The 138794-nt window shown below is 39.1% G+C and overlaps 2 protein-coding genes across 4 annotated transcripts; one reads left to right on the top strand and one right to left on the bottom strand.

Annotated features, from left to right (window-relative positions):
• The first annotated feature begins 46404 nt into the window (after positions 1 to 46404).
• On the top strand, positions 46405 to 81133 carry FBXO25 (F-box protein 25). Of its 2 annotated transcripts, none has more exons than XM_072855125.1 (10): positions 46405 to 46522; positions 50921 to 51064; positions 58226 to 58335; positions 59693 to 59742; positions 62809 to 62901; positions 67290 to 67383; positions 68138 to 68322; positions 70284 to 70466; positions 72574 to 72717; positions 79941 to 81133. In XM_072855125.1, exons 2-10 carry the CDS (start codon positions 50928 to 50930, stop codon positions 80028 to 80030), a joined length of 1086 nt encoding a protein of 361 aa, XP_072711226.1. In that variant the 5' UTR covers positions 46405 to 46522; positions 50921 to 50927; the 3' UTR covers positions 80031 to 81133. The 2 variants fall into 2 exon arrangements, with proteins under 2 accessions (XP_072711226.1, XP_072711227.1); XM_072855126.1 differs by lacking the exon at positions 46405 to 46522 and adding an exon at positions 50694 to 50811.
• A 10551-nt stretch (positions 81134 to 91684) lies between these two features.
• TDRP (testis development related protein) lies at positions 91685 to 120844 on the bottom strand. Of its 2 annotated transcripts, XM_072855127.1 has the most exons (4): positions 120283 to 120844; positions 107613 to 107672; positions 97151 to 97254; positions 91685 to 94844 (listed from the first exon to the last, which is right to left on the bottom strand). In XM_072855127.1, exons 1-4 carry the CDS (start codon positions 120406 to 120408, stop codon positions 94499 to 94501), a joined length of 636 nt encoding a protein of 211 aa, XP_072711228.1. In that variant the 5' UTR covers positions 120409 to 120844; the 3' UTR covers positions 91685 to 94498. The 2 variants fall into 2 exon arrangements, with proteins under 2 accessions (XP_072711228.1, XP_072711229.1); XM_072855128.1 differs by lacking the exon at positions 107613 to 107672.
• Positions 120845 to 138794: the final 17950 nt, after the last annotated feature.

Consider the following 138794-nt stretch of genomic DNA (forward strand, 5'->3'; position numbering starts at 1 on the left):
AAAACGATTTTCTTACCACTTTGACTAAACCACCACTCTCCTCTTTCTCTTTACTGACTGCCCTTTTATTGATGAGAAAGAAAACTTGTTTTTAGAGTGACAAGGGAAATATTTTTCTCCATTTACTATAGTATCAACCTGGAAAACTATTGACATCAATAATGCTGAACAACATGAGAGAGGAAAATCAGGCCCCAGTGGTTCACAGAGGATTTAAAGGGATCACTGGTTCAGAAAAGGTATAATGCAATTTTCTGTGTCACCGACAATTGTACCTTTCCACCAGCCAGGCAAGCTTCTCTTTCAGGAATGGTTTTTAAATGTCTTTAAAAGGTCACTATACTCTATGCTCAGCCATCTCCTGGTGGGTGCTAGTTAGCAGACACTTTAGATAAAGCAAATGAGATAGGAGGAATCGTTTTGTCTTCTCATCTCCAATGTTAAGAAAGGCTACTCAAGGAAAGTCCATCTTCCGAGGTGCTGAGCCACCTGTGGACCACCAAACACATGATTCTGAAGTCTGCTTATTTGTACAAAAACCTGCTGATGGATTTCATATGCTTAAGCAAAACCAGTTCACTGGAACATTGTTTAAACTACTGTTCATACACAAAAGTATCCTGTGAGAAAAAAGTGATTTTTCTGGTTCACAGAGTGTATTTGAACTCTGTCCTGAACTGCAGAGTCTGCAATACATACTGCCCAGAAACACTGAAAAAATCCAAAAGATTCCAGCATGAGTGACATGCTGAAATAAACCCAGAGCTTCAAGAGCTGACATTAGTTATGTGTATTGTGAACAGCTGTCATATAAATCATTCCAAATATTTGGTGCTTAGTCCCACATTTTGTTCCTTTCTAGTTATTATTTTTGCCCATGGTTCAAATTCCCCATAATAAAATCAAACAAACATGTCTTCTTTCTTATCAAAGCCAATAAATTTCTTGGCCTCTTGCTTTACATCTCAGCTACCATATCACCACTTCATTTAACTTCACTCAGCCAATCCTGTATCATGTAAGAAATCCATGACTGGTAATGTTGTCTTAAATTATTTATTGGAAGTGATATATTAATTATTATATTATTATATAATATACTATAATGGTCTATATTACATGTGCTATATAATATTATATATTGCATATGCTATATACAATTATATTATCTAGCATATGTAATACAGACCATTATGTTATATTATAATGTAAGGTTATATAATATAGTGCTATTTTATAAAATAATTAATATATCATATAATCATATAATTTTATTTTTGTTAATCTCGTTGATTTTTAACAATCTGTTCACAAGCTCATATCAATTTCAAAAACTGTTTCTTGTCCACAAGCATTTGCCTTAAAAAAAAAAAAAAAAAGAAAAAAAAAAAAGAACTTCTAATCTATTGGCCATTCACTAGCAAGGTACTTTGACTATTTATTAGACATTATTCATATTAAAAGATCATTTCCACAACTCATATTGTAATATTACTTGGCTCCCTGACTGACAAACTGGAATTCTTTTAAGAATATTGACCCTGTAGATCAGGGTACTGCTACTAAAGCTTTCAGCTGCACCACATCTCTACAGATAAACAGGCCAAATATATCTACAGGATGGGGAATATGCTCTGGATCTTCCCTGGAGTTTAGAATATCGTTTCCTGACATATCTTTTTGGGAATATTTTTAAGCATGGTCATAATCAATGATCTGTTTACAGCACAGAGCTTCAAACCAAAGTGCAAATCCGCAGACCTCTCTAGCAAGCCAATTAGTGAAAGTCATTATGTAAAAGGGGATATTCCAGCAGAATTTCTGCTTTATTTATGGTGCCAAGCTCTACTGAAAGAAATCAGATCCCTTGGTTTCTGCTTATTTAACAACAGAATTTAGCTACTCATGCACAGAGAAAAAAATAAAAATGTTAATGAGGCACCTTTTATCTTTCAGGACAGTATTTGTCCTGAAGTGTACAAAAAACACTTGGAGTACTAGATCATTACACCAAAACTATTACTGTGGGTTTAGCTCTACGAAAAACACTGATCTAATTACATTTTTTTTCATGCTGTGGGGGTTTTCATTAGTCAATGTGCCAGGACAAAATGTATCTCCATCTATCCACATATAAGCCTGCTTGAATCTGCCAAAGGGAGCATAAATATCCTATCACTTAGGAGTGAGAACAAGTGGTAAAAATAATAAAAAGAAAAGCCTGCTCTAACAACAGAGGGGAATGGACCCAACACATTGTTTTCTTCTACAGCTTTGAGCAAAAGTCATGAAATGCTTTGAACTTCATAATACCTCCCTGAAAAGGGAACCTCCCCTTCTGAACCTGATGTTTCACAATGCCTCGCCAAAGGGAAGCGTACAGCCGGTATTTCCTAGGCAAGCACCCACTGCAGCAGTTCTCACATCCTTCTGTCGCTCACCCACACCTCAGGATATGATACGTGTCTCCACCACCCCCTCTGAGAGCCTCTGGTTTAGCCACCCCTCTCCATAGATGCCTACACACATACTCCCTCCTGCTCAGGTTACATATAGACAGTGCTCGACAGTGGCACTAGATATTTATGCTTAGGCAACTAAATTCTCCTTGAACTGTCTTGAGACAAGCCATCCTTTGGCTCTGCATTAACTACATCTCCATTAACTATAGTGGAAACTTTAGATATTTAGTGAGTTTGTACATGCCTACAAGTAGACACCTATACACAAGTGTCTTAACTTCTGAATTGAATCACAGTGTGTATACTTAGGTGTAAAGCTTTGAGATAAAGTAGTCTCATCATTAACTCATACCACTGAGGCCACAGACAAAAGCAGAATTCAGCTTTAATTACTCTATTTTTGTAATGTGTTTTGAAATATTTTGAAGGCAGAATACTTCTTGCTGTTATTGTTAGGAAACAAGTTGCAAAACTAAGAAAAGAAATGAAGATCCAGGCCAAAAGTAAAGGGTTCGCCCTACCTTTGTAAGGCAGCCATGCTAAGAAAATAAACCACAATATGTTTTGTGGTAAAGAACAGCTAGCAGAAAATGGCCAGATTTCCCATCCTCCCTGGTACAAGTTGTAGGAGGTCAGCTGTGAACACCTGAGCTCCTCCCCTGGCAGGTGCTATTAGTCCTTGTCCTTGCTGCAGCTGATCAAGGAACCTTCAGGAGGCTAAAATGTGAATGATCTGTAACCTCCTCTGGCCCTCCCTTCCAAATGCCACCTGGGGTAGCGCCAGCAAGTCAGACTGCATCTTACATAGTCTCTGCCTTAGTTCTTTCCTGATGAAGCCGACTTAAAGACCAAGTCCCAGCTTGTCAGTGAAACCCAAAATAAAAGGTTTGACTCTATTTGGGCAGGAACTGCAGCTGCTGTGGGTTGGCCAAGAGGGCCAGCCTTTAGCCCTGGTGCCCTTCATGTTTATGTGTGGAGTCTAGAGGGTGATGCCAGTGGAGCCAGTCCTTGCCTACCACATATGCCTAAGGAAGCAGAGCCCAGACATATGTGTTTAGATCTGACCAGTCTGGCAGAAAGCTTCCCATGGCAGGGCAGTTCTCTTCTGGGAATTTGCATCTCCTTTCCTTATGTAAGTTGATCAAAGGAACCATGATTCACTTGAGATTTGTTCCACTGTAAATAAAACCAAAGCCTTAACCACAAGCACTTTGCACGTGCTACTTAGCAGTGTGTAAGCTATATCCCCAGTCCCTTTGGGTTTTTGCAACTAGTCCAAGATTCATTTATTACCATTCCATGTGTCTAACACTATCCTGCTGATCTATAGAAAAAAATACATAGTAAGCAACAACTGAATATTATAAAAGGCTCCCACTTTTGCTGCTTAATGCATTATCTGACTCATATATCTTTGCATTACCACAAGGTTTCTGGAAATTAAAGTGTTGGAACGTGACTTGCATGGTACACATGATTTTCTGGTAGGCTTATAAGGTATCAAAGGATCAGCTCAAACTTGTGTAAGATGTAGGTCTAATAAGTGGAAAAATGGGTGCGTGGTTGTATAACTGTTGACAGCTGGTGCAGGCATGCTCTCATTTCACGTACAAGCACTTTACGTACTGCGGTCTCACATAAGTAAACATTTCTCCTTTTCAATTGTGAGGGATAGTTTTAAAGCCCAGTATCCAAACAAACAAGATACAAAGAAAACTTTTATCACTTCAGCATTGCATAAATGGGACTGATTTGTAAGCAGACCTTTAATTTCAGTCTCAGAAGCCAAGGTGTGAAGCAGAAAACTCCCAGGGCAAGAGGCTTCAGCTCCACAGTCTGCAGCCACGGCACCTGCTGCTGCAATCTCTGCACATCACACAGGAGCAGCGGGGAAGCACATGTCAGATGTGCACAGGAGAGTTGCCTCAAGTCCTACAAAAACCCTGTGGCTGAACAGGTAAACTAGGTTCCAGTGAGGTACACTTGATTTTGGAAGCAACTGCCAACCTAAGGGTAACACTGAGGTCAAAGATAAAAGATTCATTGCACTGCAATTTAAAATGTTTGGGGAATAAGCTCAAAAGAGGCATTGAGTAATACAGTTTCCATCCTTTTTCTTTAGATTTTGTCATTACTAATTAATTAGAAATAAGCAACATCAGAATTAGTCAATATACTAATTTATTAAAAAGACACGATGAAGTAAAGCATTTAGCGTATCAACAAGAACACCAGGGAAGTATCACATTGTGTTTTAAGCAAATACAGGATAGAGTAAAATTTTCAAAAGTGTGCAAGTCTGACAGACATGTACAGGAGATCCTATAGGGACAGTTAGCAAATGTAACTGGAGTTCCTAAAATTATAAATGGCAATTTCCCATTTCCCAAGCAATTTCACACAACATCAAATAACTTCACTAAAGACCTCCTTGTGACAAATAAAAATAATATAGAGATTGGAATTTGGCACTTTGGGGGACCCCTCTGACAAGTATATAACTTACTGCTTCACTGCAGAAAATTATGACAAAAGTTGATCTGAAAGTAATGTTTTAAAAGAAAATCTTGACCTATTTCAATGACAGGCTTAATGGATGGATTTGGGATGAAGCAGGATGGTGTACACATGAGGAACTGAAGAACTTTCTCCCCTTTTATTTACTAGGGGTACCTATGAGGGACAAACATTAAAATCAGCAAACTTCATAACTCCTACCTAAAAATCTGGAAAACTTGTCTAAAGAAGTCTTAATCTTTCTGATGTTATTTTTCAGGAAATCTTATAAATCTGGAGAAATTCCAGACAGCTGGATGTCAACAGGAGTCAGGTATGAAAAAGGACTCATGAAGAAAGAGAATATGTAGACTACTGCTTCAGAGTAACATAGATAATTGGCATGGTCGTTTTTAATCAACACTTTAAAGTACAAAGCTGAAGCTTTTCAAGTGATTTTGAACACTTCTAGAATTTGTTGATCCCCTTTTCCCATTCCGTCTGGTATATCATCATCTTCAGATCTCAAATGATTTTTTTTTAAAGTTACTAAAACAAACCTTATAAACACAAATTTGTTCCTGACAATGATGATGAATACAGGCCAATTTAAGCAGTTACCTGTGGCAGTGGTTAATTAATTCTCTCTGACAAGGGGGAAAAAAATGATGTGTCTGAATCTCACCGCACTTATGTAAGGTTGCCATGGTGTCTCTCCTCCCTGAAAGCCAAATCTGGGGGAGGGCTCTCATCCCAAACATACCATCAGTCCAAACTTGCTTGGTTGTCATCAATTCCAGACTCTGTCAATAACTAGTAATAAGGTGCTTTCATAATTCTCCTTTCCATGTTTATAGAAAACATATTTCTGATGTATATGATATGAAGGGCTGTGCACTAAGTTTTATAACCACTCCTTAACAGTCTGCAAAGAACATGTCATTCTTAAGAGGTAAATGGTCTGTTTATTGTCATGTATTAAGCTACTCATTAGATGTTGCCTCTAACGAATGTTTTGTTTACTGTCTAGCCAAGTCCTAACTCTGTCTGATATGCCCTGGGGACATCAGCATTTCTAAATCCACAGCTCTTTGGAATATGGTTTAAAACTGTTGATTCGCTTTTTAGAAGACATCCAGGTGAATACATTTGATTTTGAATGGAGTCCCCAGAGAAAAGGGCCAAAAAGTAAGGGCACAATCTCAGATGACATTCTGATCCTTCAAATGCAATCGTGAAGGTAGATGTTTTAAAATGTCTGAGTCCTAGCTGGCAGAGCTGCATGACTGTCAATAGCTCTTTGGCCAATGGATTAGAGAACACCTTGAAGTTACTAAGCAAAGCATCAGTAGCTAGAAACACCTGGCGTTTTCTTCTGTATACTTGCTACAAATATACTATTTGTCAAGTCTTACATTTTAGTCTTACATTTAGTCTTACATTGGTTCATTTTGCTTTTACTTATGGTCTCCCCATTCTTCAAAGCAGTATCCAACCACCTGACAGGCCAGAGATTATATTCACCCAGGGGGGGCAGCCCCAAACAGGGTGACTGGTTCACCTCTGCAGCACGCGGGGTGCCAGGACAAGCTCAGGGTACTCTGGACAAGGCAGAGACCTTTCGGAGCTAGTAACAGGGACTGTCAGATGGGAATGACCTTTCCCATGGGACATTTGCTGAGCAGTGCACCCTTCACATTGGTAAGAATTTTAGGAAGAATGCTATAGATCTCCTTTAAATGTTAACAGGCACTAAATCCTGATTTAGGCTGTTTATCCGCAGCTACTCAGAGTCATAAGAAGTATGATAAAGTGCTTGGGTGAGCAGCTTAAAATCATGCTAATTTCAAAATAGTACCTTGTTTCTTGCCTTTTTTATATTTGCTATCTGAATTTTGAGACTTGGGACATGTAGTTGAAACTTTTTCCCTGCAAGAGCTTTCTTTAATATAATGTAATCATGTGGCTACAAGTTTTGAGTTGGTGCATTTAAGGATATGGCATTAAAATAGAAGTAGTGAGGAGGGTTTTTTTTCTTTGTTTTGAAAGCTTTTAGCAGATTCTGAATGATAAACCTTCTCCCTGTTCCAAATCCTATCCCTGAATGAATGCCTACCTAAAATTAGTGTTGTTCAATGGTGCCATGAAACATTGTGAGAGTCCTGTGGACTCCTAACCCTTTCTTTTGATGGGAGTTCTTACATACAGTTTAAACATAAGGAATACTAAACATATCTATGTTTCCACCTCCAAATTGCTGTTTTTTTCTTTATGCCAAGTTTTGCCTTCTGTAATATGTAATAAAAGAGACATTCTTCCTATATTCTCTCACAAAGTTTTTATTTTCTGTTCTTTCTTATCGCTTTCCTTAATTGAAATTAAAGAAGCTGTAGCCTGCAAGAGCATGATTTGTTCCTTGTGCATGAAAATATAATGCCCTTCTAGGTTATCTCAGTGGGGTGCACTGTGACTGCAATGCACCAAAACCTCTCTGAAATTAAAAGCAAATAAACAAACTTGGTTTGTGTTAAACAAAACAATGGAAAAGTCCTATTAATATAAGACAGCGAGCTTGCAGAAAAGATATGTTCCCTGTTCTTTGCCAAACTCCCCACTTTCTTTTCTGCTCAGCAAGAAAAGTAGCACTGTGCTGCGTTTTCCTGATCGGTGAGCATGTTATCATAATGATTCTTTCTTTCCTACCATCATAAAATGTTACAAACAAGTAACTTAGAAAATTGGTAATATTACAGCTGCCCCTTGCAGTTGCCCTCACATCAGGATGTATCGCTATTAGCCACATAACTCAGCCTCAATGTTATAGTGGAAATAGCACTAGCCTGAAATTATTACAAAAGTTTTCAGGGTAAAAGGGACATTTTCATCTCCCACAGCTGAAATCATTGTGATCACTGACTGTGACCAATAAAATAATCTTTTCAACTTCAGCGGTAAGCCTTTGGTAACAGTAACAGGCAAGTCTATTCTATTTGCCTTTAAAGTGCCAGCACAGACATCACAGTCATAAGTCAGGGCCCTTTTTGTACAAATACAGAAAAAAATGACAATCCTTGCCTCTGAGTTCCCTGTTCTAAGTATAGGTATTACTTAGTGATGACAAATGTCAGGTTGGCTTCCTATGTGCTTTGCATGACACTCTCTAAAATATATAACTATGCAACAGTGATAGCACACACACCTGTCTGCAAAAGGAAGTACCTAAGGTAGGAAATTAAACACCTCCAGATTTTCTTTGAATCCCTACCAGCCTACCTGTGATTATTTCTGCAAGTTGAAAAAGAATGAAGACAAAACATACCACTTCCATTTCATTAAATCAGGAAAATTACCCCAAAATAAGTTTAGATGAACAGAGGGGTTCAGAAGTTCTGTGCCATTCCCTTAGGGGCTTGCTCTCTTTTTTTTTTTTTTAATAAAACAATGAAAGTGTATTACCTGCAGTGGCCTTTATGGAAGTTCTCTACCTTTATAGAATGGTCCAATGGCTTGAAAAAGTCCCCAGAAGCCTCAGATTTGGAAGATATTTTGCAGACTACCTCAGTAGGTAGTCTTACCCTCAGTAAGTTTGCAGACGACACCAAGATGGGCAGGAGTGTTGATCTGCTTGAGGGTAGGAAGACTCTACAGAGGGACCTGGACAGGCTGGATCGATGGGCCGAGGTCAATTGTATGAGGTTCAACAAGGCCAAGTGCCAGGTCCTGCACTTGGGCCACAGCAACCCCATGCAACGCTACAGGCTTGGGGAAGAGTGGCTGGAAAGCTGCCCAGCAAAAAAGGACCTGGGGATATTGGTCGACAGCCAGCTGAATATGAGCCAGCAGTGTGCCCAGCTGGCCAAGAAGGCCAGCAGCATCCTGGCTTGTATCAGGAATAGTGTGGCCAGCAGGACTAGGGAAGTGATCGTGTCCCTGTACTCAGCACTAGTGAGGCCCCACCTCAAATACTGTGTTCCCTTTTGGGCACCTCACTACAAGAGAGACATTGAGGTGCTGGAGCGTGTCCAGAGAAGGGCAATGAAGCTGGTGAAGGGTCTAGAGCAGAAGTTTTATGAGGAGTGGCTGAGGGAACTGGGGTTGTTTAGCCTGGAGAAAAGGAGGCTGAGGGGAGACCTTATCGCTCTCTACAACTACCTGAAAGGAGGTTGTAGCGAGGTGGGTGTTGGTCTCTTCTCCCAAGTAACAACCCATAGGACAAGAGGAAATGGCCTCAAGTTGCACCAGGGGAGGTTTAGATTGGATATTAGGAAATTTTACTTCACTGAAAGGGTTCTCAAGCATTGGAACAGGCTGTCCAGGGAAGTGGTTGAGTCGCCATCCCTGGAGGTATTTATAAGACGTTTGGATGAGGTGCTTAGGGACATGGTATAGTGGTGGTCTTGGTAGTGTTAGGTTTACGGTTGGACTTGATGATCTTAAAGGTCTTTTCCAACATATACGATTCTGTGATTCTGTGATTCTGTGACTAGGCCAGGTCGAATCCTGTTGCATTTTTGAAGGAATTGCAATGGTAATGGTACAGGTAAGGGAATTTAGCATGAGGGCAGAAATACTTCATGCAACTGCTCACATCAGCATCTAGAGCATTCTTCTATAACTGTTCTTCTGCAGCTAATCCAGTTCCTCAGAAAGCTTTTTTTTTTTTAGTGCATGTGAATGTATAATGGGAAAGGTTTCTTATCTCTATAGTTTGCAATTGGCTCTCTCTTTCCTAAAGTCTCCTGCCTTAGTAAGTTTACACCCTCACAAAACTGAGTTAAAAATAGCAATAAGATACAGAAATGCTTGCTGAAATGCCAGGAGTTAATCTGTGCTCACAGTATTTCTCACAAGAGCGTATCTCTCTGATCCTCCCTCTGACACCTGGTTGCGGCTGTGGCTAATACTTGAGCTACAGTGCAACATGCAAAAGGAATGCAGGACCCAACACTCCCAAGATGCCATAACAACAAAAATGCAGTCCACAAACACTTACATTTTTGTGTAAGTTCCTTATCAACATGAATACTCATAAATATAGCGTGGAATGCACTTTGTCTACAGGTAAGGACCGCAGAGAACAAGTCCCCAAAGCTGAGCACCAGGGAAATGATAACCAAGTCCTTCTGCAAATCTCACTGTGACTGTATGAATTTCTTTTAGAACCTCTGGGTGATGTTTTAATGAAGCACTTGACTTACTAGAATAATTTCCATTTCTACATACAGAGAAGTCAATTTTAATTAATCCCAGACATACAGAGAAACCTGCTCAAAATGAAGTCTTTCCCCAGGTTTGGCAGTCTGCTTCCCTGAAGAGTGATTGACCTGTTCGGTGAGAGGCAGAAGCCTGCTGTATACTGGGGAAGTGCACTAAATATTGCATTACAATAATTAAACAGGTTTAATGAGCTCAGTATTCTAACTCAACCTAAAGTTCAATGCCAATTTCTGTTGCAAGGTAGCTAAGAGCTTATGTTAGATACTTAAACATGAATTAGCGTGCCTGGAACAAAAGAAGGCATCTGTGCTAGTAAACAAAATGAGTCCGGAGCCTCACATCCATATGGAGAACTTCTCTTCCAGTCTAAAATAGGGTCTTAGCTGCTGGGATGTGATGGGATGGCCTGTGATGTTCCCTGAACTACACCCAGTTGCTGTTTGGGAAAGTGTTAGATGTATCACTGTGGGACTGTGTCCAGTCCTTGTAGAGTTTACTAACATAGACGTAATTTATGTATCTAACTTCAGGAAGCCATATTTTTAATTGAATCCATCTGTTGATAGCATTTCTACAGAGCCACGGTACATGTTCAGGGCTTTGCTATTCTAAGGTGTTTCATGCTGAGAAGCATGTGTCCAAGACTATTCTACAGCCATCAGTACCTCCAGCCTATGCCCATAAGACCAAACTCTCTTACCCTGCAAAATGCAACACCCCCATACAAATTTCTCATTTGGAATGACCTGTGCTAACTCTGAAATTGTGCCCAGGAATTGCCAAGTGCTACTTGGCCTGGGTCAAATCTTCCCAAAAAGCATTCTAAGAATTTAACAATGGAGAGGATCTAGTTCCCATACCCAGGAATATACTCTGGTATGGTTTAATTTATGAATATAGATGTAGCCAGAGAGGCTGCTTTTATCCATGTGTATATGCCAGTATGAGCTACAGGCCGTCAAACACCACACAAGGCAAGCCTTCCTTCAGTGATCTTGGTCCCTGTGTTCAATTTCTACAGAACAACTCTGTTCAAGAATTAATTATATTTTAAAAAAAAACAGAGAACATCATCTTTTTCTATACATGGAACTTTCTCTACCCAGGACTTTGTATTAGCAACAACAAAATTACATAATTTGTATTTTTTAAAGCTAAATATTTGCTTGGACATTAAAAAAATAGATGGTGTACACGACATCTATCACAATAAAATATTTTGAATACACTAACATATAAAAACAACACCTTTAAGAATTGGAGGCTGCAAATCAAAGTCTAATGAAATCCGTGGGAAGATTGCTACATACTTCAGTAAATGCAGGCACTAGCTCACAGTTCCAGCAATGTTAAATTTCCAGTAACTCTATTAGCTAAGTGGGAATTCCTCCAGATTTGCAGAAATGTGTCTGAGATCCAAATTCAGTCCAAAGTATTTTTTAAAATATTTGTATAATCATGCCAAAATACCTGGCATGAAAAGAATCAAGATACAGGAATTTTCTACCATGATTATTGACATTTGTTTAAAATATACCCTGAGTACAAGAGCAATATATATTGTCTCTGGTTTTGGCATATCCAATTTTGTCTTGAGTTTCTTAATAATTTTAATACTAAAAATACACAGGTTTTAGGCCAAGCCTTTATATACACCATATCGTATCAGCCAAGAGGAAAAAAATAAAGACATGAATTACAGATTCTGATTGGCACATTTAGAAATTTTCTGTAATAAAGATTGTGGACTGAGAAAGGGTCCTGAAAGAGTAACTGGATCATCTGACTCAGTAGAGTAAAACAGGTGAGAATTCACAAAATTAACAGACAAAATTGTACTGCACAATTGCAGCATTGTAAAGGTCACTCCTATAATCTACCATAAACCAGATTATAATATACTACAGACTATTATTGCAAACACTGTGTAACCACTAAGGGGGTAGTAATCAGTAGGCCACTTTCAAAATAAGAGGATGTATTGAGTAACACTGTGAAGCAGTCTTTCCTGGCTCTAACTCTCTTCAAGGCATGGAATATGCTTCCTAGATGTGCAGACTTCATAAAGCTGAAGAATTTTATTGCAGGACAGAGCTATAATCCAAAACGAATTTGACAAATTGGAGAAGTGGTCTCAAAACATAGGTACAAGTGCAGAATATTACTTTTCAGGAGTAATAATCATTTGCAAAAATACAGGTATGGGGATAACAGTACATACTCTTTCAAAAAAAGGTTTAGCACTGAAGCCAATATTAAGATGAAAAATCGGAAGTGCCATGCTAGTGGAGGAAAGCCATAGTGGCATATATAAACAGAAATATGCCTCTAAAGACATAAGGAAGTAATATTTCTGTTCTACTCTGCTTTGGTAAGACTTCAGTTGGACAACTGTACCTAATTCAGCTGCCAGCATTACAGTAAAAGCATAACAAAAGCATACAGTATAAAAGCTACCACTACAGTTGCTCCACTGGGATGCCTTTTTGAATGTGATATTTAACTATTTTTATGACCTTAATTTCAGAGATGTTTGCCTGGAAGCTGAAGACGATGTGAAGCAGACGCACTACATCAGTAATATCTTCTTCTGGCCGCTGCTTTTTATGAGTGAGATGAATTGTATAAACATATAAAGACTGCTCCCTGTCTTAAGTACTTCTCCAGACTTGAACTGAGTAGCCCATGTACTGCCTTCAACAGGATAAGGCTAGAGCTAAAAATTAAGAAGACCCCAAAATTGCTTTCATTAGCCCCGAAACCCCGAATTCTCAAAAAACTTCTGTTAGAAAAGTTAGTATTAACTAGGTGGCAAGTTCTCCTCAGCTGAACTCACTGTTCACCTTATTTTTTTAAATTGGTATTTATATTACAAATAGTAATAAATAAAGAAATAATGCCGTTCCTTTGCATCCTATTTCTGACATGAGACAGATTTATCATTCTGCTTGCAAAATGAGCAGGTTTCTGATGTTTTTTCTTTGTTCAGGGCTCTGAAGCACTCTTGATCCCTGGGGCAGTGATAAGAGACTCCACATTCTTACTTTTTGTTGTGTAGACCTTTGACAGCTTGCAGAGAGCGGCAGTTACAATGAAAAGCACGTGTCAGTGCACTGAGCATCTCTCTCCATTTCGCCATCTTGAACGAGCCATTTATTTCAGTTCTCCATGCTGCAGCATACCGATTTGTAAATTTGTAAAAAGGACAGAACCATACTGTGTTGTTATACAGGCACAAATATTTCTGGCTTCAAACCTTCAGTAATGTCATAAATTTCACTCAACAACAGCCAAGTACTTCAATAAAGACCAACTTAAGTACTGAAAAGGAAACACATGGTCACTGTGTGTTTGAGATGTAAATACAGAGGAGCGTTAAGTTCTCTTCAGGTGAAGAGGAAGATTATTTCCCTCAGCTGCTGTCTCTCAGTTGGCAGTTTATAGATGCTTAGCATTTTTCAGGGTTTTGTCCAGTAATAGCACGAAAAGTGTTCAGCATCATGCACACATCTCTGCTTTGCGGCTGAATATTGCATACAATGGAATCAGTGACCTCTGTAATGGCAGACTGTAACAGAATGAAATACAGTTCCATGTATATTCCTTTTCCCTTTCTCTCTTCCTCGGTATTTAAATCAACATACTAAAAGGACAAATTCTCCCTGCACTGTAGTACTTTTGCTAATACATTAGCAGCTATAAACTCACAAGAGTAATTCTTTTCTCTCCATACCTCTTTTACAGGTAACTATCTCCAGCCAAACCTACTCCAAACAAAACCAAGTTCTGCCCTCCTGCATGCCTCTTCAAAAAGATGGGCTTGGCAGCATGTCAAGTATGGAGGCTAAAACTCTGGGATACTTTGGACCAAGTAGCTTTTCTGCTCACAAGATGCTAACATATCTGGCAGTGCAATGACCTGAATGTTCCCGTTGATATTGGCCAGACCCTCACCACTGTCTTATGTAAACTGTTCTCACTGGAGCCAGAGGAAATTGTTACTAAACACTTGTTATTAAAAGCCCTAGGAAAGTGTAGGGCTTTTCACAGCAAGCTGATAATCCATTGAGCTTGCAAGTACATGGAATAGCCATCATTTGCACATTCTGCAGAATGATGAATGTGAAGGGCAGTTTCAAAGTAATAAGAAGAGATGCTTGCTGATATACTCCCTATTTAAAAAAAAAAAAATTAAATTGGCAGATGGACAGATATGATGGCAAGTTGCAGCCTCGCCCACACACAGATTAGTTCCCTTATCCCTGTTCAGTGCAGTTCCCAGGCTCAGTCAGAAAGGGGAAACACTGAGATGCTTTGCAGTGCCCTGAGCTTAATTGTGGCCACACTCAGCCTTCTGCTGCATATATAAATCAAACACAGCCACATACTGGACTGTATGAGCAAAAGTATAGTCAGCAGGTCAAGGGAAGTTGTTATTCTCCTGTACTGGGCACTTGTGCAGCTGCATCTGGAATACTGTGGTTTCACTTTTGGCCCCCAGCACAGCAGTGACAAGGACAAATCAGAGCAAGCCCAGCAGCAGGTTACTGCAATGGTTAAAGATCTGGAGCAACTGATGTACAAAGAGATGCTGAAGGAACTGCATTTGTTTAGCTTGGAGAAGAGAAGGCTGCAGGGGGACCTACTAACAGTCTTCCATTTCTGAAAGGGAGTTTATAGTGAAGGTGGAGCCAGACTCTTCTCAGAGTTGCACATTGAAAGGACAAGAGAGGATGCAAGCTGCAATAAGGGGAAATTCCTATCACATATGAGGAAAAAAATCCACAGTGGGGGTAACCTGAACAGGCTGCCCAGAGAAATTGTGGAATGTCCATCCTTGGACACTCAGCTAGACACAGCCCTGAACAAACCTCATTTACCTTCAAAGATAGCTCTGCTTTGAGCAGGAGTCTGAACTAGATAACCTACCAATGTCCCTTCCAAACTGTGTTTTTCCATGAGTCTCTGATTCTAAGTATTTACCATGAAAACAGGCACACATGTCTAACAGTCAGTTGTCTCTTTACTTGCAAAGCAACTACTATGGTAGAGCATGAATGTCAATGTGCAGAGTTGAGCAGAACTTCAGAGGAAAGATTCTGCATGTGGCTCAGGAAAGAAGTGTTAGGCCTTGATATATACTGAAACTCTATGAGTCAGTCATAATTATAACCTAATGTTAACTGAGCTACTGTGCAAAATGTATGAAGTAACAGCAGAAGTCCTTAAAATTAACTAGGATAGGACTGAAGAAAAAAAAGAGGTTTGCAGAACACTCAGGTTTTACAGGCAGAGAAATTTACAGGCAGGGAGCAGCAAGAGATGGGGCTATTCCCTAGGGGAAGGTGAGCTGGGAGCGGAGGGTGACAGCCCATCCAGCAGTGCCCTCACTGACCAGGGCTCAGCCCCACAGCAGCTGTGCAGCAGTGCTGGTAACAGGGTGCAAGGACAGTCCCAGACATAGGGAGGACATGAATCAGGTCCATGGTCCATCCAGGGACCATCAGGAGATTAAGGACAAAGACAACACTGGAGACAAGGCTTGGCAAAGGTCCAAGATCCTTCCAGGAGGCAGGACCAGAGACATGGCTGGGCACAGACCCATCCACAGTACAGCTGGGGCCAGGACTGGATGCCCAGACCTGAGCTGAAATGGAGCCCTCAGGCAGTGGTGGTGCTGGAGGCTCTAGGTAAGGGCCATTGAAGCCTATTAGTTCTCATAGAGCCCTGACAAATTAATGCTTTAAAGGTACATCTTGTCTAAAGCTATGTGGCCCCAGTCTGTAATTATGAAATCATGTTAAGAAAAACAAAATGCTTGGTGACTCTGAAGACCATTTTCCACAATGCAACACAAGGTGAAATATATTTCTTTCATCAACAGAAAATAACAACAAAGTGTGATTCAATTAAACAAACTTTCCTACTGCTTAGTAATAAATCAAGCTATTACATCTAATTTTGGCAAGATTCCTAAATTCCTTAGTATCATGACTTCTACGTTTATAGTGGTATCTCACAGGTCAGACCTATTCACTATAATATTAGAAACTGATTGACATCTTGACTTTTTTTCTCCATTCCAGCTTGTGCATTGTGGTCACACTTGAAGAGAAATTGAAAATGCTATCTGGGCCAGATTCATTTCAGTGAAGTACACATAGGATAAATTTGACCAGCTGTCACAGATTTCTCAACTTATTTTAGAATAACTTCAACAATGTTAAATAAGCTTCCCCAGAAATTGGAAACACTCCATCAATAGCTATACTTAAGACCAATAGATTAAATGCTGAGCACCAGCTCTGGCACTGGTTGGAAATGTGACTCTTACTGTATCCCCTACACATGTCAAAGGACATTTCACATATGTTAGCAGTATCATTCCTAAAGGTAGGAAGTTCCTTCTGCCCTTCATACTATATATAGATTTTCATAATCATCTGGTACCTGAATCTGGTTTTCCAACATGTAAAGCACCTTCACTTTTCATTGACATGCCTGAAATTTGTGCAAGCTATGAATTTCCATGAAACAGGCCCAAACTCCTGTCTTTAAGGGTGGTTCCTAGATGTTATGAAATCAGTGACAGCATCCTCCCAAGACATCCTGAAAAATGAAAATTGGTTAGTTTGAGCCTATGCAGAACTCTTGCCATTAAAATAAAGCAATGCTTCCCACCATGAGATAAAGTTATCACCAGTATGGGTGAGCATATGGGTAATGAGCTAAGAACTGCTTGACGTCTCTGCTGGCATTTTAGCAACAGCTTTTGTATCATTTTCTTTTAGCAAAGTTCACAAACTGAACCAAGTCTTCTATGTTTTAGCAAACAGGAAAACTCGTTTGTCGCTTCCTAGCTGCTTAGAGCTCTGCTCTACTGATTACTGTTATTGTTGTTGTAGCTGTATGGCATACCACCATTTTTAATCTTGAAGGTAGGTATACTATTGATCAGGGGAGGGGGGAAGTCTGCATTCACAGTGGGAGCCAGCGCTCTCGATGAGTTTCTTCCACACTGGTTCTAGAGTCCCTGCCTGTCACAACTGTGCAAGGCCGTTCATCAGCTGTCTGAAGTATCTTGCTTCCGTGTCAGACAGGAGTGTGTTGATAACAAGCCAGTGTGGCAGGGCTTCCAGCCCCACTATGAATCTCAGCAGTCAGCTGAAACTGCGCCAGAAGCCTTCCCTCCACTGCGAACACTGCACCTTGGTGCTGCTGCTGCTTTTCTTCTGAGCTTCCCATATGTCAACAAGATACTCATTCACTAAAAGAAAGTCTGCAGCAGTGCAATTAAAAGTTAGCTTTTAATTGTTAACTTTCTTATTAACTGAAATCAACATCTTTTGTACAAAATAATTTTTCACTCATGTTTCCTTCAGGCCACTGTTTTTTCTCAGTGCTCACATGTTATCATTCTGGGGTACTGGTATGCTGGAATCCTGATATCCATATTTACTTGGAAGAGCGCTTGCAGTTTCCTAAGATCAGAACCCAAAGCAAATGGCCAGTACCCAGTGAATGACTCACCCACCACTTTAAACTCCTTTCAACAAGGCCCTTTTCAAAGGGACACTTGCCCTTCTCCACGGGAATAACTGCCTTTCCTGTATCGAGTCACGTTCCCCTGTAGTCAGAGGTTGGAGCTATTCTTTGACTTCCTTTCCTACAAAATAAACACAGTTATCTCAATACCCATGTCACTCAGCCGTCTGAGTTTCTCTCCTGGTTCCTGGGCAATGACTTCATAAAATTTAATTTTTTTGCCAGTACCATAAAAATCTCTGCTTATCCCTTTGAGAATTTTGTGCTCTTAGCATCAGAGACTGTCTAGAAAGCACAAGTGAGGTCTACAGAAATCAATTATTATTGTTACTAGTCTTATAGAACCACAGCAACTACAAAAGACCTTAAGTTCTTCTATTCCACCATGCTACACCAAAGCAGGATTACCTGTACCCAAATTATTCCTGGTAGACATCTCTCTAACCTATTCTTAAAGTTCTTCAAAGACAGAGATGCCATGACCTTCCCCAGGCAGCTTTTCCATCCCTTTACTGTTCTTCCTGTTAGAAAACTTCCATGGTGTCTAACCTGAATTTTCTGATGTAATTTAAGCCCTTACATCTCATTGCATACATATATCATAGACATAGAGAATAAATTATTTCCTTGATCTTCCCTGAAGCCCTTTACTTATTTGAAGTTTTACACTCCTTTCCTTGTTTTTTCTCCTGATAATCCCCTCTTCTTGCATCTAAATAACCCTTGCTTGTTCAGTCTTTCCTTGTAGGTCATATTTTCCAGATCTCTGGTCCTTTTTTGTTGATCTCCTCCTGAATTTCTCCTTTTCTTCTCCACAAACTGGAAGCCTCTGCTTCTGCAGAAACCTCACTAATGCAGTGTAAAGACGAAGGATTACTTCATATGTCTTGCAAGCTGTATTTCTCTTCATCTGGGCATCTTCATCTAAATTAGGTGTATTAATTATTTAGGTATCATCTGTGTGTGCACGCAAGTAGCAGAATAACAAGTCACTTCCGTTGGTTTTCTTTCATTAGCTCTGTCTTAGCCTCAGGTTGTCCAGCATTCCAACATTTGAATTATGGAGGAAAAACACAGAGTGAAGCCCTGGACAAATTCCAGTAAAGATGAGACAAACTGTAGCACTCAACTTTAATACAATTGTCAGAGGCTATTCTAAAGCAAATACTGAGGAGACACAGAGAGGTCTGAGTTACAAAGACACATCCATAACTGGAATTTTTGGTTTAAAAACATACAGAACTTGAGTTTTAAAGGTGCCTGTTCTCTTCTGGCTATGTGAGAACTACATGCAGGCAGTTCTGCTAGGAAGGTACTAAATCATTGAATCACAGAATCACAGAACAGTTTGGGTTAGAAGGTACCTTCAAAGATCATATAGTCTAACCCCCCTGCCATGGGCAGGGACATGTTTCACTAGATCAGGTTGCTCAAAGCCCCATCCAGCCTGACCTTGAACACTTCCAGAGATGGGGCACCTACAACTTCTCTGGGCAACCTCTTCCAGTGTCTCAACACCCTCATTGTAAAAAATCACTTCCTTACGTTCAATCTAAATCCACCCTCTTTCATTTTAAAACTGTTGACCCTTGTCCTGTCACTACAGCCCCCTTTAAGTACTGAAAGGCCTCAATAAGGTCTCCCCAGAGCCTTCTCTTCTCCAGGCTGAACAACCCCAACTCTCTCAGCCTTTCTTCACAGGAGAGGTGCTCCAGCCCTCTGACCATTTATGTGGTCCTCCTCTGGACCTGCTCTAACAGGTCCATGTCTTCCTTGTGCTGGGGGCCCCAGAGCTGGATGCAGAACTCCAGGTCGGGTCTCACAAGAGTGGAGTAGAGGGGCAGAACCACCTCCCTAGACCTGCTGGCCACAATCACTACAGCTCGAAATGAAATTTAGAGGACTCCACACCTGGCTTAGGCCCTTTATTCCAGTTTATAAGAAAAGGAGTTACCTGAACACATCATTCCCATGTGACTAGAAAAATAAACCCTTAGGATCTGGTAGACCAAAAGAAATATTGTTAATGGGACTAAATAACCAACAGTAATGACAGAAATTTTGGCAGCAGTTGAATACAATTTGCAAAATGAATGTTACAAAAAGACATGTCCTCTATTATTTTTGCCAACTTTTTAATTAAAAAAGTGAGTCATACTTCATGTAAATGTGCTTCCTAATTTTACTGACTCACTGGATTTAGCGAGTAGGAAAAGAAACCCGTTATCTGGAAAGTTCATGGACTTTCACACTTTTGTCTAAGGCCCATGGGCTAGACCTGTTAAAGAATACTAGAACGTGAACATTTGATAGCAGGTGCTGGAAATGGGAACCCACATTTTAAATTTATAATCTCTATGCAGAGAGCTAAATGTTTATAAAGGGTATTTAAAATTAAATACAATTGCCTATAGCTCATCGCTAGGACTCCATCAGGGTAGATCTTTACAAAAGTCTCCCTTTTTCTGGACTTGGATCCTTGACTGGGGACCACAGGCATGTAGTACCAGGGATCCACAGCTCAGTACCATCTCTGAAGCACAAACATAATTATTTTTCAAATACTAGGCAGGAGTCACTCTTTTCTTTCAAAACAAGGCCAAAGTAGGAAGGGTCCAGAAAGCAGGAAACCTGAATTCAGTTTCCTTCTGGTGGAGTGCTGTAGGAAGGAGGCTGCACTGCCTACTATTCCCTGTTGAAGTTGTGCCATTATTCAGCAAAAAGGACACAGATGAAATCACAGAATAAAAAAGTAAGACAGCAGGAACATAGCTCATGCATATTTATATACATGAGTAGGTGGAAACATAAGCAGGAAGATATACAATGCATATGATACATAACGTAGTATTTCTAGCCAGGTATACAGCCTAGTGATTAAAGTACTTAGATCTAAAAACCTCCTCAGAGTCCAACTCCCAAGAGAGCAAGTAGAGTTCACCCAGTGATATTCCTACACACAGTGGAGAACCAGAGCTAGCAGGAAGGACTTAAACCCAGGACTCACACTCCCTTATTCCAAGTACCTTAATCACTGACTAAAGAACACGTCCATGATTATGCGGCTAAGAAAGCCATTTCCAGTTCTGGGGAGCAAGCTACTCTCCATGGACAAAAATTTTAAAAATATGTATTTTTCGTTAGTTTCACCCAGAAGCATTAACTTAATGTAGCTCGAGCCTATGTGTCTCAACACAATCCATCCCAACAGTTAATTCAAGAGATTTCTATGTCATATTGACTCTTCATCAAAGGTGGAGGACATGTCTTTTTGTATGCTGGAATCAATGGAGAGTTACATGATGTATATAGCTACATGGTATCTTTCTACTCTTCTGTGGACCTTGCAGCTAATTGTCATCCACAAATGTTACTCCATCCCTCAAATTATTTCAGGAATAATCCTGAAAACATTCAAAATACTAAACCTAAAACAGAAGTCATGGAACTTTGATTTAGGGAAAGTCCTATATTCTGCTATGCAGGAAAAAGGAACTGCTGTTTTTTGCACAGAGCACTGAGTGAAAGGTGGCTTTGAAAGAAACCATTGCATGCCCTTCACAGAGAGACCTCTTTCACTGATCAACTAATGTGGGTTTTTTTCCTGGGATATTGAAGTTTGATGATCATTTAATGATATTGTATCTGTCTCTCAGTGTGAAAATGTCAGTACTGGATAGACTTTTTTTTAGAATGACGAGAAGACAGTCAGTTTCTCTGAAACTATTATATTCATAACTGGAATGCAATATATGTTCTGATATACATCTGTCTGCCTCTGCATATTTTCAAGAAAAAACTTATGTCAGGTAAAAATAACAGCATATCCATTACAATGTTATTTTCCATTTTAATTGTGATTTTCTCTTCTAAAATTACTATCTTTTTTAAAATTTTGTTTGAAAAATAAATTATAAGCCAATGTGCAATCACCAGAAATATCAGTTAAAACTTAAATAACTGGCTAAAATACTGAAATCGTGAGAGAAGGGTACAGGTTAGAGGAATAAAAATTGGTTACAGGAAAGGTTATTTATTGTTAAGGAACTGGACTGAGACTCAAGAATTAAGAATTTTGAACTTGTTTCTGTTACTATCTTGATGTACCTTTCAGCAAGTCATTTTATCTTTTCTAGTTACATTTCATTGGTAAAATGGGAATAATAGTATTTCCTTACTTTATAGGAGTATTAATGAGGATATGCATGTTGGTGAAGAAGGCTATTATGGTACTGAGTGATGTGGAAAATTCTTCAAGTAATTAAAAGAGATTTTGCATTTATTTTCTTCCTTTCAACTAATGTTTAATAGCTCAGTTGTCAGCAACAGAATATTTGTCAACAAGCGAGATAACGACCTAGCAACCAGAAACTTAGAGAAACAGTTTAAATTTCACATTCTGTCTCTGTGTTTGCATACTCAATACCATACAGTAGCTCGGCCAAGAAAAAGTGACTGATATGAGCAAAGGAAAAGTTGTTTTAGTGAAGTTCTTTTCTGCTTCTGAGGAAAGTATTACCTTTTTCTGAACACTGAATTTGCAGGAAGCACAGACCTGACAAGGAATTTGTTTTCCTGAGTTAACTTGACAACTGGCAGGCAGTTAAAGGTACATTTCGCTACCTACAGTGCCTGTGCTGCTGCATGCGAGTCAAGTGTAACTGAGCTCTACTGGTCAAAGGCCGTAATAGAATAAGTTGCAGCGCACAAAGGAGACATATAAAGCTACCAACAAGAAGCTGAAAAATATAACCCCATAACCCCATGGCTAAGGGATACTCCTCAGCTGGAACCCAGTGACACCCTTTGGGAAGACAAAGTACAGAAAAATGGAGGTAAAGATGAAAGACGGTGTGAAGATGCCTTTATTCTTAGCTAGGTCTGAACTACTCTGTAATGAATGCAGTTCTTAACATCCATCAGAGCATCCAAAAGATGCTGAAACTAAAGATTTCCTTATTTCACAGCCTTCAGTAGTCAAGATACCAAGTAGCTGTATATATTGTGAGAATGCGCCTTTTATTCCAGAAATGCCCTCTTCCCCTCCCCTCTGCCCTAACCTGACTGCCAGGATTTGTAGAAGGTTCTGCATTGAATATTATTTGATTTGTCTCTTTTCTTTTTAACTTTTGAAAAAAGGCAGAAGGTATTGACCAGAACTGGGGTTTCACAGTTTCTGAATTCTTATACAGCCACATTCAGATGGGATCCTTCTCTTGGACTTATGATTTCAGAGATCAAATGGGTGATGTTTAATGGCTTAATGGGTAATGGCGAAAAGTTTGGTTGATAACCTGCTTCACAACTATATAAAATCTCCAAGTCGTGTGAATTTACCTCTCATTTTCATCTACCATTGTCACATAAAAAAACCAAACCAACACAGCAAAATATGGAAATTGTCACTAATAATGCAGGACTTGCACTATCTTCTGTTCAGATGTCTCAGAACTAGGTAAAAAAAATGCAGGTCTCAACCCCCTCACAGATATGCTAACAGAAGCAAAAAACTCTGTCAATTTGAAATTTCATTTAAAAGTCAAGAGAAAAACCCAGAGTTCATACAAGGAAATGGAATCAAGATTATGACCGTAGACATTGTAAAATTTAAGACTGGTAATTCATATATTCCATAGTCAATGTTATTTCTGTTATCCTATATTTTTTACACTTTTCTCTAAGGTACAAGCTGACAGATTTTCACTGTGACTTCTACAAATCAAACTCACCAGAGACTTGGCTCCTGAACCATCTCTTATTCTAAGAAATACTGCTTGGTTCTTGCTTTCCTCATCTTTATTCGTAATGGTAGGAAGCCTTTAGCAAACAGGTGGGTCTTGCAGCCTACTCCAAAGGAAATCTCTCCGTGGTTGTGTCTAATCTCTTTTGGCTTCTCTGTTTGAATCAAATCACAAGGAGATTTAGAAAAATGCTCTGAAAATACTCTACTGCATGCTGACAGTTACAGTAAGCAATAGTTCAGGAGTGCAAACAGCACGAAGAAAACAACATGTCCCCGTGTTTTTGTGACACATCTGAGGCTGCGAGAGCAAGGAAGGGAGTAAACTTCTTTTAAGGGAGATTCAGGATTTTTCCTTAATGGAACAGCTTGGGTGCACCAAGATGAAAGCAAAGATTGAGCATCAGAGCAATCCAGAGTGTATGATAAAAATCCCGCAAAAATCAAGCTACTTTAGTACTGGGAAAGAATGCTAGCCATAGCAAATGCTGCCTAGAGTAACAAGAACTACTAACAGAGTGACATATGTTTCCACATCATGTGGATAACATGATTGACCTCTTGTATGTCTGCTTTAGTACAATGTTTAATTACATTGTAATTACATTACAGTTCTTCCCGAACTGTGCTGGGGATCAAATCGAGGCAGAATACTGAAGGAGGCTCTTATCTGTAGCTGTCTCATTTCCTGAGGGGATAAGAAGGTCTCTAGTGAATGAGGCTGGGTACTTCTGGAACAAAAAAGCTGATCTCAAGCTTAAGGCAACTGAATCTTTTGCTCATCCTTTTTGCTTCCAGCCTCCCAGCAATTGTTTTCTGTCTTTGTTTCTTCCACAGAGTTCCTGTGTGATGCCAGGCTCCCTCTTAGCTAAGTATTTTACAGATGATCACTATGTTCTTGTTTTCTGTCTTTCGTAAGAGGTGGAGGCTTGACAAAAGTGCTAAATGCCCCTTTGTCCCATCCCAAGCCAGCCAATTTGGAAGACTTGCCTCAAAGGCATGAGAACTTTATACCTGAACAGAAAAAAAGGCTGTCAGTGTGTTTTACCTTGAGAAGACAGCTGTGTTTCTCTTTTCCTTTATTCTTAGTAAAAAATTTATTTGTTTTCACTGAAAATTTCCAAACAAACAAAAATTAGGTGGAGGCTGACACCTGCCACTTATGCTATGACTGTATTAGTAAATAAAATACTCTGGAGACAGTTCTCTAGCACTGAGTAGCCAAGTATCAATCCCAATACAGCTTGCAGGCATACCACTAAATTTTCTTACGTCCCAAAACAGAAAGGCCACAGCCCGACTCTCTCCCTGGCTTGTGCTGACCGAACTATGCCCAGGCATCAGCTGTGAGACTGCTGGTTTGCATGGGACAAAATTTTGCCAGGATGCAGGCTAACAATTAGCAGTACAGGCAGTCAAGTGCCGTGGCTGTATTTAGCCTCATGGCGTAAACATAGTCTCCAAGTTTCAGCTCTGATGGGTGTAAGTACGAACATTATGAACAACTGAGAACAGCATCTGATCATGAAGTATGATACGTCTGTAATAACAGGCAGAGATGCAAGTACTGATCATCCTGCCCTAAGTTACTTCTTCTTTGGGGGCCTTTTTCAAATGGCCGCTTCATATTCTCTTCATGAAGTTGCCAGATGAGTTTTATAACTTTTAATTGAAGCAATCTGGGATCAGGTAATTCATTATTTCTATTTCATTCAGGTATTAAAAGAAGGAAATGTAGATGAATTTGTGTAAGTAAAATAGTGTGAAGTCTGCCTTCCTATGACAATATCATCTGAAGTGCCGTGGATGATTTACATTGATTCCTCATTTATAGTTCAGTACCAGTATAATTAGGATTTACTCCATGAAATGACAGTAAAGCTATATTTGTATTAAGTCCTTGATTAAATCTCCTTCTGAAAACATTTGGTGTTTAGACATGGTAATAACAGGATAGCAGATTTTAACATTGTTTCAGCATTGTAATTCCCCTGTTGCTGTTCTTAATACACAAACTGTACCGACCTACCATAATACAAATACCACACACCTAAACAGCACTTTTCTCTGTGAAGGATGCCTAAACATTTTACAAACTATCCATCATTCTTCACTACAGATGTAAAGGCTTTCTGGAATTGCCTCTGGCATTTGATTAATAGCAACAGCTCAAGTCAGTCTGAGTCAGGAGATGATATCATACTACTCAAAATGGCCAACAGTTTACATATCCAGGGTAAAGTTATCTGAATTAGACACCAAGGCAGTCTCTTGAACTAGTATTTCAGCACTTTCAGAAAAGACCATGGATTATTTCCCAAGTAAAACTATTTAGGACCACACTTTTTATCAGCCATTCCTCTTCACTGGCACAATAGCCATCCTCTCATTTTGAGGGTCTCATTAATTGTTAATTCCTGGGCTACACTGTCACTGCTGGGTTGGATAGTACTCACACTTAAAACCTGAACAAATGCCTACTGGAGCTGCACTGTTGTCCGGTTCATCTGAATGACAGCAGGATCAGACCTGTGCAATCACCAGCACTATCTCCAGTTCTATCGCCAGTTCTCCAGCACTAAACCACTATCTCTGGTTTCTTCTCAGTGTGCTGGATGGATGTAAACAACTTGGTTGCTGGGAGCTGTTACTAACACCTTTTGAAGCGACTTGTAGCAGCTACAAAACAAAGTTACTGAAAAAGATGGCTCATACTACTTTAGAGATTTTTTTTTTTAAATTAGAATTTAAACCTTTTAGTGACAATTCCTAAAGGGTGTAAAATGCTTGACACTTACACTCCCTTACGTTAACATGTTTATGGGCAGATTTCATACTGCATATGGGAAGTGACATTACTAAGAAAGCACAGAAAAGATAAAAGGCAGCTTTAAAGCAGAATACCTATGCTAGATCAAGTCATGCAATGGTGGCCCGCAGAAGTTTAAGTAACTTAACCAAGGACAATCAGTGAGATAACAGCTAAATGAAAAAGAAAATATGTATATATTTTTATATATACATATTGTATATATAAAATATGTATTTATGTATATTTGTATATATGTTAAATGCGAACAGTGATAGCTTCAAAGAGGCTAGTTATGCAGGTAGCTAAATACAAATAATTGATTAAGGAAAAACAGTATTACATATGTCTCTGTTGTGAAAGTAGACGTGGGATGTAGCATTTAATTTTAATTAAAAATCTGGGACTACATTTATGATTTTAAAAAAATCACAGTTAATTAAAAGTTGTTTTCTGAGGACATCAAGCTAATGAACTATGGTATTTGTACGTAAACAAGCCTGTGCAGATTTTCTTGCTAAGTATCTGAATGAGCTCATGTCTGCAAGTCAAATGAAAACCTACTAACACCACAGAAAAATCATTTTTGTTTCCAGATGAGAGAACATGGTGGGACGTTTGTCTGCGACATCAGACATAACAACAATTAACAGCGTCATTTCAGAGCTCACTGAATCTGGATGACATCTTACTAGATCTTTTTCATGTTTAATGCTTACTTGTGAGTGAGGCTGTGTGCAACACATTATATTGTTTCTCTCTTCAAGTTACTTTAGTTCATTTCACACTCAACTATGCAAATGTCCTCCATAACCTATAAAACTTCAGGCCTGATTCTTCAAGGCCTTGCACCTTTATAGCAATAATTCACTTCATGGCTGAGAGAAAATAAGAGATGACACCACAGTCTTGGAGCCCTTTCTAAGCTATGCCAGACACTGATACCTGCCCAAGCCCATCTGTGCTCTCTGGTCTTGACTTCTGGGGACTATTGATTACTTGGGGATTACCAAAATGCAAAGGGCTCCCATCACATCCCATACACATTGGAAATTTGTGTTCTCATCTAGAATTGCCAAGAAGCTTACCATGTTTAGAGGGAGACAGAAGACCAAGTTATTCAGTAGAATAAGTGAAATTATTTTCTGAAACTCAACAAAAATCATCACCTCAGCCAGGCGAGTTTGATTGCCAAGAGAACCTCCCCCATGACATTTCTCACCTCCTTCCTCCTCACACCCCACTGTGGCACCATTAAGTGGAGTTACTCCTGACTTATTGCAGTGGTGACCTAGAGAAGTGTGCCTTTTGAATCCAAATTCACAGGTTTTAGGAACTATCAACCAAGGTGATCCAGCTGATCTTAACCAATGAGAAAGTAACTGAAGCAAAAGGAGTTTCACGGGCAGTCCAGCTGAGAATTACTTTATAGTTGATCCTCAGAAGCAATTAGAGTGCCAGTACAGAGTGTAAGTGAAATTGCTCAGTTTCAGATATACATCGGAGGCAGATGCTCTTCAGCACTTTTTATCCTGCAAGGGGCAACAGTGGTAGAGCTCGAGAGCAGATGTTGCGTTTTGTCCCCTCTGCATAGACCTGCCCTCTCAATGGCAAACCCTCTAGTCTGAACAAGTTGAATCTGTCCATAGAAACAGCCCTTTAAGGAACACCAGCAAAACTTCCACAACACAAATGCTCTTTATCTCCCACCTCCTCAGTTTGGAGTTTAACCTCCAGGATTGGTTCCTTGATGCACTGCAGTATATTTGGTTCCACGATATATCTAATTAGACAATTTGACATTAAGACAGTGTCTTAATCTTCTTGTGCCTTAACATACTTCAACAGTTCAAGCATGAGGTGTTTGGTTTTACCTCTATTCTACTTTCAAATAATCTTATTTTAAGCTTTAGTCAGATGTGTAAAAAAATACCTGTGATACTGCCAAAATATTTTCCTCATTTCGCCATAAATATTATAGTCCAGGTCCTTAGGTCCCAACACATTGCCTTGGGAAGCCAGTTATATCCTGCAAGGTTTGGAACTGGAATATTCTCTGCAAGTTGCAGTGCAACAATAAAATGCCTCATACTGCTATGCAACTGAAGGCTTCAAATAAGGCAGGGACATTAGTTAGTATATGCTAAAATCCCACTGACTTCTGAAGGATTTGCATGTGTTTTATGTCAAGCATGTTTTTTTGTTGAATCATTGTCCTTTGAGATGTACTAGCCTGAGTTAATGTACCGCCCACACCAAAGAACAGGGTAGCTCATGTAGACATGTATTCAACAGGTCTGCTCTTGTTCAACCTGAAAATCTCCTTCTGTAGAAACACAGTTTCTGGAACGTAGCTTTGCAGTGCTCAAGAGAGTCTTCCTGCTATTCCCAGACATCTTAGATTCTCTTCCTTCCCCTAGTAAAAGGATCATTTGAGCTGAGTCTTCTGCTCTTGCTGGCTGTGTCAGGAGAGGCGAGTGCACAGAATCTATCATCTTATATGCAGACACATTATTCACCAGACAGGGACAATAAAATTATTCATATCTGAAAGAGGACAGAAAATAAGCAGATATTATCATTCAGAATCAAATGCAGATATGTCCTGAAATACAAAGGCTCACATCATTAGGACTTTTTTTCTCTCTCTGTGCACTGTTGCCACCAAGAAGCTTACAATATCTTATAAATACCTCCCAAGGCTGGAAAAGTAAGGCAGTGTCAGGAAGCAGACATGACTGCAAAGTCATTTTTATAGGCTTTGAAAACTACATTTTGAAAAACAATAATAATAATAGGATTTTTTAGATAAAAGCAAATCCAAGGACAGTTCTGGGAAGGCAGCGTTGACACACCATGTGTTTTGCTGGATTTAGATTGTGAATGCTTTGACTATGAATAAATGCTTATAAGAGTTAAGAATTATTATTGCTGCGCATTCATAAAGAAGTCCCTTCCTTCTCAACAGTACTAATAGCATCTGCAGTGCTAAGACTCATAAAGCATTACTGTTCGCTTTTAGGATGATTCATAGGCCTATTTTACAGAGAGAGGTATCTTAGCATAGCATTGGGAGTCAGAAGCCCAGACTTCTGATCTGGGATCCGATACAAAATTTTCTTTATAGCCTTGAGCAGTTCACTTAATCTTTCTGCCTCATACTCCACATCTGTGAAATATGAAGTTACCATACTCACCAAACAGTAAAGAAAGGTCATTGTTTCTCTCCTCCAAAAATATTTCCCTTGGGACATACCTCACCTCCAAGTCACATGAGAACTGAAAGTTATCCTGTGGATTGTGAACCTTTGAGACTGGGTTAAAAGTTTGCCTGTGCTTGATGCTACAGAATTTCTCTGCACAGAAATACGTACTGGCAAATACGTTCAGAACCTGAATCCTGCATATACACACTATCCAACCATAGCACAGACCTGAATATAGATAATGTGGATGCCTAGTGAGCTTCTGCTTGAAGGTGGAAGGAAGAGTCCACTTAAAAGACAATATAGATGCAGCTCTTGGCAGTTGGGAAGACGGCCTCAGTGCCTATGTTCCAAATCTCTACTCTACTGTATCATTTTATACCAAAAAAGCAGGTAATTCTCACCCTGCCCACCCCAAAGATCTCTTTATATTCTTTTCTTGTGAAGCCATGAGCACTGCTGTGGTTTTAGTCCTGCAGAAAACTCTGCAGCATGCTAATTCAGCCAATTCCCACTTTGTTTTAAAGGAAACTCATCCATAGCCCAGAATAATATTCTACAAAAGAAATAGGATAATTTTTTTTCTTTTAAAATAGTATGAGTATTAAAAGGATAGCACCATAGCCCAGAAGAATATTCTACAAAATAAATTAGATTTTTTTTCTTTCAAAATGGTAGCAATATTAAAAGGATATATTTTAGTCTAGGAATTTTACTCCACATTTTGTTAATCCTTAAATAGTCCATTCTTCTATTCTTTAAAGATCCAATGTTCCCATTTACTGTAGAAATTGTATTATGGTATAACAGAACTAATGACTCATCAGCACTCATGGGATGTTGACAGTTATGGGATGCTCCATAAATGACACCATTGGGAACCTGGCAAATTCAAATGAGATGTGGGTCTGGCTGGGATGGAGATATTTACCCTAAAAATCACCACAGAGAGAAAGATATATCCAGAAAAATTATCCTAAACCAATGAGCAGTGAGGATTAGGGAAGTTTCCCTGAGCAGCAGGGAAGTCCTATACAGATGTATCCATGCTATTGCCTCAACATGGTATCTCAAGGGCATCAGGAAAGGAAAAGGAACTGCCAGCATCAAAAGTTCACATCCTTCTATTCCTCTGCACTGGCTAATGACACCGACCATACTAAAAGGTTTAGAATATTGTGAAAGGAGAAGTGCAGCTGCGATCTCTCCTCCTGAACTGATGCCACAATTTCATCTCTCTGCAGTCTTTTTTTTTAATTAAATGAGTCATACAGCATAGTGTCTACTACTCTCTGTTGCAGAGATGGAAATGAAAATTTCATTCGTAAATTCTACAAATATACTTGGTCATAAAACAAAACTGCTCTCAAGCTCTGTGCATACACTGATTTGTTTAGGAAGTTGAGGAGCAAAGGAGTGGAGCCTTTGACCTTCAGACCCTCTGTAATCATCCAGTCAGTAAAAGCTACATTTAGCCTCTGTTTAGATTGATGAACCTCTAATAAATATTCTTTCATGGGAGGGCAGATTCTAACTCAGAGTAATAATAAGCTTTTCTACTAGATTTAGATCAGATTCTCTAGGTTCTATATCTTGATAGCAGAAACCTATGGTACTCTAAATATGCTTTATTTTTTTCTGATTTCATGCAAAATCTATTCTAAAAAAGAATCGCTGTGATTCTCCTTCATTCCATTCCTTGAGTAATGTTTATTTTTACTGGTTGAGAATCCACTATTTCTAATGTATACTGTTGCCATCTAGTGTCAAAAAAACAGCGGTGTATTTAAAGTTCTATTTTCCATTTTTATGAGGTTAAGCACATATTTGTATGTCTCCACTAATCTTTAAATTAGTTTGATTCTCTTCTGTATCCATTCTTTCCACCTTATCGACCTTACCTATTTGTGGTAAAGGCCACCCAGCTTCTACCATGTCTACTGCATAACTTCTCCAAGGTGAGCTAGTAGGAATCAGTGCTTCGGTTTGAATTCTGTTGGGCCACCTAGTCATGGTACAGCAGTTGGGAACTACGGTGGAAACTGAAACTGTTCCCCAGGAGCTGGGAGGAATATGGGATGTCCTGCAGGAAAATTAAGGGTGATCAGAGAGGGAGTGAATCTCACCTAACTAGACATATTTACAATGTAGACATTTACCTTTTAGGCTCCCTCTCCAGTCATTGGAAAGACACAGGCACTCTCAGGGAACAATTCATCTCATCCTAAAGTAGAAGTGTAAAACAGGTCAAATTACTGATGTGCTCTAAAATTGTCTGTTTCCCAGTCCCCTGCCCTGAGTATATAGACAGCATCAGGTAGCAAGCTCAGGTGGAGATGTCTAAACCAGAGATGGCTAAAGTCAGATGAGATAAATCTTACCTTAACTAATTCTCATGAGGTCTGGGAAGAATTTTCTAACTGTCCAAATTTGGACTTGAGCCTGTCATTTAAATAGGCCTGTTCTGAGTATTCCTCTGAGTGGTAATGAGATTTTTGAGTTATGTGCTCACTGAAGGTATCTAGTATCCTCTAAATCTTTTCTAATAATTTCAAGAGAGGTCTACAGAACACTGGAGAAGGAAGGACAATTTGATTACATAATTGATTAAAGTGAAGATACAGCAAAGCTGCCAAGACAATCCTTTTAGACCTGGAACCCCAAAGAACAATGCAAACCAATAATTCATCATAATGGCAAGTAACTGGAGAAGAGGGATCCAGCTGTGGCATTTTCCTGTAATACTTAGAAAGACAGCAGAAAGGTTTTTGGTTTGGGGTTTTTTTTTAAGCCAACATTTTTCATATAAATGAATCTACATTAAAGGAGAAATTTTGGCTCACCCTAGTCTTGCCACTGATTTCAGTGAGATCAGGACTGCTTTCTCACTGTTGCTGCTGCCTACTCTATCAAGTAGCTAAAACTTATGGAGCACAGTGATACATGAAGGAGCGTATGAGGTGAAAGCTTAAGCCAAAAGAGAGAGTGTCTTGGAAAGAGTAAGATTCAAGAAATGTGCAACTTTTTCCTCTCTTTTCTGTCAAGTGTTCCTGTCTGACTATTAAATGTACACTCCCGGGTCTCATAATTCCTGTGACTCTCCCCACATGTGTTTAAATTTCTGTTAACACAGTTAGCTCTGCTTCCATATGGCACAGCAGTGGCACTTAGTTTCTGTGATTAACTCCAAGCATTGGCTGAGAAGGTAAATGAAAAGGCATGCTGAAGCAATTTGTCAGTGAAGGACTGCAAGCCATATGTTTCTCTATCTTCTTCCAAATATTTGTGCTGATGTTGCTAGAAGGCAATTTCATCCAAGGAAAAGGAGATGCATGATAGATTGTGCTATGATAGATTAGTGAAAGTGTATAGCACTTGCCTAATGCATTTTCATCCTCTGAACTCAGGGCTTTACAGCCACTGAGCTGCTGCTGCCACTAGAATTCATCAGGCTATTACTCCCCCCGCCTGGACTGCCAGTTTGTGAGGCCCGTTACAGTCTTGCAGTGTTGGAAGCTGTGAAGTTTGTGCTAACAAGTATCTCTTGATGGACTTTATGTTCAAAGCATGTACATGCTACATAAAATTGTTTAAAAAAAATCAGATCAGTGGCTGATACTGCATTAAATTAAATGGATGGACTCAAGTAAGGGTAAATAATTTCAGATTGGTTTTAATTCAGTAACTTTTTTGACATGAAAACAAACTAAATTTTCCAGACTGGCCCAGGCTTATTTGAAAAATCCTGTCTTTATCTCTTTATGTCTACAATTAACCTTCTGCTTCTCTTTCTACCACATTTATATCAGCTAGGATACAACAAAAGGTGAGGATAAGGATGCGCTGGTCTTAGGTAAGGAGGATAAAAACCATACAGAGCACTCTGTCACCTGTCTCATTCCCCCTTCTTCACCCACAGGAAGATTCTGCCAACTTCTGGATTCGTGTTATGAGCAAATGTGCAGGCTGTTCAACTCCCTTAGCACTGAAGAAGGCTGCAAGACCAGAACATGCCAAGTACAAGGCTTTGAACCAGGTCCCATGAAAATCATGCCACATTGCTAGGCATGTTGACTAGTCAGTTAGGGCAAAACTATGGGTGAAAACTGCCTTCAGCATTCTCATGTGAAAGGCACTGGACTTAAGATGGCATTGTCAGTGCTAATTTACTTTCTGTGATCACACGAAAAATACTAAGAGCTGGATGTTCTAGAAGTGCAGCTGCTGCAAAAGCCGCAGGACGTGATTGAGGTTGTGTTGAGAAATAGATGGGAGCTTTTTTAAAAGCACATAGCCTAAATCTTGTATCCACATCCACAAGCATTGGGCTCCATAACCCAGGGGTTCCACTGATTCTGGGTACAGATATTTTGGCAAATAGATTTTCCAGTGTGACACAACCATAGTGTTACGGAATAACATAGCCTGCATTCAAGAGATGAAGCAGCTCCTACTTAACTTCTTACACAACAACAGCATCTTGGGGCCAGTCTTCATGCTGCCAAATTCTGGCTGAAGTTACTGAGCCCAGTTCATCTTACAGATGTAATCTTTGCAGCACCGCCTTATTCCAGTTACTTATTCCATGGGATTAACACTCCCTAACACAGGTAGTACCATATAACAAGCATACAAGTGACTACCAAAGGAATAAGCATCCAAAATGGTCGTTATATCCAGATGAAACTTCATCTGTCACTAAAGAAACTCAACCTAGTACAGATTTAAGGGTTGAAAAAACACTTTTCCCCTGACCCTCTTACCTCTACTATGCCAAATAAAGTTTGTGCAGATCCCAATTCTGGAGCTGAAAGATCGAGTATCCAAGTTATAAATGACTTCTTTTTTCATATTTTTTTTTAAATTAAATGAATAAAATATAATGGTGCTATAAAATAGAGACACAAAAATAGTACATGGCATGCATTTACATTTTAGAACTGTCAGCAAATTTAATCAGGAAATGATCTCCTTAATATAAATGAATACAGGAAAGCGATTAACTGTTTTTAATTTAGCAACAAGAAATTGTAGTATCTTTCAGACAGGTAAATCAGAATGATGTGCTAACTCTAATGATCAATAGGTAACTGCTGCATCCTCCCAAAGTTGAAGAATTAATATAAGGGTAGAGGTTAACAGCAACAATTAATTATTAGTACAATCATAACAATGTTCTTTTAAGCATCTTGATTTAAATGTGATGAAGATCCCATAGAACAGAATTCTACTGGATACAATCCTGGTGCTATTACCTAGGCAAAATTTCTTTCAGTTTCAGTAGTTTTCACAACTGGTGGCATCACAGAACCTGACTTTTATAACAATCATATAATATAAAGGCTCTGACTGGGCCACCTTTAACTGAGTCAGGTATATCTTTAAAGAAATTGGCTATACCTTTACTGCACTTTATAGAGTGCTCCAAATTCCACATCATCCCAAAGACCTACTGCTAGTGATTACGAGTGACTGCTAACCTCCCCCATTATACGAATTCTTCAGCTTTGGGAAGGTGAAACAATTACATATAGACCATTAAAGATAGCACATCTTTCTGATTTACCTACTGCCCTCACAGGCAGCCTGCATTCTGATTGTTTTCTATGAAGGATCCTTAGGAGTTCTCCTTCAGGTTGTCTTTTTGCAAGAGCAGCTGGAACATCCAGAGCCTGCAGAGTGCCAGATCGACACAGCAGGTGATGCGCTCTGCGGGATGTTTTAAGCACTGTACACACCCAAAGTTTCCTTAGGGAGATACTAGTGGCATACATCAGAGAGATCTGAGGTGCCTGATACGTTATTTCAGATGTAAAAGAATACCATTTTGCCCTAAAATTCATTTTCCAGATGTTTAATATGACAGTGTGGATGCAGTCATTGGGTACCATTTTGTTTTCTCAAAGGGCCTACAGGATGATCTCGATGCTAAACACTGTATCTTCAAAAGAGTAGAGAACGACCACAGTGTGGAGAGACAATACTGGTCTGTGGCAGCCTTCTTCTCAGAAGAAGGCCCACAGCTGTCTGCTGTGTGTGTGCAAGTCCTTTGTTTTTTACTGAGGAGTAGTGTGGGACATACACTGTCTGAAACCTAGAAAGTAAAGGTAGGAAGAAAGAAGCAGAAGAAAGGGAAGAAAAAAAAGAGTATCAAGGAAATGTGGTTCCTGTTCCATTCTCAGAGTTTTAAAGACATTTATTTATCCTTTGGGTATAGATAGGCAATCATTGCTGCAGTAAATGTTATGTTCATTTAGCTAGGGTGCTTGCAGGAGAAAAATATTTAAGTGATTCTTGCCTCTAGACGGTGGGATAACTGTACACCTAGCTATGCAATGTCAGTCTAAATAGCATTCCCAATGCTATCAGCAAGACTATTCACATTGTTTATTGGTATTTGCTACCATAAATTTCCAACTTGAAAGGCACATTGCTCACTTTCTGCTGTTTCTCTAGTCTAATACGGGTGTTAATGAGTCAGTTTTATCTTAATAGGTTTTAAAAATAATTTAATTCTTTGCATATTGCTTGTGTTCAAATAATGAATGAATGAAATCTATGTGTCTTCCAGCCCTATGTGCTTCCAAAAATGACTATGTTTAGTTTAATTATAATCCTCCTTTTTCTATCAAAATGCACCAGGAAAAAGAATTTTGCTACGCACAAGGCCTTTAACTGTCTACTAAAAATTCTTATCCATTTCCATAGGTTTTATATTTAAGGTAGCTATAAAATCATAATCAAACTTTCCAATAAACATGTGAAGAAATTACACTCAAAATTAACAGTTCTAAACCTTGCTGAGAACTGGATAAATGGACTGCCAAGGAGTCCTGCTCTGTGTAGTAGAATAGTCCCAAGAGCTATGCAGAAATCTATTTGTGACTCTGAATAAAATGATGCTTTTTTTTCTTCCTTCTTACAAGGGAAAAAAAGAAAAAAATAAAACCACCAAGAAAACAAATCTGAAATTTGCCCAGATCGTTCATGACTGTTTTTAGTACTAGACTGGCATTGATTTTAACTATAAAGCTAAGAACTGTAGTGGCATATATGCAGTTGTTTTTCTTCTGTATAAACAAGCCTGATTCATTTCCTGTGAAATAAATGTCAAAATCCTCCTTGACTCCCTTGGGGCTTGGATGGCACTTAAGGAAGGCTGTCATACAAAGCGGTGTTCATATTAATACACTAAGCAAAGAACAAATAACCAAATGCAGGAAGCTCAACCCATAAAGCTTTACTGGACAAACTCACAATAACAATAAAAAGCTAGCATTTCAGCTTCTTCAGTAGGAAATGTGAATTTAGAGATTGTAATTACATGGTGAGCAAAACTATGAATAAGGATCATAAAAGTATATTGTGCTCCTATTTCACAAAATATATTACTTTTTACGACTTCCTCTGTTTAGTGCTTCCAAAGAGAACTCTTTATAACCACAGATCACACAGGATTACTAATCATGAGGACTACTAATCATGAGGTATAGAATTACTGATCATATACTAATCTCTGATAGACTTTTGACTAGTTAAATTAGCTGTAAATATACAATATATAGAGCATATATTATGAGCAACCTCTATAATAGTCAACCTTCAGGTTTTGGTTTCACTCATTAGAATCACTTACCTTCGCATCTTTCCAAGAAAGGATAAAATTACTCTGAACCCCATCGCTCTAATACCTTACCAACAAAGGCTTTGTCAGCTTGCTTGCTGTTTCGTCTCTGGGTCAGACTGATAATCCATTGGTGCCGCTCTCCTTCAGCAGCACTGCAAATTACTCTATTAAAAACAAACAACATTATGTTAATTATAACCATAATTTATTTCTCAAAAAAAGCCTAATAGGCAAGCTTACATGTGCACAAAGACTAGATAAAACTACTAATTTCCAGCTGCTGTGAGGAGGTGGTGCATTTTAAATATGACAGTGACTCCTTCTGGCCAAAGCCATGAACAGCCTGAGCTCAAGAATGAACAATGGCTTTGAAGAGAAAGCCATCATAACTCAGAACCTCCTGAGAAAGGAGAGAGTGAAAATGCAAGGTTTCAAAGTCGTTACAGGACACCTGAAAGGGATGAAAGCATAAACCGTATCTATCCATCTATCTGTCACTATTAATGGCAGCCATAACACATCTCAAAGAAAGTAGCCATTAAAAACCAATCTGATACACAAATGTCTATGTTGACTCAATGCCCCAAAGCCGCTAACACATCACTTCTTGTCAAAAAGTCACACAATTCTGTTCTTGCTTTAAATCTGTTCTCGCTTTAAATGAGGTAATAAACATAACCCATGGTACTAACCACATTTGTAATAAAAAATGAGCATCAGGGCAAAGCCTGCATCCCACAGAAGCAGACACACTCGCCAGCAGAATTTACAATGCTCCAGTGTTCATCATGTGATTATCCCCAAACCCGAATTCTGCTACCTACCTCTATGGAAATAATTGTTTTTATTTCAGCATCTCCCCTTCTTCCTTGTGCCCCTACTTCATTCTAGCCTCCTCCCCTCCTCTTGTCAAAATTGCAAGAACATGAGACATGGAAACTGAAAACTACCAAAACCTCAAGAAATTAAGCCATTCTGTTCAACACGCAAAAATTTACCAGAGAAGAATTTCCAGTAAGACTGGAAGATTTTCCAGTTCTGAAAAAGAACATAGGTATAGTATCAAAGTAGTTGAAGTAAGAAATTGGTTAGCTTGTTTTAGAAATTACTCTGGAGTCTGCTATGTCAGTGGAAAGACACACTGACTTTATGGGTCTTCAATCAGATTTTTTATTGTACAAGACCTTTTCTATTTCCTTACTATGCATCTGCAATTCACCTCAGAAAGCAAACCTGAAACAGAACATTTAGGAAGCCAGAACTGCATTTCTTTGACACCAGTGAACTAAAGTGCAATAACTGAGTGTATGTGTAAACCAATAACACATTTATTTTTACCTTGGATTACTGTAAGTTAGAATTCTGCATCTCATGTAGATGAAACACTTAGATTAAAATATGTTTGTTGGCTTTTATTAAATTTTTTTATAAATCAGAGCCTGATTCTGTTCTCACACTACCATAAGCAAGACAACATAAGTTAATACAACTATTATTTAAGGGTGCTTCACCTGTATAAGCAAAACCTAAGTTCAGTTCAGTATTTTTTTTCTTCAAAATACTTTATTTTTTATTTCCTGAATGTTCAGGTTTATCCAAATATTGTTACTGTTATATCAGATACAGCTTATGCTGTTGAGATAAAGACAGTTACTGATAGCACTAGTAATTTAGTTTGGTTTTATGCAATTCCATTAAGCAGTGGTTATATCACAGGCATAGCTAGATGGGACTGAAGCATACTACGGACAGACGTTTTAATTATGAGTAGATATATCAAAGAAGGTCTGTAGGGAATTTCATTCTGTTTTTCAGCCCACTTCTCCACGGTCATTTTTAATTCTTAGCATATCTTTCCACATTCTTAGAGATCCTGCCAGTTTCCTACCATCTACCAATTCCTACCAATTTACCATGCATACACTCTATTCTGTATTCCAGCTCACTAAAGAGATCATGTTAGTGCCAGATTTTTCCACCAGAAGTTAAATTTACAAATTATAATTTGTTTCTACTTTCTTTTTTTTTTTTTTTTTTTAAATAGACACTGTATTTGCCCGTTTGCAGTTCTGCCATATTCCTCCAATCCTCCATATGTTTTCTACATAACTGCTGGTATTTTTAAGATTGCTTACTAAGTAACCCAATTTATCAGGTCCAGCCAAACTGATGAACATCTGATTTCTCTAAATACTCTCTAGTCATCTTTCGCTTTCTCTGGAAACCCCTATTTTTCCCTCTCTCTGTCTTCCTCTGGAAACCTACCCTTTGCAGCTAGCAGTTCTATTAGCCATCTCCTTTAGTTGAGCATTTTAGTAAACACCAATGCATATCACTTCGTAGCACAGTAGACTAATAGTTTAATGCTTTTCTTAGCCTTCCCAGTACCTGTAGTAGTTTTCACTGAGTTCCCTGAAGTCAGATTCAACTACGTCATATAGCCCCCTTCATATAGCGATTAAGCTTCTCTTTAAAATCAGATTTCTTTGTTCCAATTCTTCCTGTGGGAAAAGCTGAGAGAAAGAGAGGAAAAGGAGAGAGAGTATCTCTCCTATAATAGTTAGATATCTCCTCATTCATAGATTAATTTTATAACTATTTTAACTATTACAACATTGTCTTCAGTTTTGATCCATTTTCTCCTCGAGCTGTATGTCCCTAGCTTTTGCTGCAGCAAACCCTTTCTCTTATGAACGTATTTGAAACCACTGATCTAAAACAATTTATTGGTTGTATGGATGCATACAAATATGGTGAAAACAGCTGGTAACTTACCAATATGGGAAGTCTGCTTCTAAAAATTGTTTTTTTTTCTGTTTGAAGGTTTCAAATAGAAGGTTATAAAATCTCTTGCCATCCTTCATTAGCTTAAAAGCAATGAACCTCACTTTTGTAAGTAATTTCTTACCGATTTCAATAGCTTGAACTGCCACGAAATTCCACCCCATACACAGCAAACTCCTAAACTAGTTCATTTCCTTTCTTAGTTATCTCTCTCTTATATAGGCAAAGCTCATATTTGTTGAAAAATGAAAATTTCTTTTCCAAACTTAGTTTTTGACCTCACATTTCCCCCACTGTGAATGAGTTAGTTGCAGTAATCCAATCTGTCATTGATCAAACAGTGTAATTTCTGTTGGTGTCCCAGTGCTTTCAATTAAAGATTTGTCTCAAGATATGGTTCACGCTGTTTTTCAGATTGTTTCTCTGGAGCTTAACTAAAATAATGTTTTTCACTGCAACACTGAAACTTCTTTTATTTCTCCCTTAATGTTATTTCCCAGCTAACTGTTAACCATTTTTTCCCCTAGAGTAATTACTAGTTTTCAAAATTCTTTGCCCTACACTATATAGTGTTTCTTTCAACCAAAATAAATCTGGTTTTACATTCAACAGTGAATTATGATATAATAAAACATCTTTCATATTAAAAATCTACATCCAACATTGATTTGTGAATCTTTGCTGAAAATAATTACATCTTTGAATGTAATTGTTAATAGCCTACTGTATATCTGTGAATTCATTTTTCCACAAAGCTCATATAAGATGTTTCTTTTCATAAAGGCTTTCCATTCCCCATGATCTTTAGAGAGCAATTTGTCTGATTACATTACCTCCCTGAGGACTGAGGAGCCAAGAGGGATCCTGGGGCTGGCAAGTGCACTGGTTTTGGCTGGGATAGAGTTAATTTTCTTTCTAGTAGCTAGTATTGGGCTATGTTTTGGATTTGTGCTGAAAACAGTGTTGATAACACAGGGACGTTTTAGTTGTTGCTAAGTAGTGCTTATACTAAATCAAGGACTTTCAGCTTCCCATGCTCTGCCAGGTGCACAAGAAGCTGGGAGGGGACACAGCTGGGACAGCTGACCCCAACTGCCCAAAGGGCTATTCCATACCATATGACATCATGCTCAGTATATAAAGCTGGGGAACAAGAAGGAAGTGGGGGATGTTTGGAGTGATGGCATCTTTCTTCCCAAGTAACCGTTACGCGTGATGGAGCCCTGCTTTCCTGGAGATGGCTGAACACCTGCCTGCCCCTGGGAAGTAGAGAATGAATTCCTTGTTTTGCTTTGCTTGCATGCGCAGCTTTTGCTTTCCCTATTAAACTGTCTTTATCTCAACCCATGAGTTTTCTCACTTTTACTCTTCTGATTCTCTCCCCCATTCCACCACGGGGGAGTGAGCGAGTGGCTGTGTGGGTCTTAGTTGCTGGCTGGAGTTAAACCACGACAGCAAGGCAGGGACTTTGCCAGCCAGGACCTGTCTGCATGAGGCAAGCAGATGAGGGCAGGCTCACGGATGGTGGCCAGGTTCAACCAAGAGTCCAGATCATCAGGCAAGTGGTGAGCGAGGTCCAAGGTCAAGCTGGGCAGTCAGTCTGCAGGTGTAGGTTGGAGCCCAGCTCAGCAGGTTACATGGCCAGGCCAGGCCGGCTCCCCATAGCGCTGTCAGGAGCCTCTCCCCATTGTCCCGGGAGGGAAGGGGGCTACCCTGGGCTGCACCACCTCTGAGCTGGCCCTGAGCCCCAGCAGCCAAGCCTCCAGGAAGGGGGATGCTCTCTTACGCATTTATAGTTATCCCAACATACTTAAGTTTTATCTTGTCATCATTTGGTAATAAATGTAATGAAGGAAGAGCAGCAGCATTACCTCATTTTGTCAGTACTGATGACAAAGATTTAGAAAAAAATGATGCCAGCCACAAAATAAACTTCTGAAGAACTGTGTAATGCACTGGAAAGCACACATTAAGTCATATTTAGGACAATGAGGCTTTTGTCCACGCTTTGCTTTTTTTTTACAAGTTGGAAGCTTTCCTGAAAAATGAAACTATAAGCAACTGACTCATTGGAAAAATGATAACTGCTTGGATTATGTGTTCTTTTCCAGTCTTGTTTTACCTATAAAATACTATGACTTCTGTCTTCATTATTGTCATGAGCTCCCTTCTGCTGTCTAATGATTTTATTGCTGCTGCATCACTTTCCTGTTTCTTTTTGTTAGCATTAGATTTTGCTAAGTAACTGAATCAGGCTGTGGTATTATTTGGCATAACTATTCTATGCTTTAAAATATGTATAGAGATTACTGAGCAAAATGAAAATTACTCTCCCAAGGGAAAGAAGGCCATTTGCATCTATCACAACTCTCATTTTCAGATGATTTCTAAGAAAAATTGAAAGGGAATCCTAAGAAGTGATGCATATTTCCAAACCAGGTAGTTCAGGAAATATGAATATTGATAAAAAATTGCTTCACCTTCTCCATGAGGTTATCCTAAGCCACCCTAAATAACACCATTTATTTTGCTTTTAATCATGTGTCTCAGCTCTTACAAGCAAAATAGCTTGGCTTTCCATCTCTAAACATCGTTTAGAGAATTCACCTTTGCTGTGGCTTATTAAATACAAATCATAATTTAAGTAATTTTATAGGAAAGAAATGGGAAAGATTGAATTTGCCATTTTATTTAGCTCTCCTAATTTCATGTTAATGTGGCAATGATCTAGAGTGTCTCATCTGTACTACTCACATAGGCCTACTATCAACAACAAGGGTAACCATCCCAACTGCAAACAGGAGACGATCTGGGTTTAATGCAATCTTCACTTTCCATCTCTCTGAAATAATCAAAACCAGTAACAGTCACACTGCCTACCAGTTTGTTCAATTTCCACTGCGAAGGTTTAAACTGTTCCAGTGTTAAATAAAACATAATAGAGAAGGTCCAGTTGAGGACTGTGACACCAGAGTAGAAAAATTCACGTAGAACTTTATGAAGAATGTCTGAAGCAGCATAGTGTCAAACATTATTAAAATTCTCAAGAATTATGAGTTGCTCAATGTTGATTAGAATTGCCTTAAAAGGTTCCACATTCCATTATGCTATTTATGTTTCAAATTCCCCCAAAATGAACAACATATTTTCTTTTGTACATTTTTAACATAGACTTGCACTACACATAAAAAATATTTTAAAATAAATTTCTCAGTCTTAGAACCTGAATCCCCCTAGATTAATTTTTTATAAGTAGGAACTTGGACTCTCAAGATAATTATTCCTTCCATGGGACATAGCTCTAAATTTGCTTGTTTTAAAATTTAGCAGCTTTAGTTAAAAAGAAAAAAAAAAAGGCAGACAGACAGAAATCATAAATACTAAACAGTAAAAAGACTTCTGTTAGGGAGTACAGAGAGCTAAAATTACAGTTGCAATAGAGAGGATGGCTCAACACTAACTATGGGCAATAATCACTTTACATCTGCTTGTTGAATTAGCACAAGATTTTTATACATTTGGAATGAAACCACATATACACAAAGTCTTATACCAAGTGGCTCTGTACTAAAAAAAAAAAATAAATCACATTGTTGCAGCTCCCTCTAATGTATAATTAATATAAATACGCTGAAGCCAGCAGGTAAAATACTATAATAGCTGGATATGAGTAGCAGTGAATATTCAGGAAAGAGAGTTGTCATGGAAAACCCAATTACTTATGTACCTCAGCTATTAATGACATTATTAAATTTGCAGCACAAGTCAAAAGTGTGACTGCCCAAGCTGGGAAGGCACACTTGTCCTTGCCCTTCTAGAACCTATACCATAAAAGAGAAAAAAGGTACAAGAAACACATCACTCCATCTGCTTCCTCCATCCATACTGCATCCTTCCTACGGTGTGAGGTATTCATTCAGGGTGCCATCCACCAGACAGGCTTCATAATTAAGGGAGTGTGGTGGGTTGACCTTAGCTGGCTGCCAGGTACCCACCCAGCTGCTCTCTCACTCCCCCTCCTCGGCAGGACAGGGGGAGAAAATAAGATGAAAAAGCTCATGGGTCCAGATAAGGACAGGGAGATCACTCACCAATTACTATCACAGGTAAACCAGACTTGGGGAAGATTAATTTAATTTATTGTGAATTAAAAACAGTGGATCATTCAAATAGGATAGTGAGAAACAAAAACAAAACTAAAAACACCTTCTCCCCAACCCCCTCTTCTTCCCAGGCTCAACTCCACTCTCATTCCTGACTCTTCCGCTGCCTCCTCCCCTCCACAAGTGCCGCAGGGCAATAGGGAACAGGGGTTGGGGTCAGTTCATGACACTTTGTCTCTGCCACTCCTTCCTCTTCATGCTGTTCCCCTGCTCCAGCGTGGAGTCCCTCTCACAGGATACAGCCCTTCACAAACTGTTCCAGTGTGGGTCCTTCCCACAAGGCTGCACTTCTTCAAGAAGTAAGCTCCAGCTCATTCTCTTTCAGTGTTTTAGTGCTGCCTAGTCCTCAGGGAAAGACAAGAGTACTACAGCACATTTTGGATTAGATGTTTAGCTCATGATGCTCTACTAGTCAAATCCCACCTACCCTAAAAGATCAGCCCCACCTGAGCTGTGAGGTAACTGTGTACTCGTTGCATGTCCACATGCCATAGGATACCTCAAGAGGCAGAGAGAAAATATAGAAGGAACCTAGAGACAAAAGCATTTTTGCCACATTATGAAGGAATTTTCTAGATCTAGATCCAAAAGAGCAAAAAAACCCCTTTCATGGGCTGGGCAAGGAGCGTTACAAGTTCCTAGCAGAGTAGTGTGGTTGAGACATACATTTACGACAGAATCATTCAGGCCAGTGAATGTGAGGATAACTGCAGGTAGACTCAACTGTCTTGCTAGCTGTGTTTGGCTGAAGGCTGCCCACAGCAGCCAGTGATGTCAGCAAGCATCTAGACAAGTTGAGGAAATGAGAAAGGGGGGCTAGCAAGGCTAAAACCATTACAGCAGAGCATGCTGCCCCACAAAAAGTTCCAGACCAACATGAACCATCAATATTGACTCACGTCCTTTTCCAATGTGAGGCTGGGAAACTCTTTTCAATCACCATATTCTCCAATGTGACAATCAGGCTGGCAGACAGGGTGGCCTACAGCCTTTTACCATACAAAGGCACCACCTCTGCCATGGCTGTATTTGTGTCAGGACTATGGGGTCTTGAAAAAGACTAGGGTATAGTCTTTTTTTCTCTCTTCATGAAAACAGATGAATCCTACCTCTAAGACAGTAGTTTAATTACTAAAAGTGACATACTGAGAACATAATCAATCAATCCCAGGTCAAAAAGAACTACTCATGTAACTTTTTCAAGCCCAAAGACACAAAAGAAACCCTTCTAAGACATCTGAGCCTACGCTGAATTCTGTGCTCTTATAGCACTGAGGTTATATCACAACCTCCAGTTTCATACAGGAAAGAGCTGCAAAAGGATTAGGGAATGCTTCCAGGTAGGGACAAGTTGCAGTAATTGCAGTATTGTCAATCCCAAGCATTCAAATAATTAAAGGTCAACCCCTTATTCTACAGCACAAAATATTTAAGACCAATTTAAATGTTTTAAAACACAATTTTAGCTCCTTGACTTTCTCTTTTTATATCTCTCTCCACATTCATACAGGGAAAATTACCGATTTTTAAGCAAAAGCTGAAATGTTCATACAACCACATATTCATGACTTAAAGCTTTAAGAAATAAGGAGCTCCATAAGGTTGGTTTCCTACAGACTTGTTTCCCATTTCTCCCAAATTCTTTTACAAAAGTAAGCCTAGTGTAGCTCCAACCCTCATGTAACACCTCTAAGCCACCAAAAGAAAATGTGCCCTGTCTGGGGAGGATGTACACAAGGACTGCAGCTGTCCAAGGCACGGACTGGCCCACGCTCATCAGCCGCTCCCAGGCACCTGCATTCCCCCTGCCCTCCCCAAGGCAGCCCGGAACCGGTGTATTCCTCCAGCTGCCTATTTTCATACAACCTACGGGAACTTGAGTATCTCCGAGACAACCCCTTCTGCTTCGAATCCAGCTGAAATCAGCCGATGGGTTTAGAAACTGAAGCGGAGGACGGACGAGCAGGCAGCACTGCTCTTCCCCGAGGGCCCTGCCGAGGCTGACACACTCCCTGCCCGCCACACGACGACACTGGCAGGCTGCACACGGATTTCTGCCCTTACGTTAAGAAAATCCAGTCAGCGCCAGGCCGGCGGGAGGGGCGGGAAGGGCGGCGGGAGCGCAGGGCGGCACAGCGCCCCCCCGCCGCGCGGGCGGCCCTCGCTCGGCCCCGCTCGCGCCACACGCCCCGCCCCCAGCCGACCAAAACATTGACACGTGCGCCTCGCTCCCCCCTCACGTGACGCTCCTGGCCCGAGCCTGCCGGTGACGCCACCGCCCCCCTCCGCCAATGGAGAAGGGCGCTGCCGGGTAGCAACAAGCGCCGCGGCGGGCGGCCAATCAGCGGGGCGGGGGGCGGGGGAGCGCAGCCCCATGTTACTTCCGTCAATAGCCCCGCGGCCCGGGCCGAGCGTGCGAGGGGGAGTCGGGCCGGTCGCGCGCTGCAGGGAGCGGTGCTGCCGCTGTCGTGAGGTGAGGGGGGGCCGGGGCGGTGCGGGGCCGGGTGTACAAATGAGGCGGGGCGGGAAGGGGTGTGGGACTGTGTATGCGAGGCCCACGGGCCCGGGCGCTTGTGGCTGAGTGCGGGCAGAATGGGCAGGCATGGCTTGAGGGGTTTCGGACTGGGTCTTAGCGGCGTGTGGAGCTGGAGTAGTTTGGGAAGGTGAAGGTGCTTGAGCCCTGATGGGCGGATGAGTCTGGGGCTAGGAATAAGGGGCAGCGTGGAGGGGGCTGGAGGGGAGGTGTCTGGAGCCTGCCTGGGGGAGTGGGGTGTTGGGATATCAATAGGCTGCATGAGTATGGTAGAACGGGGAGAAGCAAGGGCTGGGACAGCAGCAGGCTGGAGGGAAGAAGTCTAGGGTAGGCAGTTCAGTTGGCGAGGCGGAGCATTTGTCCCTGTTGGGAACTGAGAACTGCATGGTCTGGATGCATGAAAATTGTTTTATGGGGAAATAACAATCAGAACCGGAGTGGGCAAGAGAAAACCTGAGGAGTTGATGAATCATGGTCTTGCAGAAGTTTGAGACTTGATTTGAGACAGTTATTTAATATGAAAAAACATGTGGCGGGATGAAGTCTGTAAGCAGACTCGGACCTCTGAGTCACAGAGGTCGACTGAGCTAGCTCCTAGAAGAAGGAAGTCTAGAAGTCATATGCCTGTCGTGAGGTTGCAAAGGAGCAGTTTCTGTTGAAAGTTGAGCTGCTGAAGAGATTTGGTTAGCGTGCTAAAGGAAGAGATGGGTATGCTGCTGGACTGTAAGGAAACAGGAGAACCTTGCCTGTTCCCATCGTGTTGGCAACAGTCTTGCTACTGAATAAGAAGAATGGTTTGGGTCATAATGACATGTTCTTAAGTATAGGAATATATAGACAGAAGAGGTCTCCAGTACAGTGGCAGAGTAATAGGATGACTTGCTGCAATTCTGAATGGCTTTGCAGTGACTTTTGCTTATGTTGTGAGTTGTCTACCTCATGGAAAGCAGAACTCCCTTACAACTGCAAGGATGGCTGGAGCAGTTACTGTCATCTCAAGCTGTATTAAGCTGGCATACACAGCCCTCTTCTGTGCTTCTTTCTGGTGGCTCTTGTTTCCTCAGTCCTTTTTCCCCCTCTCCTCAGGAAAAGGTGTATGATGCAAAGTGAAGAACTCTTGTTCTTATTTGTTTTTAGGAAAAAGTTAAATGCAATTAATGTCTTGTCTTAAACTCTTGTTGTTAGCTAATGACCACATTCCTTTCCCAGTCACTTTTTGCTTTAAAGAACCTTGTCCCACTGGATTTTCCCCAAAATTCAAGTCTAGGGAGCTCATCTTTTGTTGTGGTGAAGGGTTTAACAAGTAAATAGCTGCTTGCTATTATTGACGGTATACTACATAAAGTATGCTAGAATTCTTGAAAGCAAGCTCTGGTCTGGAAGCCACAGGTATACTTTAGTGCAATGCTGTATGGGGAAGCAAAGTCTGAGTGGAGGCAGAGCAAAAGCATGAATGTTCTTACCTGTCTAGGCAGTCATACTCTATGATCACTTCTCATATGAAAGAGATGCATAGGAGAGATGTTTATGATACACTGCTGCTTCTTAAAATTTGATCACTTCTGAACAACAATCAAATCTACACTTCAATCCTACAGGAATTGAGAAGCAATGAGATTTTTTTTTTTCTGGTTGCATATACACTGTTACTAAAAGAATACTTTTACACTTCTGACTCTGTGAGCTACAACTTTTGAGCACGAGTATAGGTCATTTTGTGGAATTGCTACTGATGGATGCACTCTTAGCTGGTGCAATAGTGAAACTATGTCTTGGACTAAGAATATCTGTTTCTTTGGAAAAAAATTAGGTCAACATGTACCAACCTCACAGAATTACAGACTTTTTGTAATCTTCCACAAATGTTTAATTTTAAAGAAGATAATCTGTGATTTTTCAAATAGCTTTTTATTTTTTTCTCTTAGAAAGATAATGTGCTGAATATATCATACATATACAGAAATAATTCATATCTCTATGAGCTTTTTGTCTTAAGTATGGTTTTCCAGGATTTCTGCAGCAGACATCAGTAGTCTTCCGTGTGTGTGTGCACTTCCTGATACCGTTGTTGTTATTTTGAAAACAATGTAATTTTTTTTGAGGAGGGATGACAGAACATTTATTCTGTGTTGAGACCTTGCAATGGAAGACCATCAGTTTTCAGGTTGTAAAGATCTGGAAAGCAGCCTGGTTTAGAACATGCAACTATTGAAGCATATCATTTTAAACGCCAGTACAGCTCCCTAGGAGGAGGTTACACATAGCACTTACACTGGTGGCCTGTTACCTTGAAACCACAGGGTTTTTTTCCAAAGTTTAAGAATTTATAAAACATACTAAGCATCCTATTCTGTAAATTATGATTAGCTTTGGACTTCAGCTACTTCCATCCACTTGAACAAAATACTTCATGTTTTCTTGTATTGTTTTCAGGAAGTTTTTTTTTTCCTTTTTCCTCATTGTTTTATAACTTATCCTGCTAACTTCTAACAATACACGTTCCCACCATGCTGCAAGTATGTGGTCTCATTTTTTTTCACTTCCTTTTCCCAACAATTCTTTATCAATGTAAGTATTCTTGAAATATTTTAAATCTTTTTTTCAAGTTATCCCATTCAGCCTGTAATGATCTCTGTGGTTCTGAATTCTCTCTAGATTTTAATTTCTGAGTAATGACATGCACCTACAATAGTGTTTTATTTTTATATCAGAGCTGCTGACCAGGATTAGATTGTGAGCTCTGTACATCTAGATATGGTTCAAAAACTTTTGGTTTATGTTTGTCTAAGATGATGTTTTTGACTTGCTGTCTGCTGTTTTCTGAGTCTCTTTCAGTGATTTAACAAATTTTCTGGTAAATTCTGCTTATCTTGGCAGGAGTAAAAATACTTTAACCTATGTTATTCTGAAATTCACTCAGGAGCACCAGCTACTTAAACAGTTGTACGATAAAGACAAGAGGCCTTAATTTCAGTCAAAATGAGAGGAGTTCTAAACAACTTGGAAAAAATGTATGTTATGGTTCATGTTACTCCTAGGAAGCAGTAAAAAGATTTGAAAAGCAGATAGGCATGAATAGAGTTTGTGGTGGCTGGAGGAAAGGATGTGGTAAATTTTGGAAAAGATTACTGTTAGATGCAGAGGAAGGCTGAGTTATGCGTAGGAAGGGGACTTTAGTCAATGCTGAGGGCTAGACAATGCACTTTGTTTTGTGTGGTGTGCAATTTTTTAATTAAAAAAAAAAATTCTGGCTCACTCAACTTGTATTTCTTCAGGCTTTTTATGCGTCTCTGCCTTCTCCTGTTCTAACTAGTATATTGGGCAGATGCTGGTCAAGAGTGCAAAGGGATAAATAAATTCATAGTGATGTTTGACTGATGTGGCCTAATATTTTTTTCAAGTTGAAAAAATATTAGAAAATGCATACTTGTTAGGAATAAAGCTGTTGGTGTTAATATATTAACATATGTTTCAAATATGATAATATTGTTTTCCCTGTATATCTTGCATGTGAAACCTCTCGTTAAAATAAGGAGCAATGTATATGCATGATGAATGGGAAGAAGAGGGCAAAAGCTAGCAAGGTCAGAGTCTTCAAAGTGTGGAAAAATGCTTTATTCAAATTCTTACTTCATATGTCAGAAGTGAATCTGCCTTTTGAAAAACGGTAGCAGAACACTGTTTGAATGATATACCTGTGATGACTTGCAGCTGTTTGTAGGAATTTAAGGACACATTTCACAATTGACTTGTATGTAGCAGTCTCCATTTGTCCTGGTATCCAGTTAATAGCCTAGCGTGGGAGGTGACCCTCAACAGCAAGTGAAAAAATACTTGGGAAAATGAAAATTCCTTTACTGAAACATCACTATACAGTGTAGCACAAACTCAGTATTTATAAGCCTTAGAAAAAATAAAAGGAGCAACATTGATTTTTGTGGCCTGTCAAACTCTTACTAACCATTTATTAATCAGGTCTCAAAATCAGTAATCTGTTTGATCATGGCGGAGCAGATTACCCAGGATATAATTTTGCTCGTTTTGGTATCAACCCTTTCCTGGACTACAATAATTCTTTTCCTTGTTCTTTAAAGAACTGGGAAACCTACCTTGATCTAATAAATGCTGAAAGACAAGAAAAATGAGGTTACAGAATCAAAAATGTACTTAAGAAACTGCTGAATCTGTTTCTTAAAAGGATGGTCTACAGAGAGTTTTCTTTCCTCAAGGTAATAATTATATTCTTTTAAGGCTAAAGAGAAAACTGAAATAATGACAAGAAGTTTTGCAACTTGTCTTAATTGAATAATACACAAACAATCTTCTTGCTGCTTATAGAGAAGCCATGCCATTTTTGGGCCAAGACTGGAGATCACCTGGATGGAGATGGGTTAAAACAGAAGATGGGTGGAAACGATGTGAACCCTTCAGTCCTGCACTTGAGGATGGGAATAATCAGCTGAATGGTATCAGTCACACTGTGTAAGTTAAAAAAACCCAAGTGATTCTGCATAAGTTAATAGCAGGTGGGAAGGCAAAGATTGACTTAATTTCCATTCAGACTGCAAGTATTTGTGGTAGATGATATCATCTGCATATGCTAGAAGTATACAAATGCAACCATGTGTTTTGTTTAGTTAGGCAGAGAGGAGACCCCGATGGAGATTGACTATCTTTTGTCACTGCTTTGTGAGTTCCTTATTTTAGGCAGACAGATCCCACCTTAAGTTGTATGTCTTTAAAAAAAAACCAACCCCTTAAAAACCCAACCAAACAAAAAACCTGTTAAGTACTATTTAAAGATAAAAGTGATACTTATAAGTATTTTAAGTAAGGTACTTATAACTTATTGCAAGTTCAACAGGCATATTGAAATGTTACCTGGAAGTGACTGAAGACTTTCTGCTGATTGGGTGTTGGATTAGGACTGTTTATGGCAGTCATATAATGCCTTTGCTCTAAGTACACAGGTAATGGTAGTTTTATGGTAATTCTCTAACACAATATATGACTGTGTGTGCTCCTGTAGAACAGATGAGAAAGTTATTAGTTAAATAGAGTAATACTTGTGGCAGATGCCCACAGACCAGTGTGATATAAATAGCTGTGTCCAAACAAATTTCTACTTGGTTTCTCCACCAAGATGTAATTCTCAGGGATAGCATTCTTGGTCATAAATTCCAGCATAACGTGTTCATAATGAGAAAAGAGAACATTCAGTGTGTTGTTGTTAGTCCAGTAAATGATACAGTAACTGATGTGATTTAGAGGGAATTTACTGGCAAGCAAGGACTTGCTGTACTCATACACCTGTGTTTTCTAAATTTGTGAAATAAACCTCAAGAGAGTTATCAAGCAGTGAAGAATTATTATTAAGCTTATCTTGACCTACTGTTTTCTTCATGCCTTTTTTCTTTTTGTGTTCATCTGTCACTGATACTATTTGGGCTTCTTTTTCCACATGGCCTGGCCACTGTGGATACAAAGGCTATGCTTGTCTGGAAGAGTGTTCAGTAAGCCTCCAACATAAAAGTTGTCTTATATACCTTTGAAAAAACCTTTTCTTCCCTCTTTCATGTATCTTTAATAATATAGTTGGCAGATGAAAGCGATCTAATTTAATTTTGATAGCTATTTGCACAGTTACTAAATAATTATATTTTGTAGGTTGCTTTAATGAATATTGTTTAGCAAGTATGACATAAGTGATCATTGTTTTTGTGAATATCATTAAGACTTTTGCTCTTCTGATCCTAATTATATGTTGAGATATATTTATCTCTTCTCCAGAGAGCAAGGCGAGGTATTTTTATTGCTTCTTCAAGCAAAAATGCTAGATTTTTTTTCCTTAGTCTTGAAAGAATTTAGTCTTGAACTCCTCTGGAGTTCTCTTGCTAGAAACAGATTTGAATCAGTTCTTTTTGGAAAGATATAAGAGTATTAAAGTTCAGGACTAAAATAGGTACATTAATTTGAAGGGACTGGCCATGAAATGCTCTGGGTAAAAAAAAGTTTTCATTAAATCTGAGGGGTTTCATGATTTGGGTTTCTTAGGCTAGCTTGCCAATTTGTCAGAGTCCCAAACTCGGGGACTAACCTAGTCTGCAGCAGATACCCTCATCTGTAGTGATTCCCCAGTTCCCCATCTTCATCTTGCACATCTCCTACTTAGTAAAGCCAAACCACAACATATTCTGTAGCCTTTCTTTGAATTTTTTTTTCAATTCTGCTTCTGTCTGTTCAGTTAATGTATATTGTCCAAACTTAGACTACAGAATTCAAATTGGTACTTCTTGGCAAAGTAGCACTACTTGGGAGTAATTTCACTACAGTTTGAACTTTGGATCTATGAGTTAATTGCTGTTTAGCAGCAAAGGTTAATATCTATTTGCACAATATTATAGAACAGTTAAGGGTGGAAAGTACCTCTAGGGATCTTCTGGTCCAAACACGTGCTCAAAGCAGGGCCAGCTGAGGTTGGGTTGTATAGGGCCTTGGCCAGTTGAGCTTTGTGCATTTCCAGGAATGGAGATTCCTCTCTGGGCTCCTGTTTCAAGTTCTAGTACCCTCACTGTGATTTTTTTTTTTTTTTGTTCCCTCTCCCCCCCACCCCGCAATCTAATAAGAATTTCTCTTATCCCAGATTGTGTCCATTACACTTGACTTACTACGGCCCACCTCCTCTAACCTTACAGTCTAGCTCTATCTTCTTTATACCCTCATATTAGATATTGACAGTAATCAGATTTCCCTCCACCACCATCTCTTAACACTGAACAAGCTCAGTTCTTTTACCCTCATGCATCGTGTGCTCCAGTACCTAATCACCTTGGTAACTCCCCACTGGACTTGTTCCAGTATGCCAATGTTTTTTATTGTATCAGGGAGCCCCAAACTAGACACAGTACTCCAGATGCAGTTTCTCATGCCAAATAGAGAGGGATGATTGCTTCTTTCAGTCTGGAGGATACACATTTGTTAACTCAGACCAGGGTGCAATTGGCTTTTTACAACACAAGGGCACACTGCTGACCTGTGTTCAGTGTGTTATCCACAAGACCCCTGGCTCCTTTTCTGTAAAACTCCTTCCTATCCAGTCTGTACCCAGCATATACCTGCAGATGGGGTGGTTCTATCCCATGTGCAGGGCTTCGTATTGAAGTACAGTAGTGTATTGTGTGTTCCTGGCTTGTTCTCTGTACCATCTTAAGCTATTTGGAAACAATTATCTGTGTATATTGAATAGACAGCTCAGCTTAGGATATCTGTTAACATGATACAGCACTGACTAAGGATGAGGCTTGATAAAGTGCTTCCTTCCTTGTGGAAGAAGCATATAGTAAACAATACATAAGTACTTTTTTGTCTCTTTTTAAACTGTCCTATGAATAGGGATGATGGTATATGCCAGTCTGGCAGTCCTAACAGGGTTTTATTTATTTTTGCTCATTAAATGAAATAATACTTTTCACCAAAATATTCTGTAGAAATCTATGCTAAAGGTAGTACTTGAGTATTCCAGGGAGCAGATACGGCAGTTTTCCTTTAAAAAGAAATAAGTTCAAGCTATGTAGTTGACTGAAACCCTGTTTACTATTACTTGTATTCTCTTCTGTAAGAGAAAGTATGGATAGAGTTACTTGCCAAACTTTGTCTTTTATCAATTACAAATACTTTCCCTTCAGAAATTGAAAAGATCTACTCACAGATTCAGAAATAAACCTTCAAGAAATGTAAATAACTTACAGAAGTTCTATTTTAATAAAAACATATTCTTCAATTTTTTACCTTATTCAATTAGTCATCCAGTGCCTTGGTGAATCCAGCTGATGAATTAGTCAAAAATAGTGGACCTAATGATAACCATCCTGGAACAAACATAATCACTTGTGCAGGAGCAATGTGAATTATTTGGAATAATGTTTGAATAGTTGCACTTTAAATTAGTTCCATTTATGGAAACTGAGATGGAAAAAATGAGACCCTCAGTTCTGTAGTTCTTACTTACTTGGATAATTAATATTATTATATAAGTGAAGAGTGCATTGTATTCAAGGTATACAATAGATGGAAATGTGGTTGAGGCGCAGTGCTTAATCAAGCTCCGTGTGCTGAATGCTGGCTACGACTACCTGCAATTTGTACCTATAAATTCTAATGCAAATACATATTTCCAGTGCCATGGCACTGTGTCATTGAAGCTTGGTGGGGGGGAGAAAGAACAGCATTGCCTTACAGAATTGTATGCTACCTCTCAGTAGCCTGCAGCTTAGGGGTAAAGCTGTCTTATGCTTTCTGTTTGAGGTAAAAGGAAGAGAATCAGACTAATGGGATTTTCATGATGGTGATATTCCTTTTTTTGGGTGTTAGGCTCATATGAACTACTTGGGCTGGCAGGGTAGTCATTTGAGTCTGCAGTGTCTCTTGTCTAATTCTGTAAGTGAGATACGGTGTTCACAAAAGTGTTTTTGGCACTGGATGGAAGTCCTTGGATTTGAATCTAGTCTTAGGTAATTTTGGCACTTGACAAATATATTGCAACATTATTTGGTGCAGGCACTTACCTCAGGATTTTCCATGCGTGGTCAAGCTGTAAATGGCTTTGAGTCTCTTCTAAAACACTTAGTGTGTCTCTGTAGGTAATTGGATGACTTGAGGGCGTTCCTTCCTCCGTGAGAAAAGAAGCAAGGGGATGAGGAAGAAGAGTTGGAGTTTGGATAGCCCTGTCAAGTTTTCCAGCATTTTAAGTGTCATACCCAAGAGGTTACTTAAATATTGTTATGAAATTACTTTTTTGGAAAAAAAAAAATAAATTCTTGCATGCTTTTTGTAGGGTATTGTAGTTCTGAGGACACCAGGTACTTTGCTTTTAGAAGCTTTAGAATAATTTTTTTATGAAGAAGCGCATCATCAAGACAAAGTAAGAATAGCTGTAAATTGGCAGTATTATGTATGTATTTAAATCCTTCCAGGTGCACTCAGATACCATGTGCAGTATTATGGTAAAAACATTAAATTAACGCTTCTGTTACACCATATGGCACGTGCAGCACTTGATTCAGTTTCTTGTATCTTAGCTTGGTGTTCGGGGCAGGGCAGCAGTTGCTTTTGGAAATGGTGGAGCAGCTTTGTTACTCATCAACCAGCTCTCCAGATTTCTGGAAGGAAGGCTGACAGTTGCTGGGGAAGTGCCTGTATTTCTGTCCCATTCTTCTGATGTTTGTGGGACCCTTGCTTTCATTCTCAGTAACAGACTTAAAGTTTGTCAAGAAGAATGGTGATGGTTACAGATAAGCAGGGAAAGAATCTCCACATGAAGTGGGACAGAACATGAGGAAATAAAGCCTCATATAAGAAGATTCTCACAGATAAGTCAAATTTATCTTTTCTCTAAAATGACATGAAGAATTCCAGGAATGTCACAGGTGAATTTGAATGTTAGACAAAGGTGTTTGAAATGGCGCTCTTCATCTTCTCAATTCCTTGTATTAATTGACTGTCCTTAAGCTGCCTTGCTTGTTTATCTGATGCTTGAGGAAGTGTATATTATTGGGGGACAGGGCTGGACTTTAAATCACTTCAGGTATGTTACTGGTCTAAATTGCCTTCTAAGGACACTTCCTCTCTAGGAATAAAAGAAGGAATCGTGCCAGATTAACCTTCCTCTTCTGAAGCTGGCCTTCAGGAATGCTGCCTCCCCTCCTCTCCCTGTTGCACTGGGTCGATGGGAATGGGCGTGTTTCTGTTCTGCCTGAATTATATTGCAGAGTATCAGGCCGTATCTCTCTAGTCTTCTATCTGTTGTTAGGATGATAAAGCTAGGTCTGGGAGCTTTGGGCTCTATTTCTGATTCTGTAGCAACTTTTCTGATTTCTGCAATAACTTATGTGTTGTGGCAATGCAGTCAATATGCTAAAACATAATTAAATTAATTATTTTAGTGAGCTTAAAGATATTTCCTTTGATAGCTTTGGAAAAAAAACCTGATGGATTGGAATGTTACTTAATCAAAGTAACTTATCAGTGTTGATGTTCTGCTTTTGTCAGTTGGCCAGTTCCTGTTCTCCAAACTCTTGCTGTTTGCCCAGATATGATATCTGGCAATATTGCATAGAATATTGAAGTTGTTGAGTCTTTATACTCTGCTTTAAAAATGGTAAGACATGAACTAAGGCCCTCACCTTGGATTGAGCTTTATCTGAATGCAGAGGTATGTTAGATTTTTTTTTTTTAGGATTTAAACCTAAGATGAAAACAACTTTCTATTTTTGAGTCATCTCAACTTGTGTATCTTTAAGCTGAGCTAGCATTTACTGATTAGAGCAGTTAAAAAAAAAAAGCTTTTCTACAGTGTTGTTTAGTCATCCTCCTTAACAGATGGCTCAAGCCTGAAAATTTTAACTTTAAAATTTTAACTAGTAGCAATAAACTAATAAAATATTATTTTTGCAACTTAATGCCCCAGTACAGGTTGTTGTTTTTAATAAACTGGTATCCTTCAGTTTTACAATGTTCAGCTGTTGCTGGTGCAATTTGAAGTTCAAACTGACATTGATAGATTCATCTGGCAAATTTGGATTAAAAATAGTAATGAGTGGGAAGGGTTTTGTATACAACTTTCTTGTCAAAGAATAATAATGAGGAAATAAAATAGTACTACAGTTAAGCTTCACTACCATGCATCTTTAGTTATTCTGCTTATCTGTGCAGGACCGCACCCTTCATATGAAGTATCTTCCTTCTCTGTGCTAGTAAAATGAACACCCATTCTTATCTGTATTGTTGTTCCTTATAATTATCTGCAAAAATGGAAAGCAAAACTTTATGAACCTGTGTAGACTTTATGTAGCACAGGCAGCTTTTAAATGTGTATGTATTTTAGAAAGGTTAGTTTATACAACAACACTTTCTTAATAGTTTCTTTATATATATATATATATACTTACACTATCTGTATATACACTCTCTATATAATTATTCAGTATAGTCCTCAGTGTTAGGTTACGTAGTTAACTGTCAGAAGTGACATAGGTATAGTTGATTCTCTCTGGGACAGAGCAGAGTAGACCATGTGGTTCTTGATGCTCTACAAATCATTGGTAAAACATTACTGTCACACCTAAATTATGTACAGTGTTGCGATTCAGGCATTTATTAAAAGGAAGACTTTCTTTGCCCCAAAGTTGACAGTAGTAACAGAGGTGTCTTTCTTTGCTGTCTTTCTGCCTATACGAGGATTTGCAGTAATTCTGCACTGACTTTTACCTGTATGCACAGTTTTTCAAGGCTTGGTCCATTTCAAATAATGAATTTTTGTACACTAGAGCTTTGCAGACAGCGAGCTGTCCAGTTAGTACTGTCTCCTCAGTAGTCCTTTCTAAATGTCAGTGATGACTTACAAGATACCTATCAGGAGGATACTTTTGTGTATTTAATCACTTTGACACAAAATTCAACCCCACTGGGAAGAAAAGAGCAAGACAGCTGTCAAGATATGTGTTGCTCTAGACCATCAGGTAGAGGAACATCATTAAAGTCTTCCAGATGGGAAAAAAAAATTGTATTTTTAATGCAGAGTATCATAAGCTGTATGCATTTTAAATATTTAATCACTGCTGTTCTAATTAGATGTGTTTATTTCAGCATCTTAACTGGTGATGATGAAGATGAAGAAATATACAGTACTGAAGATTGTGAGTTTGCAGCCAAGAAAAGGAAAAAAGATCATTTTAGGAATAACACAGATTCGCAATGTAAGGCTGGGGGCTTTTTCCGTTTATTTTAGAAGACTCTTGTAGGTTCAGCAAAATTTTATAATAACTATTCATTTATATTCATCTGTAGAGTAGCCTTCTGACTTATGTTTACTTTTGTATTGGCAACGAATTCTGGTGTCAGAAGTGATACATCTTAATTGAACTGTGCCACAGATAATCTGTTGTGTGACTTTTTTCAAAGATCCAAAGGTAATTAATTTAAGAATAGTAATTTCTGAATAATAAATGCCTTCTGATACTAACCACTGTTTTGTTTTGTGGTTTTAGATTAAATTCTGGATGCTTATGGAAGTTTCTGTTTACCAAAGCAACTGTTTTATTTTTGCTTAATTCAAATTCTGATTAGCATTAGATCTCTAGAATCAGTTCATAAATGCATATATTTGTCATAATGCCTATAGCTTTTGGTAAAGACTTTATCAGTATTGAATTTCTTAAAAATAGTCCCTTTTTTTAACATTAAAATATCAAAGCCATTTTTGTCAGTTCTCACTTTTAAAAGATCACCTGTACCTTAGACTGCAAATATGTGTATGACAGCAAGTAAACTTACTGAAGTAGAGAATTTGGTAGAGTAGGTAAAAAAAAGAGTAAATTGATAAGCAACTTTTTGGCATTTCTAATGCTTTGATCTTGAAATTATCTCCATTATTTGTATATTCCCAAAACTGTAATGGAGATGGTCTTGCAGAAAGCTGCGAGCTTCCCCAGGCTTGTCTGGGTGTAAAGTCTTTCAAAAGATTCAAGTGGCTAGATGTAAGAGCATGCTTTCTTTTGACAACATACCAGACTTCTGAAAGTTGTCTTTATGTCTGCCTGGTTGCCTTTATTGGTCTTGTATAGCTGACTTCCCTGCAGCATTCTGCAACTAGTTGAACAAAGTGGATGCAGAGCAGGCACCTTTACAGAAGAAAATGGATTAGAGGGGTGGAGTGTTCGGGAACAAGAAGGTTGCTAATTTCTGTACTTTCGTGTGTGAAGTGCTAAGGTGCCTGTTGGATTAACAAAGATCAGGGGTTTTGTAGGAGAAATCGACTGTTGTTGGTACACAGTTGATGAAAGTTGTGTCACATCTGCCAATGGTGTGCCAACTCTTGTGTTTGATTTATAAAATTATTTAACTTTTCCTTTATTTTTTTGAAGTACATAACTTCTGAAAATTTGTAGTCATCCTTTTCAGTCTTTATAAACTTCCTTCATGAAAACTGTTCCACCATCTCTCCTATCTTAATGAAGCATTTTATTGAGGATGGTCTATTTTGTTCAATTTCTTTCTAGAAGGCATTATCTAAAGTGGAAGCCTAAAAATGCTTCTATTTTGATTTTATTTTAGGTTTTTATCGTGAAAAGTGGATTTATGTTCATAAAGAAAGCACCAGGGAAGTAAGTCCTGCATGCTCAATTCCTACAGTCTTTGTGCTTCTTAATTGACTAACAGTATATTGAAAAAAAAATGCATTTGGGCCATCTGGTCTTGAGGATTATATTCAACTCTCTCTTCATTGGCAACATAGTACACCTGCACATGATGGGGCAAAGGCAGCTAGCAAAGTGACTTTTACATGGGTCATTGTGGCAGAGATGTGGGAACTTGCAAGGAAGTTACAGTTCCCCACTACTTATATATAGTTCTCCACTACTTCTCCAAGCCCATCTGTCGCTATCTGTACTGTGTGTCTGTGAACTAAAATGGAACTAAAATGGAAAGTATTTGCAAAACCAGAGTAACATCTCCAAAGAAGGTGTCTGCAGGCAGCTACCTCATGTTTTGGAATCTTGGTGTAAATTTTAATATAAGTGAAACTTCAGTTTCAAACTTCAAAAAGAGGACCTTTGTATTCCACAGTTCAGGTGCTTTCAGTTTGGGATACAAACTGTATCATGCAACTGTAAAGGGAACATGAAAGATCTTGGAATGACCTCTTGGAAAGCCCAAAGTTAAAATACATCCATTGTATCTAGAGATAAACTGTCTTGAACTTTGAGTTTCATTCCTGTGTTGATTCCTGTGGTTATCTGGGATGGGTGGAAGCTTGGACACCTGTAAGGACATCTTTCATCCACACAGTAATGCCGGCCAGGAGAAGGGGAGGGAGGGAGGTAAGTGTGATGACCCTAGCCATGCAGGCAAAAGTTGGCTTTGCATTTTGGAGCTGAGAGAGACCATAAAGAGCTCTACTCAGGAAGAGCATGGTGTTGTGGAGAAAGCTTATGTAGAGGAGACATTGGAGGACTTCATCTTGCAGGCCAGTGACCTGGAGGCTGCCCTTCTACATCTAGAAGGGTATTACAAAGCCTTTCACCAGATTCATAGTCCTCTTTGCCAGTTTTATCTTCATCTGTGATAGATGTAGTTACTTACATTGGTCTGCAAAAGTCTCAAGCATGCTCTTTCCTCTTGTGCCACATCAAATTTAGGGTAAGAAGGAAGAAGGGATGACAGACTGTCACCAGCCATTATGGTGTTTTGAATGATAAGGTTGTTAAGCTGAGTTTTCAAACTACATTCAGGCCAAAACACAAATTGTCTAAAATCACTCATTGCTGTCCTTCATAACCTGTGCGTCGGGATTATCCCCCTGCCCTTGTGCAGAAGTTGGTGTACTAGTGATGTGTGATTATTTGCTTGGGTTTCTTGTCCACTCAGAGAATGGACAAAATATTTTGGTGTACAGATTAGCTTATTCTTGTCACTGCTGTTGTCGTCTAATAATTGACCATTCACCTTTTAAAAAAAAATATTAAAACACGAAACAGGGATGGTTAGAATTAATTGTTAATCTTTTTCAAGTAATTCCTTGTATAAATTCAAAAGCTTAGAGTAAAAAGTTAAAAGTTAAGTAGCGGAATGAAAAAGTAGCAAGGAACAAGCATACTTGAACCAAAAAATTCAGAGCAACAATTTAAACTAATCTAAAACATAATTTACAGAGGCTCTAGTTTTCCTTAGAGGTTGTAATTTAACTTGACTTTGAAATGACTGTCTTGCAAGTAGGAAACTTTTTTTCCAGACTGTATACTGAATTTTAGGGCAAAATGACAAGAGTAGGAAGGTCTTGATAAGAAACATGTGAAACATGCTATGGGAGAGCACTGAAAATAAAGAAAACCAAAACAAGTGCAGGTATATAGCTGAAAAGAACTAGAAGATGCTCTTTAAGTAATTTTGTCATGGTACGTTGGCAAAGGTAGAGCTGAAGTTCCATAGAAATCTGCTTCCAGCTGTTCAAGGAAATGTACCTCATGTTAATGTATTTAAGCATGGCCTTTTGATAACTGTTTAGACAGAACAGCCACAAATATTTAAATTGCAAATAAAGTTTTGTTGTCTGTAAGTGTTAATTCACTGCTATTAGTCAACCAAGTTGTGCTTATAGTGAAGTGTGCAGCATGCTTGGATCTCAGGTATATTAACTGGATGAGCGAGCGGTACAACCCTGAATTCAGTCATTAACCAATAGGCAGTAATTACCACCACTCTGCAGTGAATACTTAACTGTCTCCTGTCCCACTGGGATACATTCAGGGTAAGCTTTCATTGGGTTGCAGAAAGGAATGTTAAGTTGTACTGCTATCTCTTCACCATCACATAATTCACCGAGGAAGTCTGTCTAGGAATGAACTTCAAATAATTATTTATCCCCTACTTCCAGAGCAGTGTGCTAGTATGGCTTATCAGCCTAGGGAAGGATCTCTTTCACCAGTTGTTGGGTTTTTCTGCCCTCATTATATTTGCTCCAAGGCTCCTGTGTGGCTTTGTGGCTCTAAATTTACTCAGCTTATGTGATCCCATGTCATTTCGGGCTGCTACTACCACCTTAAGTAGTTCCACAACAGCCTCTGAAACTTCCGTTTTCACCTTAAGAGACCTGTGCAGAAGTACCAAAAGAAAATGCAATTGCTCTTGGTACCAAAGAAAAATTGTGCCTAAACTTGTAGCACCCAGAAAATAAATTCTAGATGTTGAGACCATTTGTTCTTCTAATCCCAGGAGCAAGTAACTGTGTTCTTACCCTCAAATGTGAACATAAACTCAGTCAGTTAATGCTTATGGTTGTAAGCTCAGGCTGCTGTACAAAAAAGTTTACCTTGTGCTGAGGCAAACGGGGAGTGTGATAGCCATGAGAGAGTGCCAGCATTGCGGCCATGCAATAGTGGAGTAGATTCCCAGGACACTCAAATTCCAGTGATTACAGATTGCATGATTAGTATGAATTTAAAGGCCTTGCTGTTGAGTAATATTGCCTATGTACCTATTAGTTCCAAATAGCGTATCTAGTTTCATTTGTTCTACAAGAAATTAAATAAATCTTCAGTCCAGATACGTTATATTTCTCGGAAGCATGGTATACATAAGCATCAGTTGTATGGCAGAGTGCTTTTCTGAATATTTTCCTCAATTTTATCTTTGTTTCTTTCCATTTAAAATGTGTTTATTATTCTTCTCAGAGACATGGCTATTGCACTTTGGGAGAAGCTTTTAACCGCTTAGACTTTTCAAGTGCAATTCAGGACATCAGAAGGTTCAATTACGTGGTCAAAGTAAGTTCTTTATTTTATATGCGTATTTTAAAAATGCATTTGCTGATGTGCCTATGTGTACAAAATAAATAATTTTGCACTGAACAGCTGATAATTTGTGACTGTATAAATATCCTGTTCATATGTAACTTAAACTGCATGAAGCAACTTTAAACTGAGTAATTTTTCTTTGGTGAAAACTCATTATATTGCTCTATGAAAGCTTATAGCTTGAGGAAGATGGTGGTGGCCAGTGTGCTATGTATTTACAGGGAAACACTGATAGTAGTTTCAGTTGTTGTTCATCAGTCTGGGTACTGAACTCTCTTTTAAAGGCAAAATAATTCCTATAGAATCAAAAATAGCAAAGTGTGATACATCTTAAATATACTTTACTACATCTTAAATATGCTTAAAATAGCAATTTCCAGAATATTTGATGTGTAAATATTATGCGGTTTCTGTTTCTTATGTAGCTTCTTAACAGTCCTGTGATTCATTGCATACTTTTATCTAGGACAAGATATATATGCATTTAGCTTTTTTAACATCCCTTAAAATTTGAGACTCCAGCATTTTCCGTCTTCTGTGTTTTTTTTTTCTTCCAGTTTTATTGCAAGTTGTCTTTTACAAATAATGTAGTGACATGAAGTTTATAGAAACAATTATGGTATACTAATCTCATTCCTTGGAAAGTCCCTTTCTTACTATGTTAGCTTCTCTGGGTCAGGTCTAGTCTTAAGTCGGGAATTAAGTGCATGGAACCTGTAAGTTCTGGACAATGGTGCTATCTGCCTGTTTTCCAAAAGTATGTAACTTTTACTTTAGGGAGCTGCATAATGTTATGCTTTGATTTCCTCAATGCCTAACCAGCTGCCCACTTGGAAATACCTGTTCTGGGAGATACTGATCTTTCTCTAGCCCCAAGTCTTTTTTGTCATCTAATTTGAGGTAGTAAAGTGCTTGTCCCAACTCCTAGAGAAGCAAAAAATGTGAGACATCAGGACTAGAGTTCAGTTCAGTGGTGAGGCTGTTCACAAATAATGTAGTGGTTGGAATGCATCCAGAACTTGAAAAGACACAAATCAAAATTAAATAAACATACCAGGAGAACACCCTTACCACTAGGCCGTGGAGTATTTGGAGAAAAAACACATTCTACCCATCCTTGTGAAGCTGAGACAGTGTGTTATAATTCCAGAAAAACAAGAGATGTGGGACCAAAGGAAACAAAGCAAAAAGGATTTGCTTCCAGACTAGTGGTTAGGGTACTTGCCTGTTTTATTGCCCTTGCAGATTTTTTGGTATATGTATGGTATGCATTGTGGTTTAGAACATTGCTTTTAATGCTCAACAGCATTAAAGAGACAAGAACCTCAATCTTTCCCAAGACTTTTCAGCCTCGAACAGTAGGAAGAAAAAAAAAAAGCACCTAAAAAGGTGATTTGTGTTATAAATGGTGTCAACCTTGAGTGCCTCACTTGAATGGTAAACCAGTAGAATGAATCCAGAACTAGAGTTTTACATGGTTTCTTAGATGCTGTAGTGCCTAAGCTGGATTGTTCAAAACAGTTGATCAGAACAAAGTGGAAAGTCTAACATAAGCACATTGACCAGTTTCTCTTCTGTTCGCGAAAGAGTATAAAATGGCTGGTTTAGTTAGCCAGGCTTAAGATTGTTGAGAAAGGAGCAATACTTTAGAATTCAGAAATTTGGCTTTGTAGTTCTAACTGTTACTGGAGTAATGGTAGACCCTAAGAAATTAGGGTGGCTTTAGCAGGCAGACTTCCAAAATCCTTTTAACGTTTTAGAATTTATTTGAAATTTTAAAAATTTTAGAATTGTTTTACAATTACAAAAATTTAATTAAATCTTTGCATCAGTTCCGCTGAGGTGATGGAGGCAAACTGACTTTTACCAACACGTACAGAAACTGTACATCTAAGACCTTAAAAGTTACTGAGCTGCCAGTAAACATGATTAATATGAATGACAGCTGCTCCTCATTCCATAGCTGTAGAACTTACTGACTTGAGAAACATTTGTGGTGGTATATCTAACAAATTAAAACATCTGTGTGAATGTCAGTAATATCTGAAGTTACAACAGATTTTTAAAAAGGATGTTTAATCTGCTCTGTCAGGTTTTAGGCCAGTCTGCAACTGAGACCTAATGTAAGAAGCAGGTCATCCCATACCTATCTGCTTTATACAAGTTCTCATTTAATTCCTTAAAGTTTCTAATGGTGGAGGTGTTTTGTGTAGATCTCATTTAATGCAGTGCAGCAGTTCCTATTTCTTCTCTTCTAAGAATTATTCCTAGTTATGCATGAACACAGCGATAATTACTTTTATGTGTGGTGTTCTGCTTGTTGCATTTAAGATAGCAAGATATAAATCAAGAAGACTTTTTTTTTAAATACCAAGCCCTACTGGATAGCTCTTCTTTGATCCAGACCACCGAGATGATCCATTTTGATTCTCCAATTAACTAAAAACTTCCCAATCATTATTAAAAGTTAATATAGATGTCTGCCCAGGACCCTTTTAGGGTGTGCAGTGGAGGGAGGAGGTAGGATCAGCTGTTTTCCTGTACTTGTTTGTGCTGTAGTATAATGATCATTTCTTAGCTGTTAATTGTCTGGTAAATTGAGTTTGATATGGATGGTCTTTTTTCACAGTGTTTCCATTTGAATAAACAGTTGATCCATTCAAAGTTATAATCTCTAGTAGACAACGTAAGCCATGGCTATGCATGTATCAGTAAGACTGAACTCGTGTCAGATCCTTGTACTTGTGCACCTGCTAAAATTGTCTTAATCCTTGCATATTAACCTTCACTGAAGTTTGAATCTTCATTAAAATCAGTCAGGTGGAATTTGTTTCTTTGATTTGATCTTTAGTCTGAGTGAGATAACAGAATTTTTTTTAAATTAAGAGAAATATACATACTTGCTTGAATTGGCAAACTGCCAGAGACCTCTAGGTGTGCTCTAAATTATTAATCAAACTAAAAGGCTTTGAAAATGCCAAGAAAGAGATCCTGATACCTAGTCTCAAAAACTGTGTAAATAGATTGCTTGTGTTTAAGTACATCAGGAGAATGACTTCCTCCTTTCATAGCACATAATGTTTTGTCAGGGATCATGCAGAGAAGCCAGAAGGAACATTATTAAATCAGGGAGAGAACAGGTGTATTCTCTCTTCCTCCAAAGGAAAATTAATGTTGAGTGTAGTGTCAAATCAGTGTTTTAGAAATTAAGATACAAAATAATTTTTGGCAGGCTTAGTCTTTGTTCACCCTCTGTGCCAATAGTTGATGCTGTCCTACAAAGCACGGCTCTGCAGGCTAGTGTTTCAAGCACTCTGTAGGGGATGCTGGGTTCTGCTCCCTGCTTTCCCTTTCTAATGTGTTGAGAACACTTGTTCTGAACTCAGCATTATGAATCACAATTGTAAAGCTCAGTGCCACACTTCTAAACATTGCAATACAGTCATAACGTGAAGGTCTCTCTTATTTCATACTAAGAGACCACTTTTTGTTGAAGAGGCAATGGTCCTTACTCACAAAATGGAATCTAAAATGTAAAAGCGAAGGTGACAGAATGGAGCAAGGACTGCCTCTAGTAGCTGTAGCTTGGCATTCATGTGCAGCAAGAACTTAAGCTATTCTGGTTACTTTCCCTAGACCATTCCCACTGTTCTCATCGCTCTTCTGTTCACAGTGGGTCTGGAGAGAAACGTGTGGACAGTTAGGAGATCCTTACTATACAGTTAAGGGAAAGGTACTAATACAGTATGTATACTGCTCATTATTAGATTACTGTGGTTTCTTCTACTAGGGACCTGAATGTGGGAGTAATACTTCTCCCCCCACACACACACAGTTTAGGTAAAATATGGCATTTCCTCTCCATGTGCAGAAAGTAGTTCACTAAGTCCATCACATCTTGGTCTGACCAATGATACTTTCACTCAGAAGTTGGAAGTCTGATAGTTGGTATCAGTTCAGTGATGTTCCTGGCCACCAAATCTGTCAGGGGGTTCAGGACCCAACCACATCAAAGACCACATTTCTTTTTGTGAGCCTCCAAAACAGACTCCCTCCATTGTTTAATTACAGCTTATAAAGACCATATGTCATATGGTCTTTCACAGAGATAAACACTAGTATTTGTATAGTATTTAAAAAATGTACATCTCTTCATGAGTTGTTCATGGAATGCCAGTGGGAATGCTTAAAGCTTTTCACGCTTGTCTTGCTTCGTTTTCTGAACTCTGTAGTTATGTTTTCACAAAATACAGTTGCAGTGCTGTAGGCTGTTGTAGGTGAAAGTATGTACTGAACGTGTGTGTTTGAAACCATCCTTCAGCTCTGTCATTCTTCTGAGTTTTAATTCTTTGTCCTAGCTTTTGCAGTTAATTGCAAAATCCCAGTTAACTTCACTGAGTGGTGCAGCACAGAAGAACTATTTTAACATTTTGGACAAAATCGTGCGGAAGGGTAAGACCTAAGGTTTTGTAATCTGCTTGTTCAGATTTAATCACTGTGACCAAGCTATGAGTTGATTTTTTTTTGTTAGCTTTATTACCATTTTTACATTGTAAGACAAAGCAATAGCATATTTAATTAGTGAAAGGTTTCATACTTCCCATCCCACAGTTGCAATAAGTTGTTTTCTCTTGATTATTGAATCATGTCTGTTAAAACAGATTGGTGAAGTTAAATGACAATTAGAATCTATTCAGAAACTATTGGTTATTATTAAATTATACTCTTTATAAAATGTGAAAGCGTTTAGATTAGTAACACCTTTGTTTTTCAGTTTGTGTGATGTACTGAGTAAATCATAATTTAAAGTACATAACTGCTTTTCCTTATTGTTTATTTTTAAAAAACCTATTGCATAATATTGAAAAAGAATTTTTTTCTGGTAACCACACTAAATGGAGATGTAATACTATCAGCTTTGAACAGAAGAAATCAGATTTATAACTAGTTGTTCAGCATTAAGTTTATTAAATGCATAGCATGAAATGTTACATCAAATTTGCCTGTGAAATTGTTAATTATTGATTTTGCACTTAGGGAACAGCATTAATGAATGTCCTAGTAGGAATTAGGGTGGCTATTTGTACACAAACAGTTGCGTTGTAATTAGTTTTTCTAAAAAAGTGTTGATTAGCTTGAGCTAACTGTATTAGCTTGGTTAACTCAGTTAACCAAAATTGTATTTGGTTTTTGTTTTGTTTTCCAGTCATGGAAGACCAATATAATCCACGATTAATCAAAGATCTTCTACAGGATCTGAGTTCTACTCTCTGTATACTGATTAGGGGAGTAGGAAAATCTGTGCTGGTAGGGAACATCAACATTTGGATTTGCCGATTAGAAACTATCCTTCTGTGGCAACAACAACTAAAAAACCTTCAGATGAACAAGGTATATTATTATATCATGCTAAAAAAGTAATTGGGGGAAGGGGATTATATTGAATATTGGTTTATGATTTGCAAGTGAACAAAGTTTCCAATACATCCGAAACAATTTTACTTGTTTTCTTTGTTTTTAGAGAATTAATATGAAATTAATGAAACGGAATCAACTTAATTTTCTAATGTTTTAATAGCTCTTTTCTAATGAGGGCTGCTACAGTGCCTGTAGTGCTGGTTTGTGGTAGAGATGTATAGATGTAATAGTTTTTCTCACCCAAATAAATTTCAAAATGTTTGTCTCTAGAATGTCAGATAGAGATGGAAAAAAATACCAATTTTTAATTCCAAAGTAAATGTTCTACTACTGAAGAAATAAAAATCTAAAAGGAATTTTAGAGGTAGATCAAGAAAACAGAAATAAAATACTAAAGTAGCAATTTTACAGCTTTATTCATTAGCACAGTCGCTTTTTGTAAAAAAAGGATAATGACTTCAGCATCTGGATTCTGATCATGCGACTTTGTTCAAAGCATGTGGTATGCACTGTTCCAGGTTTTTATGGTGGAAACTTCTGATGATAAGCAGGCAGGTTTTTTTTAACCTGTCTGGGTTACTCCTGGAGGAAGAAATGCTGCAAGATGTTGCTCCCAGTAAAGTCATACAACTGTTTCATCTGTTTGCTTTCAGCTATGAAATTTTGAAGTTGTTCTTCTATGTCCTGTATGTCAGATACCTGTGCTTGCCAGATATCTGAATAAAACAGCTAATTTTGGAATAGAAAGGAGAAATGGGAAACCCAATCTCAGCAGTTTTCATATGCCAGGCAACCACAGCATAGACAGTTTTGAGACACTGCAGGTGCTGCATTTGTTTCTTTCCAGTGTGCCACTTCCATCTGAGCTGTTTTATGTTGGTTGAAATAACTGATGAGAAATCTTGCATCTGTAATGCTCACATATTCCTGAACAGAACGATAGTCACAGAGATGTTTATAACAGATGACACGATGGAAAGTCTAGTCTATAAGTGAGATGAATGATTGTGAAATAAACTGCCATAATTGAGAGCCTGCTAGAGTACAGCTGTGTGCTGCCAGTGCCTTGCAACTGGGCAGCTGTGCTAGGTGGGGCTGGCAGCTGCCCACACTCCTTCCCTTGCCAGCTGGGACACTGCCTTCAGCCATGTCGGGCTTTGTGCCACCTGGCAGTATAGGCTCCATATTCAGTCATGTATGAGTTGTGCTGTAGGTTACCCCGTTATAGAGAAAGTTCAGCAGAGGTGTATACTCTCAATGAAAACTTTCTCAGTGCTCTGATCTGTCACCCCCTGCAGAATTCCTCATTTAGGTATCAGGGGAACCGTCTCCAGACGTCAGAAATGAACCTACTCTCTTCTGCCTCTGACTTTCATAATGTTTTCATTGTGTATTTCTGCTCCTCAGTCCTATATTCTGTACTATATTCTGTACTCTAGTTGTCTTAAGGCAAATTGACATGTGCTCTGTTTCTTAATAAAAATTGAGAAACTGTAGTTATACTGCAAATTGTAAGTAATTGGTTCATGTAGTTAGGGTTTTAGCATACTTCTCTCAAAGGCGGAATTGAATATATCGTAGTTGTTAAGACAGTGTGCTCCTGAATTATTTTCTGAGAACAGAAGTGTTTTAAAATTATTTGAAATTTAAATAAAGAATTTAGGATATGTTTATTTTAAAAGTATGAAAGCTATACGCTATAAAGTTACAATCTATAGCTCCTTCTGTACCTGTAGTCATTTAAATTTTCAACAACAGCAGTTAGAGAATAATGGTAGCCAAGTAATCAACGTATCATGGAATTAACCATAGATATTACTCAGTGGTTTTGTACAATCTAAACTAAGACCTGAGATACCTCTAAAGAAAGAATCTTATTTGTATCTTATACTGTCAAGTTTTTGTAGTTAAATGTCTTCAACTCTTATTTCCAGCAAGTCAACAATGGTCTTACGCTTAGCGATCTCCCTCTCCATATGCTGAATAACATCTTATACAGGTTCTCTGACGGCTGGGACATTATTACTCTGGGTCAAGTGACCCCAACTTTGTACATGCTCAGTGAAGACAGACAGTTGTGGAAAAAACTCTGCCAGTACCACTTTGCAGAAAAGCAGGTAATAAACTTTGTTTGCATAAATGTGGCCCTTATCTTTGCAATATGGTATACTAATAATGAAGTGTGAACTCACCCTTTCTGAGATGAAAATGCGACAGTGTGCAATAATAGTGAAAATGTTTTCTTTTTGGGGGCTTGGTTCATACTAAAAATTGTATTCAGCATGTCTGAGTTTAGGATAACTATCAGGGTGTTTCCCTACATTATTTTAAAAAATGTCTACCATAAGATGATTTTTCAAACTACATAATCCCCAACAAGCGTGATAGAGGATACCTCTAAGGTGTTTCTAATTTTAGTACCTGAAGTAGAACTTGTTTTACTAACCAAAGTAGGCAGACAGATTGCTCAAACTTTTAGGCTACATGAACAGTCTGGTGAAGCCAAAATTGGATTCTTGCAAAAAAGAATAGAGCAAATGCTTGAGGTTTTGAAATTAAGAACAAAAAGAGAAATGGTACTTTTCTGTCACTTCCTCATAAAAAACATTAAAGTAATCTAGGAATGCCTCCAGAACTGTCTTAACTTTCTAACAGTAATATATACTGGGACAAAATCAGACTAGGTGAAAATAAAGCTATGAAAATGGAAGTTACCTCATCAGAGCTGGAGGATGAACTTTAAAAACCTAGTACATTCCAGACTGGAGGAAGTGAAAATACACGTTCTTAAATCTGATAGGTTGAAGTGGTACCATTTGGTCGGTGACTACCAGATTAAGTATTATTATAACAGGAAAGGTAGAAGTGAAGATCAATTAACTCATGTGCAGTTGACCCAAATAAGAATTTTGGTGAGATGAAAAGCTTTAGAATGTCTGTCTATATTTTCCATGAATTCCAAAGGCAAACTGAAAAACCCTTCTTCAGGAGCAGCTCAGAACAATGCAAGGTGAAGTTATGAGGATAAGAAGTTTAAGCTTAGTGTAGCAGTTGAGTGGATTTTGAGGCTAGATGAGGTAAGCTCTGTTGAACAGTGACAAAACTGGTTGGAGAGGAAGCTGTTATACTAAGGTAACGCTGGGAAAAAGATCATATAAGCATTTCAGTAGAATTAGTTACCCCTGTGCCTTATAAAGGACACATTTACACAGTGTTTCCAATGCATTCCTAAATGTTCACATTCAATTTCTTGTTAGGTTATTAATGATAGAAATATAACTGTTTGTTTTCCAATCTAAAATTCTGCTTTTTCTGTTTTATTTAATGTACTACCTTAAGCTACAGAACCATGTTAGGTTGTTTTTCCTGTCCTCTGCAGTATATTTGTTGAACCATTGAAACAACCACAAAAACATACTTGATATCTGAAGGGCACTTTTGGAAAAAATGAGAACACTACACAGGGAAGCTATTATGAAACGAAGTGAAGTGTAGCTGAAATCAGAAAGGCAGTGCTATTCTCCCCATGCAGGAGTTGACTTCTGAATGAAGAAAGCCCTTAATGTATCAGCATTAATCCACACTGAGTGGAGCAGAAGCCTTTTACAAATACATACTTAATAAACTTTGGCTGTGTATTAAGCTGGGGAGAAATAGCCATTCTGCATCAGCTAATCTTTACATGCAGATTATGTCCTCAAGAAGTACATCAATCACTGATTATTGCTATCCTTCTAGAAAGATCATAAGTAAATGTAAAAAATAATCATGTATATACTTTTAAAATGAAAGAAAAAGCATTATTTAAGTCCATAGTTACTGTCTTAACAGAAAACCACTATTTGTAATGCACAATCATTTTTTAATCTCATTCCTGAGCGGTTTTTAAAGTATAAAATTAATTACAGCTCTAAATATTGGTTTTGTTATATGGTTCTTGACTATAATTGGAATCATTTCAAGACAGTAGAGTTAGATCAGCTGTGCATGGCCTACTTTTTCTTGGCAAATATGCACCCTCCTATTTTTAGTGTTTTACCTCCCATTTTTTTTATGGCTAGATCTCTCCCACTGCTTTGCAGAGATGTATGATGTCAGATTATTGACTTCAAAGAATTCCAGTTACAAAACTTCAGTTTAACTCCCTTTTTTTTCCCCTAGTCTTTTACCTGATTTGACTAGTCCTTCAGCAATTTTAAAGGAAGATATTAATTTTATGTCCAGTTTTGCAGGCATTTGATTCCATCAGAGAAGGGTCATATTGACTGGAAGCTGATGTACTTTGCACTTCAGAAATACTACCCAATAAAGGAACAGTATGGGGACACCTTGCATTTCTGTCGACACTGTAGCATTCTGTTTTGGAAGGTAAGAGCTTTGAAATAGATAATCAGAAATAAGTTCAAACTGCTACTGGTTATGATCTGAAAGGAAAAATATTAAGATCATCTTGTCAGCTTTCTCATGTGAAATGTGATTGGACAACTAATGTCTAACTTTTAAATAATATATAAAACTTCCATATAAAATTAGTATTAAATTCCAAAGTTCTTTATCTAGCATTCTTATTTCTTGATATCTGATAACCTCAATACTTAGAATTGCAAGGAAAAGTGCCATGTGGAAAGAGTTGCACTGTCTTCTTGTATCTATTTAATCTTATGCAGAGTTGTTAGGAACTTGTATGAAGTTAGCCATTTTATGACGTCCCTTCTCTAATGATGGCATGGCAATCAATATGTCTCTAATGGGAACTTACCACTATGGTATTCCTACCACATTGGTGTAAAACTCTGTATTTTTAGTCTTGTTTCTGTCCCATGTGAAGCTTGAAGAAATGTTTGAAACCTCATTCAAAATGCATTTTACATTGATTTTGATGTTTACCATGAAGCGTATTCTGTCTTACAGGATGACTTTAATTTCTGTAGGGCATTTTCATGTTTAACTTGTGTGTGAACACATAGTCCTGCTTTTATGCTGTGTTGCACCATAATCTAGCCTTCTGGTTAGTGAAACTTCTTTCATTTTGCAGCTCAAAGACCAGGTATGGGTAGTGCTAAGTGGACAGCAAAGAGCAAGAAATGTTTGAGAAATCTTGGAAGATAGTAATATTCTAATTCACAGAAATTAGTTGTGATAGGATGAGAGGAAATGGCCTCAAGTTGCACCAGGGGAGGTTTAGACTGGATATTAGGAAATTTTACTTCACTGAAAGGGTTATCAAGCATTGGAACAGGCTGTTCAGGGAAGTGGTTGAGTTGCCATCCCTGGAGTTATTTAGAAGACATTTGGATGAGGTGCTTAGGGACATGGTGTAGTGGTGGTCTTGGTAGTGTTAGGTTTACAGTTGGACTCGATGATCTTAAAGGTCTCTTCCAACCTATACGATTCTGTGATTCTGTGATTCTTGTGTTGTCCTTCTGCGATTTTTAAGAGGAGTTGCATGTCAGGTTTTTTTTCATAGAAAAAACTAGGCTGTTTAACAGGATAAGATAGCTTTCATAGAAGTAGCATGTTACTGAATGATGTTATCTTAAAGTTGAATATTCTTGATATCACCAGAGCTCTTCCAGACACTAATATGTTTTGCTAAATTAATAGTAGGAAAGCAGGTAGTCAGAATTGGCTTCTGCTGTGAAAAGCCTGGGCATTTGCTGAAGAACCTGTGTCAAGAATTACTAAGAACTGTTAATTACAGTGAAATAAGTCTTTATCATGTTGCCCAATATGTAGGGTAAAGTTTTCTCTTTGAAAGTGGAAATTTTAAAGGTAAGCACACAGCGTGCATGCAGGTGGGCATTTTTGGTATTAGATTTGTTTGGATTGTCTGGCTTTGTTGTGTAATGGATTAATGCTTTCTACAGTAAATTTCTCTCTTTCTGATCTTGGTATAATTGAAAGTATACCACTTTCATATTAGGAATGACTAAAATGTGTTTGGAATTAAATGTTTAACTTTGGACATCGTGTGTGACAGCAAGAGGCAGTGAACCTGTGCAGGCAGATGTCTTGGTACCTTGACTGCTCCAATCTACTACGGGAATAATAGCACTCATTTTGTGGTTTTATATTTTTAGTGACACACAACACAGTAAGTTCTAAAGGTACTTTGTTTGGATTGATGAGCAGTACCTACTAGATCACCATTCCAGTGCTGATTGCCTCATCCTGGAGATTTGGGCAGGTCTTAAAGTGATGGTGTAGTTATAGATTAATTGCATGCTTCTGCACTAAAATTCTGTAGTAGGTGTTTGGGATTGGCTGTTTTAACTGGAGAACAGTCAGCAGGTTGAGGAAAGTGATTATTCCTTTTCACTTGGCACTCAGACTGCATCTAGGATGCTGCATCCAGCTGGGGGTCCCCAATACAAAAAAGATACTGATAAACTAGATGGAGTTCAGGTGAGGGCCAAATAATCAGGGAGGCTTGAGGACTTGCCCTGTGAGGAGAGGCTGGAGAAGACAGCTTCAGAGGAACCTAAGAGCCTGCCATGAGGACAGCCAAGCAAGGGAACAGTTTGACCATAGAGGTTGTGCAGTTTCCATCCTTGGATGTTTTCAAGACGTGACTGGATAAAGCTCAGAGCAACCTGGTCTGATCTCATAGCTTACCCTACTTTGAGCAGAAGGCTGGACTAGAGACCTCCTGAGGTGCCTCCCAACCTGATTATTCTGTAAGCCTGCATTGCAGTTTTCCTTCTCTAGGTCTTGGAATCTAAGCCTTGTCCCTGTCTTAAAATAAGTGTTCGATCAGGCTGAAATAGATTGTTAAATGAATTGCTTTCTGCACAACTGGCATCCTTACTGACAGGGACACTAAGAGGTTAATCATTGGTCTGGGAAACAGCCCCTCTGTTTACAGGGCAATGTAAGTAAAGTAGTGCTAGTCACTCTCAGTTCTGTGGGGGAGAAATAGTTCTGCTTTTTCAGGCACTTGTATCTATATCCTTTCCCAAGCTTTCTAAAGAGAGATGAGAAGCAAAGAGGGGGGGGGGGGGGGGGGGGGGGGGGCAGTGGGATGGGAGGTACTTTATTAGCTCTAGAAAAATTCTGTGCTAGGTGAAAATATTAATCAGCAAGAACTTGTATCAGGCTTTGACAATTCATTCAAGCTTCAGTATCATACTGGATTAGACAGTTTATTCAATTAAATGTGAGTGGTTGACATACAATTGTATCTATAATGTACAGATTTTTGTTCTCAAGTGAAGCTTTTACTCTGCCTAATTCCATGGGGTGTACAGCAAAAAAAAACCCCACCAGAACCAAACTTTAAAAGAGAAATCACAGTTGCTTTACAGAGGAAGAGTAGCAAGTGCTTGAATCTTGAAACAAATGGAACCACTGGATTCTTCAGATAGTTTATAATATGTAAAAATTTTGGTTTTTTCTTTTAATGGTACACTTCAAAAATTGGGCAGCTTTTGCTTTCAAGGGCATTCAGAAGAACTTCAGGCAGTGAGCTGAACATTTCTTGGTATTGCACCTTTTCTTTTTTCTCCCCTCATTCAAGAACAAAACAAAACATTGGAATAGTTGCAGAGGAAAAAAGTACTGAAGTGATCAGGGCATGAAGAAGACTAGCAGAGGTTAATTTCTTTTAACTTAGCTGTGTTAAAGCTAATAAGCAATGTGACTGCTCTCCATAAAGTCTTCTCGGAGACAGAAAAGGGATGAATAAATATGAGACTACTTAAGGAAATTATTTAAGCTAAGGAACATCCTTGATGCAAATAAGTTGTAGAAACTAGTTGTGGGTAAACTTACGCTAAGAGTTAAGAGTTTCTAAGAACGAAAGCAGCGAGGTTCTGAAATAGCCACAAAGCACAGGCCTAGCTACTGATGAGAAGAATTTTCATCAGTTTATGAAATTGATAATATAATGAAATTGCTGGCAACATGAGAGGACTACACACAGGAAATACTTTGTCCTGCATTTTGTGTCCTTTTAAAGAAAGCCTGCAAAAGAAGGGACTGATGACTACTGAATTGAATTGGCAAACAGTTGATGTAGGGAAATGACCTTTTACTTTTCAGTATGCTATAATAATCTTAGTGTTACTTTTAACAAGTCTTTAAGAGCTTTTCAGGAAGTGGCATTTGTATTCCTGTATTTGTTTAAAAACTGTGACCATAATAATGTTAAATACAATAAGAAGGAGACTCCTAAATTCATTGTAGGAAGTACAATGATATAACAGAACATCTTGTACCCTTCCGTGTTAAAGGAGGGAATGATTATAAGAAACTGTTCATATCAAATGACTTATCTTTCAGAAGTGACTTCTTGGTAAAGGATTTGTCCATGATGAAAGTAAGAAAAATATGTAACTTTGGTAGTGTAAAAGTAATGGCAAACTAATTATTGACTGATGCCTTTGTGAATGCTTTCTGTGTATACTATTTCTTCTCTTCCACTAGGCAACATTGCAATTGTGGGCAGTTCTTTTATTTTCTTAGCTCACTCAGCAGCACATTTCAGTTGATGTGGCCAGAGATGGCCACAGAAGCTGAAATACCTTTTCTTCTTTCAATATCCAGGGCTTTATGTAAACTAGTGTAATTGTTTTGCCTAAGTGATATGCTTCACACTTGGTTTTCATCGTCTTGGGGCTTATGCTGGTTTTGGTTCTCCAGCTGCTCGTGATTTGCCACAAGAATAAAAGGACTGTTTTTCTAAATGTCATATGAACCTTAGTTTCAATAAACCTTAACTCTGCTTCTTTTACTTTATGGCTCTCCTTCCTGTTTCCTTCTTCACGATCTCAAAGGACTACCACCTTGCTTTGTTACTCAAGGTATTTCCTGTGTGTCTCATCTGTTTTCATTGCTGACTGTTCTGTAATGTCAAAGTGAATAACACGTTAATTTCTAACTGTTTTATACTCTGTTTTGATTTTGTTTCCCCACATCAATTTAGCAGCAGGAATACTTTGTTTCTTGTTTCCCTATTAGATAAGGTAGTGATGACTTCCCATCTCAGTTTTTCATCAGATTTGGTTTTTATTATTGCCGTATTCCCTGTTAATGCCATTTAAACTAGGGACCATAATTCAGCTTCTAATGAACATAGGTGCATGGTGTCAGTGAGATCAGCCAGATTTCGCTAAGAAATAGGTTTCTCTGCACTCAGTGTTACAAACTGTTTCTGCATTCCCTGATGTATTTAATTCAGTACTTAAATCTGAAGAGAGTAACATGAACCTCATATCACTTTCTTTAATGCATAGGTACTAAAATTGATTTTACTCCACTTGGAATGCTGTAGTCATACATACTTTTATGAAAGAGTCTCTCTGAAAAGAAATTCCCAAAACAGGCTGCATAGGACTTGAGAGAGTAGGGAGAGACAATTATGTTGTTGCTTTCTGAATGAAGACATGGTGGAAATAATTATACAGAAAAGGACTGTAGCTCCAAAGTTGTTATGGGAGCTTCTTAGTGTCCAGTTATGATAAAATTTGAGGAGGAAAACTACATTTGCCAGTAAACACTCCTCCTGGTGAATTCTCTTGTCAATTTAAAAGAATTCTGTTTTAGCTTTAAGTAGGTACATTGAAAATCAATATGATTTGAACACTTTAGGTATAATTTCAAGGGAAAAATATTTTTCTTGGAAGGAGGAATACTCATAATTACAGGAAAGTTATGATTCTTCTTTTCAGTCCTCATCACTTATTTTCACTGTAAAATTGCTGTTTCAGTTTTTAATAACTAAAAACCCCAAGAACTGATCTTACTGAGATTTTTATTGGACCTGTAATTCCTGACTTAGCAGAGCTTTCAAAAGTGTTTTTATGATGATGTGTAGAGCAAAGCAGACAGCATGTTACAAATTCTGTCTAAAATATTTAGGAGTAGAAACAAGCACTAAAAGGGGATAAACCCTAGCTTCTTTCCCAGAATCCTAATTCTGATGGGTTTTTTTTCCTGGAAACTAGGGAAGTAATGACATGACATTGACATGGCAATGGGTAGAGAAGATGATAGTTTATTAGCAGCTACTTTTGAGAGTGTTTTCTGCTGTGGTGTATCTCCTCCTTGCAGATGTCACCTCAAGATGAAGGTGTTAGGTTTAACACTTCTGGTCTTAGTCTTCTGTTCTTTCTCATCTACAACTTCCCCAAAGCAGTTCTACCTGGGGTCTGATCTATTTGTCTGTTCTTTTTTGTTTGTTTTTCCCTCTGTGTCATGAATGTAACAACTGGTTCTCAGGTGATGTTAAAGCAATTCTTAAAAAAAGTGAGAGGATGAGGAGGCGATACCACATTTTCATGTAGTCATCTATAGACTTAATGGAAAAATACAGATAATACATCTATAAAGTAACAATTCTCATTGGAAAAGCTGAGTAGTATTTAGAATGTGGTTCACGTAGTGCACTTTGGTGTTGCAAAGACTTTGGATGGGAATGTGGCATCTTTGACAGCACTTCCCTTATGTAAGTTTCCAAGTGAGAAAAAAATTTCACTTACAGGTTTTTTTTCTTCTATTAACTGAATTGCATGTAACTTTATTTCCTATGGAAACAAAAGAAATGAAGACTGCAGTGGTCTGTGATCTACTTACCATGTATTTACTCTACTTGTCTTGCCCCACATGGTGACTTCATCAACACTAGTGGAAAAGGGAGAGAAACCCCTTAAAACCTGGGGAGGACAGTTTATGAGCCTTACAGTGTTACTGATCAAGGTGTTTAACCTCTCCATTGAACTGTCTGGGACTTTCTTCTCATTACTCCTCTAGCATTTCCTTCCTTTAGAGAGTTCTGATAAGGTACAAAGCTGAACTTTTCATTTGAAGAGTAATATGAATCTTAAATAATCAGACAATTGTGCCGAGTTCAAGCTTTTGTAATACTAAAGAAAGCACTGTAGGCTTAGTGAATTTGTAACAGAGCCTTTCCATCCTGTCTGTCTTCTATATTCCTAACTTGCCTGGGTGCTAACTTCTGTTTTAAGGCAATGCTTTCAGGTGGAGAAAAGGTAGGAGTGAAAGAGGAGAAAAAGATGTTGGGAGGGGGAGAAAAACAAGCAAGGCAGAAAAACTTTGACTGGAACTTCAAACATGCTGTGTTTTTTTTTTTTAGTTGGGTTTTTGGGGGGGGGAAGTATCTGCTGCCTTTCACTTTGAAAGCAAGGAGCTCATTTTACCCCTTGAAATAGTAGTTGATTTCAGATTTTCATTAAACAGATAATTTAGGTTCAACAAAGCAGTTATTTTTTTCTAATTACACTTATCAAAAAATTATGCACAAGGAATATGAAACTTTCTTCTAAGAGCTCTGACTCAGGTTCTGGTTTTGGGAGGAGGAGAGGGGTTGGTTTTTTTCTGAAATCTGAAGTTACCCTGCTCTACCACAGTCAAATGGGAAAGGCCTATTTTCTTAACAACTTAGTCTAAAACAGTTAAAGAAAAATATGGTGAATTCTTAAAAAGAGCAAGTTCCTATCAGTTTGTTTACAGTGGAAGTAGTTGCATGTGCCCATATGTGAATTTTTGCCCTTTTTTTTTTTTAAATTGGGGGTGGAGGGTGATTTGTGGGTGTGGAAAGAGAACTTACTTTTTTTTTCTCCTTCATTTTGCAGGATACAGGACACCCCTGCACAGCCAGTGATCCAAACACCTGTCTCATGCCCGTATCTCCTCAGCATTTCATTGATCTCTTCAAATTTTGAGATGTTCAGTAGCTGCTCTCCTGCATTTGTGGCCATTTTTGTGAAGAGTCAGGCAGGATACGTTATGCTTTTTGTGCAATATATTTAAGTGTAATGTTTTGTTGTAGTTTAAAAAAAGAAAAGATATGGAGGAGATTATCAGACAGGTTTATTTGTTGTATTGTTTTTGTGCAGAAAAGAGCTGAGAAGGAGACGACACATTAAGAAAATTTCTTTGTCAGGAATCTGCAGTGGACTTCTTTTCAAGTCCAAGAAATACCATTTTAATCTCAACTTTAAATCCGTTCTTTTGACGCCTTAATAGTTGGTTAGAATTATGTGGGGGAGTTCTGAAAATTTCATGGAAGAGTTAAACTACTCTTACATGGACCAAACGAGGTGTTTTTTTGTTAATCCTTCTTTCTTTAAGCCACTGTTTTCAAAACACCTCCATATAATTTGCACTATTATAAAGAATAGGCCAATATTCTCTTAGACTCTTGATATGTCAGTTACCAAGGTGGCATTAATCATTGTGAGATAGTGAATAAAATACAGCTGTGGTTATATCTGTTGTTGAACCTATGAATGAAGGAAATCAACCAATCTTTGTACATACATTATGCAAAAATATTTATTTTTCTTAAGGACATTATTAAACATATAACCTATCTCAGTACATCCTGCATAACTCAAGAGACAGATCTGGGGCTACTGGGAAGGGACTTTTTTGATGGTAGCTACAGCCGTCCTTTATACTGTTTGGTATGTCTACAAATGCAACTGCATTCGTTCATCTTCTAAGAAGAAGACATTATTGAAACTTATGAGAATGGAGTTGCTTGTTTCTAGACTGGTACAGTGGCAGGACATTATACTACCAACTGAGGTTCTAACCTGACGAGTCTTTACAAACTATGGGAAACACTGAAAGTCAGTCTGTACTGAAGCACCTTCTGCCAAGTCAATCAGATGGTAAATTCTCCAGGAAGCTATTTTCTGTCCTGTAGAACAAAATTAATTGCTTGGCTTAGGCAGGTGAAGGAAAAATTAGGGAAGTTTTGGGTTTGTCAATGAAATATAACAAATATGTAATGTACAGAAAAAATAAATCATGTACTATATTCTGCACTTGTTCTGAATCTAGTTTTGTACAGTGTAATAAATCATGGTTTTATCTATTATTCCTAGAAGTCTCTTGTGCATAGAGATGAAGCAATTTGAATTTTATAAGATCTTTCTATAACCTGTTCTCTGTAGTAATTGGTAATGGAATGAGAAGCATACAAGCAGTCCAAGTGACATTGCTTTTCAGTAATTGGTTGTATTAGCACTTTTTAATAGGATAGTTGGACTGTTAATAGGCTGCACAAGAAGAGGAGAATATTTATTTCCTTAGGAGATAGTTTTATTTGCTTTAACTTGAATTTCAGTGATATACCAACCTTATCCATTGAATTTGCTGATAGGTGGATTTTTCAATACAGGGTTTTGTGGGTTTTTTTCTTTCTTTCAATTAAGGTGTCTGCTATGGCTATGGTAATGATCAGATGTGGAGCCAATGATATTCATTCTTATTCCTGTTCATTCAGAACATAGCTGCAAGCCTCACTTTCCCAGCCCTAGCACTGCTGTAGCCACTGGATTTGTTAAGGAGCCAGCAGCTCTTCTTTCACAATGATTTGTACCCCATTTATTTAATTAATTTAATGGTTGTACTAATGTACATTACAAATGTACTAATTAACTAATGTAATGGGACTTGCTTTCCTGTCTACCTGACCCTATGTGACCTAGGTAACCTTGACAGTGGTTGGTGATGGCTGGCATCCATTAATCACTCCTTTAACATGGCTACAGTTTTGCTACCCTTCATGAAACTTCCTGTAAATACGTACATGCATGCTACCTGCTTTCTTTGAGAGCTTTAAAAAAGGTTCTGAAGTCAGCATTTGGTTTAATACTGTGCTGAACTCTTCACCCATCATGCTGACTGAAGATCTCTGATCAGGGACTGCAAGGAACCATCCCTCCTGCAGACAGAATGCAAGCTCTTAGGGGACACACCATTACCTAGGAAGCTGCCCATTACTGAAGATGCAAATAATGTGAGAATCTGGGAAAGGTATTAAAAGAGCTGAGAGGGACCTCCCCTAGCCTCTAAATTGCGGAGGGAGAGAGGTGACTTAACATGGCTTGTAAGAAGTTAAAAAAAAGGTTTGGAAAATCAGTATCTGTAATAACTAATTTTTCAGTTCTCTTACAAATGTTGGGTGACAGGAGTCAGGCTTAATCTTCCTTTCCCTTTCATCACTTGCTGTTTCTGCTACAGAAGAAAGAGCAAAAGCCTTTGACAGGCTGAAGGATAGGTTCTCGGACATTTTCCTGTGTAGGCCATTAAGGGTAACATGGCCCTCCCACTGGTCTGAGTGGCAGAAGCTAATATGACTACAGCTTGTAGTCTTGTACTCTAGATGCTTTATTCTACAATCACAGAATGGTTGAGGGGGGAAGGGACCTCTGCAGGGGCCTCCCTGCTCAAGCAGGGCTAGCTAGAGCTAGTTGTCTAGGACTGTGTCCAGGACCAGGCTTTTGAATATCTCCAAGGAAGGAGACTCTGCCACCTCTCTGGGCAACCTGTGCCAGTACTTGGTCACCCTCACAGTAACAAGTGTTTCTTGATGTTCAGACAGCACCTCCTGTGTTCCAGTTTGTGCCCGTTGCCTCTGGTCCTTTCAGTGGTGCCCAGTGACAGCAGCCTGGCTCCATCCTCTTTCCACTTTGCCTTCAGGTATTTATATACATTGAGATCCTCTCTGAGCCTTCTCTTCCCTAGGCTGAACAGTCCCAGCTCTCTCAGCCTGTCCTCATAGGAGAGGTGCTCCAGTCCCTTCATCATCTTCATGGCCCTCCACTAGACTCCCTTCCAGTACGTCCATGTCTCTCTTGTACTGAGCAGCCCAGAACTGGACACAGTACTCCATGTGAGGCCTCACCAGTAGAGGCAAAGGATTGCTTCCCTCCGCCTGCTGGCAACTCTCCTTCTGATGCAGCCCAGGATACCATGAACCTTATTTGTGGCAAGGGCGCATTGCTTGGCTCATGTTCAACTTGGTGTCCACCAGGACTCCCAGGTCCAAAAGCCAGTAAGGTGGCTTTTTAAACCTTTCTTTCAGGTTAAAAAAAAAAAAGGCATGCACACATGCCCTGAGAAGCATTTCAGTACAGGGCTATTACAATTTTTTTTTTTTAATCTTAAAAGATTTTGAGTGCAGAATCACACTGCCATGAGCAGTATTATAAGCTTTTAACACTCAGCAAAACTGAGCTTTGGGAGTAGTTCCACAAGCTAGTTAAATATTTAATGAATATGTTTCTTAGACTAGGCAAATAACAGAGCTTGATTAAAAGTGACTACATGGTGTGAAGTCATCAGATGCATAAGAATACAGATTTTAATTGCGTCATCTAAGCAAAAAACTAAGGTGGTAATTTTAATCAATAGGGTTTATGGTGTTTGTTTTTTTAAATCTCTTCATGAGATGGAAAGGGGAGATGATTTCACCTTCAGGATAACAATCTTGTTAATACCTCACCTGTAGTATATATTTTAACAATCTGAATTAATGTCATTGCCCTTTACACCAGCACTTACTCATGTAACCTGAAGTGTTATAACCCATGAGAAGGGTTATGCCTTAAAGTAAAACCTTCACTCTTTGGCCTCCTGTCATGTGCAAAGGCAGGCGCACTCTCTGAGAGCAGAAAGTGTGCCTTGAAATGTGTACCAAATCTCTACAGGTTTCTTTTGCTCCACAGCTTTTGTCCCAAGACCTGGATCTGTTTATACATAGATTTGGCAGTGGCAATGATAGGAAACCGTGTTTTAATTGTGGCCCCTACATGACCACTTCACTATCTCAGGTGATTGGGGGTTTTATTGAATTCTAGTCCTGAAAAACAACACTGATTCAAAGGCAATCAAGACATTCTCTGTCACAGACCACAAGGAGCTTGAAATGACAATTTTGAAAAATAGGATCTTCCTTCCACCTCCCCAACACCTGCTCCATCCCCTGTCATTAACTCCAAAATCCAGCTCCATGAGACTCCAGACCTGTTGTAATACATTCTCGCCCAACAGTTTTGTTCCCATTTCCGAGAAGGACACTCTGACTGTAAAGACAGTAGACATGGACCTGTCCAGAGAGCACTGAGTGAGTGCCATTCTATTTGGATGTCAGGATTGAGGTTCTTATTTGGAAAAAGCAGAGGAGCAGAACCCTGCTCTTTTCCTTTCCCCTGCTCCCCATCCCTGGGAAATGCATAAACTCGCTTTTGAAGAAGGGAGAAGCTGAAATGCAATTGAAAAAAACCCAAACTATCTCAAACAAAGAGATCATAGAATCATAGAACGGTTTGGGTTGGAAGGGACCTTAAAGATCATCTAGTTCCAACCCCCCTGCCGTGGGCAGGGATACCTTCCACTAGACCAGGTTGCTCAAACTGTCATCCAACCTGGCCTTGAACACTTCCAAGAATGGGACATCCGCAACTTCTCTGGGCATGCTGTTCCAGTGCCTCATCACCCTCAGAGTGAAAAATTTCTTCCTTCTATCTAATCTAAATCTACCCTTTTTCAGTTTAAAGCCATGACCCCTTGTCCTATCACTACCTGCCCTTGTAAGAAGTCCCTCTCCAGCTTTCTTGTAGGTGCCCTTCAGGTACTGGAAGCTCCCTGGAGCCTTCTCTTCTCCAGCCTGAACAACCCCAACTTTCTCAGCATGTCTTCATAGACAAGGCATTCCATCCCCCTGATCATTTTCATGGCCCTCCTCTGGACTTGCTCCAACAGGTCCATGTCCTTCTTATGTTGGGGGCCCCAGAGCTGGACGCAGTACTCCAGGTGGGGTCTCACCAGAGCCAAGTAGAGGGGGAGAATCACCTCCCTCGACCTGCTGGCCATGCTTCTTTTGATGCAGCCCAGGATACAGTTGGCTTTCTGGGCTGCGAGTGCACATGTTGAGCTTCTCATCGACCAACACCCCCAACTCCTCCTCAGGGCTGCTCTCACTCCATTCTCCACCCAGCCTCTATTTGTGCTTGCGATTGCCCTCACCCATGTGCAGGACCTTGCACTTGGCCTTGCTGAGTTTCATGAGGTACACATGGGCCCACCTAGCAAGGTCCCTCTGGATGGCATCCCTTCCCTCCAGCGTGTCGACTGCACCACTCAGCTTGGTGTCGTCAGCAAACTTGCTGAGGGTGCACTCAATCCCCCTGTCTATGTTGCCGACAAAGATGTTGAACGGCACCCGTCCCCATACTGACCCCTGCCATCCACTAGAAATAGGACTGAAAGACTAGTGGCATTTTGTGGTCGAGAAGGCAGAAGCAATGCAGGCTAGCAGAAAGGAGAGGGTGAAATGAAAAATAGTAGCACAACATTTTGGAGTTGCCTGGTGCAGAAATTAGCATAGCTACAGCTCCATCATTGGCAAAGAAAGAACTGTATTAGCTAAATAGTCTTGTATGTGAGTGTATTTTTGAGCCAATAATAAACATGAAAGTAATTCATACACTTTTACAGAAAGGAGGCAATAAATAACAGCAAAAATTTATTAATTTTGCATTTATGCTATTGCTCTCAACCTCTAAGTCTTGTCATATATATGTATATGTACATATAGAAAGAGAGCAAGACAGAGTGTACATATTTCTTAAGCCTCATCACTTGAAGTTGGACAATTGCACCAGAAGCTGATTTCATCAAAAACCTTCAATCTTCACAAAGATACTTCAGCATCTGATACTTAAGTACTGATACTGATAAGTTCAGTACTGATACTGATAAGTCCTGTAACCCAAATCTAACAAACCAAGTACTTCATAGCTTCTTACAGGAGGCATGGGGAAAGTGCCTAAGAAGTCACTCTGCAATAGCTAAAGAGAAAGAGGACACTAAGTCAAGCAGCATACTGAAAATGGCCTCAGGTGCTTAACTTTTGACCAGAGAGTGAGACTTATCTCCAGCAAGGTCAAGCATATAAATCTTCTTCTGGGAGCTTATCACCTGCACTCTTACTTTGAGAAGCTGAGGAGGAGAGCTCACCTCTTTCAAAGTTCATGAGGGCTTCCATTTTACCCCAAATCTTCACAGTTAGAACACAAATTCTGGGGCCTCCCTGTCCCAAAAGCTATATTTGAGATTGTGTTGTCGCGTGTCACATTCACCCTCCTCTCTCCTGTGCCATGGCAGGCATTGATGCAGCTGCAGAGTCAGCCAGTCAGTTCAAGTTGCTGATCCAACCAAAATGAGAAACTATTATTTCTAGGGATAATTTTCATGGAACCATTCTTCCTTGGTCTTTTCAGCTGAACCTACTCCACTCCCATATAATAATTAATTTTCTCTAGCCCCCAGTCAATATTTAATCATGGGGCTAGATGTTCAGGCACTCACCTAAGAAAAAGAAAGGGTCAAAGCATCATGGCCAAATGCGGGCAGCAGCTGCCTAGCTGTGTGGCATCATACGACCAAGCGTATGTACACCAGCACGTGTCGCTAGGAGAGGGGACTACAGTCCGACCTCCTGTTTTCCCAATAAGTGGTCCTGATGAAGAGAAAATTTTTCCTTCTGTATGTTGGGCGTCAGAGTAAGGCTAGACCTTTAATATCCAATTAAGGTTGCCAATTCAATACAAAGATACCAACATTAAATAAAGCAAACAATATCAAATGTTTGGAAATAGTTGTTAAATTACAGTTCCGAATATTGAAGTATTAGCTAATTATCCTATTCATTTGCACTGTTCCTATGCTTTCAGCTGCAAGGCTCAGGTCCAACCCCTTAAAAGGCACTAGAACATAATTCCCAAGTCCTGCAGAGTTCAGTAGGATGAAGGTTACCTTTAAAGCTTGTAATGTCTGTACCCAAGGACATGACAGTAAGTGGATTCAGAACCTGGCAGAGGTGAGAGCCACTAAACCTGGGTTTCTTTTCTTTCGATTCCCATGGGCTGTTCTCTGTGCAACACACCAATCCATCCCACTGCCTTTCAGACATGCTGGTAACCCTTATTTCCTGCAGGTTTATGTGTACATTCTTCTACAAATATGAATAAAACATGTTCAGCTTTATATTTGTTGCACTTTGTGTACTTGGTCATTGCGCCTTCAACTGAAAGCCTTTTAACAATTGTCAAGGCATACACAAACAGCCACCACTTAATTCTAAACTTATTTAATTTTTATATGCTCACTTGAATGCTGTTTTACTATAGTATTTATGGCAAAATAATAATGGAAGAATAATTCATTTGCTAAAGTCAGTTGTCATTCCCACACAATGCTTAGATTACAGAACGAAGCTCTGCATGCTTGGAGCCCCTCTCCCCCATGTTTCGGTCCCTGTTGTTCTCTCTGACAGAGCAGTTATTTTTAGACTTTTTCCTACTAGAGACTTTTAAAGCTGTAAACCTGTAGTCCCCTTCTGAACTCAATGGTATGCCTTTAGAACTCGGCTAATTTATAAAAGCAATACTTTGGCAGTATTTTCAAAAGTCACTAAACCTAGATATGCTTGACTATAATGCAGCAGCTCCTGCAATAGCATGTCCCTGCTATTTTTCCTTATTCAGCTGCACGGTGTGTGGCCTGATCCTGTGCCTTCATCTGCCACCCTTCCCCTCCTCTTGCAATGAAGCACGAATGTTTAAGCAGTCACTGGGAAAAAGTGAGACCACCACTAACCAGGATGGTGTTGCTCCACTGCCTAGTTAAGCCACCTTACGTCAAATGCAACAACAAGTGAGGTGGAGAGCACCCCAACCCAAAACGCCAGTAGCCGGTGCACTCCCAGCAGGCCTGCGAACAAGTCCCTGCCCCGATTAAGGCTGTGTGAGGCCTTCAGCCCACCGCAGGTACATGCATCGCAGCCACAGAAGAGACACCAGGCCACCCACCTCACGCACTTCTGCCAAGGAGGTGCGCGCACACATATTTTGGGGATCTGGCCCCAGCAGTAAGTCTGTGAGGACCCTTTGTGCAGCTTCTGATGGCTTGAAACAGCGTGCCTCAGGCAGGAGGTGGAAGCCAGGCGCAGAGCACTCGAAACACGGTCTCGCCCATTCCAAAATGGGCAAGTTCCAAGTGATGCTTCGTAAATTCCCAGATTCACAGGCTTAGAGGCAATAAAACAAACAAACGAACAAAAAAATCAACCTCTAGCGTGTAATTCATCCACTAAGAGGGGAAAAAAATATCCTGACACTAATGGGGAATCAGGGATCTCAGGGAAGAGAGGGAAGGATGGAGAAAGCTCTTTGAGATCTCAGGAATCTGGTGAAAGTACAGAATTTGAAGGAGCAGGATAGTGGATGGATCTGTTTAGTTCAGCTAAAACTTCAATAGTTTAATCCCACCACCACTTAAGTTCTTGCTGCAAGCTGACCATATGCCTTCTACTAATCCTACATTTAAAGGTACAGTATTCTACCACGTGCACTCACCTTCTACATTTTCGATCAATTAAGTCTAATTTATAGGCACAGTAGTATGGAATAGATCTGGAGAAGTGCTTCCTGTGAGTTACAGAGCACCAATGTTAAAGGCATCCAAAACCTTCTATTTTGTACCTGTGCACAGGGGACATTCTTTCCAATTGCTCACCACAGCCAAAAATCCTGTTCTTGAATAGGACAACCAAGAAAAAACAGGAGGAAAGAGGACTAGCTGTGTGTTAGTTCTGATTCTCTAACACTAAACCCCTGGCCTAATAGTAAATATTAATACTAACCCCTCTAGGAACATTCTCGGATGTTCTGGACTTCTTACTTCTCTTTATACTGTGCTTCATTCCTTGATTGCCCTTCACTTGCCATGAAAACCTTCTCCCTGTCCCCAGTGCAGCCACTTCTCACCGCACAGGTCAGGAGCTCAGATCTTCCATCGTGGTTTAAACCGCCAACAGGCCGTCCACCCTGGCCACAACGGTTTGGTTCAGCACGCACACGGCTCTCTTGCAGGCAGCAGCGTGACAGCCACACTATGCAGACAGGTTAATGCACTTCAAGAAATGTGCGAGTTTATAAAATGAAAAAAGAGCAAGTATAGGTTTCATTACATCTCTAATTTTTGAAATAACCCTATGTGCAGCATTACTGTAGTATGTACAGTATCGGTAGTATGACTTCTGGGAATCTTGTGCTCCATCCTATCAAACAATAGTTTACTTCCTAATGGGAAATGATGCTTGACTTGTTTTCCTTTGTTTGTCCTGTCAAATGCTGGTTGCCAAGTTTCTGTCCAAATGTTCAAAAGATAAACTGTTTACAGGCATTAAGCTGAAGGCAAGTCTGCCTAAAAGTGGGTGTCCGTCATGAGAGAAACAGCAAAGATTAGGTCTTACATAATCAGAGAGGATGTCTTTGCATATGTGACCCAAAAAAAAGCTAATAGGGGACAAGTACAAAAATAAAACAAAGCAAAGAATAATTAATATTAATTATCTTGCACATAAGAAAGCTGTAGCAGCAAAAAAATAATAATATACCAAGTACAGTACTTGGACTCTGGATACATGAGTCTCCCTTCCTTTCCAGCACAAACACACGCACCACAGTATTTTCTCTGTCTCTCCAGTACCAGAAGCATTTAGCAGTGTAATCTCGTGGAGAATCCAAGACTCCTGGACAAACAAGATGTTCAATACATTTGGGGGTTTCAAGGGATGAGGTACAAGATAAGAAAGGCCAGAAGACATTGCTAACTTAAAGGAATGGTTCTGTATCAAATCTGAGCTGTTTTACTATACAACCTCAAATAATTAAACCAGCGAATTCTCTGAAAAATTATTTAAACTCAGCTGTTCAGTTAGTCTTCCAGTACAAGGGGTTAGAGCAACTAGAAAGCAAAATATCACATGATTATTTTCAGTAGTGGACAAACCAGTCTTACAAAATACAGCTGTGCGTTTGTCTCTGCAGAGAGTAATGCTTTTTCTTTTCCAATAGCAAACTCACAGTTCAAAATGTGTTGTTAAGCTTTCACTAGTGTTATTTGGGTCTCAAGAGCATAAAAATTTAAGTGCCAACCAAGCTTTTACCGAATTATTATGAACTTGAAAAGAATATCGTCGCTTTCTTGCACCTTTTAGTAAATACTAGACACAGAATAGGAAAATTTTCTTCCCAAATACAGAGCAGGTATTTCTTTATTCAGTACCAGTGATGAGTTGGTAAATATCATATGAAAAACCATCTTCTCCTTACACTTTGTTTACTATTCTGTATTTCATATAATTTTCTATTATTTATATCCCTATTTTCTGATTGTTTTCATACTCTATTACTTTGTAACTACAGAAGAAGCATTTTTTTTCTGCTATTATGCTGGTGGCACTTAAAATAAATGCAACTCTTTCAGTTTCTAAACTGGATTCTTTGCCTATCTGTCTGATTCCATGTCTTGGATGGTACAAAGCAGTCATGCTACACGAAATTTTTGAGAGACAGACAGATATCTAATGATACACACCTTTGCAAACTATCACCAGTGACTAAGCCTTTTAGGAAATTTTTTTTCTTCTTCATAGTGCTGGTTTCATTTCCCAGATACATCAGAAAACAACTAGCAGGCACTCAGGAGGAAAAAAAAAAAGATCAGTATGAACAGTTTAGATATGCAAGAAACAGCTAAACAACATGCGCATTCGTGTTCTTTTCAGACTGTACAGAGATAAGACCTACAATTTTGTCATCTGACATTCATATACATTAACAAGCATTTCAAAAAGTTTTGGAAATTGAGACAGATGCCAGGCCGAATTCACCTGGGCTGTGGGAACAGCTGTACTAAAATTTGGCAGGGTCCTTGTCTGCCCAGGGTCTGGAAATGCAGGTCCCTCCACTCCCTTTCACCCGCCCAGACATGCGCCTGACCCACCTGGGTATAGTCAGAGGCATCTTGATACAGGGTTTTTTCCCCTAAGAATGTAACTTGTATGAATAAAATTTTCTGTTTCAGCTAGTTCACACACTCAGATAAGAAACATTTTGCCTAAATGTTCCCTGCTAAGTCTATTCAAACAACAACAAAGCCAGCAGACTAGAGTGGAAGAATGCGAAGCTGACAATACGCTTCCTTCTATGCCGATCTACTGGTAACAGCAGCTGCATCTCACTTTTGTCACGGTCCAGGACGTGCAGGTCTCACCTCGTTATGGGTCCAGTGTATGCAAAAGCATTCCAGGTCCTCCAGTTTACATGTGGCTGGTGAAATCTTTAGGGAAAGAATGCTGCTCTGCCCAAGCTTTCATAACAGCCAATAAATTAAAAAAAAAAGTTTAAACCAATAAATACCAGTAAAACAAAATATTTGCAGTTTGTCAAAACCAATTAATTCTTCGCACTGTGAAAGCAATGGGTGATCTCTAAATCTAGGATGCTGCAGCTTCTGAGACAGCATGATTCACTGAGTTTGGACAAACATAGCTATTACTTCCTTGGCCGTATTCTACAATGATGCAAGTAACGTCCACATAGCTGGAAACATATTCACATGACAAATAAAACGGGACAAAAAAAAAATAATCAAAGAATAAGGCATTTCAGTTCAAACTAAATCTTTATTCATATGGAAAATACTACTTTTCTTTTTGCAAATGATGCTAATAAATAAAAATACTCAGAAAGAACTTTGCTTAGAGTTAAGTGACTAGTTACAGCCACATGAAGCTTTTAATTCCCGTCAAAACCACGCCAACAGCCATGCAGATTGGCTATGAGAAAGCAATATAAACTATATTTTATTTTGTGCAATCTTATCATACAATCTTAATGCTACCTTATTCTAAACCATTTCACATAGATTGAAATGCAATTTCAAAACAAATATTAAGGGACATATTCTACACTTATTCCACGTATGGAGCTGTGTCTAGCTTAAGCCCATAGATGTATAATGTAGTTAAGCGTCTAAAGAAGGTAAAAGAAAAGAGGACCCCATTCTGAAAATTCAGACAAGTTTATAAACATAAGAGAAGAAAAGCTCACACCAGTGAGTTCTCAAAAGACAAACACATTATTAAAGCATAACAATAAATTATATTAAATTTAATAATGTTCATCCTTAGAATGGTTATTTCTGAGGAAAAAAGCACACCAAAACTTTCATCACTAGGAGTTAAACTGTAAGTTTACACATCTCAATTTCCCACTTGGATGCAATTTTGTTTATAATAGGCTTCGGCTTCGTGAGCATATTCTTTATCATACATTTAAAAACAAATTGAAAAATGTTGCAGTTAAGCTGCGCATCAAACACATCATCAAGGTGAGAAACAGGCACTTGACAGTATAATGTGCAAGGCAAAACCTTTACTGGTCACAGTATAAATAGTTTCTTCAGGAGGGAAATTAAAAGTTCTTAGCCCATCTTTGAGAGCAAAATATTGAGGGCTGCTAGCAGATCTTTTTCCGTTCTTTTAGGTCAGCACCAAAAACCAAACTAAACACTAGCGCATGCCTTAGAGGGTATTCCATAAACTATAAAATGCAGCATACTTTACCCAAGAATACAAATTCTTTCCTATAATTAACCTCAGCATACGTACTTGCCAAAGGCAAATACACAGTTTACTCACAGACTAAATGATGCAATATAAAAATGCTAACCCTTTCTCCTCTATTAGTATTTTTTTTTAATATATAATGCCAATTTTACAAATACATTTGCCAGTTACAAGATCCTGTTTTGTAGCACAAAACACTGATGTTCTTATATAAAAACTTAAGAGCAATGTCTTTTAACATCCTATTAATACCAGAAAAAAACCAAAAACATTTTGCTACAGTTTCCCTCCAGGCACATCTTGACAGGAATCTCCAAAAAATAACTATGCAGGAACTGTAAGCCAGAAAGCTATATATTAATTGGAAGAGAGAGGAGAAAGAGAGAGCTAAGAAAGGAGTAATGTGTCAGTAACAGAAAAATGGTACAAGCTTAGAAGAAAATTGCATGCATCCCTTTTCATCGGCATAAGCTTCTTGCAAAAATATGTTTACAAGACATCCATTATAAAGGTATATGCTTTCTTGTAAAAATGCTGATTTTCTCTGAAATGCTAACTTGATCTTCCGACTGTACTGGCCATGTTGCAAGGCAGTCAACAAGTTTTCAGTTCTGTTACACCAGTTTAACAATCAGGAGAGAAAAGGCCTACTGTTCATTGTTTATGAAACTTTTGGTTTGATTTTTTTCCATGAATGTTAAAGTAGCATTTATGTAGGTCATATAAACAAAATGGAAACCAACTTTGGATCTGACATCAGCCACACTGCTAATGAGAGACAATATGCTAGAAAGAGGCACTTTTAGTATTCTTATATACATTTCAAATCTCGAGTTTAACACTTCACCTTCTTTTACCAAAAAATTAAAAGATCAGTAGCTAATAAGACGGAGCTTTATAACAAAAATGCTTCAGAAGTTGTGTGCATGCACATACTTGCAATGGCTCAGTTACTCAGTTACCCTGAAAATGCCAGAGTACAATTCAATCACTGCTTATGGGGCAGGGGGGAAGGAACAGCACAGTACAAAGCAAAAATTTGTTTGTAGAACAAGGATCGGCTATTGTAAAACTGAACACGTATGCCCTTCCATAAGAAGCAACTTATCCCTAGATTCAGAACTACGGATACTGAATATTGAGATAATCTTATACTGTACTCACTGCTGCTTTCCAAATTTTCAATAATTTTTATTTTTGGCATAACATGCATCTTAAAAACGGAGAAGCTTAGCTTTGTCAAACAATGTTCAATATAAAAGAAAAAAAAAAACAACCTCTGGAAGACCCATTTGACCTGACTATTGGTGAAGATCCTGTGATGGAAGGAATTACATTAGAATAGTATTTTCCCATTTCATACGCAGTATAGCACATTGTGACAGTTGAGCATCTTCTGTGCACAAGCTGAAGCATATGCTGAGGCTGAAGATTTGGAAAACAGTCTACTAAGTATAACCATTCTCCCTGCAAGCGACAGATCAGTATTCTGAGTTAAAAAGGGACAGCATCAAAACTAAAATTTTGAGTGGCCCTCAAATACCAGAAAAAAGCCAGGACCTCAAGCTATTGGAAGTTCCTACATAAGGCAGTCAAATTTACAACCAGTGTATACATTCACTAAGGAATTACATTTTTTTGGTAAAACCAACAATCCAACATACTGCAGAGTCTGAATGTGAAATATAGGCACAAAATAGATTCTCTACTTTTTTTCAGTGTGGAAAACATAGCTATTTAACAATGTAATAAGAAAATTTACTATCAGGTGAGCAAAAATTTGTAACAATCTGAATAAAACAAAGTACTGTATAAAGGTGCAATATTGAGCAGATTTGATTTTGGTTTAAACATATGAGTAAATCATGGAACCTTTCTCTTCTTATCTATAAAGTATTTCACATTACCAGTATAGTATCATTCTAGTTCTTCCCAGTTGTCAGTAAGGTTACCTTTGCTTTGACGTCTAATACTAACCAGCTTTCCAGCTGATTTGATACTCCACCTGGAACTGTTTCCTGAGCTGGCCAGGTTTGTGTATTTTGTGGAGCCTTTGGTTTCATCTTCCCAGCCTGACCAGGCTGTATAGTCACTTAAAGTAGCTGCTGCACCACCGGTAGAGTCAGCAGCAGTAATCTGCGGTGGTTCCCATCCCTCAATCTCATCTGGTTTCCTAGATGGGACATTCTGCTTTATCACCAAACTGTCCCAAAAACCTGGCTTCTTTTCAGACTTCATCTCTTCCTTTAACTTTAGGTTTGTTCTAGAAAAAAAACAATGATGAGGTGATTAATTTCTTCATTTAACAATGCATGTAATAGTTATTAATAAACATTCAATTAATTTATTATGTTTTATATTAAGGAATGCTAATGAGTCATCAGCCTATGACAGCACATCCATTACTGTCAACTTCAGGAAAAACACCCTCGTATACATGTAAGCCTAAACACAGTAGAATCTTGCAGTCATAAATCCGAAGCAGACTGAGTATGGCCATTTCCTATTATAAAAGGACTGACACCCCCCCTTCCCCCTTGCCCCGTGAATTACACAGAACCGCCTTTGGAAATGCATGAAGTATTTAGCATGCATTAGAACAGTTTAGGACTTTAACCAAAAAAAACCCCAAAAAACAAACCCAGAGCTAGGATAGTAGAAGGAATACAAAAATGTTTTGCCTACCACCAGCTTTAACAACCACTCACTATGTTCCTCAGTTTCATATACCTGTTATCACCCTGCCAGTTAAACCTTATACTGTAAAATAGTTGATGTACACAGTATTAGGATTGTAAAGATACCAGCATTTTTTTCATAAAGATCTGCACAATATTTTGAAAACAGCTGTTTTGTATTTCTGGTAAGAACTCCCAAAATTCCCCTACCAAAACTAAGAAAAAACAACCTTTGTTGTAATTTCTCTCTCAAAGAGGCATTTGAAAGACTACTCATATTATTACATTTCTCATCCTATTAAAAACCTTCAATCTGAATTATTTCATATTTGCAGTGTGGCGTATTTAAAATACAGAATGTCAAATGTTTATGCATAAGTTTATATGCAGGGTTATGTTTGTAATCAAATAACGGACCACAAGGAAAGACTGAATACCAGCAGTGAAACACACAACCTTCAGGGTTCACTGAGCTAAATAGCAAATTGAAAGCATTATCTGCTAGTAGCATACAAATTCCTTAGCCATAAATAAAACCACCACTGAAATTTTTTTAGCATGTCTATTGAAAGAGCTTTTTTCCATTAACAAAAGCTTGACACTATCATATTTAAATAGAAGCAACTGAACCAATACCTTTAAAATTACTTTTCCTTTACTGAATTTTGAATTTATTATTAGATTTTTCAGGATTTTCATCCTGCTAAAGCCAGTCACAGACTCCAAACACTTTTCTCATATTTCGTTGAGTAGCAAACTTGAAAAGTTGCATGTTTCTTTAAAAGTAAAGTAAAGTAAAAATCGTGGTATACAGTTATAGGAAAATACGCCCAAACTTAAAATACAGGCAGTTTTCATAGTAATGCTAAACTAGCTTTCCACATTTGTGGTAGCTTGGTTTTCATACTTCCGCTCTCTTCACTGGGTTACTTGACTCTTATATTCAGCATCAATTGCAAAGGATCCTTGAAGCAACCTAGCATCTTAATAACACCCATAAAATTGTACAGGGACAGCAGCTGGGAACCTTTGGGAAGTTTTATGGAACAGGCTCAAATGGAAATGGAAATATACGTATTTACATTCTAAATTGTTTATGTGTATATATATATATACACACACCCCCCTACATGCACATATATACGCTTGCATACTGAAATATATATATTTCAAAGTAAACTGGAAACAAAACATACTACAGCAAGTTTTATCAAAGCTAATATTTGGCTGGAACAGCTATATTAATAGGTGGCACATTTTTTCCTGTTTGTAATCAAGGCAGTTAGTTAGCACAAGTATATGTAGGCTTTACCTATATATACTTGTAACAGCAAACTAGTCTGTCCTGGGAAGAGGTCTGTTCTGTTCAGAGAACAGCTCTAATCATACCGGCAGCAGAACTGTTCCAAGTAAACACCTCAGCTCCAATAGGGAAGATTTGCAGATCCTGGTATATAGCTACTCCGCTTTACCTTTTTAGGTGTAGACAAGACTTCAAAAGAGAAAGTAAAGCATGTAAAAAAAGAAATTTGTAAACTCAGCCGTAATTAATCCTTAAGAGGAAAGGGGGAGGGTGGGAATGACCCTTTTACTCAGAAACATTTACTCCTTTTCTACAGTAAAAAAATACTATGCAGTTAATTCCCTTTTCTTCCCGACAGACCTAAAAAGGTTATCAACAATATCCATCCTTTCCTAATACAGCATGCCTTAATCATTGGAAGCTTAACATATACATAATTTTGAAATGTACCTAAACCTTTCTCTGTGATTTAACTTCCAGGAGTTGAACACTACTGCTTCTCAGCGTCTACCTTCACTACTTTGCACAGCTATTTTCTGTTTCAGTTTGTGTATTTTAATAGCAGATAGACCAGTTGGTTTTACTCACCCTTTGGATTTTGGAGACTTGCATCCTGCTAGCAATTGCTGTTCGTCATCTTTATTGAACATAGACGTCACTTCCTTCCAACCCCGGAAACTTGCACCTTGAACCTATACAGAGAAGTAAACATCCTCATAAATGTGAATTACAGTCTCACAAGCACAGAGCATGGCTGCCAGTGCTGACTCTGGGTGGCTGATAGGCAGCAATAGCCCTGCCTCTCGTGTGCTGTGCAGCTGGGAGCACAGCGGCCCTATGCAGCCTGCAGAGGATGGCCACATTTTGAAGAGCAGCAAGTTGGGTTACTGCAGCAAGAGCTCTTTCCCTCTGAGCAAAGCGTACAAAACCTTGCCAGTTTGCAGAGGCTGGCAAGTGATGTCAGGGAGTACAGCTGGGCTCCTGGCTGCTCTTCTGCAGGCAGGAGCTGCTGGCTCCATTTTAGTATATCACAGTAAGAAGGGAATTGAGGCAGCTTAGGAAACAGTCTAAGGGGCTTCAGTAGACAGAAATGAAATGAACAGTCATTGCTAGAAGGGGCCACAATGGACAGGACAGCCAGCTGAATTATGAAACTCTTAAGATTTAACCTGCTTTGCACTCATGGTTCCTATTTTTTCCACCAAAACTTGTGGCCCTGCAAGCAAAAAGGCTAAGAGCATTGGCTCCCCAGTGAAATGTAACATGTGGCACTGGTGCACTACAGCGTGCTCTCTAAATTTATTGCAACCATTAAACATGTAGCATAAATTATTTTTTCAACATTATTACAGGTTTGATTCCCTCTCCCCCAAAGCGAAAAAAAACAGGTATTGGTTATTTTTATTCTGATAGCATGCTTAGGGACTCTAACAGAAATGCACGCATGCGTGCTGAGCACAGAATATGAAAGTTGCTGTTCTTTCTCGCAGGTTCTAGTAAGAATGGCAGAGTGACAGTCTATCAGTGTTAATTGATTACATTAAAAAATACAACAATACATTATGAAGTATAATAAACAATCAAAACAAAATTGTAGTTGTCAACATAAGTGAAGGCTAATTCATCACCTATTATTATGCTTCATCCTTTCTGCAGAACTCATCGGTGCAAATTAGTATCAATTTGACATTTAGGTTTTAACTGATTACAGTTTATAACTGGTACGTCTATGTAGGCCTTAAGACATGTGAAACATCACCTCCAAATTGAGCAGAAACACCAGATAGGAAAATACTGGTACTGCCACCTCCTCACCTTTCAGAAACCCACAACCTCTACCATTTACAGGAGTAAAACAGCACCCTTGTTATTGCATGATAGTCACGGAGTATTTCCATCTCTTCTTCTCCCGTTTCATTATGTCCTACACCTTCGCTTCTCACCTGCCTTGCCTACTCACATCTGAACTGCCTCAGCTACTTTGACTCAGGAGACATAGCAGATCCATTTTAGGATCAGGAGGAACGTCTAACCTAGACTCAGTTCAACTTTGGTTAGATACAAACATGGATCCAGCTTTGGGAAAAGCTCTGGAGAACTCTGAAGAGGGAAGGCTGAGCAAGCCCAAACCAATTTCCAGCTCTCATTCATGGGATATGGACAGACTAGGTACATGAGAGCCAGGTTCACCACAACCCAGGCCTCCGCAACTGCTCTGCTCACCTCTTCCTAAACCCATGCCTAATCTTACCATAAACCACAGCATTCCTCATGGCTTCACAAGAAAAGCAACAGCTTCTATATATATTTTTTACACTATGAGAATAAAGTGACTACAGATTATAATAAGCAAACCCTCATGTTTAATTTAAACATACACTTTCTATTTTTAATTATGTTAAAAATATGTAGACAGCTATCTTCCACTTTGCATCCCTGTGGCAGACTCACCATACCCATCTCACAGAAGACTGGTACTGTTGATAGTATAAAACAAAAGCAGACAAGCTGCAGATGATACCTTCAAACAGATACCTTGCCATACAAAATCTTTGTGTTTAAACTATCAGCCTCTCCAAGCAGTACTCAACATCTAATGCTTCTGTGGTGTAAATAATGGTCTAAAACCTCAATTTTAGTCTATAAAGGCCTAATCCTGTTATCTGTTTCTGTTGTTCAGTTAAATTCTGTAACAAATTTAACATGAGGATTTGTTACTCTGATTTGGCTTCCTCTCACTGCAAAGTAGTTAATCCACAGCAAACTTTAAAAAAAAAAAAAAAGAATCTCCAAGAAGTTAGCTGCTGAAGGAAGTAGTCTGTTTAAAAGAAAGAAAGAAAGAAAAAGAAAGTCTAGAAAGCACCTGGCTTTTCCTATGTTAAAAAAATCCTTCATCTTCTGTTATCTTACTCAAACTCTACTATTTCAGGCCTTTTTGTGCAGGAACCGCCTTTTGCCACCATAGGCAAACCCACAATTAAAAGCAGCACATAACAACTCTTACTGCCTTAATCCTTGTCATGGTTTAACCCCAGTCAGCAACCAAGCACCGCACAGCCGCTGGCTCACCCTCCCCCTGCGGTGGGATGGGGGAGAGAATCTGAAGAGCAAAAGAAAAAAAACTCGTGGGCTGAGATAAGAACAGTTTAGTAATTGAAATAAAATAAAAGAAAATAATAATAAATGGTAATGAAAAGGAAAACAACAAGAGAGAGAGAGAGGAACAAAACCCAGGAAAAACAAGTGATGCAACCTCTCACCACCCACCGACCAATGCCCAGCCCGTCCCCGAGCAGCAATCACTGCCCCCCAGCCAACTCCCCCCAGTTCATATACTGAGCATGGCATCATATGGTATGGAATAGCCCTTTGGCCAGTTGGGGTCAGCTGTCCTGGCTGTGCCCCCTCCCAGCTTCTTGTGCACCTGGCAGAGCATGGGGAGCTGAAAAGTCCTTGACCAGTGTAAACACCACTTAGCAACAACTAAAACATCAGTGTGCTGTCACTGTATTATTCTCATACTAAATCCAAAACACAGCACTATACCAGCTACTAGGAAGAAAATCAACTCTATCCCAGCTGAAACCAGGACAATCCTTTAGGCCTTTAAACTGGAAAAAGACTCAAATGTACCTCAGGGATCTAATTTATACATAAGCTTGTCTTTCTTCGCTAATGATGTTTCATCAAGCCATTGCCACATAATAAATCTGCAGATTAAAAAACCAACAAAACAAAAAAAAACCCCAACAACCTTGTTACTGGTTTTCAGATAGCAATTTAATACACAGACAGACAACGGGCTTAACTTAAATTATTAAATTATATGTGCCTTTAAAGAACAGGATTGACAAAAGACTATTTGGAGATAAGCATTTATACACACACATCCATGTAAAAAAGGATATACCTACACATACACCTTCTTTTAATCTAGAACATCATACGTACTTCACTGATGAAACTCCAACCTTTGCTGCATTGTTTTGGATACCGAAGCAATCCTCCAGGCAAAAAACCAAACCAAACCAAAAAAACCAAAACCATTTCATAATAAAATCCTATTAATATCTAGCCACAAGCCTTCCATATTTTTAACTTTGGATATTTTTAAATTTAATTTCATTAAGCCCGATTCTGATTTACAGATATCTTTAAGAACAATTATTGGAAAAGTTCTATTCAGTGTCAAGCAGATAGTGTGTGCGGGTCTCCAAATAAAAATTTACAAACTCTGCAATCTTGCCACCTGTATGTAAATGAGTACCTATGTACACATTGTACCATTCCTTCCACGTTTTTCATAAACAAGTACTCCCACAATGGATCCATGGCATTTGGTAGGTACATACAAGGGTAGTAACTGTGTAGCAGATTCTAACTGATTTACTCTTCTCTCAACTAGCCCTTAGAGGAAATGTACGCTAAACCTTTAAGACATACTTCCACCACTTATTTATTTGGGGTTTCCAGAGGAAACACTGCCAGGATAATCCACTAACAGCATCAATGTCCAAGTAGACCATATTTTGCTAATATGCGATAAAACTCATTGCACAAAGTCTAGTGGATATTAAATGGACTAGGCTGAAAGAAACCCCACAAGTGCAGGAGTAAAACCAGAACGTCTGCCTACCATGCTTAAACCTCCTCTTCTACACCCGCCTGCACCGGCGCTGATCCCCTGAAGCATCTTTTCACGCAACTGGAAAGGAGCGGACACCTCACTCCTGATAGTCTTCTTAGTGGTACCATACTTAAGAATATAAACCTTAGCAAAGGAGGAGGTCAAATGCTTATTTCCCACTTCCAGAAGCTTTTTTCTAACTACTGAACTGTTTGTTAAGACAACAATCTTTCTTTTTGACTATGGCTATCGTGTAACTCTGTCACATACTAAAAAAATCGCTCATAACAGACTGCTGCCTTTCTGTATTTCTTTTCAATGTTCTTTAAAGATTTTTAACGTACAGACAAGCACCACCTACATATGCAGTGCCACCATCAATGCAGCTGGAACAGTTAAAACTGTCTCTGCTGGTAGGTACAGCTCAGGAAGGAGATCTTGAAGTTACCGTTCTCTGAAACCATCAGTGTGACATGCAGCAGCTGCAAAGCCAAAAAATGCTGGGAACCATCACAAAAAGGATTAGACAAATTTAGACAGCAGGTCCATAAATGGATACCCTCTATTTAGAGGGATGTACCCTCTAATATCTCAAAACAATTATTCTTGATGTTAGGGGAAGAGGCCCTACAAACTGGCCAAGCTATGCTCTCCCTGAACAGCATCTCCTGTTGCTGCAAAGACAGACTGCCAGACTAGACAGGCCAGTCTTGGAATCAGCTGGGAATTTCTTACATTCTTACAGAGCACATGGAGAAAGACCCAGATCCCAGAATAATAAGCTTCCTTGCAATGGATTTCAAAGGAAGGTCAATAAGTAAAGAAGAAATGACACTTTGGTAAGCTGATTCCTCACCAAACTGGAGGCTTATTTTATGTAAAAAGATTAAAGTTATGCAAAGTATGAAAATACAGTACTGATATGGTCATAAAGCATCAAGCCACTTGCAGAACTTCTGTATTTCATTTTTATGATGTAACTGTCTACACAAAACTCCAAAGTACTACTCCTAAAATTTTCAAAAAAGTTTATATACATAACTGACTAGCTTGTATTCTCAAACTTTTAAAGTATTTTTCCATGTGTCAGTGGAAAAAGAAGTAATTCAACATCAAGTTCACAGAATCACACAGCCTTTAGAGCTGGAAGGGACCTCTGGAGACCATCTAGTCCAACCACACTGCTCAAAGCAGGATCAGCTTGAGTAGATTGCCAAAGATACTGTACAGCCAGGTTTTCAGTATCTCCACAGCTGGAGAATCCACAACCTCTCTGGGCAACCTGTTCCAGAGTTTGACCACCCTCATGGTGAAAACATTTTTTTCTTATGTTTAAATGGTATTTCTTCTATTTCAATTTGTGCTCATTGCCTCTTGCCCATTCACTGAGCACCACCAAGAAAAGTCAAGCTCCATCTTCTTCAGACCCTCCCTGCTGCTGGTGTACATGCAGAAACCTTTCTTGTTGCTTTTCATTTTCCTCACCGGATTTAACTCTAGGTGGGCTTTGTCTTTCCTAACCCCATCCCTGCATGCTCAGAGAGTGTCTCTATTCCCCCCAGGTCACTTGACCCTGCTTCCACCTCCTGTATGCTTCCTTTTTATATTTCAGGTTTTTCAGGAACATCTTGTTCATCTAGACAGGCCTCCTACCACCTTTGCTTCTTGCTCTGCTTGATGGGATGAGCTATTCTTGAGCTTGGAGGAGGTGATCTTTGAAAATCAAAGCTGATTGATACCACTAGAATAGAATCAGGTGGACAGTCCAAACTCCAGGTTAAAAAAAAAAAATAAAAAAATCAAGTGAAATGCCCATAAGAGACTGCTAAGAAAAAAAGCACCATTAAAAAGGACTAGAATTCTAACATGAGATGTTAGAAAGTCAAAACCTTTAGAGGACCAGGTCAGATGCTGCAGTCTACTATTTTTCAAAAATACCAATGAGAAACAAAGCAGAAACTTCTCAAGATGCCATTTCAGTATTCTGTGAAGTAGGATTACAGACTGGTCTCATACCAGTTTGACCATGGGAGCATGGAGTATGCTTATCAGAACAGCCATTAATAAAGTTTCTCCCATATCTTCCATTTTAGATTGTGAAAATCTATGCAGCACAATGCCTTGTGCAATCACCTAAAAGGATCAGAAGAAGTGAAATTACACATACATATTAATCCATCAGTTGGATTGGCAGACTACTGAAAAACCATCATCATTGTCTGTCCCAACAGGCATCTAAAGAGCTCAAGCCCAGAGCACAGATTCCTCCCGTTCCATAGAGGAAATTCTAGCTTATGAAGTACTCTTTTTCCACCATGAAAAAGCTGCCATTTAATTAGTGCATCTTCTGAAACTGGGAGTACAAGTAGTCACTTCTAGAACATCATGTAAAGGATGCAGTCTGTATCCCTAGTCAAACCGTCTGCTGTTTCTCCTCCTCGCTCCCCTCCCCTCTGCTTTGCCAATGCTTCAGTATCGGTGCCCATCTGTGAGACAGATTCCCACAGAGAAGTCTCACAAGGTGGCAGATCTGGTTTATCAGACACTGCTGCTGAAAAAGGTCACCCCAGTCCATTGCCTGCTCACATTTATATTACCTTTCTTACACTATGGTTTTGTACCTGTGTGATACTGTGGAAAACCAGTTCAACTCACTACACCGGCAGAAATCTAACTCGTTCATTTTTTGCATTCTTTTGGATTAGTGATAAGAATCAGCTCATTAAAAGATGTCAAAGCCAGACAGTCACCAAAGAATGTGCAAGTTAGGGGCAACAGCACTTTTTTTGTAGCAGCAACTACCATATCAGCTCAAGCACCCTCTGAAAGTTGCAGTCTTCTATCCACTTTCATCCATATATACAGCTCTGTACATACAGTATGGCTTCCCCAAACTCACCATCTAAGCTTCACTCTGTAAACTCAACCCTTATAGTAAGGGTTTTCTGCTTTGTTACCTATATTGACTCAAGTGAATCAACTGTATATAAATTGCATATGTTTACTACAATTTTTTTCTTTAGATAAAACAGGGAACAAATGTCTACTGACAGTTAACTTTATCAAGTGCCCCAGAAAGGGCAGCTCCTCTCAGATTGGAAGTCTCCTACAAAATTGAGAAGTATTATTACAAAAAAATGACTTTAGGTATACCATTTTTCACCACAACAACAAATTCTGATGATTTACATGACTCTCGGCTTCCCATACTAGGTAAACAGGCAATGAGTAATAAATGAACAATCAAAGAGTCTACTGGGAAACAGTAAAGCATCACTAAGAAGAATTTTCAGTTAATTTTACTGTCAAAGGTACGTAGTTCATAATTAGAGCTCTATTAGAGGGCAAGAAGGTTCATGAAAAATTAGGCTAAAAGGCAACAAACAGGAGTACTAACAGTTGGGTATAAACTAAAGAAGTAGTTCAGTCCTAAAAGAAAATTTAAAAAGTACATTGCAAAAAGAAAGTATGTAGATATAGATGAACATATACTAAAGAAGAAGACTATGTGTAAATTTAACTGAAAACAGTTAAATCCATCCATCAGATGGATGTGATTAATGTACATGAACACCTTATTATGGGAGGGAAAAAAGCACATAATTCAATTAAGTCAAAGAATAATAGCAAGGATTTGGGACACTATGTTAGAGGTACAAGACAAACAGGTTACATTTCAAAGCAAGAGATTCAAGTATGTTCGAATATTACTCCGACTCTAAAATGGTACTGCTTTATGAGTGAGTACCAATACTTCCAATATATTCCAGTTAGACTTTTCTACTTCCCGACTGCCTGGCCAGCAGGGCTCTAGAGCACAGAAGTCACTCTCTGCGGGCTACAAGAAGCCACCTGAGAAGAGTCTTAGCAACCAAAAGGAGCAATTACAGGGGGTTCTGGCTGTATACCTGCAGTGAGAATTAGCATGTTCAATGTCATTGTGGAATTAAGCAGCTAATCTGTAAGAATTCACTGCTCAGCATGTGTGAAATGAGATTTCCAGAAATTTATATTTTGGCCAAATTTTAGCAGACTTTCACAGACTTTCACAAGTATTTTCACAGAGGATTGACAACTGGTGAATCAAAACCCTCCAGCAAAGTATAGGCACTCCACGAAACACTTGCAGAAATTTTTTATAAACATAAACAAAAAGAGCGGATTTTCCTCTCAACCTTGACTGAGAAGAAACAATTGTTTGTTCTACAGCTTCCCTCCCTCCTCCCCCTGAAAAAAATGAACCTAAAATAAAAAGCTAGAGATGGAATTTTCCATATAAGTACCTTACTGTTCAATAGTTACAACTGTTTTATAATAAAAAAATGCCAGTCAGCTTTAATTAAAGCAGTGCTCTTCCCACATTATAGGAAATCTATTCATAACATGCAAGAACTCAAATAACAGAAAGTGAAAGAACAACCACCCTCCAAATTTGTCTTCCAGATATCAAAGCATTTGGGGGGTGGGGGAATTTCTCAACTCAACCAACTGCTGGTGAGAGACCAACAGTTACTCTATTCTGTGGCACACGTGAGCTGAAACTCCAGGATTTGGCCCTACCAGAATGTCCCAACATCTCCAATTTCATTATTAAAATGATTTATTTTGTTTCTCAAAACTCTTTGTCTCTTTTCAAAAGCTGGCCTAGTAACAACTGTAGATGAAGTCTCCGCTGTACATTTAACTCAGGAGCTCAGCACATAGGTGAGACCTCCACGATTAGCTTTGCAGAGGCCGAAGGGCCAGGCGCAGCGTGGACACAGGTTCTAGATTTCTGCATTTCGCAGCGCACCACTAGAGGGTTCACAGTTCCTCGCTCCGAGATGTCACGAGGCTTTTTAACCAGCTCTACCTGCCTTTCAGGAGAGCTGTGAAGAAGGAACTAGAAAAATTCAGCACTGCAGTTAGCCTGTCCTCACTGCTAAGTGGGCAGCCTCCTGCATGAACAGAAACTAAGACCTTTTTCCAACCTCCATCTCCAGCCATTAGGACTAGCTCCCACTTCTGCACCTCCAAACCTAGGTCAAAGGCTTTCCTCTGCAAATGGGTATCAGGACTGTCTTAAAACTCAGACTTTAAGAGACCAGGAAGGCTGTCTCCCTAAAGGGCAGACATACCCTTCATCCACTGCCCTTTTCTTCAAGAACTTCATTGTTTTTCACCATCCTGCTTCAACATGGACACTGTTTTATTCATGACATGTGCATACTGAAAAGGCCACACATATAATTCATCAGCCTTTCATTAACATATTAAAGATTTTTGGAACTTCTGGAGTATCACTGTACTGACAGCTTCTAAGGCAACAGAACAACCAAATAAAATACAGAAGTGCTTTCAGAAACAACAATAAAGAAAGGGAAGATGAGAAGGATATGGTGCTTTTTTGTGAATACATTTTTAAGACAAGAGGGTTTTACTTTAAAACACAAAAATACTGCGGTGGTTTGCCTGGTGACTTTTTTCTTTTTTTTTTTTTTCCAAGTCAAAACACACATTTAGCAAGCCTTCCTGAATGACTAAGTAAGGGGCAAAAAAGTTTCAATATAAAATAGATTAATTTTAATATTATTTTCCTAAACATTCATCATCTGGCATAAAATAAACAGTAATTTATGTTTTCATAAAAAAGAATACATTTCTTCTAAAAAGTAGAAAAAGGTATAGTAAAATCTGACTTCTATTTTCAGTGAAAATCATGCTGCATCTGAAGTAGAACAAAAAGAAGTAAGAGACAGATGTTCAGTTTATACATATTAATGTAAAGTATCCTATTACACTAATGAACCTATTTTTAAATGCTTTTCTCTATACCTATGGAATTTCAAAACGAGCTCTAGCATATCATAACAACTTCCAGTTCTTTCATCTTCTACTAATGTATTTTAAGAACATTAAAAAAGATTCTTGGACACATATCAAGGTAAAAAAAAAAAATATCTTGTCTGCCCACTTTTCTTTTCTGAAAGAGATACAAGATAAAGTCCTTAACCTGTTATGGTCAGAGAGCCAGCTGAGCTACATATAATGGAATAAATAACCCAAATCCCTTCTACTTTTCATGTTTTCATTGCTGGTTACTGCTAGAATTTAGTGCTTCCTTAGACTTCACTTCAGTTGTTCCTGTGGCTTCTTATTTTCATTTCATGTTTTAATATCTATCACATGGAAGAAAAAAATTAAGATACCTTCCCCTCCCCATTAATGAAAGGAAATAAGGCAGCTTTCTAACTAATACTGCACTGCTAATATTACGTTAATAGAACCCCATGACCAAGGATCATATGTAATTATAAAATCATCAATGCAGTACATAAATATCCTCCTTAATCAGGCTGTACATGAAAAACAGGTAACTTCCTAACATACATTAACTGAAATATATATGACAAAATGTTACACTTCCAAAGAACAGGTATTTACCTTTGTTGCAAGTTGTGACACTGAAGATGAAACTTCATCATGAAGAAACTGGTCTTTATTCTCAAAAAAAGGATAAAGATAAAAAAGGCCCATAGTCAGTTTTGGTTTGACAATTAGCAGTGACACATTTTAGAGTATTCATAAATGCTTTTATTCTATTCAGCCCATCATAAAAGAAAAATTGACAGAATACAATCACAATACAACACTAAGCGAACACCACTACTAAAATAAGAAATGTGAACAAAACTGCACTTAGAATGATGAAAAATGCTGCACCAGATGTAAAAAACAAAATCAAACCCTTACAAAACCAAAAACCCCACACGCCGAGGACAGATCAAGAAAACCCTTGCATCATAACAATTTTAGTACAATTAAAATTAAAAATTTAATTTGATCTTAGTAATTGTGTCTGTATTTTTTTGATCTACACTGATTTTCTGAATACCATACTAGATGATGGTCTATGCAGTGTCTGTAGGCTGAGGGGGAGAGGAATGTCCCAAGATTATTTCCTCTTTCACATTAAAAAGTGTTGTATTTCCTTAACTCAAGGACAGACTTTTGCCCACATTCCTTTCCCCTCCATTTATAACTGTAGATTTCTGAAGAAAACCAGAGTACTGAAGATGCTAGTGAAGGTAATTCAGTAGGGTAGCATTTCTGTCCATCTCTGAACTAAGCTGGTGTCTTAGTATGCTCAGGCCATTCTGTTACTATCGATGTTCTCTTCAAGACAGGGCAAGTGAGATCAGTGTTGGGAGTACTTTAGAGGCCAAAGAAAGATATAGAAAGTGGGGCATAGCATACAGGAATTATGTACTTTTCACTTTCTTCAGTCTGTGTTTTAATAAGAAAAATGTTACTTTTTTTTTTGCTCTACATACAACTCCAAATACAAACAGTCCCCAAGTACAAAACAAGAACAGCTACCTATAACTGAAAATATTTAACTCCAGTTCCAAGAAAACACAGAATTACAACAATGGTTTATGGAAAGCATCTTTGAAGTGGCAGTTTCACAGAATCCCCTGTGTTCACTTTGGTCCATTTTTTGCTTATGTCAGCCACTTACTGTTTCAAAATCAAATTTATCAACTCCTTCCTTTTCAACTAAAGTAAATGCTAAGGAGTTGATATGCTCTTTGCTCCATAAGCTTAATTTTTGTTTTAGGGTAACTCCACGTGCACATATCCCAAGACACCCAAAACACACAGTATCCCAGTTCTTACACGTTAGCAAAGACCTCCTTGACTTTGCTAACAGCATCAGAAAGAGGTGAGAAAGCTAGCATGAGAAGTGTTAGATATTTCTAGTCGTGTGGGGGCCCAGATGTATCAGCTTCATTTTGAGAGACCAGCTTCAAATCCCATGCATCTTTTTTTGTTATATTTATTTTTTATAAATGTATTTTATATATTTGTATTTATTTGCCTACTAATGTTTCCATTTACTTTATAGGCAATACTTTATATTATACAAGGGACAAGGATGGAGTTAGGAGCATTGCTAGAATAAGTATGAAGACCATCGCTCTATAGTTCAATAATAACTGTATGTTGAAATAGAGTGATTTGTAGCTTTACTTGTTGGGGCAGAACACAAAGTCAGGAACTCCTGTTATCACCCAAAATGAGAATATTACTTCCTGTGGATCTTAACAAGTTATTTAACTTCCAGGTTTCAGTTAGCTGTCTTTAACACAGGAGGATAATATTGTAGATGGGATACCAAAAATGACAAAGTTAAGATTTGTGTAGTACTCTAAAATGAAATCCAATTACTTTTCCCCCCCCTTTTTTTTTCTTTCTTTCCTTTTAATAGAATCATTGGCAATGTTTTAAACAGAAATGCCACACACGTACCATTTCAGAAGTTTCCTTGCTTCTCCTCAACACACTCAGCTTTCAAACTTTTGGATGAGGTTGCAGAGCCTTAGACTTAACACGATGGCATCTCTGCTTGGACACAGAGTAAGAGCTAGAGAATATTTCATCCAATTTGTCCAAATTTTTCCCAGGATGAAAAAAAATAACAAGAAGTAGAAAAGCCTCAAGGGGAAGTATGGTAAGAGGAGAAATTATCTCAGACATCCAGAGCTGGCAGAGCTACCAGTTTCAACAAACAACAATATTGTCTCCAGAACAAACAAGACACTGTTAGTACCTTCCAAAGAAATAACACCTCTCATTTTCATTCTTCTAGCTCTCCAAATACCTTAAGAAGGATAATAAAAATAAGAAAGTGCATAAAGATACTTCATGCTCTACTACAGAGATGAGAAGAGAGGGAAGTGTGAAGGCATATGGCCTCTAGCAAGTCAGAGCACAAGGAAGCAAGAGGATGAAGCAACTTTCACAGTGAAAGCTTTTAGGGGAAAACCGAGAGATGCAAGGAGCACCTAAATGCGGCTAGGGAATCAGCATAATAAAATGTGAATACCATTGTCGATAAAAGATGTCATTCACAATAAATAGTAGACAAAAAGGAGTATTTACTTGCTGCTTTAAAAGCGTGACGACTAGGGCTGTTTCTGTGTTAATACAATGCTACTACTCACGGACATACAAGGTGTTACTTTGTAAGGAATGAGACAGTAGTTCGCAGTAACTATGCTCACTCAGCGGAGGCTGATGGTAAGAAGACAACACAAAGTTAAAAGATACAAAATACAAAGATTAAAAGATATGAAACCCTCAAGAAAGCAACTGGTGAGAATCCAATACCTAAAATACATTTTTGGGGGGTGGAAGACCTATCAAGTATCTATAGTATCCTTTTAAGATACACTGCCTAAGAAAAGGAGACTTGGACAACCACAGTGTGCTTGTGATGTCCATCTGTACATCCCATGTGCTCACAGTAACTTGATTGAAACTGGCCAGTAGGTTAGAATTCAGCAGTCTCAAAGAGACTGGATTTCAAAATGTTTTTGTGGAAAATCCATCGGTAGGGAAAGCAGAGAGCAGCAGACTAATGCCCCACAGCAGGAAGAGAGCACAGGAAGAGCACGTGTGGGGGTTCAGAGCCAGCCATGGCCCACATGAGGGATGGGTCGTGTGGTTAAAAAAAAAAAAAAAAAAAAAAGACAGCGGGAAAGAGGAGAGGGAGGGGACCAGTACCACCACTGGGAAGAGCCGAGAAGAAAAGACGAGAAGTCATATACAACCCATCTTCACTTGTTACCCACAGAATAATTTAATAATCTGCGTTTTTCAGTGATACACATTAGTACACCCTCTTCTGATATATATTCTCTACTTTTGTTACCGTTCAGAGATCAGGGAGCCTCCGATTTGGTTTTTCAAATTTTCTTCAGGGGACGATCTACTGTACAGCTACATGTAAAGAGTGAAGATGAGATTTCTTTATCATGCTGCATAACACATGCTGACAGTGAACACCTATAAATTATTTCAGTGTATTTTAATCTGAGTGGTTTACAGCTACGACAATTCATTTTTTTACTTCAATTTAAAAGAAAAACACAGACCACATTATAGTATTTAGTAACTAATAGGTGACTAAATGCTAACGCTAGTGGGAAATGCTGATCAGCAACTTGAATAGCCTTCCAGTTCTGGCAGGGGAAGGTTGGTATGCGCAGTGTGTTTTCATAAGGAAACAAGTGCCCTTTTGTTGCACATACTGCAAACCATAAGGTACTCAAGGGATTAATTCAACTAGCACACAAACCTTTTTGTACAGAGATCAAAATTGTAATCTACTTCCCTCAGCTTCCTTTGTGGTAAAGTAATTAATTAGTCTCTTTAGATCATTCACTTTCATAATTCAGGCCAAGATGAGGAACACTGGACATCAAAGAGTTAAGGCAAATAATAGCATCATCTCACCCTACATGCCCTTCTTTTGCTCTAGTACATAAAATGGTATATTATCGATTTTCTCTACCCGCTTGTGGAACCTTCCTATCGTACACACACTGGCTGTCAAAGCCGAGCACCCATAAGAGTAAACAAGCTATTATTAAAAGAGTAGGTCCTTTTGGTGCAAATTCTCGCCCTTCTACTGACCTATTACATCCCCTCTACCTATCATCACATCTCATCAAGGACTGAACATAAGTTAAAGTCTAGGTTATCATGCCTGTAAGTGCAAATTAGATTATGAACCACAAATGTATAGTTTAAGTGGGAAAAAAACCAAAACAAACACCACCTCAAGAGATACACTCCAGGATAGAATTTAACACAATTCCCAGTATTCCACAAACCCCACTAAATAATTTAGTGATAGGAGAGAGGAAGGTTAACACAAATTATTAAAAAATCACTCAGGAAATCACAAACCTGAAAGTTAACCTCTGAAGCTGGAAAGATTCCCAAAACACTGATTACAAACCAAACAGTTGAACGACTATATATACACAGCCTGATCAGAAACAGTCAGCACAGATTCAGAAGAGATCACACTGCCAGATCACCATCTTAAAATACAGCTAACAAAAGAAATGGTTTCCTTGGGTTTGAGTAGGATCTTGCTATAATGTCAAATGAAACAAACAAGACTAAAGCAGATTATTAATGCAAAAGTCACTCTGCCTATCTAATTTTAGAACTGAATCAAAAACAATGCAAAATACACTCAAACATGGGTAAGAAGGAAGTTATCAGCAAAAGATCAGAGCATTGGGCCTCATTTTCTTTGCTGTACCTATAATATACAGCTGGAAAAATTCAATGTGTGGATATATGCTTTCTGAGTCAGGAAATTGAGGCAACAGTGATCAAATGTAAGTGGGAACTGAAATGACTATACTATTTTCAATACATTCTTTTAACACAGCTGAAAAGTAAAGCTGAACTGTACCTGAACACTCGCACAAAACTTAACACGCCCTTTAAGGAAAAACAAAGATTGCAATTTTAACAAATAAAGGATGCATTACTCAGTCGTACATAGCTTTCTTCTGGGACATGAGGCTATGTGTTCAGCAGACATAACTCCCATGCTGAACCGTGAATTGCCTCTGCTCCTTTCTGGCAGAGGTAGTCTGGACTGAGATCAAGATAATTTCATTAGTCTTGTCCATATTTCACCTACTGCTAGATCTCAATCTTCCATTTGTATGTCCCTAAAGCAAGTGAGTGAACCAACTAGCCATCTGGGCAAGTGGGATATATTGAAAATTTCCGATTAATATCACCAATGAAAAATATTAACCTAGGCATTTATAAAGCCTGTTCATGCTCAAGAGTCATTCGGTATTTTAAACTCATTTTTGTCTTCTATAAAAAATACTCTTCCACTCCAGATTGCTTACTACACTTAGAAAAACATCTACATTATGACAATAAACCATTTTAAATGCCACTGTGACTAAATAGTGGCAGACTCCTATCCTGCAAATTTCCTCTGCCACTCTTTGGCAAAACTGAAAATACTTTGTCCGTAAAGAAAAGGAAAATGTAAAAATCCAAGTATGTTAAAGAATTATACTTTCATCTTGAGATATATTTAGTAGACCACACTAATCTTGAAACATGCTTCTAAAATATAATTAATCAGACCATTTCTAGAAGAACTTAATTCACTCCGCTGACTTTAAAAAGTCCAGGTGACTTATTTCAAATACGGCAGACAACCCATCCAACGTATTTAAAAACGCTTCCATCTTCTAGGCCCCAGTCTTTTGTAACTACCTGTTATTCACCAGGTCAACTGGAAGATGAAAAACAGTTTTCCTATATTTTCACCTTTTAAATTATTATTAATACTGAATAAATTAAAATTAAGATGATGCTCTTTCCTTCAGCATCCACAGCTATCAAGAACTTGTTTAGCATTTTCACAAACTCTGTTTCATTCAACCACTTCAGTTATTGCTGCACATTCCATTACATTTTAAAATAGAATACCTAAATTATTTCCATATTTTTACTGTCAATTGATATAAATGGCCAAACGTACTGGAGAAGATTAATTTCAGAATGTAAGTATTTACATAAGAATACTTTTGTAGTTCTGCATTTTATTGGCCTTACAAAGAGAAACATCAGAACACCAGATCCCTATGCTCTCTGTTTTTACATCAATACACGAGGTTATTCTATTAATTGTTCACATTATTGTGCATCTCCATAGTAAGTGGTTATAATACATCATACTCAGACTTTGCGCCTCTGAAATATTTTTGGAAGAACGTTATTAAAGATTAAAGACCTTAAAATATTAAAAAAAGCTCAGCTCATTAAGAATTTAGTTTTGCCCAATTTATAATATTTCAAATATGCTTCAAGAAATGGAAACAGCTGTATTAAGATCAAAATACCATCAGTGTCAAAGCTGAAACAAAGAAGGTCAAAGAAGGTCAAATTGACTTAAATTGCTGCGACAATTCAAATATTCCAGTGAAGTTTTCAATTTTGATTAAATTTCTGACTGAAAATCTGTCAGTTGTTTTTAACAACTTATCCATACTAGAAGTTCATATTTACTTTTTTTTCTGATCCAGAAAACAAACCAGTGGATGCTAATTCAAAAGACAGTAGCTGACATACAATTTTTATTCAGTGATGGCAGTTGCAATTAAATTACATATCTTTACAAAAGCTCTTGCATGAGTAATAGCAGTATTTCCACAGTATAGTTTCTGCAAAACAGGTTGAACGCATTATTTTTGGTTATAGTGTTCACCAGCACATGCACTGCTTCCTTTTGACAGGTAGCTTTTATCAGCACTTGTGGTGTTCACACAGACCCGTCCTAGAGCTCCTCACAAAGAACCTGCAGCGAAACTTGTTGGAAATGTACCTCTGATGATGACAGAACTGAAAGATAGTCTACCTGGTAAAGCGTTCAGTAACTTCTAATAAGTCTACTTATGTTACGGATGTCCTCACACAATCTGACAAATAGTTTCTATAAAAGCAAGGAAAAAAATTATAAACCTATTTTACCAGTAAAGAATTAAATAGATTAAAATGATTAATTCTTTCTCACAAAGCAATCTATTTTAGTTTGTATACTAATGGTAGCAAGTCCAGCACTGTTAGGAGAGTATGGCTCCAGAAACCTTGCAAAACCCCATGAAGATACAACAAATAGCTTAGGAAAAGTGGATTTCTAGCAATGATGTGGAGGAGGAGAGGGTGGTTTTGTGGATCAGTGAAAGGGGATAACTCTGTATTAGAGTGGAGGGGAGGAAGACAGACAAGGCTGCTGGCAAACCAAGGCAATCGGAGCCGGTAAAGCAGAACTGGCTCAAGGAAAGATGCAACAAGGGATAAAAATGACAAATGGGGGAGAAGGGGATGTACTAAGGAAAACCTTGAAAGCAAGGACAGAGATTTAAATGTAAATGTCCTGAAACAAACGGAGGCCAGCTGAAGAAACAGAAATCGAAGGATGAGGAGGACTTAAACTTTAAGCTGTAAGTAATAACATTAATATCAGCAATGGGATTTGCAGGGACTAGGGGATGGGGAAACGCAGCGTAGGTATTAGAAGCTGCAGAGGAGGAAGTAATCACCATCAGGATGGGAAGTTAGGGTCTGCACAAGAATTTCAGCTGTCTAGACAGAAAGAAAAATAATAATAATTAAAAAAAAAAAAAAGGCAGACCTGAACTTTATAGACGAAACAGCAGTAAAGTATTGGACACAAATTCTCTTTTGCACAATAGATAAAAAACTACTCACAACCTTCAGCTTACAGGCTTGACTGAAATAAAAAGATAGATACTGATGTTGTCTATAGTAGGAGACTAACCAGACAATACGTGCTTTGTAGGACTTCTAAGAGTCAGAATAAACCAACAGAGAGGGGGTAAGAGGTGAGAAGCAAATCTGATCCAGATCAACTGTGTAAAGATGACAGTATAAATCAGAAAGTGAAGCACCTCAGAAATGAAAGAGATTAAAAAAAAGAAAGCCTAAAGCCCCAAAAGACACCGTCAGCTCTGCAGAGCTCCAGGAAGACTGTGAGAAAGAAACAGGACCCACTCAAGAAGCTGATGAAAGATGAATGTGACAAGAAGGAGGAAAAGCAAGAAAGACAGCCCAAGGAAGGGCTCAGGAAAGTCTTAGCTGTCAGTCCCACAATCTAATGTTCAGGAATGATGACAGAATAGAGGTGATGAATTTTAGCCAGGAAAATGTCACTGAAATGTCACAAGAACAACTCTGATGAAAGGAAAAAAACAGGCTAGCAGAGAGAAGGTATGAAGGAATTATAAGAGTACTGCAGGCAAAGCCTGAGACACTGAAATGGTTAGAAAGTGAAGGAAAGGCATTAGCTGGATTAACATGGACTGCTTTATTTTTTAATTAAAAAATACCCTTATTCAACGTATTAGCAGAACATAAGAAATGCTGCTCAGCTCCCACCCATTCCTGCAGGGCCTGTCTGAGTTCGACTCATTCCAAGATGAAAGCCAGTATTAAAATTGTACCAGAGACTTAAACATCTTCATTAAAATAGATAACTAAAATTCTGTATAGCCAACTTTAAAACATTCAGTGAGCAAGTCTAAACAAAATTCAGCATAAAACATGTTTTTGCACATATTCTCTTTGAACATAAAAAAATACAATGGGGGAGAACAGATCAAGGCTAAGGATCTGAAATATTTTTACATGAATGATAAAGTTGCAGAAGATAATATAGGTCTGCCTGACACCCATCCACTACCCTAATATATAGATGTATTCTAAAGTCGAGCGCCATTTTACTTCAGTTACATGCGATATTCACACAGCGTTGACATCTCTGAGGACGGACTAGATGATAGCAGGATTGAATCAACTTAGCATGACCGGCAAAACATTGCCTTCCAGAAGTCAAAACCCAACATTTTTCCCTTTCCAAAAATATAACTACAGTTTGAAACATGACTATATTACAAACTGAATGCAAGTTTGGCATGCATCACCGGACATTTCTAGCATATTTTGAGACACACACAAAAAGCATATTAATTTCATTTTATACATGTGTACTATTTACATGTGTTAAATTGCCTTAATGTATTCATTGTAACTTTAGCCAATAAAGCACCTTCATTGCATAAATAAAAAATATTTATGCTTCAAAGCATAAATTAAAATTAACTTCTAAGATTCAGTCTAAAACTGTCTGGTCTAAAAAAATATACAATAATCCACACATTTATTTACACAAGTACTGTTTTAAAATTTACTTGTCCTTCTTATCTCAGGAAACACCTTACTATTTTAAATAAGTGTTAACAATTCAAAGTACTTGAATGTATGCAGAAACTATTGCTAAAAAGTGGCCAGAGGCTGACAATTCCCTCCCATTGCAATTTTCATGTTCTAAAATTTGTTTTTGTCCTCCCTTGGAACAAAATCAAACCATTCTGTATTCCACAAAACCAGAACTGTCAAAACGTCTCTTTTTAGATCAAACTAAGCTTTTCTATTTAAGAACTATGAACTTCTACAAATTCAAATGTCTGCTTGAGTAAGCCCAGATCAGGCTTCCATATCTAAACAGGATGATTAAAATTTCTGTAGAGTAACAAAATTTTTTTGCTTGGGTTTTTTTTTGTTTTTTTTTAAACTTGTAGTAGCCTAATTCTTTGTTGCTGTCTGCTACTGCAATGTCCTAATTACTAGATTGCACAGTGAGAACTCCTTCGGTCTTTCTCAGCTTTGAAGAAACAACATATAGCACCAACATTTCATTATACTGGAACACTTTCAACCTGGTCTGTTTTAATGACACAGATGTGACTACCAATTTCTTTTCTTTGAAGCAAAAAGTTTCAGCATTATTTATAGCATGAATGGTAGAAGCTTAAGGATTTTCTTCCCGCTTGCCCATTAAAAATAAAAATAAAGACAAAAGACAGTTGTTGGAGAAAACAACATCATAAATCAAAGTCAAAATGTGATGACTACGGTTCATCTTCTCTTTTACCAAATGACATATCAAAAGAGAACCTAGAGGAAATGAAATCTAACAGTAAACTTCTGCATGAAATCTAATGCTGGGCTTTCTTAATTTACTAAAAAGCACTCAAACAAATTATCTGGATTTTGGCCCTCAAGACAGAAAATTAGGGAAGTCCTGGATTCTCTTCTTCTTGATGAGGTAATTCTTCATTCACAGCTTAAGCAGGCTGTACCATGACAACTTAAACAGAGCAGAGGCTGAGGAAGACCAAGACTTTCTCACACACAGCTAAGGTACCAAGAGAACTGCCCCTGTAACTCCTCCAAGCTCTGGTGGTGCTACTGTCCTCCAAAGTCAGGGGTTTGGATGATGCAGGTCAGGACGCAGCAGTGGCAAAGTGCAGATCATTACCAAATCCCCCTACACATTACTGGCTTTTGCTCCCTTGCAATCATATCATCGGGAGCAAAACCAGGTTCTGATGAAACATCAAAAATGTCAAAGACTAAAAGCAAGGCCCTTGAACCAGATCAGCTATAACAAGCTGAACAAGCACATTCGGTTACCTCACGCTTTCTCCTTGACATCTGTCTAAACTGTGTTTTAGACATACTGTACCTATGGCTGACCTACAAGCTGCCTTTGATAGATCATGAGAATTACAATGTTAATCAGGTGGCCATAGATTTCCATATAGTTTGTCCTTCCTTAAAGTGTATATAAACTCTAAAATCACTACATTTAAATGTTGGGGGGGGAGGGGGGGTGTGTGTTTTTTTTCCCCCAGTTGTCAAATCTTGATTTTAACAGGCAAGACAACTAATAGCTTATGGTCTTCACTCCAGTTTCTGTGCCAAGCTACACTACAGCCTTGCTAACTTTTCTGAATCCTTTATCTTCAAGAATATTTCATTTAGTGCCTTAGAATAATTTATTTTTCCCCTGCCGCCTCCAATACCAAAAAAGCATCTTTTATTCCAGTGCCATTGGTAATAGACACTGTGGGAGTTGGAAAGGAATTTTCTTAAAATTGATGAAAATGGCAAACCATTTGCACCAGAAATCATTGTCATCACCATTATAACTTGAGACCGCCACTAATGGAACAGAAGCCCAGGATAGTAAAGACAATCAGACAGGACAAAAAAACACCAAATAAACAAACAAAAAAAACCCAACCTCTGTTGCTGAAGTAGAGGATTGGGAGAATTGTCAGAACAGAAGTCTGAAGAATCATCTTCTGACTGGGAGGCTAAGGTCGGGAGCCTAAGAGGGGGTTTGGAGCATTTGTGGTAGAGAAGAGAAGCAGCGAATAGTCAGTGGGATTTACTGGAAGCTTTTGGTGACCTTTGGTGTTCAAGGAAGGTTTCAGGAGGTAAGCAAGTCTAGGAGGGCTGTGGATAGCACAGGCCAGCAGCTTAGTGAAAACAGTGGAAGTTTCCAAGCACCTGAGGATAGGAACTGTAGGAGGGAGACGTTAGATGTTATATGAGAGGTTGTGGGAGATACTTCAGGTCGTCTCCAACCCCACAATCCCCCTTCATCCCCTGAAGGAGGTCTCCAAAATTAGTATCTGTTCTTCCTCTCCCACAGGAGAAGATCCTATTCATCCCTATGAATCTTCACAGCTGCTGTCAAAGAAGCAGCAAGGGCTAGGGCTCTTCTGTTCACTGTGCAGGGGAAAGGACAAGGCAAGGCTGAACTGGGGAACAGACTGGTGATTTTGGCTACTGGAAGATGGAGGGAAGAACTGTGGCGACTGGGAGAGGCTGCTCTTTAGCAGTAGCCACGCATGTTGACAACCCATAGCAGTTGTCAACCAGAAACTCAAGTACTTCCAGCATGCACTCCAGCTCTTCCAGCAAGGTAGGCAAGACAGCCATAGGGTGGGAAGTTGGGTGGGGTTTTTTACCTTCTTTTGAACATAAACTTCACCAGTTTGCAGCCCTGGGCAACTGCTTGCTTTAGATATGCAGGTCTCCTGCAACCTCTCATACAACATCTAAAGATACTTTGTGGCAACAGATCAGTTCAGCAACAAAGCAGTATCAGCCAGCGTAACAGGCTTCTGACCTGAACTGATGCCTAATTGTTATCAACTTTTTGAAAGCAAGTCAACAAACATTCTTTTAGTTGTTTTGCCTGATACTCAACTGATACCCTTCCTTTCAGGTTGTATTTGTTAGGAGACCAGTACTTTGAGAAGGTCACTGCTGGTATTTAACTTATCGTTTAACAATGAAAGCTTTCAAATAAGATTGCGGCTATTTAAAGATAGCCAGCTACCATTTAAAGCCAACTACCATTATTGAAACCATAGAAAAAGCAATCCTGCCAAAACGTCAGTGCTCTACACAAACGCGTACACATCTGCAAATGAAGATTATGTTCTTACAAATCACTGTTTAATGTGTTGTGCTTAAGAGATGGGTTGCAGTGCCCCTGCCTAGGGCTGGGAGAGAAAAGTACCCTGCGGTATGAAGGCACTGGAATGAAGGACAGCAAGTCCCAGCAATGCCGGAGGCCGGCTGCTGGAAGAAAACGGGAGGACAGACCAGTCAGCACCCCAAAAAATCGGGTGACAGTGGCACGCCCCGCGCAATCACCCCCTTCTCCGACCACGGCCAGCCTGCCGTCACATCCAGGGGTGGGAAAAGTGATTATTGACGCCGCGGGAGGGGAGGGGAGCGGGAGCAGGGCGCGGGGCCGAGCCTCACGACCCCTCCCCGGTCCCCGCGGGGCTCCCCCGCCGCCGCCCCCGCCCGCCGCCGGGCTCCGCGCTCCTACCTGGGGGGCCGCGAAGGCGGCGGCGGCGGCGCAGGCGGCGGCCGGCGGCGGGCCGCGGGGACGCGTCTCCTCCTCCTCGGGCGAGTCGTCCAGCAGAACTTTGCTGCTCTTGTTGAGCTTCCACATGGCGGGCGCGGGGGTGGCGGCTCCCGCCTCTCTTCGTCCCGGCAGCGAGAGGGCCGAGGCGGGAGCGGGCGCTGCCTCCGCAGCCCCGGCCGGGGCGGCTCGGCTCGCCTGGGCACGGCTCGGCTCGGCCGGGCTGTCACCCCGCCGGGGGCTCCCGGGGCGGGAGGGAGGAGCGCTGCCTGGCGGTGCCGGGAGCCCGCCCCCCGCGACCGCCTCGCCTCGCCTCACCTCACCCGCCGGCCTGCTGACGGCCCCGGCCCCGCCGCCCCGCCGCCCAGCCTGGCGGCTGAGGGGAGCCGGCTGTGGGAAGGGTCCCGCCCGCGGCGGCGGCAAGGCGGGCAGGGGGCGGGGGCGACGCCTCCCCGCTGTGCCGCTCCTCACCTGCCACCTCTCCCCGCCGGAGCCGCCGCCGCCCGCAGCCGCTGCGCCGCTGCCATGTTTGCGGGGGGGGGGGGGGGGGGGGGGTTTCTGTCACCACGGCAACCGGCGCGGCGCCGGCCGCGCTCTGACAGCGCCGGGCCCGCGCGGCCGCCGCCCGCCCGGCCGGGCCCTCGGGGCGGAGGTCGGCCCTTCCGCACGGCCGCCGGGCGCCTGGCAGCACCCGCCGCCTCGCCCCGCGGGCGAAGAGCCCCCACAGCCTTCCGCTGGCACAGAAGGGGCCCTCAGGCACAAGGTCCCTCAGAAGAGGGGCCGGCGGGTGTTGTGGAGGGTGCGGATGGCGCTGCCCAGGCAGCGGTGACCGCAAAATGTCCGACCGGGCAACGCCGGGCGCTTTGAGGTGGAGTCGGGCCTGTCCGTGGTGCTGGGGGTAACGGCACCCACACAGCGCCATAGGCGGCCCGACACCACCGCAAAATGGTCCTGGCGTACCCACCCGTGTACCCACCCGTGTACCCACCGGCCCCTCTCCCCCGCGGATCACCTGGGGTGCACCTCGGGAAGGGCAGGCTCCACAGCCATGCCCCGGGCCAGCCGCCACACGCCTTCCCCTTCCCGCCTCCTTCACCCTGCCGAGCCCTGCAGCCAGGGTGGAAAAGCCTGGTGCGTCCGGCTGGAGGCCAGTGAGTCCCAGTAGCTCCCAGTTCGATGGCTGGATGAACCAGATATAATGCCCTACGTACCAGATGGTATTTTCGATGGTTCTTGTTTTCAAACAGACGTGCTAGCATACTCTTCCATAAAAATCCCCACCCAGACACTCATTTATCCATTATTTTGAACTGTGAGTTAGGGTCAGATGTCCAAAGAACCATGGAAGTATTCTAAAAAGCCATTTTTGGTTGTTCTGCTTGCTTAACGTTACTGTGATTTCTGTAGTGAAAGGCCATAACCCTCAAGGATCCCTCATGAAAGACTTGCAAGTCTTGCTTTGACTGCCTGATCTCTTCGGGGGCCAAGCAGCAGCCATTAGGCAGCAGCAATGCTTTGCTTAGGGTGTTTTCGGCTGCAATGCGCTCCTACCTGCTTAGCTGGAAAAGGGCTCACCCCGGGGCTGGAACGCCGGCTCCCGCGGGCCAGTTGCTCCATGTGCTGCCCATCAGTTGCTTTAACTCCCCATCAGTGGCATACAAACACCCACAGAGTGTTCACACACCACAATCAATGAAAAAACTACTTTTTCTGTCATAAAACATCCTATCCATAACAGCTAACTTCAGAGGCATCATGGTTTTAACCATAATCTCGCTTTTGTACTGATTAAGGATTTCTGTAATGACTGAGGAATGCTGTATAGCTAACTATAATTTATTACCTAACTGCACAAAAGACACATTCGCTTTACTTGAACCTGCAATCACAAAATTTACACCAGTGCAGTTTTAGCCCTCTGTCTTGAAAATGAACTTCACAAAATTATATTGATGTGCATAAAGCAAGTGCACAAATGTTTGAAGGACTGGGAAAGCCTTTAGTTTTACAATAAGTTTCCAAACAAAATCTTCTTTATCTCATTTTCGATCCCTTCTCTTGCAAGACTAAAAACTAATAAAAAGTGAAGCACAGAATTCCCTTTCACATCTTGCGTTAATATTAAACAAATCTCAAGAGGGTAGAAGACAAAACACATTCTCAGTTATTAAAGACAGATCAGGTTTAGCATGGGTTTCTTCTAGAAGGCCGGGTCAGTTTATGACTAGTTCTTTAAACTCTCACTCCTTCTTCAAATTTATAAACAAAAATATTCAGTAGGCAGAGCTGAATGTTTCTAATTTACATTGACGCATGTTCAGGTAACTTTAGGTAGTAAACAACCATTTCATTTGATTTGAGTTCTGTATTTAGACCCTTGAAAAGATCAAATAAGTTATTAGTCACCACGTGACCCTACTATTTTAATCCAGTGCCTTCCTTATGCTATTTTTCTTAAGCCTAATGGTAGAGCTGAAACACCAGCTCTACCATTAGGCTTAAATCCTGCAAATAATTATGATTCTGCTCAGTTTTTGTCTCATGAAGAATTCCACACAGCATTCCCAATACACACAAATAAACTACATTGCTTCGGTCTTTTTTAGTTTTATTAAGTTTTAAAATTTTTTCCTTAGGTTTTGTCTTAAGATTTTGGACTTCGGTGTGAAATCCTGGCTTTACTTCAGTCACTGAAAATCAGTCCAGTTGACTTCAGAGAGCTGAGAATTTCAGTCCAGGTTTCCTATTTCTCTTCAAGACCCCAAGGCACGATTGAGCACTATCTCTTCTTCTTCTAAAAAGTATATTATTTTCTGCTGATCTGTTCTACAGATTTTGTGCTTACGAATTTATTATTTCCTTTTAAAATTAATTATATGCATCTAATCAAAATAATTTTCCAGAGTAAGAAGCTGACATCCACAGACTGGAACTGCCTAGGATGAAAAAGAATACAAACCACTTAAATACAAAGTTTCTTCCTCTAAGCAACTGCATTGTCATGTTTCCCTAAGTTGTATGCAGGGGAAGGCTGTGAAATCCTGTTTGAGAAACTTCTTGGATGGTATTTAATATGTTATAAACATCTTTATAAATATCATTATGAGGAAAAATCTGTTTTTGCTTCTGAGCACTGATCCTGTCTCCCTTAAGGGACACGCACAAATGGAGCAAGGAAAAAAAAGTGAGAGAAGTAACAGAAAATGCAGCCTTTGTCTCTGACTCCCATGGAAGACTGAGCTGTTTTGAAAGCAAAGCCAGACAGCGTGGTTTTAGCAGCCACTTCATAACCTGGCAAAACATTACGCTACTGAAAAACTTGTTTCTCCTTTGCTCTTTTACTCCAGGCTCTCACCCAGGGGAGAAAAGGGTGGAGTTCTTTTGGCAGACTAAACAAGGCTCTCAGGAGGCAGAAAGCAAAAATGGGAAAGGTAGGAAAGAGCAGTAAAGGGATGATCCCCTGTGTTATAGCTGCATGACAAGTAACTGCATGACACTTAGTGGCTTTAGCGTACTTCAGTGACTCCAGGCTGCAGGCCCTTTGGATATTGCCATACTTTCAGGTACATGCACAATGGTTTCAGGTACCGTATCTATCCCAATAGCTCTCAGGGTTTGCCTTTCAAATCCCTGTTACTATTCATGGCATCTCTCACTCATCTGTGCCACAATCAGTATCTTACGTGAGGGATCTGTCGCCCTTCACTTGGCAGACTAACCTTGCCATGGCTGCCCGTTCTGAAAAGCTTGCAAGCCGTGCCGAAGTGAACACAGCTGCAGTGCTGCTTCTCTAAGAAAGAAGCAAAAAGAAGCCCAGGGACGATGAGCCACGTTGTGTTGGAGACCACACACCCACCACTGCTGCTACCACTGGCAACCTTCTCAGCTGCACTTGGCACTCAGACTGTTTAACCAAGCTGTGGGAGACTATTGCCAGCAAGATGAGGTTCACCACTTCCCAGCAGCGTTAGGCACACACCACGAGTGTTAGACAGACATTCTTCTCCTCCTGCGGTGGCCCATTGTTAGCCACTTCATGGTGAAAACTGTCTTTACGGCACTGTGCCAGAACATAGCACAGGTGCTGGAGTATCCATATATCCTTTCCTGGATTCCTACTCCCTAGGCCTTCCTAGAAGCAAGTGTTTTTCACTTTCTGGAAGCTGATAGTGCCAGAGGCCTAGGCTGGAATTCATCTCATGAAATTTTAAATGCCTAGCTGTCTAATCTCAGTTATTCTCCCTTTCTAATTGGTAGAGAGAAGTACTGTGTGGTTTTGCCTTTTTCGTCTTAGCTTTCTCAGGTGTTTACTGTACGGTTTACTTTAGCTATAACCATACCAAAGTTCACAAAAATAAACAATGCCAGGGCTACATCTTCCAAACTGCAGAAGGGGAGGAAGGTTCAGCAACTAGCAATAATGGAGTCCAGGGACAGCAAGACTTTCTTCTTCATGTTTTCCCCCATATTTTCTAGCCATTCCCTAGCAATACTTTAAGCTAAAACATATGTAATATGTATGAGAGAATACATATTGTGTGATACAATACGCAATTTTTATGAAAATGAATTCTAGATGACTACAGTACGTGAGTTCTGCAAGTCATCACGATGTCCGAGCTCATTCAAATAAAATACTTATATTTCACCCTTCTATACACATGGATAAGTCACATTTATTACAGAAAAGCTGTTCTAGAACAATTTGAAGAAGGTTGTGTTTTACTTTTTTGGAACTGAAATGTAATTCCCGATTAAAGCAAATTGTAAAATATAGTAGTTTTAGGAGCCAGAAAACACCCCAAAACGGTCTACCCTTATTTTTCTAGACTCTTATATGACTATTTTAAGCCTTACCAATAGAAAAGTGAGGTCCAGCCCTGTAAGGGGAAGGAAATCTTCTGTCTCTGGCCAAACTCCATTCTTATTGATAACAAAACAATTTGATTTAAAATACTGACACGTATAGGAAACCTGTTTGTGGCTTGGCGTATAACTTATTCAGTGTGGCCCTTTGTCCAAAGAAAATGTGTGTGAGAGAAAAGCAAAATACTTCTGAAAAATACACTTATTAAAAAATATTGACAGCTGGTTGAATCAACTGCAAGTCAGTTCAAGAAATACCAAGAGTCTTAGAGGAAGCAGATTTGGTGCATGCAAATGCATGCTAAATTAATTTATACTCTGTCATTACGATTTATTATAGAGATTTTATGTCCCCAGGGATGACATAGCAAAAACAGAAGGCGGCCAGAACCGATGACAAAGACTGTTAGACATGGAAAAATACTCTTACGAAGATAGATTAATACTATGCTTTAAACCTGAAATAAAGAAGAGAAAATGGAATAAACGTACGCAGAAAAAGACTGGAAAGGTAGATAGACCTAATAGAATTGCCTCTTCTCATCAGATATAAACAAGAAGGCATCCATTTAGTCGAAAGATAATGCATTTATAACTGAAAAAGGAAATAGATATTTTTCAACTGTGTAACTGCACAGTGTGAACTCATCTCCAAAGAATGTAATTGAAGCAGGATTCAAGAAACAGGACGTTTATGAGGATAACAAGTACATCAGGCAACCCAAGTAAAACCAAAAAAGCTAATTTGATGTATAAGACTCAGATTTCAGGGAATATGCTAATTTTCACAAGTTAGATGTTAATAACAAAGCTTTATGAGAATATAGTCCATTATTTTCTACTGCAGGATATCTTGCTCTAATGTAAATCAAATTGGCAGTGACCTCTACTGGAAATAGAATATTAGATAAAACATACCACAACCTAACCTCTCTGGTCTTACATTCCTTTTCTTTTCCACAAGTCTTTTCCAAAGATTTTTCCTAGGCACAAAAAATTAAAATAAAATGACCTGAAACCGTGCTGTTCTCTGCAATACATACGTTGGATAGAAGTGCACTCAGAAGATTGCAAGTACTAAAATTTCATTGTCTGCAGGAAACAAATGTCATAATCTGAAGTGGGTGCAGTTCTCAATTTTTTGAGGTATGCTGTATTTTGTATTATGTTGGTCAGAAACAGTTTTTCAAGAAATCTAGTGCATTTACAATTTTGAATTACCAAAGCTAATGAAAATGAAAAATTGCAAGACTAACTTTTGAATATTGAAACCACAGGGTACAGTGGTCATGAGAGAGATTGCCCAGACTCATACAAGAATAGTAAATGTAATCAAACATGCATCATCCTCTAGACTACTCAGTGATCTGCTTTGCAGGAGAAGTAGTAAAGAGTTAAACCTAAAGAAACCTCCCCAGCATTTTATTTAAGTCAACAGTAAAACTTTGGTTGCAGATTCAGGCCTTCTCTGCCTGGTGAACTGGTGATCTCAGCCTGAAATATTTTCATGGATGCTCAATATTTTCAGTGCTCCAAACAGGCAAAGTACTTTTACTGCAGATAGGGCCTTTTGTTTTGTAGTTCCACCGTTATCTGAGCAAAACAAAGTGTATTGGGGGAAAAAAAGGGGTCTGATGTGCCTACACACAGCTATCTACCAGTGCAGCTGCTCTGGCCATGAATGACATCCCTGCACTATGGGGGTATGCCAGGCTATAGCAAGAATGGCCTCAGTTTTCTCTGGAGACCCAATTCTTACCTACAGTTTTGGTCCAAATTTACAACACAAGGACTCTGAAGAGTGCAAAGCTCACCTCCGTGTTCTATCCTTGCTCAGAGCATTGTGAGACCAGTTCTCACAAAAAATCTCTGAAAAGACAGACAAGAAGACATTCCAGTTCAACGCTTCTTCTGCTGGTTCACTTCAGCAGTGGAAAGATAACAAAGGAAACTACTCAATGTGGACGGAGAATCTCAAGGCACCAGCATATGACTCTCCTGGGGCCAATTATTCTGCAAGTATTTCTCAGTGATGCAGTGAGCACATAAGCTCTCACTCGACCATGCAGGAAGGAGCTAAAAAGTTTTAATTAAGTCCTGTTTAAACCATGTTAGCTGTCATTCTCCCTTTTAGAGCCAGGTGCTATCCCAACTGTAACCACACCTTCAAGCCCTCTGAGCAGAGAAAGGGCTGAAAGAAGAAATACAAGGAGAACAAAAAGTGATTCCAGGGGACAAGAAAGGTTAAAGGGAAGGTGTGTGAGTGTCACAGACTCAAAAATAGATTGAGGGGCACCGGAGGAGGGCAGCCCCAACACCATCAATCGCTCCTGGAATGTACCCAGGGAAGCAATGGATGCTGCCTGCTCCCTTCGTTGACATGAGAAGATGAGGGACTGGAAGCAGATGATGCAGTTGGCAGGGTCCCCCCCATTGAGTTTGCTTCTCCTGGTGGCATGAAAAGCCACTTTGGCCATGACCAGGAGGACACTGATGAATAGGTCCTGTGTTTACTGCCCATTGTGTTACAAACATCTCAAGTGATAATGAAAATGTGTTGGAAGAATAAATATTCTGTAATCTAGGCAAGACTGAAATACTGTTCTGCACTGAGAAAGCCTGCTTTTTTAATATGTCATGTGTGATTTAAGACAGAATTTTGTTTACTTGCAACTTCTATTCTTTCCTGACATTTAAAATGTTCCTTATTTGCTATATTAATAATGGGCTTCGGATGTGAGAAAACAAATTACATACTTCCTTTATAGTGCAACTTCAGTACAATGATCTGAAAGTACTCACTTATGTATTAGAGAACTAATCCTGACAACGTATTTCTCAAATAACATCTTCATAGCTGGAAACTGTATCTTATCTTTTTTGCCTCTTTTTCAGACTTTGCTATTACTGGAATCAAACAACAAATCATGATTAATAATAAAGTGCTATATATGCTGGAAGCCAAAATACACAGATTTTTCTAGCAAGCTTTGTCAAATCTGTAACTAAGCAAGGAGCAATTTCCTGACTTCGCATTCTTGCTGTTTATCCACTAGCCCAGTTTCTTTTCCAATACCATGTCTACACTAGTAAGTATTGTTGCAGAACTGTCAACAAGTAGTCACAGATTGTATATCTACAAATACATTTTTTTAAGAGATGAAAAACTCAAATTATTCTCATCTGAGTGATACAACCTCCCCAAAGCCACAGAAGCTTTTATGCAGCTTACAGCAGAACAGGAGCATAGATGTTGCCTCATTTATGTTTTTCCTAACAATCTTCCCCTTCCACAATGCTCTGTTCCCTCAAAGCAATTGTCCCACTGCGGTTTTGATTTCTATTGCTATAGGATCAATGTGATACAAAACCTTCATATTTGAGAAATACTTTTTATTTTCTCCACTGCTAGCCTGGATTGCAGGCAGGCAGACATTGCAGACATTGCCTCACATAAATTGAGAAGACACTTAAATACCATGCTTCTGTCTGGAGAGAAAGAGCGAGCATGAATTTCCTCACCCCGGAGAGAAGGGAATGCGTAAGGCTATTTATGGTGCAACTGTAGGAATAGCCACGTTTATGAGGAAAACAGAAGAGATGCAAACCCAAGGAATGGGAAGCAATATTGCTAAAAGACAAACATCCTTCTGGAACAGTAAAGGGATACTTGCTTTAGTATGGCTGAATCAGGCCAAAAGTCCATTTGCCCCAGCATCCTGTCTCTGACAATGGTGTTTAAGAAAAGAAACAAGGCACAGAGCAAGTTCAGGGTGATACTTCCCCTGGCATATCCTGCCAGCATCAGCTTCCTATTCTAGAGGCCATATCAGCATCTTTGGTTTTAATAAAACCTGATGGACTTTTCTTCCATGAGTTTTCACTATGGATTCAACTTCTTACAGTGCTGCATAAAAAGTATTTCCTTTTTTTTTGTTTGTTTAATTTAATGAAAAAACCCACCCAGAGAACTTTCCTTTTAAGGAACAGAACGAAAGTTAGGAATGTTTAATAGCATGATGAGAAAGATAATATGGAACAAGGTTACCCCAAAAAATCTTGTCATAGTCCTATTGGTGGAACAATGCCATCTGCTGCAAAAAGTCCCCCTGCATATTGCCACAGGACAGCCCCGTGCCCATCTGAACAGCCCTCTAGTTTCCACCCACCTCTGCACACAGCCAGGGTGCCCAGCACCCAGGTATGTGTTTGCTCTAGCAAAGACTTTCAGAGGATGATGGGACTTAGAGTAATTTAGCTTTCTATTGCTGGCAGAAGATAAAGGTCTAGCCCAAACTATTAAGCATCTCAAGTCTTATTGCCATTATAAGATACAGACACATATCTCTTGCCCTTTTAAACATTCAGCAGTCTATAATCTGTGCATATGAGAATGCCAGTGGAATACAGAGTCCAGAATCTGAGAAATATGCTTGGTTTCTAATTTACAGAAGTTTAGGATTACACATAGTATAGAAGAATACTGTGGAGGCATAGAACTTTAGTTAAATAAAAGAATGCAATCAAATGCACTGAGAAATTAAAAGTTTGAGGGGAATTGGAAAAGGTAACAAAATACTAGATAAGCAACAAAACTGAGCCAATTGTGTGACAGATGGAGTTTGAGTTATGGCTCATTAAATTATACCCATATATTTTCCATAGAATTCTGTAGCATAAGACTTGTAATTCATGGAAGTTGAAAATTCAAAATAATTTTAAAGAAAGTTATTGTCATCTCAGTAAAACTGCCTGTGAATCTCTTATTCGGAATGAAGCATTTTGCAATTAAGAATTTTGCTTACTATACTTTGGAAGTCTTTAAAAAGTAGATTAAATTATATTTAGTTGTCATATATATAGTCTTACTATGGAATTGACCTTGATTTCACTTTGTTTACTTTGCTTCTGAAGTAAACTATGCAAAATTAAATTAAAAGTGCTTTAATTCTGAACCAATGTCCACACAGGATTAAAGGGTTTTTTATTAATACAATTCAAAGTCACACCTGTGGTTAATTCAGATCATTTTCCTGAATGGTCCTACATAATCAAGGGTAGTGTGACACACAAATATGGGAAACTTGCTGTAGCCTTGGATAATGACAGAGTAAGGAAGAGAGGTATAAATATTTCTACAGAAGTCATTACTCAGTTTTGATTACTAATTAGTTTTCGAATAAAATATGCAGGAGTCAGTGGCATTTGCCTGAATTTGCCTAGAGTATTTGCCATTCCTATTAATTTTCTTTAGCATGAAAAAATACGTTCCCATCACAGGCTAATGATGCAAGACTGAGTGGCTTTTTATTTCTACGCTTAGACCAACTTGCTGAAATCTTGGCCTCGTTGACATGGTTGATGTTAGAAGTTTTCACTGACTTTACCAGAGATGTATTTTAATTCAAAATAACTTGATAGAGGAGAAAGAGAAAAAAAATGCATAAGTACAGTGTAGGAATATCAATGCAATCTAAACAGGTATTTTAGCAGATTAGCTCTTGGTAAGACTTTTCTCTATGCATAGATCAAGATGTTCATAATTTGAGGTTTCCTAATCTGTTAATAAAAACACTAGTAATCCATCCAAGTAGTTTTATTCTCTCTTATGCCTTTGAGATGGATATTAAAAATGAGATTTTTGTTACCCAGTTAAATTTCACAAGAGAAAGATTCGCTTCAATTGCTTCAAAAACTAGTTAAAGGAATTATTTTTTTTCCTCTCTGTTCCCACTTGATCATAGCAGTAACACCAGATACATAACATGAAAGGAGACCTTGCGTTTGCCCCGTTTCTTCTGGCAGAGACTTACCTAAAACGTTTCTGAATGAATGCTTGAAATGAGGGACGTAGATTTTAGTGGATGTTGGACCAGGCTCTAAAATTCTATTTTGGTAAAATTCAGATTATTTGAAATTTTTTGAAATTATTTGGCCTGAACAGTTCAAATGACTTTCCAACCACAAAAAAAAAAACCAACCAAAACCCTGTCCAAACAGGCACCTCTCACTTGATGACAAGCTGAGCTCCAAAACTGGAGCTCCAGCCCTCTGAAAATGCTGGTCCAGTCTTCTGGGGAAGTTCGAGTTTTCTGTACAGTGCTCTAGATGTAAAAAGTAGTCATGATTAGAGTTCGAAGCAGAAGCATCTCCTAATCATGACATTTTTGTTAAAGTTAGTCCTTGGAGACCAGCTCATACAAGCAATTCTACCAATTTTCTACATACTTTGTCCAACTGTGTAGATAATCTAAATTTAAGAAGCCTAGGTAGCAGTTTATGTGGCTGAGTCTTTGCAGATTTGCTTGTCTCTAACTTCACCTTCATTGACAATAGTTTTCTCAGCATTTAATTATTCCAAAACCAGAACTCAAATACAAAGTGCTTCCAAAATCATCAGTTTTTCAACAATCAGGTGCTGCTTGTCACTGTTGTCAATACACTAACGTGTAAATCCAGTGCAGATCACCAAGGAAGCTGGCAGCTTGTTACCTTACAATTTTCTTAGCATATCTCCAGTGAGACATAAATCTACAATAATCTAGATTTTCCATTTTTTTACAGCACTTAAAATTCTAGCTCTAAATAAATTTTTCCCCAGGTGTTCACTAGTAATATGCTCAGTCATACTTGACAGAAAGGTTGACTGTAAAGCAGAGACGGGTGAGATGATAGTTACTTTCTAAAAGCTTATAGTGCTTTGTGTGTGTTATGCTTAATGTAGGTCAGGTAAAAGAGACTACGTCCCTTATGTTTGGGAGTAAGGGAATATAAAGCTTGCTTCAGCCACAAGGGGTTTATTCCACTCTAAGAATTCAGTTTAGGCTAAAGCTGGAGAGATTTATACTGGCTGGGAATTTGCTTATGCTTTAAGAAGCTTACTTTGATTTAGAGAGTTCAGAGATTTTAGCAAAGGCTTCAATTAGAAGAGTTTATCTTCTGTGGAGAAATTTGCATACCATTACTTATTTCTTATAAGAATGTTATAACTTAAATTTGCCTAGTTTTATTTAGATTTGAAATAACGTAATTTATTTTTTTTCATAGCTTTCGCTTCCTTTGTTTCATCCACTGTTGATAAGTTTACATGTTCACATATTACAGTTATACTGTAAAATCACTAGCTTCTTTGAAATTCCACTGTATCCTCTTCCTGGCTTTAGTAGTCTCAGTATGTACTTTGTGTAAATCCTTTTCTTTTAATATCGTGATAATTTACTCTCTAGTGTAGTTTTACGTTTGGTCAAGAACTTACATCTGTTGTTAGCAACAAAAAGCAAAAAAACCCTATCAGTTACTTGGGACCCAGAAATTCACATGCTTCAGGAAAGGTGTAGATCCCTATGAAAACTAGTAAGCTTACATTTCCTATGAGGACAAATGTTTAGATTTACAAATGCCATTGCAAATAACTCCCCATTTCTGTTGTGTTGTTGTATAGTGCTGTAATCTCATAATCCTGCTTCTGCAAAACTGTTTTTAAATCTTCATCTTAGATTTGGCAGTTGGCCTGTTGATCTTCAAGGTAAGCAGCTGCTATGTGTGTGTGCAAAGTCAGTCATCCTACATTTTGCTCTTAAGAAATACCTAGTAAGTAAAGTTCCCTTTGAATTTCAAAGCAAATAACATCTGGTTTAGTCATCCTGTGCAAGGTTTCTGTATGAGTTCAGCAGCATAGGAGCCTGCAGTTGATCAGTTTGCCACTGCCTTTAAAGGCAAATATTGAACTGTTTCAGATGGTGTAGGACAGCTCGGCTATCAAGCCACCAAATTAATCAATTTATACTGATAGATCTTAATGCTCCTCTTTTTTTTTCTTTGCAAAGAAAGGCTTGGCATCTTAATATAATATTGCACCACATCTTTCTTGTGTAAGCTGATGAAAACCCAGCAGTGAGGTCATTTCAGTGGGAAGGCAGCACATCCCATTGACCTAGACTGAGAGCTGGGTACCTGTTGTCCAGCTAAATCCTAATTTGCAATACAGAAAGCCTGCTTTCCGGCACTGTTTAAACTAAGCAGCAAACTCCCTAAGTATAGGACTAGAAGTTCCCTGTACCGCAGCATCCCTAGGTTTAGCAGCACCCACTTGAGGGGAGACGGGAGGCTGACGCCTGCCTTACCTCCTCTGCAGCCTGGTGTTAAGAAGGAAAACGATCTTATCTGCTAAGCTCCCTCAAATAGGTTTGGGTTGTCTGGCCCACAGTAGGTCTTTTCAGGATGCGTGGATGCAGCAAGAGTGATGCCATCTGATGGGTGACTCAGCATGGAGACCCAATGGTGGTACACCAGTTCCCAGTTTTTTCAGTGACCAGTGTGCCCATCTTAACCCACTGCCAGTCTTCCTCATGCTACTGAAGAGAGCCCCCCAACAGGCAGGACCTGAGCCCACAAAAATGAGGAATTCCTCTTGTGACTCTTTGATAAACCTCTGGCTGCTGTCTAGCAGAGGTCACACCACCTCTGTCTTAACCACCACTGCAAGAAAGAATAAGAATTTTTTAGAGGGCATGTACTTGAACATACAGAATGTTGCATATTTTTCTTTAATCACTTGAACCTTGTGTTCTTCAGAGATCTGGAAGCATAATTTTATTGTGTAATTTTTGAAAACTTGGCCATTACACTATATCTGACAATAAGCATAACAATAACTGGGCAAAAAACCCAAAAGTTCTTAACCTAATTACATAGAAGTCCAAAGAAGCTCTGCTAGTTATAAGGATATGCAGAGATTTTGTCCATTACCGAGCCTGCAGGGAAATGCCTGAGTAAACAACTGAATTACACTCGCATATGAATCAATAGATCTAGTCAATAAAAATACCCATCCTAGTGCTGACCCCCTTCTATGAAAAAAGTCACTGGTGTTTCTCCTGAGGGTCTGTGGAAAAATTAATATAACATTAATAAAGCCTAGCTTTTGCCTTTCAGTACAATCCCAAGCAGGGGTTATAATGCATGAAATGAGTCAGGGAATAGCTCACGGACACCTCATGCCCAAAAGATATTTGGGCTTTTTTTTTGTTTGGGGTTTTTTTCTTGCTTTCTGAAGGCAGGAGAAGTTAATAATGTTTCACAGTCTTAGATGTGAAGCACCATGTCTAAATTGACAGCCAGAGAGTGACTTAGGTGGTGAATACTCTTTACCCACCCATATTGGCGGGGTAGCTGCATTTCTAACAGGTTATTCCTAGATATGCTTACTAGAGATGCAAATTATCTGATGAATTACACTCTAGAAATGCAATATAGTCTAAATGAATATTGGCTCCTTGTGGTCCCACAGCCCACGTGATGTCTGTATGAGGGAGTTCCTCGTTATTCCAGTAGAATTACATCTCTCCAGGTATACTGGCCTTTCTCTGCAGGCTTCTTAAGCAACATTAGTTAGATAAGCAGTAGAAAATATCTTGATTGCAGGGTAAATGTCAATTTTTACCAGTTTAACTAGTAGAAAACAGTGGCTTTGCCAGTAAATTTCCTTACCTTGATAAAGTGATACATAGCAGCTAAATTAAGTGCATTGGCTACTAGGACAGAGTACTATTGGTAGCACCAAATGTAGTACCAGGGTAAGACACTTCAGTTTCGCTTCCTACTCCAATTTTGCAACTGCAGGATAATGAAGGAGAGCCATTGTTGCAGCGATATATAATTTCAACCTCAGAATGAGCAAAACTGCTGTCCATAGTAAAAGAAAAGAAGTCACATTTTCTATTTAATGGAACATTTATTACTTTTTTATGCATGTGTCAAAATGATTGTTGGTGTGGTACTGTGCTATAAATCTGTACGCTGTTAAGTTTAAAATAATCTGTAAGAAATCTGCCATGCTCATTACTATCTATCATCCTTTTTGTTATCTGCTATCTTATAATTCTCATCTGTGAATGATTAAGACATGTATGAGTAAGTAATGTTATAAAATGAATAAATATTCCAAGAAAATAGTATTGTACTGTGTCTTACTGTAGTGTTAATCTCCTAGAAAATGGAAGTGAGTGTTTTAACTTTGGCATGTTGTGCTGGGCTTGGCTGGGATAGAGTTAATTTTCTTCATAGTAGCCAGTATGGGGCTATGTTTTGGATTTGGGCTGAAAACAGTGTTGATAACACAGGGATGGTTTAGTTACTGCTGAGCAGTGCTTACACAGAGTCAAGGCCTTTTCTGCTCCTCACCCCACCCCACCAATAAGTAGGCTGGGGGTGCACAAGAAGTTGGGAGGGGAAACAGCTGGGACAGCTGACCCCAACTGACCAAAGGGATATTCCATACCGTATAACGTCATGCTCAGTATATAAAGCTGGGGAAGAAGAAGGAAGGGGGGATGTTCAGAGTGATGGCGTTTGTCTTCCCAAGTCACCGTTATGCGTGATGGAGCCCTGCTTTCCTGGAGATGGCTGAACACCTGCCTGCCCATGGGAAGTAGTGAATTAATCCCTTGTTTTGCTTTGCTTGTGTGCGCAGCTTTTGCTTTCCCTATTAAACTGTCTTTATCTCAACCCACGAGTTTTTTCACTTTTACTCTTCTGATTCTCTCCCCCATCCCACCGGGGGGGAGTGAGCGAGCGGCTGCATGGGGCTTAGCTGCCGGCTGGGGTTAAACCACAACAGCATAGAAGATTAATTTACAATGCCTTAAAAAATGCAATTTCTAACAGAATGAAGATGCTCTTCATCACAGAGAGATGTTGGTCTTCAAAACTTTCTTGCTGATATTTTTGATTTTTATGTGAACAGCAATGCTTCTTTGTTAGTTATAATGTAAGAAAAGAACACTTTAAGATAACACGGCACTTATGTCTCGATCAAAAGGCTGAGAGCACAGCGTGTATGCTATGCCATCAGAAATAGCAGAGTCCCTCATGATTATTTAGTGCAAGCAGAAAACAAACTCTTTTGTAGCTAATTAATATCTTATGTGGTTGGAGGTGTTCCATGAAACATGACCCTACAGTAAAGTTACTTTTCTTCCCATTACAATGGTCAGTAGCTATTTTATTTTAAGCTATTGTATAGAAATCTAAAGCTTATGACTTAGTATTGCCAGTGGCTATGGGGATGTTACTAGGCTGCTGCAACATAACATTTGAGTCCTTTAAAGAGATTTGCAAGTTGTGGCTTGAAGCTATTACACTGTGGATGAAAACTCCATTGAAGCTTGGTGAGTTCTTATTGAACTGGCATTGCTGAAAAGATTTTGGCTGATAATAATTTAACTTATGGTATAGTAACACAGAAAAAATATGTGTGAGTGTTATTAAGGTTATGATATAAGCTGTAGAAAGCAAAAAAGTGGAAAGGTAAATTTTATATTCAGTCCAAAACTGCTGTGTATGGTGTCCAATGTGACATACAAAGTGGCCAGCATTACTCGCTGAGCTAAAAATGTTGTTATATCCAAATACAGTGTAGCAGAGCAAGGTAGAAATGTCAAGTTTGTAGATCCTAGAGTTTTGTGTGGTCCCATTTTTCCCAAAAAGTTGATCTGGGTATGGATTGGCATGGAGTTATAGGGGAAAAAAAATCATTAAAAAGACCCACACAGATGAGCCATTCTTCTATGTATTTTTTTTCTATGGAATCACTCAATTAGTAAAAACAAATTTTTCTGGTGATAAAAGCTACTTCATTAGTCTGTTTTGTTTTCCTCCTTGCAAATACTAGAAGGATGGAGAATCTGGCTTTTCTAAAGATCTGCTGGGCTAGGTCTGCAAGGCAGAGCTCCGGACCTCCAAGATTTTGTAGTGGACCTGAGCTTCTGATCCCAGGGTGTGCACCAGGCTCACCTTCCCTGGGCTTCAGTTTCCACAGAAAGCATCCCCAAACCTGCAGTCTCTAAGGTAGTCACAACATGCCCCAGGCAAGGTCCCTATGATGTGCCCCTGAGTATGAGTACACCTGGCAGCACATGGAGACACAGCCTTCCAGAGACAAAGCAGAAGTGCAAGATGAGTGGGAAGGGGAAAAAAGGCTGAAAAAAAAAAAGGGCAACTGAAATCAAAGCTAGAGAAAAGCAGCACAATCAGGTCCTCAGTATTATGAAGCACCTCATTCTGCTCCCTTACAAAGCTGGAGCAAGAGGAAGATCTAATCTAGAAGAATACTTGCCTTAGTCCTGGGAAGAGGGAAGAAAGCAGGTCAAATAAACATCAGAGAATGAAAAGTTCATATGACAAAAAAGGAATACAAAGTGTTTATTTATTTGTTGTTATTACTGCAGTCATTTATCTCCAGTTTAAATTTTGTTTCTATCCTGCAACTCTTGCCAAATGTCAGTTCATTCACTTGCAAAACTGGTATACTACTTACCTAGCAGAAGCCCTCTGAATATAAATAGGTGGCTTACTTTCACCTCTGGTTCTACTTGGCTCAGTGTTTCAGAAGTGCTTTTTGAGATTCCTGAGTAACAGACACCAGAGAACTATAAAATATTGTTGTTATTACTCTGAGCTTTGGTGAGGTCATGTATTAGGGACCTGACATAATGGAAATAATGACAGTGACCCACTTTGATCAAATTCTGTATTTCTCATGTGGGAAGAGTTTTGACTGAGAACTTCCAGGGTTTATCTGTAAATGTGAGCACAAGGGAGGACTGTGTTAGCATATTTAAGGAGGGAAAGAAGCATAATGAGTATCTTAAGATCTAGATGATACTTTTTTTTTTTTTAATCCATGCTTAGACACCTAAAGGGGATGGAATTTAAAGCTGCTGAACAATTCCAGATGTCACCATCTTCAAAGGATGCTGGGAATACTGCAGCCCCTCAGCACCAGGAGAGAACTGGCCTGATACTTAACTATGGATTCAAGTAACTTCAGACATTCAGTTTTGAAGGTGCTGTCTGAAACCTCTGGATATCTGAAACACAAAAAAAACCCCAAATCCTCTATTAGTAGCAGTTAGCCTTTTCCAAACTTTGGAAAATCTATGGGACAGCTTTCAGTAAACACTAGTAAAACCATGAGGAAAACAGGTTTCTTCTTTTCTACATGATGAAGTAACTCCCTAAATCTCATTCTTTAGGATCAACAGTTGGCAACACTCTGGCAGAAATACTAACTGCCAACGTAAAAATGTTGGGCTGGAGTCAGCAGACCCAGCACACTGTAAATATTGAAGATCGTGGAAAGAAATGCAGTGTGGGAGTAACCTTTTACTCCCTTCTGCATACTTCTAGGCACTTTCTGCCCTTTTGCACAGTTGTAAGCAGCTGAACGTAAAGCAAAGTGCTGTCAGAGGCTGTGGAGCAATGCTGGAAGCGGAGCAGAGCAGGTGACTCCATTTGCTTTGCTGCCAAATAGTTTAAAAGATAACTTCAGCCATGATCCGTGGGGTGGGCATTAAATAAGGTCTGTGTTTGCGCTGCCCAGAGTATGGCTGAGCGAGGATGCTCATTGACTTATGCAAGGTGGGGGTTTTTCCTGCCCTAAAGAGACCCTATACCACCCTTTTAACCGCTGCAGAGCCAGCCCGGGCTTAGGGACGCATCCATGCTGGGTCAGGCAGAGCTGCTTGAATTAGCTTTCAGCAAAACTTGTGTTCAGGAGACATCCAGCTAGTGCGGAGATCAGAATAGACACTCCCTGAGATTTATATACC

This window comes from Ciconia boyciana, chromosome 3 (assembly GCF_034638445.1).
Source record: "Ciconia boyciana chromosome 3, ASM3463844v1, whole genome shotgun sequence".
NCBI lineage: Eukaryota > Metazoa > Chordata > Aves > Ciconiiformes > Ciconiidae > Ciconia > Ciconia boyciana.

Coding starts and splice junctions, on each gene's coding strand:
- TDRP (XM_072855127.1), bottom strand. CDS start 120,408: ATGTGGAAGCTCAACAAGAGCAGCAAAGTTCTGCTGGACGACTCGCCC. Junction 107,673..120,282: donor CCGCCTTCGCGGCCCCCCAG/GTAGGAGCGCGG, acceptor CCTTTTTTTGAG/AATAAAGACCAGTTTCTTCA. Junction 97,255..107,612: donor TGTCACAACTTGCAACAAAG/GTAAATACCTGT, acceptor TTCTCTGTATAG/GTTCAAGGTGCAAGTTTCCG.
- FBXO25 (XM_072855125.1), top strand. CDS start 50,928: ATGCCATTTTTGGGCCAAGACTGGAGATCACCTGGATGGAGATGGGTT. Junction 51,065..58,225: donor AATGGTATCAGTCACACTGT/GTAAGTTAAAAA, acceptor TGTTTATTTCAG/CATCTTAACTGGTGATGATG. Junction 72,718..79,940: donor GTAGCATTCTGTTTTGGAAG/GTAAGAGCTTTG, acceptor TTCATTTTGCAG/GATACAGGACACCCCTGCAC.